This window comes from Amphiura filiformis, chromosome 18 (assembly GCF_039555335.1).
Source record: "Amphiura filiformis chromosome 18, Afil_fr2py, whole genome shotgun sequence".
Taxonomy (NCBI): Eukaryota; Metazoa; Echinodermata; class Ophiuroidea; order Amphilepidida; family Amphiuridae; genus Amphiura; species Amphiura filiformis.
The window spans coordinates 60,018,898-60,143,741 of NC_092645.1; the positions used below are offsets into that span (position 1 = coordinate 60,018,898).

General features: G+C 37.0%; 2 protein-coding genes across 3 annotated transcripts; one reads left to right on the forward strand and one right to left on the reverse strand.

Moving 5' to 3' along the window:
- Positions 1-10,006: 10,006 nt before the first annotated feature.
- LOC140138883 (vesicle-associated membrane protein 3-like) lies at positions 10,007-24,503 on the reverse strand. Of its 2 annotated transcripts, none has more exons than XM_072160662.1 (7): positions 24,333-24,503; positions 19,005-19,098; positions 17,946-18,049; positions 16,557-16,657; positions 16,008-16,087; positions 14,827-14,878; positions 10,007-11,104 (listed from the first exon to the last, which is right to left on the reverse strand). In XM_072160662.1, exons 2-7 carry the CDS (start codon positions 19,068-19,070, stop codon positions 11,076-11,078), a joined length of 432 nt encoding a protein of 143 aa, XP_072016763.1. In that variant the 5' UTR covers positions 19,071-19,098; positions 24,333-24,503; the 3' UTR covers positions 10,007-11,075. The 2 variants fall into 2 exon arrangements, with proteins under 2 accessions (XP_072016763.1, XP_072016764.1); XM_072160663.1 differs by having other exon boundaries at positions 24,329-24,503.
- Positions 24,504-28,523: 4,020 nt separating this feature from the next.
- On the forward strand, positions 28,524-105,111 carry LOC140138884 (uncharacterized). Its single transcript, XM_072160664.1, has 35 exons — positions 28,524-28,589; positions 33,437-33,808; positions 35,956-36,087; positions 37,133-37,265; positions 40,079-40,147; positions 40,515-40,669; positions 42,990-43,185; positions 43,898-44,026; positions 44,958-45,055; positions 45,649-45,746; positions 47,354-47,547; positions 49,016-49,162; positions 52,843-53,673; positions 54,057-54,577; positions 55,452-55,607; positions 56,108-56,376; positions 58,693-58,872; positions 59,470-59,555; positions 60,216-60,302; positions 60,917-61,273; positions 62,450-62,888; positions 63,209-63,308; positions 65,272-65,557; positions 66,572-66,763; positions 67,798-68,445; positions 70,305-70,397; positions 71,085-71,330; positions 72,384-72,506; positions 73,661-73,744; positions 81,755-81,817; positions 85,953-86,033; positions 87,220-87,448; positions 88,122-88,381; positions 91,285-91,351; positions 101,775-105,111. Exons 3-35 carry the CDS (start codon positions 36,046-36,048, stop codon positions 101,812-101,814), a joined length of 6,699 nt encoding a protein of 2,232 aa, XP_072016765.1. The 5' UTR covers positions 28,524-28,589; positions 33,437-33,808; positions 35,956-36,045; the 3' UTR covers positions 101,815-105,111.
- Positions 105,112-124,844: the final 19,733 nt, after the last annotated feature.

A 124,844-nucleotide genomic window follows, 5' to 3' on the forward strand; every position in this document is an offset into this window, starting at 1 on the left:
AATAGTTACAAACATTTTTATTTTTTGTGTTTGGCCAGACCGCCAGACATCAATCTAAGTTGGAAGTACTAACCTGTCCTATTGCCTGAAGTAAAGTATCATTTTTAGCAAATTTGGGCAAATGGCAAGACCTGTACTTGTTGTGTACATATCTTGCAGGTACGACATGTTTTCACTAAAACCATTGCTACTACTTACAACTGTTTGGATTTATTTTAAAAATTTCTCACTCCACTTTGACTTTTGACCACCACCACAGGTACCCCACTGTAAATTACATAGGGTACCTGGGTACACAATTTATACATATGGGGGGGGGGGGGGCCACACCCCAATCTGCGCACGGGCCTGCCTGTGAAGTAACATCCCTAATTACAATTACCAGGCATGAGAATGATCATCCATGAGAAAACCTGAAGTGTCTGAAAAAAAAGCCTGAAAAAGTGTTTGAAATTGGGCTAAAAAGGCCAAAAAACGGGCTGAAATTAAAAGAAAGTGCAGACATTTGGACAACAAAAAAGCCTGAATTCAGGTTTAAACCTGATAATTCTCATGCCTGAATTACACTATCATGGGACTATCGAGCACTAACAAAATATGATCCATTCAACCCAAAATTCTACTTTGCTTGAAAAATTAATGTTTTTTCACTCGACTGCATCTCACCATGTTCACTCTTTTTTTCTTTTTTTCAGAATTATGAAGAAGTTATCAGCTGAATGGATGGACCATTTACCATTCCATATATGCCCATATTGTAGACAAAGATTCTATTATGATACTAGTCGATATTTACTTCATTTAAGACGCCATGAAAACTGGCTACATCCATACAGAAATGGCTCCTTTCAGCAAGCAAGAGCAACAACGATAAGTATTGTAAGATTTTTACATGGTAATCATCAGCCTACAAGGGCAAGAAACAATGCTAGGCAACATCAATGCCAATTATTTCCAAGGAGTTTCTCAACCAGTTATACAGGACAGGAAAATCAATGTAAATATTAAGCGACAAGAGTTTCTCACGTGCAGATAACAAGACTGTACATGAAAGGATGCATACCAAAGAGAAACCTTACCAATGTAGTTTTTGCCAGAAGAGTTTCTCACGCTTCAGATACCAAGAAAAGGCATGAAAGGACGTATCATACCAAAGAGAAACCATACCAATGTGAATATTGCAACAAGAGTTTCACAGACCAAAGTAACAAGACTAGACATGAAAAGATGCACACCCAGGTTCAGTTTTACCAATGTAAATATTGTGATGATAGTTTCTCAGACCGAAGTTGTAAGGCTAGCCATGAAAGAACTCATGCCAAAGAAAAGCTTTACCGGTGTAACTACATGTATTGCAACAAGAGTTTCTCACAGCTAGGTAACTTGACAACACATATGAGGATTCACAGCCAGGAGAAACCATACCAATGTAACTATTGTGACAAGAATTTTGCACAAGAAGGTAACAAGGCAATACATGAGAGGACTCATACCAAAGAGAAACCATTCCAATGTAGGTTTTGCAACCAGTGTTTCTCACAGACAGGTCACAAGAGTAGACATGAGAGGATGCATACAAATGAGAAACCCTACCAATGTAAATATTGTGAAAAGAGTTTTCACGTTCATATACCAAGAATAAACATGAAAGAATTCATACCAAAGAGAAACCTTACCAATGTAAATATTGCAAAAACAGTTTTTCACGGCCTGATCACAAGGCTAGTCACGAAAGGACTCACACCAATGAGAGACATTACCAATGTAATCATTGCGATAAGAGTTTCTCACGAATGGCTCACAAACAAAGTCATGAATTGACTCATACTAAAGTAAAGCCTTACCATTGTAAACACTGCAACAGGAGTTTCACACGTGTAGACACCAAGACTCGACATGAAAGGATTCATACCAAGGAGACACCTTACAAATGTAAATATTGCAATAAAACATTCTCACGACAAGATCACATGACTGGTCATGAAAGGAGTCACACTAAAGAGAAACCTCACTGATGTAAACATTGCAACAAAGATTTCACACAGGTATCAAGCAAGACTCAACATGAAAACATAAGGTTTTCCCTGTAAAAGCATGCACAAAAAGTGCATTTATATTTCTTGCACTTTCCTAGCAATATGCCAGAAGGCTTTTGCAAAGTGTATACATGTGATAATTAAACAGGCTTACGCACATACAACACACACTTTGTGGGTAGAACCTCATTTTGGGATGACCGTGCAAAGGGTCAATAATTTTTTTTGATGAGGATCCCAGCAATATAAAGGCGACAAAAAAAATCTCTGTTTCACGGGCAGAAAGACCTTTCAAGTAGGATCGGTCAGCCCCTCCTTTTTTTTACACATAATGACCCCCAAAATATCCAAAATCTCGGTTGGGCCAGTAGAACAGGGTTTTCTTTTTTCATCGCCTAAAGAAGAAACCTTACAAATATTGAAAATATCTCAAGAAGAATTCTTGCAGACAAGTTCAATAACAGATTAAGGAGCTGTGCAATTATAATTATGAGCCTGGGTGGGGGGAAAGTGATTTCCAAATGACATGCCAAAAATTGCTTCACCTCCCCAATTATCAAACCTCAAATGGTCTTGATATAAATGTGTGATGAGTGACAGCAGGAAATTGTTCATTTGAATGTTTCTGTACTGTTTTCCCAAGCCTTTTAAGAGCATATTATTTAAAAGGTGCCCTGTAATGTCATTTAATTTAAAACAATTTTCCCAGAAACACTTCAGGCCCTTGAAAGTTGGATTTTAAGTTTCCCCATCACCTGCTTCTATATTGGTACTTTTTTTGCAAAAAATTAATTGTTTTTTGACAAAATCAATTTTCTGATGATATTTGATTAAAAAAATGAACACAATATCCTCCTGGTAATCTGTAGATCCTCATGACAGTAGGGCCAGGGGAAAGTAATTAGTTAATAGGGAAAATTTCAACATTTATTCTTTCATTACATTCCTGGTGATCAGTGGGCTTGTAATAATTCTAACTTCCGGTAATTGTATTTTTGTTTTGTTTTTTGGTGTGCACAAAAGAAGCTGGTATTTTGTCAAACTGCTCTTGCTTTATAAATAAATGTGATGTTTTAATGTAGCTGTGCAATCTCAACTCAATAAAGTAATTAAATTCTTGTAACTTCTTAATAATTTGTGCTTAATATCTAATATTATGGACATCAGCCAAGGAATCAAAATATTTATTAAAACAGACCTGGTGTTTTTGGCCAAAATTGCAAAAAAGCCCCTATTTTTCCCCTCAAATTTTTGTTAACACTACAGAAAAGGAAAAGCCAATATTTTCTATAGTCTTGTATTTAAAAGCCAGTGAAAGTTGAAATACACTCCATTCATGGTACATTTTTTCATCATTTTTAGATATTGGCCTTGGGTATTTTTTAGAATTATTGACCAAATAAGGCAATTTTGAAATAAAAATTACTTTTTAACCAAATTGTGATTTTTTTGATCTTATTTTGTCAATAATTGGAAAAATAAATTTAAGAAATGAAATGAAAAAACCCTTCCTGGACTATATTCAAGGGATTTACAAGACTATACAGACATTTTTTTGTGGCTTTGGTGGTTGTACCCACCAAATATCATGAACCTGTAACAATTTATGGCAATTTCACCCTGGTTGACCCCCAAAATGACCTTCGCATTTGTTGTCTCACTTGTTGTGGTCATTCTCACCAAATTTCACGAACCTGTGACAATCTATGGTGATTTAGGGACCGTTCACAAACACTTGTAAGGGGGGGCCTGATGCAAAAAAAAATTTCATTATGAAAATTTTTCGGGCCCCCTTACAGACCTCAAAAATTTCAGGGCCCCCCCTTTTTGACATGAAAATTATGGGTCAACCCCATAGAAAAGCATATAAACTCAATATTTCCCAGAAAATTTGTGGTTATTTTTTTCAGGGCCCCCCTTAGGAGGGTCAAAAATTTTCAGGGCACCCCTTTTTGCATCAGGCCCCCTTACAAGTGTTTGTGAATGGTCCCTTAACCCTGCATAAACTTGAATGACCCCAAAATGACCTTGATATTCTTTGTCTCACTTAGGTGGTCATTCCCACCCAATACCACAAACCTGCCACAATCTATGTCGATTTGACCTTGGATGACCCCCAAATAACCTTGACATTGATCTTGCTTTGACAGCGGTCGCTGGTCCTTCCTATCAAATTGCATGAACATGCAACAATCTATAATGATTGACCAGCAATCGATGTACCTGGTGTAGCAGAGCAAAATGCTCCCCATTTCGGATAACCTGCTATGCACATCTCAGCTTGTATAACTATTTTTTACAATGTAAACATAATATATGATAATATTATTTGAACATAAATGTTTTTGGTAAAAATTGCTATGCAAATTTTTAAAAGTAAATCAAACCTTGAATGATTTGACCCGGATGACCCTGAATGACCTTCACCTTTTTTGTCTTGCTTCAGTGGTCGTTCCTACCAAATATTAACCTGTGACAATTTATTGCGATTTGACCCTGGATGACCCTAAAATGACCTTCACCTGTTTTGATTTGCATCAGTGGTAGTTCCCACCAAATATCATTAACCTGTGACAATCTATGGCGATTTGACCCTAGATGACCCCAAAATGACCATGACATTTTTGTCTTGCTTTGTTGGTTGTTCTTCATACCAAATTTCATGGACATGCAACAATCTATAGTGATTTGACCCTAGATGACCCCAAAATGACCATGACATTTTTGTCTTGCTTTGTTGGTTGTTCTTCATACCAAATTTCATGGACATGCAACAATCTATAGTGATTTGACCTGGATGACCCTAAAATGACCTTGACATTTTTGTCTTGCTTTGGTGGTCATTCCTAACAAATTTTTTCCCTGAATTTCCCCATGACCAACAAAAAAGTGGGGGCACATTCCCCTGCCCCCCCCCTTTGCATAAGCCACTGCCACATTCCATGAACCTGCAACAACCAATGGTGATTTGACCCAGATGACCCCAAAATGACCTTGACATTCTTTGTCTCACTTAAGTGGTCATTCCCATCAAATGTCATGAACCTGTGACAATCTATGGGTAGCTAAAGCCACGATTTCTCCGTGTTACAAAATTAAAAATCTGTGTTACAAATTAGACGATTTCTGTGATTTTCCGTTTTCCACTATAAAGCACTGAAAAGTTTTACATGTTATAAAAGTGTATTTTGTCTTATCTTTTACTGTAGTATGGCCAGAATCTTGCATCGTACTACCTAGAATTAATGCTAGAATGGATTGTTTAATGGTTGATTACTGCTAAATAATCACATTTCTTTGTTTTATTTGGCAAATCAACACAAGTTTATAGACATTTTACACAGTTTTTCACTATTTTGTGGCATTTTCAAATTTCCGTGAGCAAACCCTGAATTCTGTGAATTTTTCCATTTTTCCATATCGTGGCTCTATCTATGGCGATTTGATCTTGGATAACCCCAAAATGTCCTTGCTATATTTTTTGTCTTGCTTTGGTGGTCGTTCATACCAAATTTCATGAACATGACACACTTGAACAAAGTGACAAATGTATGACTAGAAAAACACAAAAGGTCCTTTTCAGAGAATGAACACAAATTGTGCAAATCCCATGGGGGGGGGGGGGGGGGGAAAAAAAAGGTTTTCAAGAAAAAGGGGGGTTAAAAGGGGGGATTTTAATGATCCCACTTTTTTTAAGTTTGTGTTTTCTGATTTACAATATTCTGATTTACTGACTTTCAGATAAAAATTTTCAGGTACAAATCTGTTTAGGGGGTAAAAATTGTTGCGAAATTGTGCTTAATTCCTGTTATGGGGTGTTTTTTACTCGCAATGGCAAATCCTGTTTAGGGTAGGTTAATTACGCATGTGTACAATATGAAACTTGAGCTAAACCCGCTCTCCCAAAGTGATATTCCAATGTCAATGAATCAACATTTTTCCCCATTCACACAACACAAAAGGCATTAGGCAATGCCACAATTTCTGGCTGGGAGAGATTCCCGACAAAACTCACAAATAATTCTATCATAATAGTTATTTTATTACAAATGTGTTTTATTAATAAATATACTGTCAAGTATTTCCTCTTATACATGAATGTTTTACATTACCTATGGTAATAAACACTTAAAATTAGAATTAGTTTCATAACATTTACAAACACCACTTTGTACACAAGTGACAAAATCTATAACTCATTATAGTATTTGGCAAGGATCTTCAGTGGTCTGCGGATTTGGGTTCAATTTACAGCATAAACACAGAAGTGGGGACTATGATTGGCTAATCACATCAGCACCTCAAGCTGCAATTACAAATACAGCACATTTTTTAGAATTAAAAGAAAATATCATGTTTTGCCAAATTTCTAACTGGCAATAAAAGACAAAATTTAATGCTTGTTCAATTTAAGGAACAATGGATCAAAACATGCACTTTTACCTGTTTTCTTACTAATGTAGTCACAAAATTCTAAGACTTGGTACAAGCCTAAGCATTCAAAACTTTGAATATAGGCTAGTTATTGTACAAGTCTTTGGGCTTGATTGTCACAACATACAAAAATGCTTTTGGCCCTTATTTCTAAAATTTGACCAAATATTAAAATTTAAATTCATTGCCAAATAGAAATAAAGGATAAGCAATGTTTCATTTAGCAAAACAGGATATTTTTTAATCCTAAGAAATGAGTGCTGTATATTACTGGAATTATATGGAGTAGTTCTCTTTACGTGGTAATCAGGAAGAGCAGTGGGACACCGCTGGACCTTGCCCAATACCATAACTGTCTAATAATATCATATTTGTTATTCCAAGTTCCTGACTAAACTAAATTGTGTTTTTATTAATATTTCCACAGGAGTTGATGATGCAAAAAACATATCTCTTTATAAATGATTTATTCATTATTGTGATCAAAAGTGACACAGCCATATGTGATGCGATCAACCAAAATCAGTCGGAACTCAGAAATTTTAAGTTTTTTTATAGGATAGTAAAAGGCATTTACAAAGCTGCATTTTGTAGAAAACTATTGAAATTGAACAACTTACTAGTTCCACAGATATGAGCGATTAAAGAGATTCCAAATCAACAGGAAACAAAAGGAATTATTTCCTTTCTTTGGCTTTATCTCAGAATCAAAATTTTCGAGTTCCGACTGATTTTGCTTGATCTTATCACGTATGTGGAAACAAACTACATGCACTCTGTGCTCAAATAGTGACACGACCATGTAATATTTCATTTGAATGTTATAATACTCAAATCATACTTATTTTAGGCACTTAAATTTGTCAATTCAATACCTGATCTGGACAGGGTTGGCAAAAGATTTCAGCCCAAATTGGGGGTCAAATAATCAAAAAGTCACCCAATTTTTACATGGAGAAAATCTAAAAAGTCACCCACTTGGGCTACCAAATCAAGGGTTTGGCAACCCTGGATGTGGAAATAATTATGTTGACACTTGCTGTCTATCATATCCCCACTTGACACTTCTGTCATAAGTTAACATGTCCTCTTAACCTAGCGTAAAGGTCCATCTTGGTTATTTATTGCTCTGAAGATGACACTCTAGCTAGAGTAGCAAAACCACATCAGCACTCTGAAATGGAATTCCTCTGGGGAAAGATTAAATCCCACTTATGTTACGGTACCAAAAAGTTTGAAAAAGCGTGTATTCTCTGAACAATGTAGGCAATAGACATACAAGGTGGTATCCAAAAGTTTTTGAAATCACCCAGAAGTGGAGGAGCTATATCGATGCAATTTTGTCAGTGTTTTTACTGGTCCTTATGTACATTTTTTGTACATTATGGTCCAAAAATGGTCTCATAAAGTATGTTTACTTTCCTTACAGGTGGCGCTAGATGGGCAGTAGGCGCATACCCTGCAAGATGGTGAAAATTGAGGCACGCAGCGTGATTAAGTTCCTGCATTTGAGGGGTTAGCCCTACACATGTACAATGCTCTTTGCTTTTTGAAAAAGGAATGTCCAAACTGGCCACATGTCCCTCACAGATGAGCCAAGAAGTGGACGTCCATCACTTATGGATGATGCGGCCACAGTGAAGAAACTCAAGAAAGTGGAGGATCTTATCATGAAAAGTTTATGCGCCTACTGCCCATCTAGCGCCACCAGTAAAGAAAGTAAACATACTTATGAGACCATTTTTGGACCATAATGTACATAAGGACCAGTGATTATACTGACAAAATTTCATTGATATAGCTCTTTCACTTCTGGGTGATTAAAAAAACTTTTGGATACCCCCTCGTACACACTTTAGAGCGTAAAATGCGACCTTCTCAGTCACACGTCCCAATACTGGCCTTTTCAGTATTAATGCTCTGCATGCTGGCCATAGGCTTCAACATGAAAAGTCAAAGTTTTGAGATATTTCCTCAAAATATCAAGAGCTATCTCAAGAACCATTAAACCAATACTGAGCTTGTATGTGCCATAATGCATTTTTCATGCTGATTCCAAATATGGTCATAAACATTTACAATTCTGAAATTTTTGAATATTCAAAAAACGAATTGAAACTTGTCGTCTGCATTCGACACCCGCGTGGCGAGCGTTAAAGAAACCCAAAAAAGTATTGATTTGAGATGAGTTGTGGGATCAATGAATTCATCTGCGTCAAATTTTGACTTGTATATAACACAGGAGGATTGGATTGCAATCCCTATTTCATTATTTCTCAGAATATAGTGAGAGGACAAATACCTACATTTTATGTAGTGCATAGTCTACAATAAAGCCACTGATTTATCCTGGAGATTTATACAGCGCAATTACATAATTCACTACACTTTACAAAAAGCCGCTAACCACTATATGGCCCAAGACACACCTTATAAACCATTTAGCATCATTCAGGGATGCAGTCTATACAGGTGCAGAACCCTAGTCAGTCTAAATGCATAATAACCATCACAGCCAGGATCAGTCATGATCTGTCATCAGTTTTTCATTCTTTTCTAAATTCTTTACACCTCTCTATATAACCTTTCATGCCATGTGCCTGCTCCCATCAGAAATGTTTAGCTACCACGTGCATATCAACATTGTCAATAACAGTTAAAACCAACACCACAATACAATAAATTAAATAAAGCTATACAATGTTCTGTACCATAAAATTATTTTTCTGATGTATACAACAAGACCCGGCCCTTCATATCATGGCAAAACATCCCATCTTGAAAACGTACTGCTTTGGGAGAAGTTTTTTTTTTGAAGTTGGGTCACTACCCTTTTTAATATATTAATATAAATTGTAGGCAATGTTCAAAAACTACATAATGTGTGATTTCCGTAAAGAATAGATTCTTTACTTGTCTTCTACAAAATGTTTCACTATTTATATGTACACATATGTCCATTCCCTATTAATTTTGAGCTGAAGAAATGAGTTAAAACAAAGAAAATCATTAATTCCAGCACCAATAATTATCATCAATGTGTGTATTAAGTCGCAGATTGTTATTGAGCTAAGCTTCACACCAAATAAGATGTATAACTAAAACTCGACAAGACAAATGTACACCCATGCACATACCATTTTAGCCATCATTAATACGCTGATCGGTTACTGTAATTAAAGCACTTTAGGCTTAGTCTTTCGCATGAAAAATTGATGGCGTTTCTGCAGAGCAACATAATTATGACTTTAACTAAAAGCAACAAGAACCAACATTTCTAGTTGGGATGTTCTGCCATTCTAGGGCCAAATAAAACATAATAACATTATATTTGTAAAAAATATATACATATTATTTTTTCATAATGAGATTCAGAAGGTGAAATCAAGGCCATATCACAATTAATATTGTCTGGATATTTGACTATTCGCTGGCGAAGTGACGTAATAAATCTGATTAAAAAACCTACCATAGCAATAGCAGGTTGCAATCATCACCTGTGTATGCCTGCTATCCTAGATTGAATACAATCACAGAATCATGGGTATTTTGTGACTTTCCTTCCTCCCATGGAAGTAATTTCAAAATATTTTCACAGAAATTCTGGGTGGTGTCGTATAATGTTAATTTAAATCTGAATTATATGAATGTACAGCATGATTGTATTTTTTTTTCTCTGCAGATTTTAAATTTATGAATGACACACTCAGGAATTACTGCTAAATAATAATAGAAATAACTGAAAATTACTAACTAAATGTCATAAATAGGTCATGCCACAACCCCAGTAATTGCACAGAGATCGACTGAACCCTACCTGGTCTACCAACTGTGCATGTTTTATAATTATTATTTTTTTAAGGGGCCACCACAGGCGTAGTAACCAGGGGGAGGAGGGCCCCCTTGGAGCTCTTGCCCCCATGCTCGTCCCCCGAATGAGTTGACCGAAGGATCGGTAATCAGAACCCATTTTGTCCCCCTGCTGGCAGATCGGCTGCTCTTTCTATTGCCAAAGTCTAGTTACAAAATCAGGCCCTTCCCATACAGAAACTATTGTGGTAGGTTACATCATCTTGGTGAATAGCCTCATATTCCTTTGTACACATTTCACTGTAAAACATGCAATTTTCTTGAATTGCATGATCACTTGTGAAAAAAACTAATTTCATTGAAAAGAGGACCTGGATGTGTTCTTTTCACTGAAATTAGTTTTTTTCACTATTGACTCATATTACATAGGAAATATTTGACTTAGAAAGTTTTAAAAAGTGATGGAAACCCCCAGAAAGCAGCCAATTTTCTGCCATTAGACGCTGTGCATAACTGAGCATGCTGAGTGTCAGGTAATGCACCATGCTGAGTGTCAGGTACCATGTGGGGTTGATTGGTAAATAGACTGAATGGCACACTGATGATGTATGATTGATGGTGGCAAGACATTTTCTTCTCTTCGGTAAATCCATTTTTGCAAATCATAATGTTTTCAATTAAACAATTAAAGATATAAATCAAATCCACCTGTTACTGTGAGTTATCTGGTTCTGGATGTCATACAAAAGAAATTGCACAATGATAGTACTCGCTGTCGATAAGAGTTGCCTGCCACTAGTTTTGTGTCTTCAATATTATTGGAACTGTGAATAGACAAAACAAAACAAGAAAATTATAATTAAATGCATTACAGTATCTGTGCAAAGCTCTGCCCAAGCTCCATAAGTAACTACATGTAGATTCAATAGAATCTGGGTACACAGCGAATAGCTATCTGCAAACCACATTTTGACCTTTTGACCCCAAAGTAAACATTGATATTTGGGGTCATAAATTATTTTAACATGTTTAGAATGTCGTAAGAATCGTTCCTGTTGAATGTGAGCTCGATTGGGCCAATTTTAAACATTTTTTTGCAAATTTGACGTTTTGACCTCCTTAATGACCTTTTTACCCCAATATAAAAAAAAACCTCATCTACACCGAGAAAATGCATTGTTACAGTTTAAATTTAAAAAATCTACTATGCTTAGATATGGAGATAAAAATTCGTGAACTTATTGCCCTTAAAACAGGAAATGACATCTAAATGACCTTTGACCAAAAAATAAAAATACCGTGCATACATCGGGTAACACTAATGCATATATGAAGTTTATGTCACTCTGGTCTTGCTCCTTTTTGAGATTTAATAAAATGAACATATATTTGATGATTTTTGGTTTTTGACCGGAAGCGACCCCTTAATGACCTTTGACCCCAAAACTGTGGACACCCCAAAGACCCTGGTTGGTAGCAATGCATGTGTGCTAATGACAATACTCTGCTAAGTAATTTGTAAAAACAATGATTTTTTGAATATTTTTAGCTTTCAGACCGGAAATGACCCCTTAATGACCTTTGACCCCTTATCTGTGAACACCCTATAGACACAGACCAAAGTCAAGTCACATGGTCAGTGGTGTTTGTGACTAAGTATGGTCAAAATCGGTCAAAGCATAACAGAGCTAGGGCGAAACGTGGCAAGTCACGTAAAATGTCACATGTTAGAGGCATTTTGAAGGGTTTTTTTGCTTATGCACCGGAAATGACCCCTTAATGACCTTTGACCCCAAATCTGTGAACACCCTATAGACACATGATATAGAGTCTATATCACATGATATAGAGTCACTTGCACATATGCATCGTCTATATTATAGACGATGCATATGTGCAAGTGACGTCACTGTAGCATGTAACATGCAAGAGAAGAAGCTGGTTGCCAGAAAGAAAGAAGAACTACTGGCAAATGGTGGTCATAGACCACAAACCTAGCTGGGGCATGTTGGTGTTGTGGAGGTATCTGACCCCTAAAAAATGTTCCAAAAATGCTCCCCTGGTCATGAGGTTTGTTGTCACCGAGTTTGAGTCCTGTACTCCTTACATAAGTAAAAAAATGTAATTATAAGATTTGACCCCAGATGACCTTTGACCTGACCCCTGCATGATGTTCCATAATGTTCCCCTGGTCTTGAGGTTTGTTGTCACCTGCTTTCAGCCCGTGCACTCTTACAGATATCCAGAAAATGAAATTCTACGATTTGACCCCAGATGACCTTTGACATGACCCTTGCACAATGTTCCAAAATGTTCCCCTGGTCAGTAAGTTTGTTGCTACGGAGTTTGAGCCCTGTACCCCTTACAGATGTCCAGAAAATGCATTTAGAAAATTTGACCTCTACATGACCGTTGACCTGACACCTGCAAAATGTTCCCCTGTTCATGAGATCTGTTGTCACTGAGTTTGAGCCCGATACCCCTTACAGCTATTCAGAAAATGAAGTTATAAGATTTGACCCAGATAACCTTTGATCTGACCCCTGCAAAGTGTTCCAACATGTTCCCCTGATCATTAAGTTTGTTGTCACCAATTTTGAGGCCCGTACCCTTTACAGATGTCCAGGAAATGCATTTCTAAAATTTGACCTCTGCATGACCTTTGACCTGACCCCCATAAAATATTCCCTGGTCATGAGATTTATTGTCACGGAGTTTGAGCCCCATACCCCTTACAGATGTTCAGATAATGCAATTGTAAGATTTTACCCCCTTAATGACCTTTGACCCCGATTCTGTCAACAAGTTTAGGCGTGTGGTATAGCCGATGCATATGTGCAAATTACGTCATTGTGCTATTTAATATGTGGCAAGAGAAGCATTTTGAAGGTATTTGGTTATATACCAGAAATGCCCCTTTAATGACCTTTGACTCCAATTCAGTTTAGACCCTACGGGCACTGGACATAGCCGATACATATGTGCAAGTTACGTAACTGTAGGGTGTAACATGTAGGAGAAAAAGCATTTTGAATTAGCATTAGAATACCTACAATTGTAGCTGGGGGGTGTAAACCCCCCAGCTAGGTAAGAATTGGCAAAAGACAGAACACAGCAAATTTGCAACGACATCAATGAGCATTTCACTTGGTGCAGATTCTGTAAGGGTTTAGTGCTGGCACACACACAAACAGACAGACGGTTGTGTTTGCAAAAAGAGACATCACTGAATGCAGACACAGCAGTATAGACAGTGGCGTAGCCAGTGGGGGGGCAGGGTGACACAAAATGGGAAGCATTGTAAAAAAATGATGAAAAATTGTGAATTATACATCAAATTTGTGTGTTTTTATGTTGTTACGGGCTATTATCCTTCTGTCGGCAAAAATATTTCCGTCGGTACATTTACAAGTTGTGCCCCTCCGGTTCCAAAATCCTGGCTACGCCACTGAGTATAGATTTGTAACTGTTTGTAGCTCATATCACATTTATAAACCCTTACTGCTGACACCTCTTTGTCATCAGTTTGCAATGTCAGAGCTTATTTTAGAGGGGCATTGTGAGATTTCACAAAAAGTGCACCCTCAATTTTGGTCAAAGTCCTGTTTTTAACATGTATGCAATGTTTGTCCAGAAAGACAGAGATAAAAAGACTTTATCGCATCTGACATCTGTCAATCAAACTTGAGCATGGTTTGTTTACAAGTTTTGTGATGATGACTTGTTGAACGCCCCAGTATAAGGCAAAAAAAAAAGATGTTTGCTTGCCCTCAACCGACCGACCTAATTCTGGAAATCAGAGAAAAGGTTTTTTTCTTTCTATTTACTGTACAAAAGAATACCGACCCTATTTTTGGAAATTCCTGAAAAAGCTTTTTTTTTCCTTTTCAAATTTTTGCATTCTGAAGATGTAAAAAAATGTATTTTTGAGCTTGTGTTCAACATTTAAATTATTTTGTAATGTTAGTTGATTCATTTTGACACCAAAATTGTCTGATTTTTCATATTTTGAGCCTTAATTAATACAAACAGTAGAGTTTGCTAGTATAATGGAAAAAAAAAAGAAGAAGAAATCCCGACCAACCGACCTATTGTTAAAATTCAATAGAGGGCAAGCAAACAATTTTTTTTTCATGGCCTAACCAGGAGCCTTACTGTTAATTTTGCACCTTCAAACATACAAACCATCTCAAAAGTTAGGTCTTTATAGTAGGACACTTTCTTTGCTGAAGGCACCATGTCAACAATGCCCAGGAACGTTGCTTTTTCTTTGTAAAAGTATGTAATTTTTCTGCTACTCCTTTTCTCCGATTGGCACCAGATAAATCGGCCTTCCTTTTACTTACATCACTATTAACCAATCAAGGATCGCAATTGACAGTAATGTCAGACGCGATAAAGTCTTTTTACCTCTGTCTTTCCTTATTAATTAATTCTGCAGTGCTCCAGATCCAGAACTTTATTCCACACCATAGTTCAATAGCAAAATGTTTATATGGCAATTTTACCCATGCAAATATGACAATAACATCTTAATAATACTTACTGAATATAACTAATAAAATTATGAGTACCACAGCCAGCAATATTAATCTCATCTGAAATTAAACACATTCATAATTATCATATTGATTAGGAACATATCACAGTCCGGGGGTACTCACATGTAAAGGTAATACAGGTATGTGCGGGTCAAGGGTCCCTCTTTCAGCCTCTCCAGCAGTTCCTTAAGACCTACATTTGGTTCTGTTCCAGTTCTTTGAGCCTCAAATTTAGAAAAAAATGGAATTTTTTTAGCTCCACAGCCTATAATTTGGCCCTAATTTCAATTCTTCAACCCCCTGTTTTGCCCCGAAAATCAGTTCTACCAAAATTGAAGTTGAATGTACCTCCCCCCCCCCCCCAGGTCACAATACACATTCCACAAAAATGTGAGCACTGTCTGCTCTCATAACTTTCAGATTGAGTGTAAGCTGAAATGGGCTATTCCATGTAAAATCCTGTGGAAGTGGAAGTATGAATTTCAAATGCAATCAACACATTAGGCAGCATCATTTGAATTTCATACACCCTCTGAGAAAAATCCAATCCAAATATTTCACAGGGAGGTTGAGTTTCCAATAGAGTTGGTCAATGTACTAATTCCATTTGAAATTCATACTCCCCCTGTGGAAAATCTTTTCAAACTCTTCCACAGGGGGAGTGTGGAATTTAAATGGATTAGCCCAATTACAATGGCCCTGTTTCAATGTTTGATATCTGATGAGCTCATGAAATAACAATGCTTTCTGAAATGTTTTCTGTGTTTCACAATAGGGTTTGACAATCAAATTCAATAAAACAATATACATAGACAAGTTACAATACAAAAAATTTATGTCTATGCATGATTTTTTCAGTTATTCATATGCAATCGGGCTGTCAAGAATTTTCAATCTGTTAATGAAACCTGTCTAGGGTGTTTGGACTAATATAGGAAAGATTTCAATTGAGATAAAGAGTTACCAGGAGAGTGGAAAGTTGCAGCTGACCATCTATTTAATGATAGCCAAAAGGCATCAAAAGCTATCACAGCAAACATGTACATGTGTAAGAAATGACAATATATAAATATTCTTACAATATTTTGATGATTTGTAGGCTTTGCAGCGATGTCAGTAACTTGTTCTATTGCTTTCTAATTTCTCAGAAAAGTGAATCTAAAAATCTGGATTAATGTGGGCTTACCTTGCATTCTTGCCACCAGAAATGTGATCTTAAGCCTTTAGCACTGACCCTAAACATGGAAGCACTGTAAACTAATTCATCTGCAATTATAAAACAAAGAAACAAGTTGTTGTTGTATCAAAGCTGTAGTACATGTTCCAGTTTTTACCCCCTAGGGGCTCATAACTATTGCACAGCCCCTGTTTTCAAAATTAATTTTTTCAAATTATCCTGACTAGGGCCAATTAACTTTCACATATTGAGGGGGGGCTTTAGCAGACCAACTACCTTCCACATCTTGAGGGGGTGGCTTTACAGGACCATACACATATTTGATCTGTGTTCTGGGTGATTAGGTGAGTCAAATGTATACCCTTCTGGTAGACTTGCATTTCATGTTTGTACCAGGATTTCCGTCCCACAGTAGTTGTGGGTCATGTCAGCCTCATGATCTTTCTGATGGACAAATCCATTACTGCTAAGTAAGAGAATATCAATGGAAACACACTGAATTTCCATTAGGTTTAAGTCAATGTTGGTCTTTAATAGTTTTGATGACTCTAGGCTTACCTGATTTTTCTTGTAGATCCTCCAGTTTTTCTCCTCTATCAAGCACCTTATCAACGTTGTCTTTCATAATATCTACAACTTCATCTACCTGTCTTTGTACCCTGAAATCAATCAATCAATCAATCAATCAACCAATCAGTTAAAAGTCAATTAATCAAATAAAAGCAAGCAACAGAATAATTCACAAGCTCAATCATAATTTCTGACCAAATATCTTGATTCATTTGTTAGTACCGTAATCCAATCAATCAACCAATCAATCAGTACACACATTACTACATGTTTATTTGCTTGTTTACCTGTACACCCATCAACATTGTATGTGTGAGTTTCAGCTTTTGACATTTGGACAGGCTTAGTTACGCCAAATTGGTCAAGCTGGGAGATTCCACGTTTGTTGATAGAAAGACAGCTTAGGCTAATAGAAATTGGCACTCCATTACGTGGTGGATAATAATAAAGTTTAAAACATGTAGGCCTAGCCTATGTCCGGCACTTAGGCAGGGTGATTCTTTGTTGGACATTTTATTTGATCCTATTTGTGACCTCTTTCCTTTTTTCTCACAAGTCTGAAACATCGAGTCGTAGTACCGTCCATGCGAACTTGGATGTAAGCTTAAGCGAGTTTAGGCCTACACGTTGACGCAAATTCAAGAAAGTAGAAAACTTGGAAGTATGACTACATTATATCCCGGGATTATATCTGCCTCTGTATTTTGCAAACTAAAACAAGAATAGGGCCTACTCTATTAAATAAATACGAGAATGAGAGTAGGCCCATGACTGAATTAAGTTAGATGCCAAGTCAAGACACTGAAACTGATATCGTAAAAAAAAGTCACACGGCGCTTGCACAAAGTTATGAATGAATGCCGTACAATGGTTATACTCATCACATGTATATCGCCATGGTCGGGGCACGCATGTATGTAGGCTATTTTGCATGCTTGTCATGGGTCGACCTGGCTAAAAATCCTGGCGTTATGGGCCGAATGTGGTAACCCAAAATTTACGGTCGACCTGGGAGAAACCGATTTACAATAACTTAGGTGGTCTATCGTGTGCGATACGCTATTTTTGGTCGACCTGGGATTTTTTTCTCCCAGCTTGACCCAAAACGCCTTAGTTACATGTATATGGTTTATATAAGCTCCATACATTCGATACAGTTGGCCTGTAAGGGACACACGCTTGGGTCCATGGACACATGACAGTTTAATGAATGAGGTTATAGTGAATGTACATTGATCAGTTACTTGGAGCTAAGAATTTCCCTTTGGGCAATTCCCCAGGGGAAATTATCAGTTCTGAGGGCAAAATGTTAAACTTTTTCACAATATCCTCCACAATGGCAGTCATTCACTCTCCCAGCTCTAATATTGTTCTTACTTTTGAATTTTTCCATCTCCTTGTCGACTTACTGGACTTTGGTTGAGAAAGAAATCATCTTCATCACCATCTTCGTCATCATGGTATTCACCAAGAAGATTAACCTAGAAAAGTCACAAATATATGTAAATTTAGAATATTCCCTTTTTCAGTTATTCCTCAACAAAATTTTAACATCACCACCTACATCATGCCCCTAAAGTAATATTTAGACCCTCTTTGGACTCAATTAATTTTACAATTTATGTCTTGATAAACTAGCACCCTAATATAAACACAGCACAAAACATGTTCTCATTCCACTGATTTGTCATAAATCTAAACCTATATTTGATTGATATGTTTGTATACAGAATCTTGTTAGCTCAAATTTGATTCCACATTGGCTACCAAGTGCTCTAAATTGAAAAGATTGATATTTGATATTTGGTGTGAATGCAAATCAAAACAATCACATAAAATTGCAAACTATCCCAAGTGCATACAGATAGAGCATGGGTTATTCATTTGAGATGTGCATGATTATTAACCCAAAATTTCTTGGAAACAGATGCGATAGATCATCCTGATTGGTGCAATCAATATTATCTAGTGACTGTTTCGGGTCCTGTTAATTTGCAACTTTTAAAAATGCACCAAATTTCATTTATTGGTATAAATCTATGTAATTCAGAGCAAATATGGTATCAAATTAGAGCTAAAACATTTCTGTACATGACCATAGCAATCAAATTGTCATAATATGACCAGGTTTAGATTTATCATGGGTCACTATGAGTGAGGACTTTCTTTTTTTGTGTGTGTTTATTAAATTCAGAAATTATATATTCTTGAAAACACTGAGCCTTTTTAAATGCATCATTACAAGTTATACAATTGCCCCAAAATACCCCATTTAAATTAATGTTTTGTTGTTGTTGGTTGTGCATAAATATGCACAATACTTTCTCAAGTGCCCCCCCCCCCCACAAAAACAAAGAGTGCATGATACATGTAGTGATAAAGTGCAATTTCACTGAAATCACATTTAGAGGGTAGTGGTGTGCATATATAACTTACTCTCTCATGTGCCTGTGCAGCCAAGACATCTTGGTCTTTCATATGACGCTTAAATTTGGGAGGCATGATGCAATGCTACCAACATTAGCTTCTCCTGAAATCAAAGAAAACAGTTTATATTCATTCCTCATTCAGGAGTTGTCATTTGTGTAGATGTACATGTAGACTAGTCAGGCATGGCACTGGCTACGAATGTGCACACAGTGAAGCGGCAGTACATGCAACTGTGCTAGTAATTCAGAAATGTTTAGTTTTAGAATTATATACAAGGACGTTAATATACATGCGAGTCACAATTAGATTACGTAACGCTGAAAGTGGTTTGACAACAGGCTATTCATCAAAGTGGTCAATTGTGGTGTGATCAAGCAAAATCAGTCTGAAGTTGGACATTTTCAATTTTCGGTTTCTTATAAAATATAGGATTGTAAATGGGCAGTTCCTTAGTTTGCGGTACATTCAGAAGACTTTGAGGACCCAGAACTTCTAAATTATTGAGGTTTTGTATTTTGAACTTTTTGAAATATCTCTGATAGAAGTGTAAAACCTGAAAATTCAATTCTAATCCCATTCTCAGAAATTTGGCATGAGGTCACATAATCACCTCCGTTGCTGACATATTCACAGAAAGTGAACTTTTTGAGTTACTTGTCATGTATGTGTTTCAATTACAATTATTGCTCTGTAGTGTTCAGATCTTTGATGGAAACTGGTAGAGTTTTGTTTGCAAGAGGGACAAAGCTAAAGAAAACCAGCAAAGAAAAAAATCAAGAGTCTTTTTGGTCAAAATTTCTCAATGATGTTCTTCGTTGCGTACATACATTTTTTTCATTGTGGACATATTGAAATATTTCAATTTGTACTTTGTGCGTCCGCAACAATGAAATGACATCGTTTCTTTAAAATACGAAACAGGGATGCAATTTCAGCAAGACCCTTCATGCAGAGAAAGTCAGGTATCAACTTCCAAAATATGCAAACTTTATTTGTTTGAAAGAGACGACTTTAAACAAGGTGGTTAATGATGGCAGTTTGGGGAGTAGAAGGCCGCAAAAGAGGTAAATTTTCATATTTAAAAAGCGTAAAAAATAAACTTGCTCCGATTTTCTTGAAATTGGCAGCAAATGGGGATTCAGAAAAAGAATAGTTTGCACTATCTGCAATGTCAAATTACTGAGATATCAGATAAAAACATGTTTCAAATTTTGACTTTTTCTTTGGTTGACGGAACTGCCCTTCTTCTTCCTTATATTAGTGCCTACCTCATATATTTGAGTACATGTATTATCACACTGCGTACAGACAAGCTGTACTTATTTTTTAATCTGGAACCTAGAGTAGATGAGTGTATTCTTTTCAAAGAGCCTGTGACGTTCTTTAACATGCACACTGCATTAATGTTAGTTTACATGTACATGGGACCGACGGCTTAAAATGCCCTCCAAAGCACTGAAGCAAGTAGAGTGACGTGCCTTGCTCAAGGACACAAAGAGACAGCCAAGCTCAAGCGGACTTACTCAGATTTCGAACCCTCAACCCTTGGATTCACAGTCTAATGCCTTAACCACTCAGCCTAGTTCCAGTATTAAACTGTAACTTGGCATTAGATGTCATTATGTTTATGATAAAGACTGAAGTCTTGCTGGCAGGACTACCGCTCAGCCACGCTCCCCTCATTACAGCCCTTTAGTACAGCATAATTGCAAATTAAGCTACATTTTGCAGAAACCCCCATTGAATTAGAGGTAGGCTGTAAATGATGTAAATAACTATCGTGTGCAAATTCTCGTGTAATGTGTAGTTGTGTACCCCTGGCCCTGCTGGGGTAGGGACAGGCACATCTGAGCGAGAGTGCTATTTATTTACTTGATAATAAAAAGGCCCTAAATCTGTGCCACTGAATAAAACCAAAATTAATCTTCTTCAGATATGCTCTAGTTTGCATTGACAACAGATTCAATGCTTTAGGAACCAGAATGCAACATTGACTTCACTTTTTAATATTTTTTTCCGAAAGTTATGCCCTCGGAAAAATCATCATGTTGGTCAAAAAATGGGTCAAAAATGGGCATTTTTGGGAAAAGAGTCAATTTTTACCCAAAATTCATCTTCTGACAAAAGGGAAACGTATGGATTGACAAAAACTTTCACCCTTTTCACATAACAATTCCAGTTTACTTATTTCCTGGGATAATGCACTTTTTGGTTATCACTTGGTAAAAATCATGGTTTTTGGCTAAAATGGGCTCAAAATGGCCAAAAAATGGCAAAATTTGACCAAAATTAGCACAAAAATTTTTACCACTTTAATTTGAATTTTCATACAAAATTTCACAGATATGTTGAAAATGATATTTACATAATATTCAACAAAAATTAGGTTAAATTACAATGAAAACAAGAAATTGACAGGGGGCACAAAAAGTCCCTCATGATGCACTCCTATGGTAAGTCTTATCAGAAAATATGGCCTAATGTTCCGACAGTAATTTCATCATAATTTCACTTAGCAATAAAGTAGAAGATTGGTTTTGGTGTCAAATTGTTTCTGAGAAATTTTTATGCCTGTCCCTAGCTGGGGTGCAGGGTGGTGAAACTGATATCAGGGGGGGGGGGGGGGGTAGGCAAAGATTTTTGGCACAGTCAGAGGGCAAAAGCAATTTTTGGCAGACCATTTTGAGAATTCACCACTCCGGGGCTGAGACTAGTATAGCTGCATAATTGCACAGCCCCCCCACGCATCATCAACAGCGTTCGAAATAGGGCCGGTCAGCCGGCCATTGGCCTGTAACTTTTTGGCCTGGCCGGTAACTTTCCTGACTAGCGGTGAGTTGCCGGCCAGGCTGGCCGGTAACTTTTAAAGCTCAAAGTTTTAGTTTTTCATGATTCGTGAATAATGTATCGCCTATCTGTCATTATTTATTAAATCAGTTACGAAGTTTCAACCCGAAACAATTCAGTCCCGGTCTTGCCAGAAACATTTCAACGGTTTAACCACCGCTTCTACCAGCCTAAGTTTTATTCTGTGCATTTTGAAAATTTGAATTAGTACCAACGTATTTCGTCATAGTAACGAGATGCCCGTTTTGAACAGCCTGAGTTGGACGCTACAGTCTCTGACATCAGAAATATTGATCATAACTTAATTATGTAAGTAGTTAACGATGGAGGGGCTTACCTGAATTACATTTTGACATTTGACAGGGTGTGCCGATGGAACTCTGAAACTCCTACCAGTATTTATACGGATTTTTAAACCTAAAAAAATGGCTGATTCACCGTTTTTGACCATCTTATTTCTCCAATCTGGACCCATGTTTGATCTTTTTTTTACCTCAAAACGGCTGATTAGACAGTTTTTGACCAAATTTTCTCAAATCAGGACCAATGTTAAGGGATTTTTTTTCTCAAATCGGGACCCATGTTTAAAGATTTGTTTCAGTTGCCACTTTAGTTCAGACTCCCAAAACTTACAGCTGCATGGGACAAGTTCCCGGGAACTGGGGTAAAACTACCCGTAGTAGACACGTCCTTATATCTGGTTCCATACAGCAATACGCAGTATTGCTGTCTGGTAAGCAGGTACGAATTGAGACGTTGTGAATTGAGACGTCGGAGCCGGTCAAACACAGAGGACTAGCCTACATCCCGTATCCTACTATCACTCAAACAAGCAAATCTCTTCACGAATTCACTCACCTTGCGATCCTACATCATCAGTTGAAACAAACATCTAAGTTTTCAAAAACAACTTTGTCATTCCTCAAAACTACAAGTAACTTCATTCATAAAAAATTGAAATCATACTATTACCCGTTATTGAAAATTTTGTACGATTTATGTGAACCAAAAGAACGCACGAGTCGAGTTCAGTTTACCAAAATGGTAGCTCCTGCCTCCTGGTCACCTCAGATATGACGTCAGTATCAAGCTGCTTATTAAACGGTGGATCGGATTGGTTGAAATCAACGCCACGTTTTTGACCTTACAGGGGTCAGAGATATGCATATTCATGTATGAACACAGCGATGCGGATATAGTATCATCACCGAGAACTGATAATTGCGACATTTTAGATGTTTGTACCGGGGAATTTCAGACACGGAGACTCCGCGGAAAATACGAAAAATTCGTCCAAAGGTAACCAAAGGGTTGGGGATCGCATTTTTTAACTATCACTAAATGTTTCGAATTGAGGTCGGCTAAAAAGTAGACAGTTTCGGGACTGTAATTGGTGTAGATGTTACATTTTGAACAGTGAGCGATAAGTGACCAATTTCATGCTCAGCACAAGTGACTATCTTTACACAGGGTAACACGTCCTAAAGTACCTATTCAGAATTATAATTATACAGTTCATTTTAAATATGCATGCCAAATAATTCCTTGGTTTAAGACATCACTACCCAGCAAACACAAAACGTTTTCAACATCATTCGCAAAAGGTTAGAATAGGTTGCCAGAAAATATTTAAAATGTGTTGGGTTATAAAGGGTATAAAACCTTTTCATAACATTCATAAACATTTTTTGATAACTTGTTTGCAAAAAATATTTCCAATAACATTTTTAAACATTTTGAAAATACTGTAGTATGTTTTCATACTAAACGCTTTTAAATCGCTTTTCATGAACTTTATATAACCCGACATTTAATGTAAAAAACGCTTTTACCAAAACCCAAAATATAACCTGTTTAAAACGTTTTAAAAACGTTTTGTGTTAGTTGGATATTGAACTTGTGTAACTTGACGGAAATATGTTGATATGTGTCCCAGCATCAGCATATAATTTCCCGTTTCAAAGCTCTAAACAGTTTTGGCCGGTAACTTTTCACCCGGGCCTGTAACTTTTCAGAGTTACAGGGCCGCCTGGCCTGTAACTTTTTGAGGCATATTTCGAACACTGATCATCAATCCAAATGGCAAATCTCATTCCATGATTCAATCATGTAAACTAAAGTCTTTACTAAAGAAAAGATGAAAACACAACGCAGAATAGTCCGAATAATCAGACCCAGAACAAAATATTAATTTCTGACATGATCCTGTTCTGGGTCTGAACTGTTTCCATATGAAATCTTGATGGCAAATTGGACAATAGAAGAACATGGTTCTACGTGACACCTTTTTAATCCCTATTCATGTTTACGTGAATCACGCTATTGTGGACCATCCTTCTGACTTGAGTGTTTGGACAAGCGGAACGGTCTTTTGTCTACCTCTCTGTTTGTAAACAAACCAGAGGTCGAAATCGTCCTCCTCGCCGAATACGAAAGTCAGCGTAGCCTAATAGTACGACACTAAAAACGCAGAATATGCACACCTACCAATGCAGATTATGTGGCGAAATACAACAGCGATGTGACCGGACTTTTTCTTCAAGGTGTTTCAAATTCGTACTCGTAGCCTACAAAATCATGAGCATTTTGTATATGTAAGTGGTAAGCTTATAAATGCGTGAACTTCAGTTCCACGTCCATTTATTTTCTGTAAGGATCAAAACATACCGTTGATGGCGCTATTCACAAAATAAAAGTGTTGCTGTATTATAAGTTTTACCTGAATTGAGATATTTATATTAGGGACTGTGCAATAATTATGAGCCCTGGTGGGAGGCCTGGTTGGGGGAAAGAAATTTTTGGCGAGCCGAAGAGGGGAGGGGGGGGGGGGGGCAAGCAAAAGGGGGGGTCATTGGGTTCCAAGAAATTCAGTGGTGAAATGTTAAAAATTGAGCATCATGGGCATGAAATGTTAAAAAATTAGCAATTTTGCAGGTATAGGCCTAGGCCTAAATGGCTGCAAAAATGTAAACTTTGTTAAAAATGCGTGAGGCGCGCGAAAAATTTGCAGATCATTGGTGATGAAAGCTGATATAAAAAAGGGGGTAATTGTGTGGTAGATTTGAAAAAAGCGGTATAAGCTGATAAAAAAAGGGGTCTTGGTGGCAGATTTGCCTCAAAAAAGGGGGTCTATTGACATGATTACAGGCACATGACGCATACCAATATCTCCCCGGGGTTCCACTCTACAGCTCTTTCAATCTCTATAGGCCTATACGTCTACTACCAGAATGATCATCAGTCCTTCAGCATGAGTTGTCTTCACGGGTCCCGGGTTAATGGTTGATTAACATGAATGAAAGGATAATGCTCAAATGAGGTTTTGAACTTTTACTTAATTCTTATCAATATGAAATGGATATAGGTGTAGGGCTGGCACTTTTGCACTAAGGGGCATTCGTGAGAGCAAAATGTAAAAAAATACGGGGTCATTGGGTGAGAGCATGATTTTCAGTTGGCATTCGGTGAGAGCAAAATGTAAAAAATATGGGGTCACTGGGTGAGAACATGACCTTTTGTAAAATAGAATCTTTGGGTGAGAGCCAAAACACGCCACAGCGACCTCGAAATCGCGAATTTCTAGTTCTAAATGGCTTCTTAACCCTGGGGAGTACTCAGTACAAATGACCATACGGGGACGTGCCGCAAATATGGGTAGCATTTTCAGCCTTTTTTTGGTATATCACCCAGCAAACACAAAACGTTTACAAAACGTTTTTGTTAGGTTCTGGTTAGGTCTTTTACGTCTTCGTCTTCCAAAACGTGTTTAAAACGTATTTAAAACGTTGCGATTTGGTTATAATGTTGAAGCTTTAATTTCGTTTTATTTGTAAGTTCACAGGACGTGTTGTGAACGTTATAAAATGAACGTTATTTCGCGACGTGTATAAAACATTCGCCTGCAACTTTCTCAAAACATATTGTGCTGACGTCTGTTAAACGTTTCTTTATCAATAGAATATTGGAAATGTACAATAGAATGTAGGCCTAAAAGAAGAATTTAAATTCTACAAGTAGAAATTTGATTTTAATTTATTCATAAACGTGTACAAGAAGATGACGCGTTTATTTGCATTTTGCATAGGCCTATGGAGTCAATATAAATAATTATTGCGATTTTGTATTTATATACTCATGCATAAATAGTTCTATAGGCCTATATGTACACGTAGAACGCAAACATTTCAAAAACTGAAAGGGAAGTAAGATTTCAAATGGTCCCATGAAAACGGTGTATAATTATGTGCGTATACACATACACTTTCACTTTGTGTCTTGACCTCAAGAGCAAGACTATGATAGCACCCACGCAGAATATGGAAAGAATGCATCAGGTTGAACTTGACCTTAACGGTCACTCACCAAAGCAAGTACAGTACTATGTGCAACGTGTATGTATCAACTGTATTATTATGTATGCCGGAATCTCACTGTGACACATGGCTCCGGGAATAATTCCTCTCTCTCTATATATATTATCCAGAGGATGTTTAAAGACATTCCCACAACCCAATGGGGTTTCTGACCTTGTATGTCTGGCTTTTGTACACATGTGGTATAGTTGTCCATACCTTGCAATGAGATTGTGTGAAAATATCTGGTGTTTTCATCCTATTATTTAACATTCAAAACATCGAGACTTTGGAATCAAATTAATGCAGTGGGACAATATGAATGTTTCCTGTAAGAAAATCAAATATCAGTCCTAAGTCTCAACTATTAGCTCGTTGGCTGCAGTTTTAAAATTACCATTTTGTGTGTGTGGCAATGGGGACTTTGCCTTTAAAATTAGGTTATATTGATCACATTTCCCAATCATAGTGCATTGTAGGAATGCCTTTAAGCCTCCTCTGTATATTATCAAAGCATCAACGTTTTCCAAGAAGTGACATTTTCAGGTAGGCCTATAGTGATGTTTTTTCCTTGATTTGTGTTACCGACTAACCACTTCCCTGTGAAAACGGAAAGTGTGTTGTAGTGTTTGTAATGCAAGTATCTTGTCGGTACATGTATTGGCGGAATTATTAAGGTGCAAACATAATAATTATCCCAAACAGGTATGCATACAGGGATGTGTTTCTGCTTATCGTGTATATTTTTCCCGGGATCATGCTGATATTCCTGCCGGTAAAATGAAGAACCTGCTGCTGCTGTCGAACACGTAACTGTTGAGGTCATACGTATTACCTTTGGTGTGAATACTATCATCATCATGGTAGACGTATCACTACAAACGGTTCTCGTGTTTATACTACAGTTTTCGTCCGGAGTTTTCGTCACTTGGTCACTGTAAAACTGCCATGGACCGCGTTTTTTCTTCTAGAAGCCGGACTTATAGTTTTGTATATTATGTATGATATTTTTGGTACTTTTGTAAAAGTGTACTAATAAAAGTTTTCAATACGTCATTATAACGTTCTAAATACGTAGTAGAAACGAACATAAGTGCGTCCTGCAATAAAAAACAAAATATACAATACGTTTTTACGTTCCTATAACGTTTTCAGGACGTTTTGGACGTTTCTACAACGTTCGTAGTACGTTCGTTGCGTGCTCCAACGTCCGATACGTTTTCTGTAGGTCCTGGATACGTCCTGGGTGACAGAAAGAAAGGTTTTTAAAACGTTGTTTACGTTGTGAAAACGTTTTTAGAACGTCTTTTAATAACGTTTTTAGAACGTAAAAAACCTTCAACAAAATTACGTGTTTAAAACGTTTTATCGAAACGTCTAGAAAACGTCAACGGTACTTTCCCAGAACGTTTTGAGAACGTTATTTGGTTATGACCCCTTTTTCAAAGCCTATTTTGGTATATGAATGGGTCCTTTTTTCAAAATTTTCTCAATTTCTTGAAAAATTGGTATATTTATGGGTCCTCTTTCAAATTCTCAGTGGCACGTCCCTACCAATATTTTGCCAAGGGGGATGGTCCATACAATATCATCCCCCCAATGTTGACGCCTGATGTATGTGTTTCAATTTAACCTCATATTTGCCATTTTAGCCCAGGCCAAAAGTGCAATTTTTTTCACGTTTCGCGCAAATTTATTCCATTTCTGTAACATATTTCAACAGTTTAGTTTTAAAATGGCAAAATTTTCTGTGCGCTTCATGCGCAATTGTACTATAAACTTATTATGTCGCCACAAAGTGCTAAATTCACTACTGATTTCAAGCCGATCAATCGATTCAAATCGCCGAGGCAAAAACAACGTCGATTTTGCAAGTTTGTAGAAATCTCAACTTCCCTGCGATATCGCTTGACACGTGAATGCGTCAACCAATCATATACAACCATCTGGATCTATTATTTTCCTAATTAATTTACCTTTCTCGATTATTAATTTTTCGTGATGAATTAATTCAAAGCAATAATTATTGACAGCAACCGATGTTTTAAAAATGTATTTTGTGGCATTTAGAATGCAAAAGCGACGAGCGATGCATCGCAAAATTCGGCGATTGCTCATCGCTTTTCAAAAACGTTTAATCGCAATCGCTCGGCGATTGAGTATAAATTCGGCCCGTTATTCAGAATCTTGGCCTTCCCCCAAATTGCACGTCACAGCACCTAAAAAATATGGTGCCCAATTTTTTGTGGGCAAACTAATTTACTGGGTGGGTCAATGGTCAAGTTGAATTTACTAGGTGGGAGATTTTGCCAAGTTTTATTTCGAGCATTACATTAAAACAGGATGGCAACACTCGTCCCATATTGTTGTTGCAATCGTGAACGGTAAATTTGTGAGTACGAATTTTTTTGTAAAAAAGTGAATGTTGTGGGTACAGGTTGCATTATATTTACCTATAATATCAATGAAATTTATAATGTTACTATTTGAATTAATCTTAATCAATTTTAAGGTGACTGATTTCGAATAAAACGCATTAAAATCGCTTTTTTAATCTTTTGCCTTCGCTGCGCCGGTTTCCGAATTCGGCACCATTGATGATTCTGGACATTGGTTCTGGTACATCATGTAGGTTCTTCATTTGGATACTTCCCAACAGCCCATGTGGGATCAGATGAGAAGGGCGTGGCCGCGTGGGTGAGCAAGTATTAGGCCATGGGAATGAAAGTTAATTAAGATGTTAAGCATGTTACCCAGAACAGAAGAAGAAGATATTTGCGTCCCAGACTGTGCCGGCTTAGCCTGTATCACGTTTCAGGGAAAGAACGTCTGTAGTACATACCTGTTTTTAATGACGTTGCAACAATGTTTCTATTGTCAGCAATAACACCTTACATTCATACTTTTGAGTTTGTATGGTGGACGTTTAACTTAAATTGTCATACCCCAGAACCAGAGGTTCCAGGAGGACTCAAAAATGCACCCGGTGCTCTGTTGCCAAGTATTGCAGCAGGGAGTGTCAAGCCGCGCACTGGAAAATTCACCGAACGGCTTGCAGCAAAATGATTGTGAACTAAACTTATTTAATGTACTCATAATGTGTAAATGTACTGTACGCTAATTGAGCTGCCTCAAATTTGGATGTGCTCTTAATTTTATTATGTTTTCTTTTTATGGTATTTGTAATTCCAACTCGGATCGATTTCCCGGATCGATCTGGGCTAGTGAGCTGCCTAATTGGATTTTATGGATGTGCTCCTCTCATTGCACAGTCACAGTTTTTACTGTTTTGACACTTTGATGCTTACAACGAAGTGGGACTGGAGCCATGTACTTTTGCATGTTATCTATTATGATATTGTTGTGTTTATCGCAGAAAGACTGCTTTGTGAACTCACATGTATTAAACTTAAAAATGTCTTTGTTACCCTGTCATCAGGGGTGCGCCTGAAATAATAGACGGGATGTCCAACCTATCTATCTATCTATCTATCTATCGATGGCGCCGACCCTGTCCAAATGCGTAATCACAAATACTACAGAGTGACTTGAGTGAGTGCACCGCCCTATATGAACGATCGGTATATGCCTACATACACCATGTTAATGTTATGTACACATGACATGCATCAGTTTTTCATAGAATCATTAACATTGTCATTAATTATTCATAAATTATTATTATTTTTCATTTGAATTGAAAGCTAAGTGAATGCAATGAACAGACAGGTGTCGTTCATGAGTGCACAGATAGGCATGATCACAAAATTTTCAAGTAGGTTTTTTCACATGGATATTACTTTGTTTAAAAAGGTGATCATTTAACTTAAAAAATGAGGGGGCAACCATGTCTGTAGCTCAAATATCAACAAAGTTATGGGCAAATATCTGGGTTTTTTTCTGCAGCATTCATTGACAATGCCTTACAATGACTTACTGTACAAAAGAGCCAGTAATGCATCATTTTTACCACGATGATCCGTTTTACACAAAGGTGATTTTATTTCATGAAATCTAACTATCACTGCATGATGACTTCTGTATCAAGGATAAAGGACCCGCACTTTTTAGACTACCGGTGCGTCTCCAAGTTTCTGGTGTCCAAATTTCAAAATTTTGTATTTCCTATGGGGATTACACAGTTAAGCCATTTACTGTGGGTGGTTGCAACTTTTTGAGCTTTTTGAGTTGAACGCCGCCCTCTATAATAAGCAATGTGGACATACCTAGCACAGATCGAATCTATTATAATACTAGGGAGCAGGTACAATACTCGTACTCGAGTACGAGTACTTTTTTGGTACTCGTACTCGTACTTGTGCATCAATACTCATACTCATGACCCTATGAGGCCCTATAGTCAAATTCAGTAAACCTTTGATGAGCGCATATTTTTTAAAGTAGAAATCGCGTATTTACTGTGTTGGACGCACCTGTCTGCTGAGGCAATCTGCAGTTGCTGAGTGGAAATTTACGAACGAACTGTGCGCCGTATGCTTTGTTTGCTCCGAATTTGCAACATCACGGTAGTCGTGCTCGTCAAAGGTTTGCTGCATTTGATTATAGATGTTGTGGGCAATTCCACGGTAACGGAAGGACATTTGCACTCTAAAACGACATTTCAAACTTGGGAATCAAAAACACCTTTATTAGTTATATTAAACAAATGTTACCATTTCATTACTTTTACTTATAGGCCTACCTTCAAATTCCACATCTTTTTTTTCACAGTATACCTTTCGCCATTCGCGTATGAAATATGAATATTAATGAGCTCGGTAACGGAAGGACGGTAAAACAGACATGGATTTTTTACCTAAATTTCTTTTGCATAAATTATGTGCATTTTGTAAGGCAACATTGTTTTCAAGGTGGGAAATGCAATCCTTTGAGTGTTAGCTACTTAATATCACTTTTCATTTGAAATTATGTGTTTCGGTAATTTAATTACAATGCCTTAAGTGGATTAGCCATGGTAACGGAAGGACGGTAACAGAAGGACAAAGGTTTACTAAATTTTAGGGGATAATAAAATACACAAGAAATACAAAAATCATGAATAACACCACAGAATGTAAAACTTTCAACTCTCATTGAGCAATTTTGTACAAAAAACCTGTAACAACATAATGAGGATGTGTAAATTGGATCCAAAGTAAGGCAGTTTTTCTTTTAAAAATCACAAAATTTGACCAAAAAACAGGTTTTTTGAAGAAATTTCATTGTAAACATATTTAAAAATTATGTGTAAGATAGCTCAAATGACAGAGCACATTGAACTCTTTCAATACCAAATGTGTCATTGTAGCATTTGTAGTTTCAAAGTTCTAAGAATTTTTTCATTTTTTTCTCAATCTCATGTCCACTTTGGTGTGGAATTGCCCTTGTTTATTGCGTAAAACAAGCAGTCTGAGTCTGTGGTTCCAGAAATTGAATTGAAATCTTGTTTCAGAGCCTTGTTTTGTGGAAATAATGATTTTTTTTAAATATTGAAAATTGCATGTGGTAGGTATCGAAGCATGTGGGAGACAGGGCTCCGGCTAGCCTTCAAAAGCTCTGCCTCCGATCGGATGCACAACTGTAAAACCTGGTCGTGAAATGCACGCCCGTATGTATATTGATGTGTTGGGCAACAGACGATGCAAGTTTACAGGGCTCCTGATCGCCGGTATTGCATCGCACCGCATCTCAGTTTGTTGCAAATATTTGACTATTTACTTCCATTTTCCCATTTTATGGATCACTCATCATCACTGTATATTTTTTGTTTAGTCTGTGAGGTAAATATTGATTAGCCCTGGCGACTAACATGTGAAATGTTTAGTTGCCATTGGCGGTAAGAATTTGACTTTTGGTCGCATGGGCCAAATGTTAGTCGCACCGTACAGCACTGGTGACAATGAAATACAAATATTACATCCCCCTAAATGGTAGCCGAAAATATCACAAATACCTTTATTTACACTGGTAACAAAAGTTATGTATATTATAGGGCAAGGAATCCTGTTATTACACTAGAATTCTAGTGATTCAAGGCAAGCGGTATACATGTTATTTATGATAAGAAAAGAGGTACTGCTAGAATACCTCATTTCTTAACATATATAATGAACCACTTGTCTTGAATCACTAAAATTTCAGTGAAGTAAATGGATTCCTTGCCCCTATAACATACATTAAGGGAGAGCGTGGCGCAATGGTTAGAGTACTTGCCTTTAGTGCACGAGGTCCCGGGTTCAATTCCTGGCGGTGGCAATTTGCTTGGGAAAAAAAAGTCTGAAATTAATTGGCAACTTCTGTAGATTAAATTCAGACTTCCGCTCTCCCCATGGTTCATTTAGAATTGGGTAAACGAATCATGAAAGTACTCCATCCTTCGGAGGGGATGTTAAGCCGTCTGTCCCTTGTGCAGAGAGCCATACTTGTACATGTATTTCACAGCCAGTTTCGAAAAGAGTAGGGTGTTAACCCCTGACTGTTCTCAACCCGTCCCGGTGTTCAAATGGACCCTGATGGAAATAAGCTTCAATAGAGGCTTTCTTGGGTTATCCAGGGTTGTCAAAACCCAAACAAACAAATCAAATAAGTTTTGTTACCAGTGACTTTATTTTTTGAGAAAAATGCAAAATTAGTCACAAAATTTATCAGGGGTGTAGCTGTAGTACCACCTTAAAACCCTAATAAACAAGGGTCGAATTAAATACCAAGAAAACTAGAAAGAAATGAAATAAAGTTCACATGGGAGTTGATTTTACATTGTTGTTGATCTTTGCTTCTAATCAAATTGATGTGTCGTATACTCATTTTTGATGTTTATATAATATTACAAAGACTGACAAAAAGAATTATTTAATATTTTAACAATTATTTGTTGCAATGGTCTCACTTTAAAAAGCCAAGGTTGTAAATTTGACAAGCAGCTTGGCGAAATGGAAACTATGAAATATCACAAATTTGCAAGCAAAGAAACCTCGGAGCATTTTTTAAGCAGTGCTAAAATTATTATTATTCCAAAATACGAAAATAAGTACACAACATTCAAGCTTTGTTTATGGTAATTGCGCATTAATATAACAATGATAAAAGTCAAAAACGCTAAAAAAAGTTTAAAATTCAGGCAAGTTTTTCTTACCCATCTACACATTCTGTATCATTTCAAACCAAATCTGTGCATGACACCGTAGCTGATGTTTCTACCTTTATAATAACTGATTTTTCAAATCTGTTTACTCTTTGCAGCAATCCTGTTGTTTACTCTAAAACCAGAAGATATACTTGACATTGGATCTATTTCAATCTGTTGGAAGTGGCTGAGATTTATAGGCATCATCAGTGGCCTTCACTAACCCAGTGACCTTTCACCTGTGACCTTACGTTGCCATGGCAAGAGGAGGCAAGAAAGTCCCGATCACCTGGTTAGTTGATCTAGAACAAAAGCTTCCCAAATTTCAAGATATTTTGATGAAACCACGCTTTACTGGACTGCATTCATTGTTGTCATTTCAACTTTTATCCTGGCTTACTTCCTGTCACGGAGAGTCACGCTTCGCCCCGTGGATTGGTAGCTTGGGGGCGCTTTTCATCGTTTATTTTTAGTCGTGGCGTGGTCAGGTGAGACATGATATTGCCCGAGCAGTCTTGAGTGGTGTTTACTTGTACAGTTTTGTGTGACAATAAAGACTAATTTTCTTTTTTGAGTGCTTGCATGTGATCATGAATTTAATTTTTGGACACAGCTCAAACTTGTTGGTGCATAAAGTGTGGGTTTTCTGAACTTTTTAGATAGTCTTATTTCTTTCTTGTTTTCAAAGACCTGAGCATTATACTATGTTGGGCCCAGTGTTCGAAATATGCCTCAAAAAGTTACAGGCCAGCCAGGCTTGACCTTAACATGTTACCGGCCAGCCGGGCCGACAACTAGATGCCAGTCGGAAAAGTTACCGGCCCGGCCAAAAAGTTACAGGCAAATGGCCGGCTGACCGGCCCTATTTAGAACACTGGTTGGGCCTATGGTCAAATATATTAGCAGGCTTATTAATTTGTTGTTTTGAATCTGAAATGTACAATGTAGCCTACTGTGAAAACTGCAAAAAAAGTAAGATCTCAACACAAAATCTGAGAAGAATTGTGCGAATTTTTCAGTTTTCCAGGCCAATTTGCAAAAATACGACTAAATTGCATGTCACATTATTTGCACTGACAACTGTTTTTTGAAAGTCTATATTGCGTTTTTTGTGCATTTTTTGATGTCTGTCTTTTAAAGAAAATTTTATAAAATGTAGTAATTATTCATCAATATTTAAAGTCTGCATGGATAATTTACAAGAACCAAGTATTTTTGACCACATTCCTTTGAAAGATTTAATATTAATTGTCGTAGTCTGAAACAATACATGCCATATGCCATAGGCTACAATTATGTTGCTGAAAGCAATCAAATACAAATAAACATTTGGCCATATTCTCACAATTTTGGCAAAAGAATTGTTTTTAGTTATAGCCTTGTTTGATCATGTGACAGGTGCTACTAAACGTATCTTAACCCCATGAGAACTACATGCCTATTGGTCAAAAAGAAGTTTTCATTATCAATTGGACCTAAGTACTATCAGATGGTGATGGATGACTTTTTTTGCATGCGCAAATATGTGAACACTGTAAAAAATAAGCACCCACCTGAAATGACTTTGTTCAGCACCCTGGGCGGTTAACAGTTCCGGTTAATGGAACTAATATGGTACATGTGCACACCATTCTTTATTCTTTTTTAAATTCTATTGCTAGTGCCCGGTAGTGGGTATCTTGGTTCAATTAAGATTAAGTGTATCTGATTTCTAAAATTACATGTATGATATTTAGTCTTAGTAAGTACCGTCTGTTTATTATATGCATGTTTTCACCTGTACCGCATCTAATCATCATAAAAATACATACGTACACTACATTGTAAATGAATGGAACTGTAATCAAGAATGCTGCTGTTATGATGTAGTCACTCGCTGGTGGTTCTTATCACATACTACATGTATGTTGACGACATTTATGACCATTCACCACAAATGGTGCTGCAAAGTCACCAAATTAAAGCTGGTTGTGAGTGTACAGACCATGGAATATTTAAGCACAGGAAACCTTGTGATTCCCAGGATTTAATACCATTGTGTAAACATGTAATTGGGACTGCATGTATCTCTAGATGCAAATTTATTTTGAGGGGGATTTGCATCTTAAAGATCTCAAAAAGTGATACCAACTTTGTTTCTATAGTCCATTTGTGGTGGATGATTAGATTTGTCATACATAAATGATTTTATTTATGCTTTCTGTGTATGTATTGGGTAGCTAATTATGTGCTCAGCACTTCTTGAAATACATGCAGTTGCTGAAAATGAAATACATGTGTATGATTTGGTTCACGGCAAGTTTGGTAGTGACGTATGTGCGTATTTCGCTGGCCGCAGTATTGAATCACTCACGTAAAGTTAATCGTGCAGAGCGTACAAGGGTGGTTTATCAGCACGCTTGAGGCGCAAACGCGAAAATGCATTGACGTCACTACCGAACTTGAAGTGAATCAATGTATAGCCTTTCTGCAGCACAACAACTATCAACTACTGTACATGTATTGCTTTTTTGCAGCATTGCAAGTTGTCAAATAAACTACCCAAGTTTCAAGATGTACTGAGCTGGTCAGTGATGACTGAAATTCCATGTTTTTAATCACTTTTTATTTTTTGTTTCCTATTCTCCTTTTGCAGATCTCCTTTTTCTCTTTTTGTTTCTTTCATTTTATAATTTAGTATTTATTAGTTAAATCCAAGTATTATTCAGCGAACCAGTCAACCAAAATGTCTGATCCAGAAGCAGGTCCACCAGAGAGGGAAGTAGTAGTAAGTAGCAGTATATAATCCTTATTCTAAAATAATAGAATTATACTTACTGGGAATAAGACTTGAATTTCACCATTTAGCAAACGTTTGCATATCATCACCAGTCCCTGCTACGATAAAAAGGTTTTTTTTGTGTGTAATTTTGAGAACAAGTACAAAAAATATTTCAAGCAAGCATATCATATATGACTGGTTACATTTTTGCCCGGATCAGGACATTTTATGAGCCTTGCATGACTGAAAGCAGTGTATATCATACTGGAACTCTTGAATTAAGATAATAATATTAAATGTTAATAATGATAATGATAATGATAATGATAATAAATGTACCCATACAGCAGATCCTACATTTATTTTTCATTATTGAGCAGAGGATCAAAGATGTGACTCAGAAAAGATACATCATTTGCCTTGATTACAGTCCTTTGTCTTAATTTAATTTGTGGTCAATAGGGATCTAATTTAAGTCTTTGAGCTTGATTACTTTAGCATGTGAACATGAGACGGGGTCCTCTAATAAGGGTGGGGGAGTTGTTTTCATTGATATGTAAATCAGTACTGCATGTTTATCCATATTAGGTGCACTAAATATCTACAAATGGTTTAATGTGTGATATGTGTGTACTATGTATACATATAAGGGTACCCCATGGTTCCATTACACTGAGAAGAATTGGCAGTCCCTTGCTCGATTGACGCGGGGTTGAGTGCCCTGTTAATGAGCAACATACGTGGAGCTTTGTGTTCCCTTCAAGCATGCTAATCTGTGCCGACCAACGTAATCAGCCAATCAGATTATTTGTCTGTTTCTATGATTGTCAGACGATTGAATCAGCAAATCAGAACCCCATTTCCGTGTTTACGCTGTGCATGCTCTCAAAATGTAAACAACAAACAACTGTCGTTCTTCTCTGCCACAAATTGCAGAAGTCCATCTCTTAGGAATGCTGTGTCAATGCCAGACATGTATTCATCTCCTCATATACATGTGACATTGGTAGTATTCTTGCTAATTTTTAAAATAATTTTATCCCTATGGCAGACTTTCAAATTCCAGCAATTGTGTCGCCTTAAGGTGTTTGAGGATAAACCGGAAACTCTTGCTCCTAAAGAGAGGTCTCAATTGTTGGCTACATCCAATAAATATGGCTACACATTTGTTGGCACAACTAGAGGTATGTTCAAGGCTGATAATGGAAAATCTGTTATAAGGTGAATTCCTGGTTTCCGCAAAGAGAACCAACAAGATAGTAATTTTATTGCAAAGAAATTAGTTCCTATTGGTTTTTGAGCACATTATATGAGAGCTAATTATTTCTTATGCGACCCATTGATCAATATTGGGGACCCTAGATGCAGGACTGGATACAATTGAATACCTGAGTTGAAGAAGGGCCCAACTCCATGTAAACTGTTTATGAGATATTATGAAAAAACTTAATATTTGGAAAAGTTTTATAGGCAGAATGTTTTCATCTTCAGGGGACCTTTAATACATGAACATACAATATTACACACATTCGAAATTATAGATGATGTTTCCATGGCAACGGTACAGGTCTTAATATGAGCTGGAGTTGGGCCCTTCTTCCACTAATATACTGCAAGTACCAGATCCGTAAACAGATGTGTTATAAATAGCTACAGAAATTTGGTAATTGCACAGGTAGAAAGCAGCTTTCATGGATGAACAATATTCCTCTTTAAGGGCGTACTACACCCATATACTGGTTTGATTGGTCTAAATAAATATTTTTTCATTTATAGCTAGGCGATATATGCACGGATCATGTGAAATAAAAAAAAATATGAAAAAAAGAAGAAAAAAGTGCTTTTAAACAATTGTAGTAAGTCATTTTAGCCCTATATATATTTTGTTTACTGTATCCTAGTTACTCAGATGCGTGTTTCATAACAAACCATGATTTATTCTATTCAGCATGTTCAAGTAGGGTACATGAATAGAATACATTAAATCCTTTGTTATACTCTCTATAGAAAATCTAGTGGTGCATGCAAAATATATAAACACTTACACAATGGATGTATAGTCATTAGTCAATAATATTATAATGTGTTGTTAGGAGAAGAAAAGGCTATTAGGTCACCGTATGTCAGGTTATAGGTCAATTGGTTCAGGTCAAATTTAAGCATCAATTTTGAATACACATGTGAGAGTTTGTGATATCATAATGAGGAATAATTTTGATATTCTGTCTTTAACTGGATATATATCGAGAAGTGCAAGGTGGATATACTAATATACCTTGGGATGTAAATGGTGAGTACAATTTAGAATGCCTAGTTGAGACGGATTTCACAAATAAATATAAAATAGTTACCAAAATCACAAACGTTAAGCTTACGGAAAACTACCCAATATGGTGGTATAGGTGACAAGAAATACAATTTTTTTCAACATTGCTGTAGTATGGTTGTGGTAACCTGTTACCTGTGGCTTAATTAAGTTTCAGTGAAATAATGTCGCAAGTTAAAAATACAAAATATAGCTCAACATTGAAAATAGAAGCATTTTAACCAGTTCCTTTTTGATAGTTGTGGAGCACCAAGTTCATGAAGTCATAAAAGAAATCAGGAACCACTTATTCCCATTTTACATATCAACTTTATTTCCCTAACGTGTTAGCAACACATATCCAAAATTTTAACGAAATCCGTTGATAGTAAGCTTTCCAAAATGAAGTGAATTTAAATCATCAGTGATGTACCACCTTTTGGCTTCTACTTTTAAAAGCATGTAAGCTACGTTGATACCGATGCCACCAATAAACGAGAAGATTTGCCCCTTCATTTTGCATACCACTTTGTCCAATTTTTTTTTGTAATTTCTTCACAAAATGCAAAAAAAAGAAAAAAAAAATCAATGGGTGTAGTACCCCCTTAACCCAATATTTGTGGAAGAAGGTCCCAACTCCATTGAGCTGGGCCTTTCTTCCATAAAAACCATGATTAAGTATACGTGGCCGCGTGGAAGACTATTTAGAGAGTGGATTTTGGCTCATCTTTCACACACAAAGAAGAACAATCTGCTGGCAATGAAATGCCGGGTGTAACTCATTTTTGTAAAAAAATTGGGAGTTGGGCCCTTCTTCCACTCAGGTATTCAATTTAATATTTCTCTTCAATATTATTGAAGAGATCTAAACTAGTTTGATTTTATTGACGGTTGGACAATAAAATTACTATTATATGTTCGTGTGTACAGTGGACAATCATAGATTTTGTATCCACTCTTGTATCTAGGTTCTTTGACATTGATAATCAAATTGATTGTGTATGGGCCGCATTATGTGTGTTTATTTTAAGCAATTTTTAAGCAAATAGAAGTGTAGAGAGAAAGGCATTGGTCGTTAATGCAATCACAAAATAAATTTGTGAAGAGATTCATCAGGTTTGTAGATAATTATATTTTGGAATTTTCATATACAAAACCAAATTTTGACACAGACCTGACAGTGATGTGATGGCATGTTGACATACTTGTGTTCAGAGTGATAGGTATCCCATCATCCTCTCTGCTGGTGGTAATACAGCTGATGTCTTGGTGGCCAACTGGCATGTTATTGAGGAAAGCGTCAATGTCATAGACATGCCTTAGTATCGCTTCAGGAGTCTGGTCAGTGTCAAAATTGGTTTTCTAATATGAAAGACAAAATAAATTGTTGCTGTTGTGCTTGAATACTTGACAAACCTTTCATGTCAGTCACATTTTTAACAAGGATTAGGGTTATGGTTAGTTCTTCCTCGGTGGATTTTATTTGAATAACTTTTTGTTGTTAAGGGTTCAGATAGATACATTTTCACATATTTTTTGTGGGCCCTGAGAGCACATCAGACATATTGAAATGCATTTTGAATAAGTTAGGTGTCAACTGACAGACTTGTAGAACTGACAGACATAAGGTAGGAAGAAGACATACTGTAGCATGATAAAGTCATTCAATTGATTCCTTTCATATTATTGCAGGTCTTGCTGTGATACCAACATCTGTGATAACTCAGTTGCATGAGGATACAGATACTACATCTGGCATAGGTAAGTACCAAATACTTGACCACTTCAAACCTTGGGTCCATTTCATGAAAATTTACCCCTCATTGTAAGTGACAATGAAGGGACAAGCCCCTGTTTGAAAATACAATATGCAAATTGTGTCTTTATAGGGTTATTGATCACAATGCTGTCTGTCAGCACTTACAATTTACAATCCTCCATCCATTCCATGTGTGATGAAAGTGGTGTAACTTGATCTTTCTTTCTAAATTTTTCAAAAAATCTGTCCTTCCTATTCCAAAGGTGAATAACAAAGGGTACATTGTATGTGTTTCTTTAGGTGAAACTACTACCTAAACATTTGTAGCCAGCTGAATAACATATATTTGAATTTGCTATATAATTACAGTAACTGTGGAATCCTTTGGATGTGAGCGTGTGCCTCTTGCCCACAAACCTCTTCACATTGCATTGAATGGTGATGAGCTGATATTATCTGTGTGCTATGCCAGTCACACTGGACTCAAGTTAGATCTCTATGATGTTAGAGTACTCACCAGAAAGGTAAGACTTCACACGCAGGTGCATGGTATTCAACCTGATATTATCTGTGTGCTATGCCAGTCACACTGGACTCAAGTTAGATCTCTATGATGTTAGAGTACTCACCAGAAAGGTAAGACTTCCCTCGCAGGTGCATGGTATTCAACCTGATATTATCTGTGTGCTATGCCAGTCACACTGGACTCAAGTTACATCTCTATGATGTTAGGGTACTCACCAGAAAGGTAAGACTTCACACGCAGGTGCATGGTATTCAACCTGATATTATCTGTGTGCTATGCCAGTCACACTGGACTCAAGTTAGATCTCTATGATGTTAGAGTACTCACCAGAAAGGTAAGACTTCACACGCAGGTGCATGGTATTCAACCTGATATTATCTGTGTGCTATGCCAGTCACACTGGACTCAAGTTACATCTCTATGATGTTAGAGTACTCACCAGAAAGGTAAGACTTCACACGCAGGTGCATGGTATTCAACCTGATATTATCTGTGTGCTATGCCAGTCACACTGGACTCAAGTTAGATCTCTATGATGTTAGAGTACTCACCAGAAAGGTAAGACTTCACACGCAGGTGCATGGTATTCAACCTGATATTATCTGTGTGCTATGCCAGTCACACTGGACTCAAGTTACATCTCTATGATGTTAGGGTACTCACCAGAAAGGTAAGACTTCCCTCGCAGGTGCATGGTATTCAACCTGATATTATCTGTGTGCTATGCCAGTCACACTGGACTCAAGTTAGATCTCTATGATGTTAGAGTACTCACCAGAAAGGTAAGACTTCACACGCAGGTGCATGGTATTCAACCTGATATTATCTGTGTGCTATGCCAGTCACACTGGACTCAAGTTAGATCTCTATGATGTTAGAGTACTCACCAGAAAGGTAAGACTTCACACGCAGGTGCATGGTATTCAACCTGATATTATCTGTGTGCTATGCCAGTCACACTGGACTCAAGTTACATCTCTATGATGTTAGAGTACTCACCAGAAAGGTAAGACTTCACACGCAGGTGCATGGTATTCAACCTGATATTATCTGTGTGCTATGCCAGTCACACTGGACTCAAGTTAGATCTCTATGATGTTAGAGTACTCACCAGAAAGGTAAGACTTCACACGCAGGTGCATGGTATTCAACCTGATTATCAATGCAGATGCTTAAAAGGGCATTTCGTGATCCACAGCCTCATCCCCCACTTATGTCAAAAAACGTTGAGATTTTTATACCACTGGCTATGTAATATTTATGTACAAAAAATTACTTCCAGATTAATTTGTTTAGCAAAAATATCGCTATATTTGGGTTACGTTCTGGTGTACCAGAACTTAATTCAACACAGTGGCCTTTGGATCAGTGTAATACACATAACCATGCATAAGTCGCAAATGCAAAAATCTGAATCAACTGAAATTTTGGGAATAAGCTTTTTTCGTGGATATCTATTGATAAATGTCATAAAAATAAAATTAAAATAAAATAAATTTATATAGATAAATATAGCGCCTTTTTCCAGCTAGATCTTGAAGGATTCAAAGCGCTGTAATTTCGCTGCCATGGTGAATCATCACAATCAGACAATAGGACGCTAGAATTATGAAAAAAGACCTCCTTTAAAAGCCCATTCAATGATCCCAGCAAAAGTGTAAAAAAAGGTAAAATTCTGTACAATTCTGTGCAAAAAATCACTTTTTAAGACTCATTTAGGGCATATTTTGCCATCGGTTCTAATTTCAGTAAACAAACAAGAATGCATCTCACATCAAAGTCTATGTACAATAGCTGTCCTGCAGACATTTAACAATTGCTGTATTCTATATTGTACAGCTGACATAATGCAGATAGGGGGCTCCTCCATTAACCCCTCAAGTAGGTGGTTTTCAGTAATTTAGTGATGTGACTGACTCTTGCTAGATTTTTAATGTGATCCAGGAAAAAGTATCATTACAGTGTATCATATTATTTAACCTTAATGCTAAAAGTGGTTTTGGGCTAACGAGAAGGAACGGAAAAGGAGAGAAGATAAACAAAGAAGTTACTTGGCACCCCCGGGATTCAACCTTAGACCCCTCGTATGGCAAGCACTAGATGACCAACCGGTAGCCACATGTCTTGCTGACCTGGCCAACGAGAACTGTTTGAGAAGTATGCCTGTATGACTTGGGCGGATTTTGTCATGGCATCACATGGGTCGCATGCATGCACAGTGGTTTTGCTTTCAAGTTGTAAGATTTTATAGAGGGATAAGATCAGCCATTGTTGCCAGTACAATAAGTTACTAAATTAAATAATTTTGTCTATCACAGAGTACTACCACAGCCCCTTTTGCAAGCACCACGTTATCCAAAGAGACTGATTGTTTTATGGTGGACCTCAAATGGAACCCTGGGGTACCCCTTATGTTTGCTACTTGTCTCTCTGATGGCAGCTTGGCATTTTGGGATTGCACAGGAGATTTGAAAATGACTGCTAGTTTACCAAAAGAGAATGGATGTAGAGCAAGTGAGTAGACCATATTTTTCAGCACCATATTAGGGGCAGCTTCAAAACTTGACTGCCGGTTGATGACGGTTGAACCACGTTCCATTGTTTAGAACAGTAGTAACCAGCTCCAACCAGGCAGAATGGGCGGTTGAGTTTTGAAGCCGTCCTTATAAATTAATGCTATTTTATAAAAACATCAACTGTTAGACTAATGTCGTCTGCATGGTCTGCATAAAGTTGAATACTTAATTCCACAAGATGATAAATGTGTACCATCAGATGTGGTATTAATCAGTGTTGCACCCCATGTTGATAAACTTGTGTTTGACAGATGAGACATGCAAATGATTATCATATCATCAAGTATTTTACCATTTTACTGACATGATGTATAACTGCTGAGGGTGCATCAATGTGCCGTATCTTGTTAGTAAGCATAGCAAATTGCACATTGTTGATTGTTTCACAACAATCATGGCGGTTCAGCAACAGGGTGCAAAGCCTGTGTGCCGGCATTGACACAGATTTTCTTGAGATTTGCCACTCCAAAGAATACAGAGAGCAAACAACAATGTGGTAGCTTTCTGAAAGAAATTTTCAGCAAAAAGATTGTCATTGATTCAAGTTGGTCTACTTGTAACATATGCCACCATGTTCCACACCTAATCTAAACAAATAAAATAAATGTGCATTCAGTGTTTTAATTAGCATTTTGTTATTTGTTGTACAGTATGTTGGAGCCCCAAAGGCAAGCAGATAGTAGTTGGTACAGCAGCTGGGACGTTGGTGCAATACAATCACGGCATGCAGCAAAAGAAACACATAGCAGCACCAGACTTCATTGATGAACCAGTCAAAGGTATTCGCTGTTTGTTTTATTTGTTACTTGGGTAACTCATTTAGTGGATAATGCAAGTAATTTGCAGAACAAATGATTGTGTACAATCTAACCTCACCATTGTGGGACCAAGTAATAGCTATATAAGTGTGACAGTAATTCTGATTTGGATTGCATTGTGCTGAAATTGGCACCATATTATTTGAGGGAATAACACTGAAAACATGCCATGGTATGCCTACTGTATTGTCTGTAATAAACGCCCTCACACGGCCCTCTCCCAATTTGTTAATGAAAAATTGACAAAAATGCAAACATTTCCATGCCATATCATGTGAGTAAGCTTAAAACTTGCATCAGTCATGTCAGTGACGATAGCTAAATTGCATGGACAAAACCTATTATGACTCAAACTTCCATCCATTTCATTGCCTAATTATGGTAGAATTTCATTAATTTCATCTGATTCTTGCTTGATGATGCATTTATTTTACTGGTGTAATTTTGTTGTATTTATCTCGAAAATATCGTTTTCCACACGATTCTGTGGGTGCCGCCGTCAGTAGTAGTATAGTCGTAAATCCCTCCTGTCTACAGGAGCACAATCGGGAAATTGAACCTGATTTTAATTTTTTAAACTGAAAATTCACTTCTAATAAATGCTCCCATTTTGGAAAAATGAAACACCCCGGGGCGTTTATTGCAGACAATATGGTATATGACTGCTGCATTCAACTATAATTTGAGACCAAATTAAAAAGACAAGTTTGCGTATGACGTCCTGTCAACCAGACCGAAAATACTATACTGTGCAGGTCAGCAACTAATCATGCCGCTCCTTTGTCCTGATTGCAAAAGCAAACTAGTGTTTGTAATTCAGTCTTAGATGATAAGAATTGTTTTCCAGTTTTTTGTGAATTAATTCTTGATGATTATTGTTGTTTCTTTTCAGTTGTGGATATCTCCTGGTTGTCTACCTATATCTTTGCTGCAGCCTATATTGATGCAGAAGACGCACTTCAACCCAACTTGATTATTGTTTCAGCACCAGTAAGAAACATAAATTAATTATAAATTATGTTTACTTTCAATTTTAAGATACAATATTGACTGCTTATTATAGTCTGACCAGACAGTCCAGTATAAGATGCATCTTGACCTATATATGTCACAATACATGGATTTATCACAAATGGGACAAACGACATGTTGTCAACTTATGGTAGAATATGATTTAGTTGGATCATTTGTGACCAGATATGGTCCAATCAGGCTAAAGTCAGCAATAATGAAACTGAGATATAGGCAAAAATAATAAATAAAAAAACATAAAAAATGGTTCATAACTTTACAACCAAGTATTCAGGAGACCTGGGGATTCAACATCAGTTAGTGTAGGTTTCCATATATGTAAATATATTATAACCCTGCCTTGTCATACAGAAGAAACCATTCTTCCACCAGTACCATCATAGAACATGATGACTTCAGGTACTTTATTATTTGCATATTAATCAACTTACCAAAGACTTGTGATCTGCAAAAATGCTGACATTTAGAATTTTTATGACATCCAAAAAGAAGACAGTTGACATGTTTAGATGAATGTTAATGGTGATTTTCCTTCTTCTTATCCATGCCAGAAAGATCAACCCACATCTTTTATGAACTTTGAGGATGTCTGTTTTGGGAGTGGAGAAGAGAGATACCCTCACTACTTCATGCAGCTGCTTGATAAATGGTACGTCACGCATACAACCAGGGCGTGAAAGCAGGCTTTCTTATAGGGAAAGCAAAATAAAATATTTCTTTTCTGTTTTGGTGGTCAGAGGGGTAGGGGGTATTTATTGGTGGAAGCTGCATACACTAGGTATTTCGTGCTTCCAAAAAGGGCTTACCGTATTCATTCTAATAAGCGCCCAGGGCATTTAACAAAGTCTTATTTTTTATGTGGTTTACCTAAGGGGCATTTATTATGAATTTACATATCTTTACTAATAAAATAATGAGCTCTGTCTGTCTGTCTGTCTGTCTGTCCGGCTATGCGTTTCGCCACACTTCGACGCATCATTCCGATATTTCGGATATAGATAGATATCGGGCAATCCACGTTTATGGGGTGGTTTGAAAGGTCATCGGAGGTCAAGGTCAAAGGTCAAAATTTCAAATTTCTGATCGGGCCCAAACTTGGTGGGTGGAATCCTTGATACCAGGCGAATATATGCCCGAAATAAAATCGAGGTCAACAGAGGTCAAATGTCATTTTCCTCAAACACAGATCTTTGAAATGTGTTCTGCTCTCTTCCAAATTTTGACCTTGACCTTCTTTCTTGGGCCCACTTACATCCATGTACCCTTATGCCAATTAATTCATCAGCATCAGGGTCTTAGCTAGAAATTGAGGGTTGCCCGTCATTTGAATAAAATTGCCTGTCCTAATTTGACCTTTAAAACAGTTATCAGACATCTAAAGCCCATTGGGGGTTCAAATAGTTCAAATATGTGCTGATATGGCCTTCTCCTACAAATTTGGTCTACTTAAAAGGTCATTTAGCTTCTCAAAACATAAAATTTATAATATACCATCTGTCAAAAGGCATTAATTTTGCCCGTCCCAGGAGCAAACTGCCTAATTGCCTAATTGGAGCACATCAGACATATCGAATTGCATTCTGAATACGAAGAATGTCCTTCTGATATCAAATAATTTTGATTTTTGAAATTCGCAATGTAATACACATTTTATGGCAAATGATTAAAATTGATATTTTTGATATTTAACAGTACTCGAAGTAAACTTTATAAATCTGATGATTTATACTTAAAGTATATGTAGGTGAGATGAAAAGCCGACGATCAATTGAAAATTTTGACCTTTCGTATTGAAGATATGGATTTTTTTCCCAAAACATCAAAAAAAAATTAGGTCTTTTTGGGAAAAAAATCCATATCTTCAATATGAAAGGTCAAAATTTTCAGTTGATCGTCTGCTTTTCCTCCCAGCTACATACACTTTAAGAAAGTGTCATTAGATTTATAAAATTTACTTCGAGGACTGTTATATCAAAAATGTGAAAAATATCAAATTTTAATAATTTGCCATAAAATTTGTATTATATCGTGAATTTCAAAAAATGAAAATTATTTGATATCATAAAGACATTCTTCTTATTCAGAATGCAATTAGATATGTCTGATGTGCTCTCATGTCCCACAAAAAATACCGTCGAAACGCTCAAAATGCTCATTCCAGATCCCTTAATGCCAGGATTATAATTAGCCTTGATATGAAAACTTTATTAGTGCCAGGAATGTGTTTTATGTTTGTCTCTCTCTTCCTTCCTGCAGGGATCTGATGATAGCCTGCTCCAGCAATGCAATGGAGGCTGTTGTATTAGGCAAGCAAGAAACAGACAAATCCAAATGGGAGATCTGGACTCTGGATGATGCAGCAAGAGTTGAGATGCCTTTGTGTGATAATGAAGATACTTTTCCTCTGGGTGTGGCACTGTCATATAACTCACATGTGGTCATTAAAATGGGTGAGAAATAAGTAGACAATTATGTAGAATATAAGGTTCATGTAAAAATGCACATAGTTTTATTAAATCTTGATTATTCGCATCACACTCCGACCTCTTTTGTCTGGCCATGATGGGACCAAGCATAGGCTGGATTAGTAAACATTTTGATAAGTGAATTATGTGCAATTCTGCATTGATTGTCTGAAGTGCTAACATTGGGATGTCACAAAAGAATATTTAATATAGGGAGAAAAACACTGAATGATGGTAACTTAATTGAATACCTGAGTGGAAGAAGGGCCCAACTCCATCAAAACTGTTTTTGAGATATTAAGAAAAAACTTAATATTTGGAAAAGTTTTATAGACAGAATGTTTTCATCTTCAGGGGACCTTTAATACATGAACATACAATAGTACATACATTCAAAATTATATATGATGTTTCCATGGCAACGGTACAGGTCTTAATACTGAGCTGGAGTTGGGCCCTTCTTCCACTAATATACTGCAAGTGCCAGTTCTGTGTTATAAATAGCTACAGAAATTAGGTAATCACCATTAATTGCACAAGTAGAACTCATGTGATATGTTAGCAAGAAAATTTATTGTAGTGAAAAGCAGATTTCATGGATGAACAAAATTCCTCTTTAACCCTATATTTGTGGAAGAAGGGCCCAACTCCATGGAGTTGGGCCTTTCTTCCATGAAAACCATGATTAAGTGTACGTGGAAGATTATTTAGAGAGGGGATTTTGGCTCATCTTTCACACACAAGGAAGAAAGGTCTGCTGGCAATAAAATGCTGGGTCTAACTCATTTTTGTAAAAAATTGGAGTTGGGCCCTTCTTCCACTCAGGTATTCAATTATATTTATAGTTTTCAGCAGAGAACTTCAGCGGTCTGTAAATTTTGCGCAGTTTATGGTATTTTTGGAAGTGAAATTCTGATTGGCTAAAAAAAATCATGTCATCATCACATCGGCACCTCATTTGCTGGTGAAGCTGCGTAGCAACGCATGACCTTGTTCTTTATACGTGATTATCAGACAGGGCAGAGGGACACCGCTGAAGTAATTTGCTGAATGGTTTAAACATGTTTTACTATGAAGATGGTATGGCTAGATAACAGAGAGATTCATATTAAAGGGCCCAGATAAGGCAGGTTGGACTGTATTTGTGACACGATCTGGTCCATGGGGGCCAAAGGCGGCGAATTTGAAACTGCGATACAGGTAAAAATATGGAGTAAAAAACAATAAAATACATAAAAAACAGACATCAAAAAGCTTCATAACTTTAGAACCAAGTATGCTAGACCTTTGGTGTTTTCAGTAAATGATAGCATGTTGAATGTATAATGTAATAATTACAGTAACTCAATTTTCAAATATGCCTCCTTTGGCCCCCATGGACCAGATCATGTCACATTTACAGTTGTGATAAATTCAAGGGATTAAATCCAATTTTGATGTTTACTTTCCTCAGGTGAGAAACAGCTTCCCCCTGTGCCTCTGTTGCTGGTTCTGTCTACTGAAGGCCTACTCTGTCCATTTTATTGTGTTAACATAGATGCGACTCAGGGCATTACTACAAAGCCGGAACCATTACCTGTTGGAGGGGAGAGGATTGGTGGTAAGTGATTTATTATAAGGGGCTATTCCATTACCAGTTGGAGGGGAGAGGATTGGTGGTAAGTGATTTATTATAAGGGGCTATTCCATTACCTGTTGGAGGGGAGAGGATTGGTGGTAAGTGATTTATTGGGGCTAGTCCAGTTGAAATTCATACCAGGGTTGGACTTTTGACTGGTCAATACCTGTTTTGTTCACAAAGCGGTTAAAACCAGGTTTAAACCGGTCAAAACCGGACAAAAGTGGTCAAATCTGGTCAAAACCCGATATTGTATTCTAGAGTTAAATGAAGTTGATGTATCATACATGTACTTATGTATCATGTATGTATACGTATTTTTATATAATAATCACTACTCGGATAATAATAGAATAATATAATTTATTAATTAATTAATTAATAAATAAATAAATCATTAATTAAGAAAATTATATAGATTTACACACCCACCTGGCTAGGGTACGGTTTTTGCCAGCAAAGTGGCAAAAACTCATATAGTCAGTCAAATAACTGGCCAACCCTGATTCATACACCCCAATGGATGACATGACATTAATCTCACTAACAGGTGACAACAAATTAAATCATGCATTCATCAGGTAACTTGTTCCATAGTTGGTAGCCCATTATGCGACACAATGTGATCCAATCAGGCCAAGGAGGCAATTTAAGCCAATAGTTATTGTCATCATGATTTCCTTGCCCAGGATCAAGATTGCCATTAGCTGCAAGAATTATTTCATCCCAAATATAGTTGGTCGTAAAGTTGTGAGGTTTTATAATCAGCCACAAAGCCATTTAGGATCAGGACACACAGACAAAAAAAATGACAAGCCGGGATAACCCATTAAGCCCGCAGAAAAGGCAAGCTTATTTGCGATGGGGTCCCAAGAAAATATGAGAGAACAAAAGGGAAACAAAAAAATGCCTTCAGAGTGAAATCAAACATCTCTTGACTGAGAGAGTTACTGGTCAGATATTGTTTGACACTTTGCTTAAAAGCAGACTTGGTATGCAATCCCTTGATGTTTGATGGGAGTGCATTCCAGTCCAAAATGGCTTTATAGTAGAATGTGTTTGAAGCAATACCTTTTACCCTAGGAACAATGCAATTAAATTCACTTGATCTGGTTCCATAAGAGTGAGCATTTGATATTCTAGTGAAATACTGATTACGATAAAGTGCACCTTGACAATGGTAGATGTTAAAGACATGATTAAGCCTCAGCTGTTTAACTCTGTCACAAATTTTCAAGAGATTCACAAGGTTTAGCTCATGTTGCCCAATGTGATCGCTGGGAGAAAGTTTCAAGATGTAACAAGCAACCTTATTTTGAGCAATTTGCAACTTATTTTTGTGGTTCTGAGTGAGGCCACTATACCAAGATGTGCAACAGCAATCCATGTGGCACTGAATCAAAGCGGAACTAAGATTTTTGCGCAAAGTTTGATTGAGAATGTGAGAATGCCGGTAGAGTAACTTGAGGCATTCAGAAACCTTTTTGAAGACAGGGTTAACCATGCTTTCACCAGACAGTTCATATGGTTATTTCTTATAAACGGTTTTGTAATTCAACCAAAACGGACATTGTGAATAATTGAATACCATTCTTGTCTTATAGTGGCATCATGGCTGTACAGGGAAGGGGAATCCCCAGATGTGGGCAGTGTGTAGGATTTAGAGTCATCCTTTGCAGGGAATGTAAACATGTCAGTTATGTTCACAGAAAGCCATAATTAAACATGTAACTCATAGGAAAGGTGTTAAACCCACGCTGTCCATATTAATGGTGGATATTCACTAAGGTCCGTATGCACAAAAGAGTTAGACCGGGTCTAAAGTTAGACCTGGTCTAAGTGAAATTTAATACCAGGAGAAAGGACATTTTCCCTTACATTTTCTTTTGCATTATTTTTTAACTTTGCATTTAAATCTTTAAAATTTGCTAGCTGCTTTAGGAAGGAAATAATAGTAAAGGTCCATTCCTGGTGGAACTAAATTCTGCTTAGACCAGGTATAACTTTAGACCCGGTCTAACTCTTTTGTGCATATGGACCTATAAGTAGGCATGTCCACTAAAAATTGAAGTACTTTTAAATTGATTCAGACCTAACTTATTGGCTGGGAATTGATGAAAGAAACATTTTGGCGTTTAAATAATCTTAATCGGACGTTTCATTCCAGAGATATGGCCTTTTGAGTGTTACGGTTTTATATAGGGCTGCTAGAACATGTTAAAAAGTTAAAGTCCAAAAGGATTACTAACAGAAAGTGCAATTTTAAGGTACTTTTTCTTAATGTATTTATTAACTAGCGTTATCTGGAACATTATATTTGCTTATAACAACATGAAAATAAGATCATCCTGAAAATTTAATCGATTTTGTTGACATACAACAAAAAATATAAGACCTCAAAACCCATGGTTTGTTTGGTGAAACCATAAGCATGATCATAGATGGCCGCCATGGAAAATATCTCCATAGAGGAGATGAACAATAAGTGCATTATTTCAAATGAATGGCGGTAGTCTTAAACATTGTTCAATCTTTTACGGTCAGCACATTTTATCTTCAAAAATTATTATATTTCATCATGGCATAAGTTTGGTAATATTAATCACTACCAATTTTGAGAAATTTGCTCCAACTCAAAGGTTATCTTTAATACATTGAGCAATACACTGTGTGTGCATGGAAGCCATGATGGATAGCATATGAAATGGACATGGCAGTGAGAAGTGCATGATTTGAGATGGGCATGCGGTAGGCTTAAACATTCTTAAATTTCTTAACATCCTGTACATTTTGTCTTCAAAAATAGTTACATTTTATGACTATGTAAGTTTGCTTGTCTGATTCACTCCAAATTCGGAAATAATTGCATTTGAACACCTGATGCACGGAATGGTGTCACTTCAACCTGTTGTAGTTCTCATCTCATTAAATTTTTCATTAAAAAAAGTTGATCTCTGCATGGAGGAAGGTCCTCTCTATTTACTGACCAATCAGGAAAAAGTTTGGTTAATGTTTTCCGTGGAATCAGGAATTTCTTGAAACACCCTGATATAGGCCTACATTTGGATCAAAAACAAGTATGTACGCCATTTAACAGGCCTGGGATTTCTTGTATCGATCAGTTTCTCCATAGACAATACGTGTGTGAGTGCACGCACACAGTAAATGAAAAATCGTTCTAGTGGAAACTGTATGGACAGTGGGCATCCCTACTATAAGTCTAAACATAACCTACCCCATGGGTTACCATCATCAAGGAATTGATTTGATTTTGATTCTGATAGATAGTATAAACTGCTATAATGCAATTATATCAGTTTTGATGTCGAGCAATGATTAAAGGAGGAAATAAGAAGTGAATTCCCAGTCTGCCTAATCATGAAGCTCCTGTAGCCAAGTGGTTAAGGCGTTGGTCTCGTAAATCAGAAGTCCTGGGTTCAATTCCCAGGCGGGATCACTTTTCCTATTTCCTCCTTTAATCATTGCTCGACGGCGAAACTGATAAAATTGCATCTTAGTTTGCTTATTCCCGTCGAAAAAAGCCACTGTTTTACAAGTATGAATTGCGCCAATTGTAGTTTCTGTAAAAGTGCTTTAATAATATAACATCATAAATAAAATCAAAATAAGATACCTTCAACTGTGTTGTTGTTTTTTTGCAGGAAGTGCAAGCTTTCAAGTTCAACCAGTGATTCCTCAAGCCAAACCTGTAGTGCCAGTAGCAGTCCCTGCACCTGCCCCAGCCACAGTCCAGCCAATAGCCCCTTCATCAACTGTCCCCCAGAAACAGTTTAGTTTTGCTCCTCAACCAGCCCCCACCACTACTGCAACCAGCACCTTTGGTACAACTCCTCAACCAGCCCCCACCACTACTGCAACCAGCACCTTTGGTACATCTGGCTTCAGTTTCGCCACTCCTTCCTCCTCTGCATTCACACAACCTACAGCACCTTCATCAGGATTTTCATTTACGATTCCGAAAACTACCGCAACTGCAGCATTCGGGACACCAAGTACAGCAGCAACAACAACGCAGAGCACAGGTTTATTTGGTAAACCAATTAGTAGCACCCCAATAGCATCAACATCCGGACCAGCTTCATTTTCATTTACCAAACCTGCCATTGCCTCGAGTGGTGCGGGTTCATCTGGAACATTTTCATTTGTGAGCCCCAAACCTGTCACCCCAACAGCTACTACACTGGCTGCTCCTAGTCAACCTGCCAAACCACAAGCACAGGCGTTTTCCTTCCAAGCAGGTGCAACCAGCAGCGGTTCAACAGCGAAGTCGGCATTTTCGTTCACGCAACAATCCGCAGCAACTGCTGGTTTCGGGACACCACAACCACCGCAGGCTGCCATTTCATTGCCGCAAAGTACCACTGCAAGTGCCTTTTCCTTTTCATTGCCGAAGACAACAACAACTGTGACAAGCACAAGTGTTGGTAACCAGCCAGTACAGTATGCAGCGATGTTCAACAGAGGTCTTGGGGGTGAGTTGGTGATTTTCAATAAATTTATATGTTGGCTTTTTTAGCAGCTTAAGGTATAAATCCAGCTCTAAAGTCATTTGTATACTCCTCATCGTAATCGCGACATCGTGTCTGCAAAGAAATTAGAGCCACTTTATCGCAATATCTCAGCACTGTACTGCTTGGCTGCTGGGAATTAAAGGTCAGGAAATACCAAAGTAAGATGAAGGAGTAAAGCTGCAACTTCCTCACAATAGCTATATCAGGCATGAGAATCATTTGTGTGTGTGTGTGTGTGTGTTTGTCGCGGAGACACTAGCTTTCCGAGTGTTTGATCTTGGCCAACAATTACCTAATTTACCTGTAGTTATATATTTTATGCAACACATGTTTTATTTCCACAGCTCCAGATGCCCCAGATGCAAAAGCTGTTCCATCAAGTGTACAGACCAAGCCCATCACCACATCTACAACTACTACTCCCTCTGCCCCACTAGGAGCAAGTTCACTCTCAAGTCTTCTTGGTCCAAGTGGTCCTCCTAATAGTGTACCACCAGTAAGGGCAATAGCACCCCCTAATGCAGTGGCACCATCAGGAGGTAGTATGGTTGGAGCACCAATAAACCAGTTCCTTCAAAATCAACCAACAGCAGCTGCTTCAAAACCGCCCTCTATGACCGCGAGTATGCGACCTCCCGGCATTCCACCAAATCAAGTCGCTCCATCTGGTGGCTCACCTTTGAAAACAAATACTGTGGTTGGAATTGCAAAACCTGCAGCTGTTCCAGTGGCTAAACCTACTCCTGCTGCAGTCAAGACTGCAGTCAAGCATCCTTTTCCCAGATCAGAGGGAACACAGGCAGCAACCCCAAAAGCTGACCATGCAGCCATTGAGACTGCATTGTTTTCCAATATAAAGGAAGTGGTAAGTAAAACTGTTTCTAAAAAGTCTACTCTATATGTAACAGGATCTGAGCCAAGTCAGCAATAGTGAAATTGAGTTATAGGCAACAATACATAAAAAAACAACAACAAAACTTAGCAAGCAAGAATGCCAGGGATTTGGGTATTTCAACATCAGTAAGCTCAGGTACTGAGCATGTTAGAAATAGTATTAATAGCTCCAGATTCCCAACCTGGGACTGAGTGTATCAGATTATGTCATGTACGACTCTTCTTAGAGCCATGCCATGGTAAACCAAGGGTATCCTACTTGCAGGCCATTCTCAGGTTCAATCCCCGCTAAGTCCTCATTTTTTCTCTCTCAAAGTTTTCATATGTCAGTTTGCTCGAGCCCCCAAACACATCATTTAAATCATAATTTCTCGGGCTTGCATCGTTTATTGCTGATCCTCGCATATATTAATTTGTGTCTTGTATTGTCTTATGCCTTGCTAGGGTGAAGCATATAGGCCGCTTCATTCTTCATTATTTAATACTAATTTATCATGTATCCTGAAAAAGTTTGAGCACACCCTGATGAAACCTCAACAGTGCTGTGCAGATAGTGAACCTGTTGAATCCAGCAGCTATTGTACGTTTCCCTAGCATGCTAGTGTAGTCTATGATGCTAACTTACTTGATGCTCACTTTATAAAGTGATTGACTGGTTGGTTGCAGTATCAATCTTGTGTGCACTCTCCTAATCCTGTGAGTGTATATACACACATACAAAGGTGGTTTAGTAGCGCACTTGCTGGCTGCACAACGGCGTAAAGACAAGTGACATCACTACTAGTTGAGATGAAGCAAAGTGTACACCGATAGTGCTGTAATAATATGATTTCTTTCCTTTATAGATGGATCATTTTAGGAGGGATATGGCAGAGCTGAAGGGTCAGGTTGATGGAATGATTAATTCAGATGACAACATAGAAGAGGATGAATTAGGAGATATTCGCTTCAATGTTGACCAGTTGGCATCTTATAGAAAAGAACTGGTGGACTGGTCAAAGGTAAGCACACAGCACAGTCAAGGCTTAGCTGCCCCCCCCCCCCCAAAGAGCCATATGTCATTTAAAAAAAGCAAATTGTACATAAAAGCAGCAAATTGGACAGTTTAATAAAGCAAGTGCAGAAAAAATTACACAAAATCTGGACCTAAATTTGGGCAAGGGCGATGTTAACAAATTAAAATTACAGCTGATAAAGCAAGTTTTTTCACGGGGTAGTAAATGATTACATCCAAGGTTTTAACAGAAGATCAGCAATATGCTGAACTCCACCCAACAGCATGTATACCATTTTATATCAAATGATGATATAAATATTTATGAGCCGGGTGTATTACAAGTTGAACAAAATAGTTCTAGAATTTATAGACTACATGACACTGCCAACTACAGGAGACAAGGTAGAAATAAAGGATTTGATATTAGGCAACCATGGCAGTCCTTGTGATTGAATCAAGTTCATGCATCACATTCACTTTTTGTGCCTTCTTTCCATACTATAGTCTTTAAATGAAGAAGTTCATGACATCCGTACCAAACTCTTTAGCACCTTCAGCCAACTGGAGGAAGCCAAAGTGCGAAGACAGCGCAACAATGACCCACGCTATGTCCAGTTGCTGCGGACACGAGGACTGGACCCTCAGACAGCTCGTAAAATGAAGGAGATAAGATCAATGTATCATTATATAGAGACGGGAGTAAGGGATGTTAATAGCTGCCTGGATGCTGAATGGGAGGATTTACAACAGAAGAGGAATAGTAGAAGAGGAAGGTAGGATTAAAGGGACATTCAAGTAATGAGTAAGGAGATCAGATCAATGTATCATTATATAGAGACAGGAGTAAGGGATGTTAATAGCTGCCTGGATGCTGAATGGGAGGATTTACAACAGAAGAGGAATAGTAGAAGAGGAAGGTAGGATTAAAGGGACATTCAAGTAATGAGTAAGGAGATCAGATCAATGTATCATTATATAGAGACAGGAGTAAGGGATGTTAATAGCTGCCTGGATGCTGAATGGGAGGATCTACAACAAAAGAGGAATAGTAGAAGCGGAAGGTAGGATTAAAGGGACATTCAAATAATGAGTAAGGAGATCAGATCAATGTATCATTATATAGAGACAGGAGTAAGGGATGTTAATAGTTGCCTGGATGCTGAATGGGAGGATCTACAACAGAAGAGGAATAGTAGAAGAGGAAGGTAGGATTAAAGGGACATTCAAGTAATGAGTAAGGAGATCAGATCAATGTATCATTATATAGAGACAGGAGTAAGGGATGTTAATAGCTGCCTGGATGCTGAATGGGAGGATCTACAACAGAAGAGGAATAGTAGAAGAGGAAGGTAGGATTAAAGGGACATTCAAGTAATGAGTAAGGAGATCAGATCAATGTATCATTATATAGAGACAGGAGTAAGGGATGTTAATAGCTGCCTGGATGCTGAATGGGAGGATTTACAACAGAAGAGGAATAGTAGAAGAGGAAGGTAGGATTAAAGGGACATTCAAATAATGAGTAAGGAGATCAGATCAATGTATCATTATATAGAGACGGGAGTAAGGGATGTTAATAGCTGCCTGGATGCTGAATGGGAGGATCTACAACAAAAGAGGAATAGTAGAAGCGGAAGGTAGGATTAAAGGGACATTCAAGTAATGAGTAAGGAGATCAGATCAATGTATCATTATATAGAGACAGGAGTAAGGGATGTTAATAGCTGCCTGGATGCTGAATGGGAGGATCTACAACAAAAGAGGAATAGTAGAAGAGGAAGGTAGGATTAAAGGGACATTCAAGTAATGAGTAAGGAGATCAGATCAATGTATCATTATATAGAGACAGGTGTAAGGGATGTTAATAGCTGCCTGGATGCTGAATGGGAGGATTTACAACAGAAGAGGAATAGTAGAAGAGGAAGGTAGGATTAAAGGGACATTCAATAATGAGTAAGGAGATCAGATCAATGTATCATTATATAGAGACAGGAGTAAGGGATGTTAATAGCTGCCTGGATGCTGAATGGGAGGATCTACAACAAAAGAGGAATAGTAGAAGCGGAAGGTAGGATTAAAGGAACATTCAAGTAATGAGTAAGGAGATCAGATCAATGTATCATTATATAGAGACAGGAGTAAGGGATGTTAATAGCTGCCTGGATGCTGAATGGGAGGATCTACAACAGAAGAGGAATAGTAGAAGAGGAAGGTAGGATTAAAGGGACATTCAAGTAATGAGTAAGGAGATCAGATCAATGTATCATTATATAGAGACAGGAGTAAGGGATGTTAATAGCTGCCTGGATGCTGAATGGGAGGATTTACAACAGAAGAGGAATAGTAGAAGAGGAAGGTAGGATTAAAGGGACATTCAATAATGAGTAAGGAGATCAGATCAATGTATCATTATATAGAGACAGGAGTAAGGGATGTTAATAGCTGCCTGGATGCTGAATGGGAGGATCTACAACAAAAGAGGAATAGTAGAAGCGGAAGGTAGGATTAAAGGGACATTCAAGTAATGAGTAAGGAGATCAGATCAATGTATCATTATATAGAGACAGGAGTAAGGGATGTTAATAGCTGCCTGGATGCTGAATGGGAGGATTTACAACAGAAGAGGAATAGTAGAAGAGGAAGGTAGGATTAAAGGGACATTCAAGTAATGAGTAAGGAGATCAGATCAATGTATCATTATATAGAGACAGGAGTAAGGGATGTTAATAGCTGCCTGGATGCTGAATGGGAGGATCTACAACAGAAGAGGAATAGTAGAAGAGGAAGGTAGGATTAAAGGGACATTCAAGTAATGAGTAAGGAGATAAGATCAATGTATCATTATATAGAGACAGGAGTAAGGGATGTTAATAGCTGCCTGGATGCTGAATGGGAGGATCTACAACAGAAGAGGAATAGTAGAAGAGGAAGGTAGGATTAAAGGGACATTTAATAATGAGTAAGGAGATCAGATTAGATTAGACATTATTACCATGTCTCTGATATGTAGGCTTCTTTGTAAGCAATCCAAATATTTCTTATGGTGATGCTAACAATGTGCTATCCATGTATGTCCTTGTTATTTTCAGGAAAATGGGTACCCCTACCATGGAAGCCATATATCAGACACTCAGCAACAACTACAATGTGATCATCTCTCAGCGAGGACAGTTGGAGGCCCAAAGGAGCCGTCTAAAACAAGCCAGGCGTTATGACATCAGCTCAGCACCATGGCAACAGGGGGCGCTACCATCTCCTGCATCTGGGAAGTTAGTGTTATTAATAAACTGTTGATTAGTGAAGATTGTATTTCAAGTTTGTATAGAGATGTTTTGAATCGTGAGTTAAAAATTTAAATTTCTGATGCTTTTTGATTGAATTTATGACTTTGTGTTGAAATCACAGGGAAAAAGAGGATGTGGACATATGTTTTGATCATTTACTAAATTCATAAAAAGTTACTCCTGGTCACCACTTAAACAATTGTGTATTTTTTTGTCTTTTTTCTCTAAAAGTTGATAAACAATGTCAAAGGTATTGAGTGATCTAAAGCTAAGAATTGCTTCTTTTCCATGTGTGCATTGTTGAAAAATATCTTGCTGTGAAAGAGTGATCTAACACTATGCAGCTTGACTTCTTTTTAGAGATGAGACACAAAAACTCTTCCTGTATTTTCCTATGATGTTACAAAATATCCTATAATTCCCAGGAAATTAACATTTTTTTCACTTGCACTAGTGAATTTGATGTAAAATCAACCAATTTCTGTGTGCAAAGCAAGCAAGTGCCAATATGTGTTAAAGAATGTTAAGTAGTCATGTTACTGTTTAAATGTAATGCTCATTGTACTATTGTGTATATTTCAGAGATGACACTGACTTAGCATCATTGGCAGACACTATGGCCAAGGCAAGAATCCGCTCACCACAAAAATCACGTCTGAGTATTTCAGGTAAGTACCGGGTATGTTTTGAGTATGTTTTGTAAATTTGCTTTAATTTTCAGTAAATCATTTATGGCAGGTCACCACAGATAATATTTGTGGAGATTTACATAATTGCAATTACCGGCTGCCTTATATACTATTGTGCAAAATTGCTTTGTATATATGAATATTGTGATATTGATATATGGATGTTTTTATAAAACTGAGCGTTTCTAGTTATTAATAAAATTGTGTGGTCTTGGACCATAATATATAATTTGTAATAAATACTGGATACTGAAAAAAACTCCTTCAACTAACATGAGCATATATCGGAATATCATATACCACATATACCTGCAGAATAATGTATTATATGTGCCAATATTTGGGACATGTACAGCTTTATGTTTATATTGCATTCCTCTTACAGCTGTTAAGAAGGATTCTATTTGGGTTAATTTACTGAAATAGGTTATATTTATTGTGAGGAGTTTGTAACTAATTTCATTCCAGAAATCATTTGCGCCAAGTTTGCATGAATCGGCTTGCTCTATGAACACAATTTGTGTATTGCATAAGGTGGGACTTTATTGTGTAGTAACAAACAAAGATTAGGATCTACATGTATGTGTTGTGTTACATAATGTTTAAATTCATGTGACTTTATTTTTTATCTATTTGTAGCAACCCCAGTTTCAGCTAAGAAGCAATCCAAGCTAAGGGATGTGTTGTCTCGACGAACTCATACTCCACGCAGAGCAGCTCCCATGGGTAAGCACATCCAATCCAATCAGACCAAAGCCAGCAGGAATGGAATTGAGTTATAGGCAAAAATAAGCAGCAAAAAGTATATTTACATGTATAGAAAATGGAAAAAGAACACACAAGTCTCTCTGTGGTACAATGCGAACTGCTGATGTCCATGGTTCTTAGACAGTGTTTGTAGATCCAACAACAGCGTAATGTGACCTGCTATTACAAAATTAATGTAAAGTCACAAGTTGGTAGTTTTGAGACATCCTGGCTGTTGTTGATGTTCTTTGTTTGCTGCGCATCTGCACAAGCCAGTAGTATGTCCTTTGTGAATGGCCCATTGTGCCCCCATTCACAAAGGACATACAGACACACTTTTGGCTTGAACAGGTGCGTGTGAAACACAAACACCAACCCAGCAGTTAGGGTGTCTCAAAACTTACAGCTTAACACTCATTTAGAGGTAGCAGGTCGCATATAGCAATGCATTAAAGTCAGTTGTTTGTATGGCTGGAGTCCACATTGAATAGTACCAGGACAATAAATGCATGTCACAGAAAAACCACCCCCCCCCCCAAAAAACCCCTCCAAACATGCTAATATAATATTGTCCATTTGACATGTTTTTGCAGAATCACGTTCAGATGTTGGTTCGGAAGCGTCAAGCTACACATATGATAAAGATGCACTCACAGTGCAACCATCACGCCGCCTCTTCCTCACAGAGGAAGATGAGGGGCTAGATGAAGATGATCTGTACACAGCCGACAATGTAGGCAGCGAGGAACTCTTCGCAGAAGATGAACATGATGCAGCAATATTTGCTGGGAGACAAGGCATGGGAGATTTCAGGAAGAGTGCAGTGATGATGGGAGTTGCGAAAAGTGGGGGTGCTCTTGGTGCACTGTTAGATAAACCATCGGGAGTTGGCGATGACAGGATTAAACCTGTGCAGACGACAATGGGATTTGGTAGGCCTGTTGCTGTAGGTAAGGACCTAGCCATTAGTAATAGGTTTTAAATGTGTAGAACTTGAAAGTGAAATGAGCCGTAATAATACATGCACGCTGAGATGTTGATGCCTCCATTGCACGAGCCCTGCAAAGAGTGCATTGCAATCATCACCATTTTCATGTTTTTTATTGTATAAAGTACATTAAAGGATATGTAGTTTTATTCTTGTGCTGGTGAGGCCAGCAAATTCAGAAACCATTGTTAACATACATACACGCACCCTACATGCATACATCATCATTTTATGTCATTAAAAACAAATATACAAAATATATATAAAAAGACAGACAATTTGAATGAGGAGATGCTCAGGAGGCTTGAAGCGACCACCCCCTTACAGTGACCTAAGTTACAACATACAATGAGGAGATGCTCAGGAGGCTTGAAGCGACCACCCCCTTACAGTGACCTAAGTTACAACATACAATGAGGAGATGCTCAGGAGGCTTGAAGCGACCACCCCCTTACAGTGACCTAAGTTACAACATACAATGAGGAGATGCTCAGGAGGCTTGAAGCGACCACCCCCTTACAGTGACCTAAGTTACAACATACAATGAGGAGATGCTCAGGAGGCTTGAAGCGACCACCCCCTTACAGTGACCTAAGTTACAACATACAATGAGGAGATGCTCAGGAGGCTTGAGGCGACCACCCCTTACAGTGACCTAAGTTACAACATACAATGAGGAGATGCTCAGGAGGCTTGAAGCGACCACCCCCCTCCAGTGACCTAAGTTACAACATACAATGAGGAGATGCTCAGGAGGCTTGAAGCGACCACCCCCCTTACAGTGACCTAATGAAGCGACCACCCCCTTACAGTGACCTAAGTTACAACATGCAATTACACAGACATGCGCAGACAAAGCAATGGATAACCTTAAACACTTATTTGCAAAAAGAAAGAAAGGAAAAGAAAGAAAAAAAACACTATCCCAGAGCCCTGTTGCCTCGAACCGAGTCGAGGTAATACCATGGAATGAAATTTTTTCTGAGTCCAACCCGTGCACGATCTGAAAGTTGCTGATGGCTATAGGCTGTTGCGCAGGCACAGTATGATTGTACTGAAGGGCACAAAAAGTCAACATTTGATCATTTCTTGTACATGCTTTTATCAACAAACAATATTTTGTTCTTGTCATTTCTAGTCTCTTGTGCACCAGTGTCAGTGCCTCTACCTGCCTCCAGACCCATTAATATGTCTGCTGGGCCACCACCTATCACTAAACCAACAACTACTGGCCCACCTACATTCACATCTGGACCACCTAGTTTAGGACCACCATCGAGCACTATGCCATCAACTACAAGTTTTGCTCCAGCTAAAACAGCACCAAGTAGCGTTGCACCCAGTTCAGGATTCTCACATACAGGACTAGGTACCGTTGCATGGGGTGCTACTGACCCCTCCAAGCTGAGTCCATCACAGGCTGCAGGTGTCGCTGCTCTCAATAGGATAGGCATGCAAAAGCCACCTGCGAGCACAGCACCCCCTGTGAAACCGCCACCACCTGTTGTGAACGTCAAGAATTTGGATACGATGAGGGAAAGTATGCCACCTCCTGTGACCTTTGCCCCCGTGGCAAGGTAAGTGATCTCATTTTATATTTACACATTTTGCATGCCATCAAGACTATCAATTCACCCCTTGCATGGTTCCGCTATATTGGGTAGAGTCTCAAACTGGTAATAGACATGAAAGAAAGAATTACGTCACTTTACACAATGTTATATGACTTGTTCAATTCCCATTCATGCATGCTGCCAGATCAAGGCTCTACCTTCAAACTTGATGATCATGCAAGAAGTGAATAGCTTTGGATCTCCCAAGAAACAAGCTCTGGATACAGATGCCATGTCTGTTCATTTTAAACTTATAAACAGTTAATTGTTCATTTTCCTTTCAGTTCTGTAGATGCAGGGACAGCTAAAGTAGTGACTCAAGTCATAGCAGAAATGGCTGCTGCAAGCGGTGTGACTGTACCCCCACCAGGATCTCCTGCTGCTGTAAGTAGCACTTTTGTGTGTGTATATCTAAGGGTTTTGAATGATCCTGATGAAAAGTGGCCAAAAGTTTACCAAAAATGGGCTATTCCTGCTGAATTCCTTATATCCCCTATGGAATTCGAAGGAAGACATGACTTTAATCTTCCACACATGACAGACAGGGAGTGTGAATTTCAAATGGGGTTACATGAATGGGTGGCTCCATTTGAAATCTACACATCGTGTATGGGAATTGAAGGTCATGTCTTAGGGAGTGTGGATGTCAAATGGGATGATTCACTAAGTGTGTCCACCCAAGTCAAATAAAACCAGAGGGGGAAGCCACTTGCTTCTATAAATCCTCTCACTTTGAGATTGTTAGTGACATCAAAAGGTGTCTTGACATGCTAGATAGTGTTTCAATATTTGCACCTTTATACTCTATGGTATTATAATGCGATTCAAAGAAGGGTGCATGTGTTTCACAGCTACATAAGCTAAGTCATGCAGTGATCGATCACTACCAATCTTGAGGTGAGAAGCACTATAGCATTGAAATAGTGCTCCCCTCCACAGCCCCTTCACAAGCCTATATTGTCATCACAGAAGGCACCTAAATAGTGCTCTCCTTCACAGCCCCTTCACAAACCTATATTATCATCACAGAAGGCACCTAAATAGTGCTCCTGTTTCACAGCCCCTTCAAAAGCCTAGATAGTTATCACAGAAGGCACCTAAATAGTGCTCCTGTTTCACAGCCCCTTCACAAGCCTGGATTGTCATCACAGAAGGCATCTAAATAGTGCTCCCCTCTCACAGCCCCTTCACAAGCTTGGATTGTCACCGCAGAAGGCATCTAAATAGTGCTCCCCTCTCCGTTCACAAGCTTGGATTGTCATCACAGAAGGCATCTAAATAGTGCTCACCCCTCACAGCCCCTTCACAAGCTTGGATTGTCATCACAGAAGGCATCTAAATAGTGCTCCCCTCTCACAGCCCCTTCACAAGCCTGGATTGTCATCACAGAAGGCGTCTAAATAGTGCTCCCCTCTCACAGCCCCTTCACAAGCTTGGATTGTCACTGCAGAAGGCATCTAAATAGTGCTCCCCTCTCACAGCCCCTTCACAAGCCTGGATTGTCATCACAGAAGGCATCTAAATAGTGCTCCTTTCTCACAGCCCCTTCACAAGCTTGGATTGTCACTGCAGAAGGCATCTAAATAGTGCTCCCCTCTCACAGCCCCTTCACAAGCTTGGATTGTCATCACAGAAGGCATCTAAATAGTGCTCCCCTCTCAGCCCCTTCATAAGCTTGGATTGTCATCACAGAAGGCATCTAAATAGTGATCCCCTCTCATAGCCCCTTCATAAGCTTGGATTGTCATCACAGAAGGCATCTAAATAGTGCTCCCCTCTCAGCCCCTTCACAAGCTTGGATTGTCATCACAGAAGGCATCTAAATAGTGATCCCCTCTCATAGCCCCTTCATAAGCTTGGATTGTCACCACAGAAGGCATCTAAATAGTGCTCCCCTCTCATAGCCCCTTCATAAGCTTGGATTGTCATCACAGAAGGCATCTAAATAGTGCTCCCCTCTCATAGCCCCTTCATAAGCTTGGATTGTCACCACAGAATAGCATTTTGTCATGTTTACATGGATCACATCATCATTATCAGGACCCATGGTCTGCTCGATGGGTGTCTGTAGGTTGTGAAGTATGTTAATGTCAGTATTTTGTGCTCCATAATGGGTGTCTGTAGGTTTTTGACGTCAGTATTTTGTAGAGCCTGGATCATGGATGCAAGAAATCTGTACAAATATTTCCGATGCTACAGTGTTCCATTGAAATCTCATTGGTTTTGATGGTAAGAAATTGATAGTATTGGCCACTCTATGTTGAACTTATAATAAATGTACCCAAACACCATTTGATTGAATACTTCTTATCAGACATGACTCTCTAATATTACCATCTTTGTACAGGGAGCCACAGCTGTGTCTACCATGTCACTACAAGCTCCTGTAACCACACCAACAGCTGGGTTCTCTTTCACTCAAAAACTACCATCTTCAATGATCAAATCGGCGTCCACAAGCGCCCTCCCTAGCATGGCAGGTGCAAAGACTTCGTTTTCGTTTGGTGCATCTAGTAGCGGGTCTACTGGGTTTTCATTTGGAGCAGCAGGAACAGTGTTTGGAGGGACAGGAACATCAGGTGTTGTGTTTGGTGCCAAGGTTCCTGTACCTACTGTGGCATCTGCACCATCAGGTAAGTACCAACATTAACTACATAGGCAGATTTGTATCCATTCACATGTTGGCTCTACTATGGTCAAAGGGTTTATCTTTACTTGTTGAGGTTTTTGTTTTCAATGACCCTGACATGGTATAAGAATGTAGCTCGTAAAAACAAAAGATGATCTTTCTTTTGACTAAGAATTATTAATATATTTTAATATCTTTGTATGTTTACAACTGTTTTCAAATAGAAAAGTTCACCTCAACCAAAAGGAAGTCAATTGTTAGTAATATAAATAGACGATACACCTTTTTACAATGTTACCACTGAGGTCCTTTCCAAAATTTCAAAAGCTTTTCTCTCAAGCCTTTCATTGCAATCATCTGCACCAGGAGACACGTAGTTCAAAGAATGTTATTCCTGGTCCCTTGATTTGCTAATAATCACAGACACTTCTTGAAGATTAGGCTTTCAAAGGAAGACCATTGCAAGTTTAAACCAGGTACTGAAGTAGGGGTCAGAATAATAGAGCAATATGAACACAATGGGGGTTATTTCAGTTGCAATCCATACACCCCCTATGAAAGACATGACCTTAATCTCCCACACAGAGAGTGTGAATTTCAAAGGTGTTTTTTTTTTCAAAGACACACTCTCAGGCCTGTTTTTGGTGTATTATTGGTTGGGTATAGTATACTCAGGTACACAGTGATTCTTGCACTTTAGTGTATGTGTTAAAATCAATTTTTATCGAACGGGTTAGCCTGTTGAAATATTGTGAAACAAACAAATAAATAAATATTGTGTACTGTTGTTTTTTGCCGGTTGTACATTTCTTTTATCTTTAGAATTGATGATTTTTGGCCATCAAACTTAACCTACTTCTGTACCCACATTTGTCCTCCAAAACTTCCAGTTTTTGTCTGTAATTAATATTTGAACTAAAAATAAAATGAATAATGAGATTCATCGAGAAAGCGTGTATAACATGTAATATGTTAAATAATGTGTGATTATGATGGCATCAAATCATTATTCTTACAGCCAATCTAGCAACCAATCAGTCACTTAATCAAGGCAAAGCAGTCCTGCAAGCATCAGATGATTCCACAGCAGCGCCCTCTAGCCGGGCAAGCGGCACTACTAGTCCTGGAGTGAAGCCTAACTTGTTTGATTTCAAAAATAGCACATCAATGGCTGCCAGCACAAGTACCCCTGGAGGGTTCTTTATGGCAGGTAAGTATAGGACAGCAATGGCTGCCAGCACAAGTACCCCTGAGCCCATCACTGATTGCCAGTAAATGTGGCTGGACTATACCTTGTGTTGTCTTGAGTTTGGTAGTACAGTCCAACCTCTCTTATCCGGACATGATGGGACCAAGCATTGGCCAGATAAGTGAAAAATCCGGATAAGTGAATTACATGTAATTCTGCATTGAATGTCTGAAGTGCTAATATTGAGATAGCAAAAGGTTACTCAAAATGGAGATAACACTGAAATTTGGTATTTGAGTTATGTATGCCACATAGTTATGTCCTTCTAAATGCTTCAATACATGAAATCAAGTTCTCAAAACATGAAAAACATGTTTTTCTATGAAGATCACATGTCCGGATAACAGAGAGATCCATATAAAAGAGGTTCGGATAAGAGAGGTTGGACTGTACATGTTTTAGGTTGTGTAGCCTTGCATCCTTTTGTACCAATTAATCCAAAATATCTGCTTGTAGTGCACCAAAATTCAAAATAAATTAAAAATCTGAGTGTCATTTAACTTCAAATCTTTGTTTTGTTTACACACATTTGCTGGTGTTAACAATATATCGAATGCAACTTGACTGTTTGGACATACACGCTGGTTTGCGCCACCTGATGTGGATGTCATGAGACACAAGAATCGTGCTTGCAATCACAATATTTCGCATAATCATAATTATGAGTAAACAATCAAAATAATAACTCTTAGAAAATGTTTTAATTTGCTTCAGCACACTGACTATTCTTACATGTCTCTGATTGGTTCAGTACATGATATAGCGCTCTTTGTAACCAATCAAAATAGTTCTTAGAGGCCAATAATTTGGCCGGAAGTGCCCATTGGATAAAAATATATCAATGGCTGCCACCACAACTGGAGAATTTGTTCATGATGGGTAAGATAGGTATGAAGACAGTGTGAGACAGACAGGCAGATGGTATCATTGCACAGGAAGTACTGGCAGAGTTCACATAGCGACTCACCCATATTCTTTGTATCTCTTTTGTGTAGGTCAATCCACACTAAGTAAACCAGTGCAACCATCAGATGATACACCACCCAACACCTCATCTCCAACTCGCACCACCACTGCCGTGGTTACCCCTGTCACTCCACAAGCAGTCAGCCCTCCTGCAAATATTGTGGATCCTCCCCAGCCTACCGCGAGTAGCACACCAGTTGCCACCAAGCCTAGCAATGAAACTAAGCCAGCTGTATTTGAGCAAGCTACGCTTAGTAGTTTATTACAAACACAAAGTGCAAAAGTAGTGGGTGATGACACTAAACCGCCAGGCGTGGATGAGGCCGGTACTACCGGCACACCCTCAAACTTATTTGGCCAACCTGCTAAACCAGCAGGTGTACTATTTGGAACTGTAGTAGGAAAGCCGGTGGGAATCAGCCAACCTGCTGGAGTAGATGAAGCTGGCACAGGACTCCCTAGTCCTCCTGTAATAGCTGAAGCTACTGATTCTGTCAAGCTTACTCCCTCTGTCAGCAGTGGAACAGCATCTACTACTAGTGCAGTGAGTTCCGCATCAGGATTTTCATTTGTGTCTAAACCAAGTGCAACTGGTACAAGTTTGGCAGGATTGTTGGGAGCACCAACTGCATCTAGTGATGCCACAACATCCAGTTCTCAAACTCAACCAACATCAGGTAAGGCATGTCTCAAAGCTGCTGTGTGCATTTGTCTCTAAGAAAATTTTTAATTGGCCAATGTAATTTTTTGAGTTGGGGTACGAAGAACATTCCACATTGGATTATAAAATCTTTGCAAGTGTTGAGAAATACTTTTTTCCTTTTGGGGGAGGGGCTAAAATTGTAATTTTTGATCTGTTTTTGTTTTGAGTTCATTTTCAAAAAAAAATTAAATATTGTCATCTCCCAATTATTTAGTGCCACTGGTATTATGATGGTATGTAATCTGAATTGGAAACATATGTCTGCAAATTACCAAACTCTTGTGTGATGTACACAGTACAGAGTAGTTGCTTATGACTGTGACATTTTTGAGTTGGTTTTATGACCTTCTGTTTTTCTAAACATAAATTATTATTGTATGTTTATAACAGTCCCTTCATACATGTTGTATGCATACTTGTTACAATCCATAAAATCCATGTTGATTCAACGAGGTTTCCAAAACTTACCATGGTATTATGGTCTGATATTTACCCAGTTTCTAACTTTTTTCCAAGTTGTAGTTAAAGGGATTATAGTCAGGTTATTACAGTATTTAAAAAAATAAATACCTACTGTTTTATGTTGGGAATGCTAGACAAAGAGAACATGATATGTTCTCTTATTGTTCATGGTTTGAGAAAGGGTGATTTACACATATGAGATGTCAGCAGGGACAGATTTAAGCGGTGGCCCGGGGCCAGTGGATTTTGAGTCGGGCCAGTAAACTTCCAACAATGCTGGCCCGGTGGGCCACTAGATTTTTGAGCCTGATATAACACATTTGAGACAAGATATAATCAGTGATGGCCATATTTACACAGTTTCTGCTCCATCTGTCATCTGTAATTTATATCTTTATTAAATGATTTTTCGTATATTTATATTCTTATTCTTGTGTTGCTAGCAAGTTAGAAACATACGGCTGCTTTTTACGTTGATAGTAGGCCTACATACTACTTCCAATCTCTTGCGTGCTCTATCTTATGATGATAGCGATACTGCAAAAAACACATTTGAACCTTTGTGAACTTTTGGAACTAAAAAAGGCAGGACTACTGACTGAATTTGTGTTAGTGACTACACTCTCTACATTGAGTACATTCAAACAAATTAAAATGTTAAGGTTTACTTGACTTTAAAGGGCTCGGATAGCAAAGTTTCCACATATTTTTTGTGGGAGAGCACATCAGACATATCGAATTGCATTTTGAAAACGAGGATGTCCTTCTGATATCATAAAATTTTGATTTTTTTGAAATTTCGCGATATACACATTTCATGACAAATGATTAAAAATTCATATAGATTTTTCCCAAAACACCAAAAAAAAAAAGGTCTTTTTTTTTTTCAGTAGAACATATTGAAAAAGCTGGGCCAGTAAATTTATTGCAGGGCCACTAGATTTGCCATTTCACTGGCCCTCAAACTGAAACCTAAGTCTGTCCCTGGAGATGTGTGGCCCACAGTACATATATTCAGTGGTGGTATACCACCTTTAACTTTTTTTTGTTCACACTGTCTGAACAAAATACAATTCAGGCCTAACATTTCACAGGGTTTATGAAAAATATGCGTTTTCATCCGAAAAAAAAAATCAAAATTATTTGATATCAGAAGGATATTCCTCATATTCAGAATGCAATGCGGTGTGTCTGATGTGCTATCAGGCCCCCAAAAATACTGTGCAAACATCGCTATCCAAAACCTTCAGAATCTCATTAAAAAAACTACACACACAGAAACCAACAACAACAATGAAGAGTGGAAAAGAATGAACAAGTCAATGATTGTTTCTGTAATTTAATGCCCTTTGTTGATTGATTTCCCATCAGCTGGTACAGCTGTGCCAGCCTCTAATACAGCTGCTGGGTTCTCCTTCAGTTCACCAGGTGTTGCCAAGTCTCTGTTTGGACAGACTCCTACAGGTGAGTTAACTTATATCATAGCTACGCCACTTGGTTTATGTTATTCACTTGTATTACAATATTCACTGTAGAATGTACCATCAACATACCATTTAGATATATGTGCTCAAGTGCTCATTAACAAGACACATGTCTGGAACTTAGGACTGCAATGTTAAAAATATGATATGTTGATATGTTGGTGGTGAATAATATTAGTTTTTGGTGAAGCGGAGGTATGGTACCGGTAATTATTGTACGTAGTGTGTCATACTGGGTCAAGCCGAAGGCTGAACCCAGTATGACACTACTCAGTATGACATTGAGTGCACAATAATTTGCTGTACCAAACCGACGCTGAACCTAATAATGAATTTATCATACCACTCATTCTAGAAATAATTACGTTTTTAAGCATTGTAATTGTTGAAAAAAACATACAAAAATGGATGACCGTTCCGCGTATTACATCTGTCGTGCATTTTATGTACCCCCTGTACAATTTATTTTAAAAAGCTAGGTGATTACACAATCTATGAAAGACATTTTTGTTTATGCCATGTGCTTATTTAAGTCATTGCATAGTTTATTACCATAACAGTGCTCACATGACAGTGTCCTCAGGTTTGTACCCAGAGTGTCAGCTCTAATTTTTATGTTCTCTATTAAGTCAATATGTAATGTCAAAATGCTTGGATATCATTTCAGCAGCTACTACAACAGCATCAACAACAACAACTTCATCGGCAAGCAGCTTCACGTTTGCTTCCAAGCCAGTATTTGGTAGCACTGTGCCAGCGAGTACCTCTTCTTCTGCATTTGGCAGTAGTAGTGGTACCGTGTTTGGATCAGCTGCAAGTACTTCATCATCAGGGTTTGGATCACAGCCAGCTAGCACAGCATCATCAGGACCATTTGGGACGGCCACAACTACGACTTCAGCATTTGGATCAGGTAAAGGAGGAACAGCCCTGAAAAGGATAAAAATAGGCTATTCCAGATAAATTCCATACCCCACCTATTGAAGACATGTAAAAAATGGCAGACATTTGGTAAAATTTGGGCTATTTAAAGTTGCTACCAAGAGGTACTTAGAATCTAGGGTTAGAGATTGTGTTATGCTGGTTTCATACTTTCTGCCGATTGCCGTAAATCAGTGTGATGCTTCATCATGCCCCTTGTATGTTTCTGCAAGCGGAGTGGCACACCGCTGAGCGGTAGCGGTATGACTATGAAAGCCAATGTTGCCGCTCAGCACCGCCAAAAATTGTTTCCTGTTCTCATACGGTGCCGCTCCTGAGTTGACTTGAATTCGAGGCAATGTTGCAGCTTGGGTAAAGCGGTGGAGTGATCAATATATATCGGCTTGCTGCTGGTCACCGCTAGCGTTTCTGGTGCGACTGCACAGTGAAGCAAAATTATCGTCAAAGCGGCAAGCAGCAGGAAAGTATCGTGTACAAGGTGCTCCTGATTACTTTCAAGGCCTTGCATGATCTAGCCCGTTGTATTGAAAAGAATTGGTTAATACATGTCGTTCTACTACACAAAATTTGTCCCAAAGTGCAATACAAAGTTTTATGGTGAGAGAGCTTTTTTTGTAATGTAGCGCCAGTCTTGTGGAATAACTTGCCTACAAATCAGATCTGCAGATTCCATCAATCATTTTAAGAGTATTTTAAAAACTCACCTTTTTACCAATGTATATAGTGATATTTCTTAAACTTTTAAATTTGTACTTTACCTTTTAACCTATTCTCATCTCAGCTGGTTCTGGGTTTTATCTGGGTATCGGTTGTATATTATTTGATTTACTTGAAATGTACATGTATTTGTGCAATTAATATTTGTAGTTTTGGTGTTTTTAACATATTGTAAAGTGTATTGAGATTTGTATGTAATGGGCTATATAAGAATTAAATATTATTATTATTATTATTATGAAACCAGCATTAGGATGCAAAGGGTAACTTACTCACCATGATTTTGTTGAAAAATTGTTCTTACCAGGTAGTGGATTTGGTGGTCAAACAACACAACCAGTGTTTGGTTCTTCATCAGGACCATTTGGTGGCTCCTCAACAACTGCCACCAGTAGCAGCAGTGGTGGAGGAGATGTGTTTGGTGGAGGGGGTAAGTGTCTTGTAAGATAACACATTGACTGCTCAGTGCAACACTGTCTCATCTCCATTTTTGGCAAAAATGAAATTTTGGTAGCAACAGTTTCAGAAAAATTCTCTTCTTTTTACAATTTAAAAAAATCAAAATATACTTACAGCGCCCTCATTGACATAGAGCATTTGTTGATCGAAATGCAGCTTAATAGCCTAATAGGAATTGTTACTTGATCCGTGGTGGAGGTTGTTGTGGACCAAATTGCAACATAATGTTAGTAATGCTGCGAAATTTGTGATCTTTTCTCATAATTATTTTCTATTTTCACAAGTCTTTACATGTGTCGCAGCTTATCTCAGGCTCTGAAAGAATCACTGTCCAGGAACACCATACATCAAGACAGTCCAGCTGGAGGACATTGTGTACATACATGACCAGGCATAGAGCATTGCCAGTTTTTCCTGGGGCTGTTTGGCATGACCTGGTTGCATATGTGAATATTATAGAAACAATTATTTAGTATCAGAGCATACCCTACGTTACAGGCATACAGTTTAATATTCACTGTTAAATTTATTCTAAACAATTAAGCATTTGCATGGTACTGTAGACTGGATATAGTGTGAACACCCGGGTGTGAACACCTTATAGTCGACCTGCCAAAAAATATCTGGGCGCTTGCGAGCTGAAGACGGCATACACCAAAACATTACGGTCAACCTGGCAAAAACTGATTAACGATCGATAACGTAGATGGTCTTTTGATGATCAATAATATTAATACGTTTTTTGGGTGGCCCTGCCAGCTTGACGCGGCAGTGTTACACTGGGCCATTTAAGGGATATAGAGTCGCAAGACGCAAGACCAGCTTATCAATATTTTGATTGAATATGTAAGTTAAACTGAACACGAGCGATTGGTGCTTGACCAATTAGGTATTATGTTTTTCCCAAACGCAACAAAAAACACTCTACTTCTTTGCTCAAAACCAATCGCTATCGCTCAGCGATGTAGTATAAATTCAGCTTGGAAGATGAAAAAAACCTGACCCTGCTACTGAGTATGAGTCTTACCAATTGCTTGGTCAAAAAGAAATCTTTAACAGAGATGTACGTACAGATATTTCAATCTTTTTATGCTTACTTCCCTGGGTAATGGTTTCTCTTTGTAGGAGGATTTTTCAGTGGCCTAGGTGGTCAACCCAACCCGGAGGCAGCCAAAACCAACCCATTTGGGGTCGCCAGTGGCACCACTTGTAAGTATTTGAGATTATTCATTTCACTTTTCACTATTCAAATCACTTTATTATTGAAATACATCAAAAATGATTCAAGGACTGATTGTAAAAATATTGGGGAAATAAAGTTTAACACAGTGCAACAAGTTAAACTCAATTTACCCTTGCTAAGAAATGGGCCAATCCATGTTATTGTTTACCGGGTCAGATGTCAATCATTGTCATGCAGATAAATTTGTATTGTTTGGCTCGACCGGGAACCAATGGGATTTGCCGCCTTCAGCGGGTTTCGGGCGTGATTAGGTAGTGATTTATTCACTGTTGGTTTTGTATTGGACACGACAACAACAAAAATCTTTGGCTACCGATTCTTAGAAATCAACAGCAACTTCATAAGCCATAAACAACTGACTGATTGATGATAAAAAATCAAGCTTTGGGAAGCTTAAAATGTGCACGTTTACTGCATCAATAACAAGGACACACTGATTTTTCTACCTTGTTTCTGCTTACTGCACAACAATATAATCATGATTCAGGTTCCGAATTTAATGCTGCGCTATGTATAATTGGTGGCGAGTTCGGCGCTGGCATGCAGTGCTAAAACTTGGATGTAAAAAATATTTATACATGTAGTAATATCAACATTTTGTGCACGCTTTGTGAGCTAGCGAAGTCAGTATTCTATACAATCGTCGTGGAAAATTACGGTAGACGAATCCTACTGAACAGCAGAACATGCACGCAAAGCAGTCATCTTCAAGACTTCATGGAATTTGTGGTTGAGTAATTTCTGATTAGACGGAGAAATATCCGGGTGAGAATAAATTTATTTAATTTATGTATAATGCGGGAGTCGAAATTGTATTTAAATGCATCTAAATAATATTTAATGGTGTTTTCTTTTTGCACACGAAAAGTGCTCCAAAACTTTGCAATTCCTGTGGCTTTACGCATTTAATATTAATGTTTGTTTACCAAGTGTGGTTCTATGAATAATTCATGAGGTGTAATTGTTATGGCCAACACGGGGCAGGGTTTTACAATGCACATGTAGCCATTATCCAAATAAGGCAAGGCGTAATAAAAGGCGCGCTCATTTAATGACGTCAGGGTCCTTGAGAATTTGACATGGGCGAATCAATCGATATCCCGATTGGCAAACAATGACTTCCCATTGCAAATCAATGGCGATTTTTTCCGTGTCATCGTATACATTTGAGCCAGTTTTACCCGCGAATTTGGACAAATATTACCAAAGTTACAGCAATTGTCGAATCAGTGTGGCAGCTCGAATTCGGGATGACAAAATTTAAGCAAATTAAACTATCGTTTTTGATTGCGACATTGCGTCGGTTCATTTAAGTAGGTTTTTTTTTTTGCATCGGGTTTGTTTTTAGGGTAAAGTTGACAGTCGTATTTTAATTTGGTGCCGAATTCAGTTCAAGCAGTGCCAAGAAATATTGTCAGTTTTCTTGAAATTAATGTGGTTATCATTCAAGGGATCCCTTTTATAGTTAAAACTCAAAAAATTTTGGGATCATTTGGCTTACGAATTTACGTATTAAAAGCTGGAAAGTCATAAGTAGAGAATTTACAGATGGTCAATTTTAAGTTCCTACTTGTAAATAACAAAATGAATAAAAATAGAATAACAAAAGGGAAGATGTAAGACGATGATAATGTCGGTCAACGATTACGTGATTGGGTTGGGAAATCCCTAATAATGATAATAGTTTTAAGTAGCAAAAGATACGGTGTGCAGATGATAATATTTAACGCCACGTGTAGCAAAATAGTTCACAAAGGCAATTTATTTTAGCCATAAAAATCTGGAAAAATCCGTGTGCAATTTCCCGTCTCCCTCGTTCGTCAAAATGGGGTAAAGACAGCCCGTCACCCCTGGCTAATTTAAGCGTATTAGGCGTTTGTGGTAAAATTTTAGACAATTTCTAGGTGTGATTTCACCTTTTTATGTTAATGCAAGCATATTTTGGGTGATAGTTGTTAGTTAGCAGGCCAGGTTTTTGTGGCTTATTGAAAGGAAGGGTAGCATGAGTATATTTACCCTTGGATATTTACCTTCATAATGGACGATTATGTTTAAGCTTACTCTGCATAAAACGTATATAATTTACATGACAGAGTCGGTAATGCATTAGTTTTGTTTGTTTGGTTGAATTTGGTTTGATTGTGGCATAATGCCTTATTTATAAGGTAACCTAGTTTCATTCATAAAGTGGTCATATAGTGTAGGTCTAATTTTAGTCACGGGTTGTAGACAAAATGTATCGATAAACAAGGATAGCCCGATATGTCCCTAGACGAGAATGGTTATTGAATACTTGGATTTTGGATTTGGATTGGAAATTTGATTGGACTGGAATTGTAATGTTCTTTTCTTTGGATTTGGAGTGAAGTTGGATTTAAAAATTGGATGTGAATTGAAAATTGAAATTAAATAAAAAATAAAAAAAAATAAATAAATAAATAAATAAATAAAATAAAAAAAAATAAAATAAAAAATAAAAAAAAATAATAAAAAAATATGCAAGGCTCTTTTCTTAGGATTGAATTTGGATTTAAAATTGGTTTTTGGATTTGGATTGGAAATTTGATTGGACTGGAATTGTAATGTTCTTTTCTTTGGATTTGGATTGAATTTGGATTTAAAATTGGATGTGGATTGAAAATGGAGAAAAAATAAATAAATAAATAAATAATTGCAAGGCTCTTTTCTTTGGATTGGATTTGGATTTGGATTGAAAATTGGATGTGGATTGAAAATGGAAAAAAAAAAAAAAATAATTGCAATGCTCTTTTCTTTGGATTGGATTTGGATTGAAAATTGGATTTGGATTGAAAATGAAAAAAAAAGACCAGGGTTTATCATGTGTGTTTACGGTCTGTGTGAGGGATTTTGATCATAGTTGCATACCTTTTTTAAGTATTGGGAGAAATTGATATGAACGCATCCCTTGTTAGGCTTTGATCACAGGCTCAACGGGAATGTGGACGAGCTCTTCGAGTCTTTATAGAACTTGATGGTATTAGTAATTTGAAGTTCAACGGAAGATTTTAGATCATAAAACTTGGTGAAGAAGGATCTTGGATACAAATGTAGTTTAATAATCTTGTGGTAATTCTCAGGTCATCAAATATTTGGATGGTGATTTAAGGAGGAGTAGTTATGAGTGCCGCAAATACATTGGCAATCTCCCTGTTGGCCACAGGGGGGTCAATTAAAAGTAAAGTAAAATAAATTGGATGGTCATGAAACCAATATAAAGATATCTGATTAGGAAAAATCGTTAAGCAGGGTCAAAGAGCTAATTAATGTAGCGAAGGATTTCATGAAAAACGGGGATACAAAATTCCTGAGGTCAAGTAAGTAAAAGCCGGATTGTGTAAAATTGGGAAAATGTGTTCCCTCATCCCTTGCATTTGTGATACAATGACAAGTATATATTGTGTCAAAGCATTTTTATTGTGGATTAAGGGTAATTAAGGCAAAGATTGCTTCAGTTTCTGGAATTAGTAATTAGTAAATGTCATATTTTGAAAGGGTTAAATTTGTATGAGAATAGATCGCACAAATAATTTGTCATGCTTATCCACATAACACGATGGTTCATAAAAATGGTCAGGGAAAGAAATTAATACAAATTAAATATTCATCTGTCTCCTGATTACTTGTGTTGGATCACAAACAAAATCTCAAGTTACACAGGGTAATTAGTATAGATGTGCTGGCAGGTTGTTTCCCATTTCTTTTTTTATTTATATTGCAGGCGATACCAATGACACTTTGATGCTGGTGGTAAGAAACAAGCCTGACCTGTATGTACTTGTACACCTGGACACCCTTATAATTGCTAGTGACTACTAGACTTTGTGTGAGGCGACAGTAGACTGTGACATGCACAGAGAAGCATATTGAAAATTTTGTGTCATCTGTGAAACTGAACTTACGCATACGAGCAATATAAGGAGAACATGCATCTTTTACACATATTGTACTGTCAGAAGTCTATTGAACCAAATAAGTTCTGAAGTTCGGAGTCCAGCTAACGAAAAAGTTAATACTTTAGGGCTTCTCTGGTGTATATAATAGCATCGTTTGATCAACCACAGTTGAACTTTGCATGGGAATTATTAATTTGAGCATTCCTTCGATGTCGAGTAGTGGAAATTTGGAAGATAGGTTGTGCATGATTTAGCCATGACCGGCGCTTTGGTAAGGCAACTCAGGAACAAAGGGTCGCATGAACATCGAGAGTGCTGAAATAGAATAAAATAAAGCAAGACATCAGGCAGAATGCTGTTAGCCACATTGGTCCAATATTTTTGACGCAAAATGGAACTAAACAACCCAATCACTGGGTTCCGTGATAAAGCGGTTGTGCGTAAGTGTACTGGCCAGTGCAATGGGTGCCCTACTCGGATCACAAGGTCTATTTTCACTACACAACAGAATAACCCGATTTCTGCCCGAGATAGACGAAAAGATTTTTCAATTGGTAACTAAAAGTATGAAAGAAAGTTAACCATTGCGATGTTGATCATCAAAAAGCTCAAATCAACATCTTCATTACCGATTCTTGGAATATCACTAATATCTGGATTTCTAAAAATTGAATTGCATTGTAAGTAAAATTGTACAAGAAACAATTTATACAGTGGTGAGCCCTCTGATATTATATTGATGTGCTTTATGCGTTACGTAATAGTATGACTATACGAGGGTAGAAGTGGTGAGTACATCACGTCAGGTGCGGTTTATATCTCAACAACACATATATTCTGTTGCACATTTGAAATTAATAACATTTAGTCAATCGTGCTGGTATTTGTTTGATTAAGTCTGTGTTAAAGGGAAGTAGGAATCAACTCCAGGTTGGCATGGGGTAGCTAGACTCTGGGGCCAAGTACTATGCCCTCATTTTTTCTAGTTTTTTGTGAGGTTATGCGCAGCCGGCTAGTTATCGCGTTGATTTCTTTCAATATCCTATTGTGACTATACAATGTATCTCGCAGCATATAGAGCCAGCATAATTAGTAGTGTTATTGTGGAGAATTATATGGATTACAGTCAATATCCAGCAAAGAAATTATAGTGCTGTTTTATGCTAATCAGCAATTAGTGGCACAGAGCCAAACTGTGATTTATATTTCAATGTGCCAACAATAAAATCCTTCATTGAGGTTCCATTTAGTTATCAGTAGCATTATCAACATAGGCAGATATATCACCATGTAGTTTCTGGTTTTCAAACAGACGCTCTCAAATGCGCTAGTCAACTTTTAAATATGTGCCTCATTCCATTGTGTATCATCCAGGAGCGTTAGAGGAGGTTTAGGTAATGATATCCGTGCAGCAAAGTGAACAAACAAGTTTAAGGGGGGGGGGGGGGGGGGGAATTAACCAAGTTCCTTATAAAATAAGTCCCTTGTGTGGGGTTTTGAATTATCTTTTCTGTATTTATTTATTATGATATATGTATATGTCATAGAATGCTAACATTAAGACTTGATCCTTTGTAACTTCAGGTAGACCACCTGTTGAAGAGTCTCAGGAATTCCACTTGGGAGCGTGGGATCTGTATGCACCAGTACCGTAATTTATTGTTGAGTTTCCAGCCATGATATTTGATGAATGTTCCACGGGTTCGGGTCAAACGCTCAGAATTTAGCCTCGGTGGCGGCCACCCGAGTGCAAGTTTGGATCACATTTGGTTTAGCCATGATATTTGATTTAATGATCCACGGGTTCGGGGTCAAACGCTCAGAATTTAGCCTCGGGTGGCGGCCACCAGAGTGCAAGTTTGGATCACGTTTGATTTTGCTAAAACGAGATTTTCTGCGCCTTTGGTCGTTGTTTCGCTAGAGTCTTGGGTTGGGTAATTAAGCTCGATTAGAGAATCTCCTATTATATATTTGGCTATAATCGGCTGAGAATTTGTTTGTTTGTTTGTTTGTTTATTTGTTGTAGGTACTGGTGCGGGTCTTAAACAAAAGTCAATAAATGGTTGTCGTGTCTGATTGCCAACATGCATGCAAATTTTGCGACCGAGTGTTTTTCAATTTCTCTGTCTTAGGGTAATAAAGTTTAACACAGTGCAACAAGTTAAACTCAATTTACCTTAAGAAGAAATGGGCCAATCCATGTTATTGTTTACCGGGTCAGATGTTAGTCATTGTCATGCAGATAAATTTGTATTGTTTGGCTCGACCGGGAACCAATGGGATTTACGCCTTCATGGGTTTCAGCGTGATTAGGTAGTGATTTATTCACTGTTGGTTTTGTATTGGACACGACAACAACAAAAATCTTCCCACCCACCGCGCCCTGTGTGGACATGTGAGAAGGAAGTAAAATATAATTATGTGTGACAGTAATGAGATAATGACCTGTATAAATACAGATATATTTTATCTACTACATGGTAGTGTGTATAGCTAATTAAAGCATTTAACTGTCTGTAAGTTTAAAAGAAAAATCAAGAATTATGGTCCCTGTAGATAAGGAGGGAGGAATAAAGAGTTGACGCCTTGATCATTAAAATTACATGTGACTTGCAATTAATTTCCCTTTCTCAGATCTTCAAAGATACAATGTACACTGTTTAATTAGATCATGTGTTCAATATGTTGCCACATAAAATTTATATAATTGTTCTGTATCAGCCTTTTTTAGAATGATAGTTCAAGAGGGAAAGTAAGTCGTCAAAACTATATATATGTACAGGAATTGACAATCGTATTGTTACATACAGGCACAGGTGTCATCAAAAACAGTAAAGTAGTCTTTTATAAGGTCAAAGACTTCACACAGTAAGCAAAAAGAAAATAATGCTGGGTTTTGAATTATCTTTTCTGTATTTATTTATTATGATATATGTATATGTCATAGAATGCTAACATTAAGACTTGATCCTTTGTAACTTCAGGTAGACCACCTGTTGAAGAGTCTCAGGAATTCCACTTGGGAGCGTGGGATCTGTATGCACCAGTACCGTAATTTATTGTTGAGTTTCCAGCCATGATATTTGATGAATGTTCCACGGGTTCGGGGTCAAACGCTCAGAATTTAGCCTCGGGTGGCGGCCACCCGAGTGCAAGTTTGGATCACATTTGGTTTAGCCATGATATTTGATTTAATGATCCACGGGTTCGGGGTCAAACGCTCAGAATTTAGCCTCGGGTGGCGGCCACCAGAGTGCAAGTTTGGATCACGCTTGATTTTGCTAAAACGAGATTTTCTGCGCCTTTGGTCGTTGTTTCGCTAGAGTCTTGGGTTGGGTAATTAGCCGATTAGAGAATCTCCTATTATATATTTGGCTATAATACGGCTGAGAATTTGTTTGTTTGTTTGTTTGTTTATTTGTTGTAGGTACTGGTGCGGGTCTTAAACAAAAGTCAATAAATGGTTGTCGTGTCTGATTGCCAACATGCATGCAAATTTTGCGACCGAGTGTTTTTCAATTTCTCTGTCTTAGGGTAAATGCATTATTGAGCAACTTGCAAATAAAATAATAATAATAATAATAATAATAATAATAATATGGAGGTGCTTTTAAGTGCATAAAGAAAACATGTCTCTATGCCCTTTGCAAACAAGAAAATAAATACTATCTTAAACTACAAACTTACACTACAAACAATAAATACAAATTAAATGGCATTTGAAATAAATAAGTGACTTTTGAGTTGCGATTTGAATGAGTTCAGAGAATGTGCTTGACGAATGTGAATTGGTGAATTGGTAACTTATTCCATAGTGTGGGAGCGGTAACTGAGAAGGCACGCTTAGCATAAGAAGTTAAAAATCTTGGTGAAACAAGTTGGCGTTATGAGCTTTTTTATTTTTGCCCTCACCTGCATATCCAAGATGGCCAATGTTTTCCCTCCCCCGCATATCCTAATGGTAATGTCATATGACACCATTATGTTAACCTAGTTAATAAAACCAATCCAATATCTTGTTACAATAAATGAATGTGCTACCCATGTTATTTCTCTTTCAAGCATCTGCTGGTCTGTTTGGCACTCAAGGGGCAAAGACATTTGGTAGTGGTACATCTACAGGTGGTAAGTGTTTTTAATTTAAAAGCAGTGGGACAATTTTGAAATTTGCTACTTAGTTTGCAACATTGTGTCTGGTAGTGTTATGAATACTGTAAATCATCTGGGAATCGTAAACGAGAGATTAAATTCAATCTAGTCAACCAGATTGTCAACATACCTTGGAGCAACCAATGTCGCAGTCAGTACCACTGACTTTCAGCTGGGTTGTTATGTTAAACACCTTGATTCCCGATAACTTCTGCAACCATCACGCATCCCGGTTGATTGTGTGCAGTGAAAAGTTGGTAAAACTATTGGTTATTAGGCAAGTAGATCCTAAAATAGAGATAATCTGTATCACTGCCTAAATCAAGCCTATAATGAATTTATCATACCCAGATGCAGCATAGAGCACAAACGCTGGCTAAAATGTAAAGAAATACATTAGAGATGATTTGCAAAACTTGTCTCAAACGAATATTCCCTGGGGAACTTTCTTTTCCAGTGAAATTTAATGGTAATTGCACTGTTTTAAAAGAGTGCAAGAGTATTTACAGTAACAAAAATCTTCCGGAACATTACTTGAAATTTTATCTTTCTGATTCACAAACATAACTTGATGAATTCCAAAGAGCTTTGAAGTTTTGATGCAAGTAATATTTGATCTGAATTCAGTTGAATATTGTTGCAAATCATTCAAATTAGAGCTGTGATTATGCTAACAGTGAATAACTTAATTGGTTTTTGTTTTCATCATATCAAATTACCTGTACCAGTAGTACTTTTCTAATCAAGACACAATTTATGTGCAGAGATACGGAATATATCTAGCCAGTAATTATGGTATAATATGTTAGCAAGGAAGACTTGACTTTCAGCTGGCACAAGCATGTGACGACCTGGCTTTTGAAGGATTGTCTGCTCTTAGGGGCCGTCCATTATTTTTGCCATTTTCACTTACGTACAAAGCGTACGTAAGAGGGAGAGAGGGGGTAAAAATTCTGGGCATGTGTACGTAAGAAAAATAGCGATTTATTGGAGCAATAAAGAAATGAAAGTAAAAAATTATGGTATTTTCCAATATTTAATTCATAAGTTATAACCAATTGACCTAAAATTGCTCAATTCTTTTTAACAATTTCAATAATTAATAACATGCCATGCAAACAACGATTTGCTCTTTAATTTTGAGTCTAATATGCACAGTTGTCCTATTTTACATTATGCTTAATTTATTTCATATCAAAAAACTTTAAAAAAAGTATTTTCTATCTGTGCTAGGATCAATCGCAGCAAAGGCTCTAGTGTGGATTGTCACTGTTGCGACAAAAGACATGAAACCCATAGTCTAATTGCAAGATTATACACCAAACATGCCAAAGGGATATCCCCCTGCCTCTCTCCCTTTATATGATGTGATCCCGGGGGTTTCTTAGTGGAAAATCAAGTATAGGATTTCAGATTCCAGATTTTGGAATGCATTAGTAATTAAGTTTAGATTCGGGCTGCATTTAAGCTATATTTTAATTTATTGATGGCTTTCGTTTTCATGAAAATATGGTTTAAAAAAGAAGTTTTTTCAGCATTTCTCAACTTATCTGTAAAAACATAAATCCAAAACAACTGTCCTCTTGGAACACTAATATAACCCTAACCCTAAACCTAATCAAACCTTTAATCTAAACTTTAACCACAACCCCAACCCATCTCAATTTTGCTATAAGTAGTAGGCCTACTCGTGGAAATCCTTCGCCATTTTATTTGTATGTAACTCGAGGGAGGGAGGGGGGGTAAAAAGTTAAGTACGCTTTGTACGTAAGTGAAAATGGCGAAAATTATGGTCGGTCCTTACATCACATCCCATTGGATGTGTGATGAAATCTGGTGATTCTGTACACAATTTAGCAAATATATATGTTTTAATCTTTTCATTTTAGGTGCTATAAACTCAAGTATAACTAGACTTAGCTGTGGTCTAACCCACGAACACAGCCGTGTTGTGACCCATAATGACCTTTGACCCCAAAATATATGAAAACGCCCATAGACATTGGCTAATGTCAATGCATGGGTGCACGTGGCACCACTTTGCTATGTTACTCGTGGCAGAAGGGGCATTTTGAAGTTCTTTCGTCTCAGACCGGAAGTGACCCCTTAATGACATTTGACCCCAAATAAAAAAATACCACATATGAATTGGGTAACCACAATTCATGTGTGAACATACCGTTACTGTCCTATGTTTTTCTTATCAAATACAAATTTTGAAGGTTTTTCGTTTTATACCGAAGTGACCCCTTAATGACCTTTGACCTCAAACAAAAAAATACCACATATACATAAGGTAAACATAATTCATGTTTGCACATACCGTCACTCTTCTATGTTTTTCTTAGCTTATAAATTTTTTTGAAGGAATTTGGTTTTATACCGGAAGTGACCCCTTAATGACCTTTGACCTCAAATCTGTGTATGATTCATAGACACTGGGTAATAGCAATGCACGTGTGCAAGTTGCGTCACCGTCCTATGTAATTTGTGGGAGAAGTAGCATTTTGAAGGTATTTCGTTTTATACCGGAAGTGACCCCTTAATGACCTTTGACCTCAAACAAAAAAATACCACATATACATATTGTAAACATAATTCATGTGTGCACATACCGTCACTCTCGTATGTTTTTCTTAGCTAATAAAATTTTTTGAAGGAATTTGGTTTTATACCGGAAGTGACCCCTTAATGACCTTTGACCTCAAATCTGTGTATGATTTATAGACACTGGGTGATAACAATGCATGTGTGCAAGTGGCGTTACTGTCCTGCGAAATTTGTGGGAGAAGTAGCATTTTTAGTTGAAATCACGTTTTTGACCTTTGTGACCCCTACGTGACCTTTGACCCCACGAGTTTCATGTGACATGTAGGGGCATGGTCAGTGATAGTTCTGACCAAGTAAGGTCAAAATCGGTGTAAGCATGTCAGTGCTAGAGCAAATGTAATGGTCGACAGAAGAAGAAGAAGAAGAAGAAGAAGATCCTGTAAGAAAAAAGACACAGCCGTGACTAACGTCACGGCTGTGTAAGAAAGAAAGAACCTGTAAGAAAAAAGACACAGCCGTGACTAATGTCACGGCTGTGTAATTTGATGCCTAATAAAGTCTGGCAGTTCTGTAGCAATTTTGCAAATTTTGAAGAAGCTCAAGTACACCTTCTTGCAAAAGGTCATCTCAAGTCTTCACAAATATATTAGTTTGCTTCTAAATTGGATGCTTAAGGGTAGACGAGGTATTGTTGGTCGAAGCAACCTAAACATCGATTTTCATTATCTAGATCAATATATTATTGACAAATAACACCTTGATGTTTGCAAAAGTTCATTCTACAAATCGTATGCTCTGCAAACTTGCTTAATTTATTGTTGTTAATTAGTTTATGTACGTTTCACAAAAGTGTTGTTGTTTCAGCCCTCTTCACAACGTAACTCAAGAACCGCAGCACCTATAAAAGTATATCTGTGATATTTTAATTCTTCTACACGCTCGCTATGAATTGAGCAATGCAGTTTTTGCCAAAGCTCACTACCATTCGTAAAATGCTGTGAACTACCAAATCACAACAGTTTAAAATAATTAATAACCTTAAAGGGGCATTTCCTGATCCACAGCTTCATCCCCCACTTTTCTCAAAAAAAGTTGAGATTTTTATATCACTGGAAACCTCTTGCTATATAATGTTTATTTACAAAATATTTCTTGCAGATTTATTTGTTTAGCAAAGATATTGTGAAATTTGAATTTTGTTCTGGTATCTGATACGAAATTACAACACATTGTCTATGGAGCAGTGTAATACACATAATCATGCATAACTCGCAAACGCAAAATCGGAATCAACTGAAATTTTGGGAATAAGCTGTTCGTGGATATCTACTGAAAAATGTCATAAAATGAGGACGCTAGGATCACGAAATCCTCCTTTGAGAAGAAGTACATGTATTTTTGAATGGATAACTTTAAAACTTATGCTGGTAAAGTCAAATGATTTCTGTTGTCTCTCATCACTTATGGCAATTTCATTGGTTGGTAAAACGGTCTTTCAATTTTATTCATTTTATATTTTTTTACATAATTATTTGCAAGATCCGTTTTCTTTTTCAATCAGGTTTTGGAGGAGGTGGCTTTAGCGGCAGTAACAGCGGTGTTGGGAGCACAGGGTTTGGGGGATTTGCACAACAGACACCAGGTATGTAAATTTTTGCTCCCTGTATAAGTTATACCTACCCCCGTAAGTAAAAAATACAATCGTTATGTTGCTGATTACAAGCAGACTGATTCAACAACAGACAGCACAATAGGTAAACCAACATGAACATGGTATATAAACGCTTGATGGTATGTGATGATACTGTATCCAATCGGCACTTGCTCCCTATTTCAGAAAAATACAGCACTAATTTCGGGGTTTAAAAAAAATATTATCCTGTTTTGCTAAATGAAACAGCTAAATCCTAATCCCTTAGTTAGTTCTAACTGGCATCATTGATATTAGAAGGACATCCTTGTTTACTAAATGCACTTTGGTGTGTCTGATGTAGATTTATTTTGACTGAAAATAAAATGTGTGTAAAATGAGGAAAAAATTTCAAAAACATAGTTATATTTACAGATTTTGGTGATTTTTAGAGTAATTTGCTAACAGTGGCATAGTTAGGGAAGGCTCCCAAACTGTGAAAGTCAAATTTTCAGCACAAATAGTCATTTGAAAGATCAATTTAAGGCAGAAGTTCAACTTGATTATAACCATGTCTTTTTTAAGCATGTGCATAGGACCTAGTGCAAAATAATAATTGTAAAAGTGGTCATTGTGCAAATTTTTGTGCTCTGCACACAATTGTGTATCCTTGGCCCCTGGCGCCTCAACCTAACTGTGCCACTGTTTGCCTTAAAAAAAGGCAGTGTGGATTAATATGAAGCTCTTTCAATTGTCTGTAGCTACAAGTGTCAGTACAGGTACACTCCTTAAAGAGCGACTAAAAAATGATTTGTCGTATATCACTGTATGTTAGCACACATAATAGTCTTTAGAAAAATGCAAAAAGTTGATTTTCTGTGGTTTTCTGATATAGCAAATCAAATTCAGACCCAACTTGAACACCAAACCTTTCGGCCACTAGAAAACCTGGACAATAGTTTTCATTCACCAATTATTGGGTTAATTCTGGTTCAGGTTTTTATTTTTACTCATCATATGGAAGTATTCTCATATGCGGATAGCAATGACATTTGTGTTAAATCTAACTCAAGATTGTGACCACTCATCCTCAATGTGGTGTCTTGGGCCATTGTGAGCAGTAATTCTCTAAAAGCAGAAAGATCATATGGAATTGCACTCTATATAAACCTGTGTTTTTTATAACTTTAATTATCAGCATCTTCCTCCAGTGGCTTTGGATCTCCTGCGGCATTTGGTACCAGTTCAGCATTTGGAAGTCCTCCATCATTTGGCAGCGGTGCCACGTTTGGAAGTGCAGGTTTCTCAAGCCCGTTTGGTGGTGGCGGTGGTGGTGGTGGTGGTGGTGGTGGCGGCATGGGCAGTAAGACATTTGGTAGCCCAGGAGGCACTGATACTGCAGGTACTGGAGGAGGCGGATTCGGAGGGTGAGTGAGTGAAAGATTTATGACGGAATTGAAATTATTATTGTGTGAACATAAGTTACTATATAATGTGGTTATTATCATGTTCAGAATTTTTGTGTGATTTCTGACAGAAGGGACTTTGATATAAAAATGTGTTAGCCTTTTCAAGATATGGCGGACACAATAGGATGGCGCTGCACGAAATAGGTGAAGTCTTTTGAATTTGCTGGGTTTTACCCATATTGAAGACTGCCCTCCTACATTGTATTGTGTACGCCATGTCTCAAAAAGGCTAATGGTTTGAGACCTAATACACAAATTTATTGTCGAGCTGTGAGTTTTAAAATATTGGCCTATACTGTATCCTAAATATATTCATGCCTCTGAATGGTGAGGATCAGTGGTAGAATTCCTTGAGCAAATGTGTGGACGGTATTTCTATGTATATTGGCCTATACTGTATGCCTATGAATGGTGAGGATCAGTGGTAGAATTCCTTGGGCAAATGTGTGGACGGTATTTCTATGTATATTGGCCTATACTGTATGCCTATGAATGGTGAGGATCAGTGGTAGAATTCCTTGGATGGTATGTCTATGTGTACAGTTGTTGCATTTGTACAATTTGTTGATCTCAGACTGAATCATATTTAGACACATTTATAACTAACTCATCATTTTTGTCTTCACAACAGATTTGCGTCCCAAGACACACCTTCATTTGGCAACCTAGCATCGCCATCTAGTGCTGGAGGATTTGGAGCTGCAGCCAACCAATCAGGGGGTGGCTTTGGTTCCAACCAATCAGGGGGTGGCTTTGGTTCCAATCAGTCAGGGGGTGGCTTTGGTTCCCCTGCTGGTCAGTCAGGTGGAGGATTTGGTCAACAAGGAGGTGGTGGATTTGGAGGAGGAGGAGGAGGGTTCGGATCTGGTGGCGGCGGAGGAGGATTTGGAGGTATGATATTAATTTTAAACACTGTTGAAATTTATTTTTTGTTGGCTGTGCCAATTAAGCTGTATTCAGACTGCACAGTGTGATGCAATGTGTTTGCAAACATCCAATCATAATGCAAACAAATATCATCGCCTGGTCCTTAATGCTCTACGATATTGCAATTCAGTTAGAATACTGGCCTTGTTATTTTTTCTTGTAGCCCTGCCTTAAATCTAACCCTATCTCTAAAATCTACTCTTACTGTTACCATTAATTATAATAGTAAGCCATTACTGTATCACTGTCAATGCATGTAAGAACAAGCAAAAATTGTTTCTTTTATATTCTGTTTTTTTAAAAAGCTTGAGTGTGTGTAGTAACTGTTTCCATGCCTGTGATCAAGTCAATCAACAGTGTAGACCAATTGTTGGTGTAGACAGGAGTCATAAATCTCAAGTTGTGAGATGTACATAAGATGGGATTTCCATGTGCTTCAATTTGCAGATTCTATTCCTTAACAAATTATAAGAATATTTTGCCGCAAGACTTTTCCAAAATATTAAGTAGTTCCAAAAATGACAGTGCTGTAAAATGCAATTGGCTGTGATAACAAAAACAAAATTACTTTCAAAAATATAGCATTAATTTTTAGGGATTAAAAAAGATTCTGTTTTGCCAAATGAAACTAACTGGCAATATTAATCAATTCAAAGACATGACACAAGTCATAAGCATTCAGAATCTTGAGTATAGGTTAAAATATTACCCTTAATCTTATTCTTCTTAATTTTAATAATAGGTTATAAATAAAATTGAAAATATGTTTGCTAAAGATTAGAATTTAGCAATTATGTTATTACATATTTTGGCTTCAAATGCATTTTTTGACATTTTATGATTATTTAGCATTGACATAGATTAGATTCTGTCATTATTAGGTTTAATTGTAATTGTTGTTGGCCCTCATTGAATTGGCAAAATATTAAAATTTTACTTTCATTGCCCATTAGTTCTGACTAAATGAATAGGATTAAACTAAGTTTTATTTGATAAAATAGGTAATATATTTTAACCAAAAAAAATTATTAGTGGTGTATTTTTCTGGAATCAAGAGTAATTACAATTGTGTGTTCTTTAATTGATGATGATCAACTGTAGGTAGAATGAATGACAAATGTTTTATCAAATCTGAGTGCTAAATCCTAGCGGTGGGTGGTTGCCAGTGGAATTCTGTAATTTAATTATCACATCCAACATATCATTAAAATTAGCAATAAAAATAGCTTATTTGAAATTATTAGTCTGATCATAAAATGTGTCGCTTGTGATAATTCTTTACCTTTCATTTCAGTTCAGGCATCAGGGTTATAAGCCTGTATTTGTAGGTACATATATTTGTGCAATTCGAAGCAAAACTTAATATTTAGCAATTAGTTAAGTTCATGGTCGCTTAATCCTGCCCCATGCATGCATTGCATTATGGAGCATTTTGTGTTTTTTTTTAATTTTACGATTGTGGCTGCAATCGTGAAATTCACAAAAATAAAATTTGCAAAAATAACTACTTAAGAGAGAAACGAAGGGTGTGTGACACATAGGTGTGAATAATTGGGTGTGAATTGGCAATATGGGTACAGACATTAACATAGAAGCAGTATTGGAAAAGTGAAATTTGACATTGAAATTATCACTTTGATTGTTCCATATGTTGTCAAGTCATACAGGAAATGGGTAATTCCCTGTTGCATGACCTGTAAAATGGGTGTTGTAGAGCTGTCATAACATTAACCCCCAGAGCACTACTTGCCTATCTAACATTGCCTCTCATTGGTCAATTACATGATATCTTCACTTTAATCACCAATCAGAATGGAGCTTTGCAAATAATTCACCCCAATTTTTGTGTGTGGTGAAGTTATTCTATCAATGTTGCCGATTGGTACAATTGATAATGAAAACTTCTTTTTGGCCAATCGGCAGGTAGTTCTCATGGGGTTAAAGTAATGTCACCAACAACTCTGGAAGTCCCATTATTATCCTTGTTAAAAGTGTCTTTTTCTTTGGGTAGTATTATTTTGGTATCACATTTATTGTTATTTATTTATTGTTTATTTTGATCATCCCACCTCCCTTAATCAACATTGAATGCTGAAAAATAGTGAAAGGTGGTTGCGCTTAATATCTGCTCCAACATTGTGTCCTGGGGAGGGAGGGGGAGTAAGCAAGTACATAACATGAGCTGTGAAACGATCATGTATTTTTCAGCCTTGTGTACAATTCATTTGATCTTCAAAACCAAGTTTTCGCATTATGATTGTCTGAGAAAAGCGAAAAATAATCAATTATACCTCAAGTGTGCCAACAGTTTTTCACACAATTGTAGATTTAAAGGTGCAATTTTAGCACTGAGAAATTTAAGATTTCCTGCCTATTCCAGTCATTCTTCTTTTAAACAACCCAATTTTCAACTTTTTTTGTTCTGTTTCTGTTTTTGTCTCTTTTATATTCTTTTGTTGTGTCACTCCATGTGTCTACCAGTATGTCACATTGTGTGTCTACCAGTCTCACTCTGTGTGTCTACCAGTCTGTCATTCTCTTCTCCCCTCTCCACTTTCATGGTGCTAAATCAGCCATCTTCATATTACTTTTATTGTGAAGCCTCTTTCCATAGCCTAGCCACAATAATCGATGCATAAATTTGTAGGTTTGTAGTTTATAGTATCCCTATTTCATTTATTTTTGTGATGAATCCAAACAATACTGGCACAATTGAGACTGCTGGCTGCCTCCCTCCTCACAATCCTCATGCAATTTGTTTGATATAGTATGTAAGTACGTAACCCTGCCGACATCCAACCATACATGGGTGTTTTTGCAAGTCATTGACTTATTTGTGTGTCCTGTTTTCATCATGTTGTTTGCAGCGTTTGGAGGAAACAGCAGCAGCAGCAGCGGATTTGGGACTACTGGCAACACTGGTGGAAGTGCCTCGTAAGTATTTATCAATATTCTTACAGTGATGCCAACTATGCGGTTTAGGCACACACTTATTGGGCTACTTTTAAGATCAGTTGCAATGACTATAAAAATCATACCATGACTTAATTATCTACTTAAGGCCAGAGTAATGGGAGAGAACATGGACCTTTTCGAGCATCATTATTTCTTAATTGTATGTCCAAAGTATATAAAACTATACATTTTTGGAACGGAAATGAGTCAAGGAATCCCATTGTGACGTCAGATTTGTTCTAAAATCTCGAGTTTTTGAAAAAATTACAAAAAAATCACTTTTTTACGCCAATTTTTTTGTGACAACTTAGAAAAAAATCCGTTCGGAGTAAAACAAATTCAGTTAGCTTTTCAAGAAGAAGAGACATGAACTTAGGGAAGGTTTTTTTTATTTTTTGAATTCATCTCTTTTTCAAAATATTGAAAAAACATGTGGAAAAAGCAATTTTGTCGCTCTATTAAGCTAAAAATTGCACATAATGGTGTATATTTTTGTTTAAAATAAATATTTTGAAAAAATGAGAAAACCTTCCCTAGGCTTTGATGTACTCTAAACGATAGTGAAAAAAGTTTACATTTTGTTTGCATATTTTTCGAGTTATCTTGTCACAAAAATCGTGCAATATTGTCAAAAGTGAACTCTGAGAAATCGACGTTTTAGTAAAAAAATGTCAAAATTATGCACAAAACATCCCTATATTTTAAAACGGTAAGACTTTCACGCTTGTAAAAGCTGTATCTGGTGCATGGTTTAAATATGCGTCTTTTTGCACCAATAAATATATAATGTCTGCTTTCAGTGCGCCAAAATTCAAAATAATTATAAAATCTAAGTGGCATTTTGACTGCAAATTTTTGTTTTGTTTACACCACATTTGCTGGCGTGAACAACATACCGAATGCGCCTTTGACTGCGCTTTGACATACCCAAGAGAGTTTCGCTTGGCGTCACGCTGGCGCTTGAATCGCTACAGAATCACAATATTTCAGCATTCACAAGCATTTCTGACTCATTATTTCCCGCCAATTTACTAAGCTGTCTTGAGCCATGTGACTTTTTAGAGTTGAAAAGAGTGAAACAAATCAAGCAAAAATACGAGTAAATATTAGAAAGTTGTATTTGATCAGTTTCAAGTGAAAGAATACATCTTAGTGTTGATAAATATTAAGAAATCTCAAATTCGGGTGTGGACGAATGTGTCTTCCATTACTCTGGCCTTAAGTGTATATTTTGCAATTCATTAAATATTTGGAATTTGGGACATAATATGTTCAATTATGACTATACAAAAGAATTTTATACGCTTGAATTTAAGAGTGATTAAATATGATTATTTACTGCTAGCAGAAGTTGACTGAATTTGCTAATGTACCCAATTGGGTGACTTGCTGCTAAAATGTACCCCCAAATTGCCAAATTAGAGGCTTTGTAAGTGATTTGTTAAATTATTTGTCCACTTTCAATGCACCAAAAACTGGCAAAGTTGCGGGCATTATTGTAGTGCGTCAATAAATTATTGGGCTACTTGAGAGCCTTTGCATATGCTAAGCTACCGCACCTTGTCACTGAAAACATGTGGAAACACTGCTAGCGACATTATTTCATATTGGATGTGACCAATTCAATTTTCTTTGACACTGAGCATACCCTGACTGCTTCAGACGGAAATGTTATCAGATTTAGGCTCTGATTTTTGCTTGTGCATGTTGTTTGTGTGAAATATGCAGAGTGTTTTTATGCAGGGACAGGATTATGGGGACAAATGGTAGAGGTGACAGGGACATCAGCAATTGCTTTGTGTGTGGTTAATGTGATCCTGCAAACAAGTAGAAATATTTATTTGATTAAGAATGGCTTCATTTATTTGATATAACTAATCAAGTACATAGGAACATATTGTAAAGGCCATACAGGTCTACAGGTGCCTGTATTAACAGACGCCTAACATAGTAACATTGACTAACAGGTCTATAGGTGTCCGTATGGGCAGACTCCTAACATAGTAACATTGACTAACAGGTCTACAGGTGGCTTTATGGACAGATTCCTAACATAGTAACATTGACTAACACATGCAACTACAGGTGTCCGTATGGGCAGACTCCTAACATAGTAACATTGACTAACAAGTCGACAGGTGGCTTTATGGACAGAGTCCTAACATAGTAACATTGACTAACACAACTACAGGTGTCCGTATGGGCAGACTCCTATCATAGTAACATTGACTAACAGGTCTACAGGTGGCTTTATGGACAGAGTCCTAACATAGTAACATTGACTAACAGGTCGACAGGTGGCTTTATGGACAGAGTCCTAACATAGTAACATTGACTAACACAACTACAGGTGTCCATATGGGCAGACTCCTAACATAGTAACATTGACTAACAGGTCGACAGGTGGCTTTATGGACAGAGTCCTAACATAGTAACATTGACTAACACAACTACAGGTGTCTGTATGGGCAGACTCCTAACATAGTAACATTGACTAACAAGTCGACAGGTGGCTTTATGGACAGAGTCATAACATAGTAACATTGACTAACACAACTACAGGTGTCCGTATGGGCAGACTCCTAACATAGTAACATTGACTAACAGGTCTACAGGTGTCTGTATGGGCAGATTCCTAACATAGAAACATTGACTAAGAGGTCGACAGGTGGCTTTATGGACAGAGTCCTAACATAGTAACATTGACTAACACAACTACAGGTGTCCGTATGGGCAGATTCCTAACATAGTAACATTGACTAACAGGTCGACAGGTGGCTTTATGGACAGAGTCCTAACATAGTAACATTGACTAACACAACTACAGGTGTCCGTATGGGCAGACTCCTAACATAGTAACATTGACTAACAGGTCGACAGGTAGCTTTATGGACAGAGTCCTAACATAGGCTCGTTTTATCTTTTCAGTTTCTGTAAGTTCAGATACGAAAACGCAAGGGATTTAGTAAGTTTACTGTAACATGACTTCATTGTTAACTTTGAAGTACCAATCAGCTTATTTCAAAAGAGGCAGTTACTTATGTCAATAAAAGCGGCAGATACAAGATCGCTGTTTCTACTGGCATAGCGACCGCGCGTCTTTGGTGCATGGCAATCCGAATGACAAAGTCAACTTTTTTCTGTAAAAACGTTGAAAATAAGCTCTAAAATCACAAAAGGCCCGCTTATGAGCATATCGCACCCCAATGCACTTGTGCAGGGCCACAGTGTCGCCTTCCTCGTATCAATGTCTATCTCCTATTTTGCTTCCTCCTGCCCCCCCATCAGTCTCCCCACTCCTCCACGTCCCCCGGTCCCTACTCTCTCCTCTCGAGCTCTTCTCTTTCTAGTCTTTCCGCCTCTCCCTCTCCTCTCTTTCTTCATCACCCCTCCCACTCTCGCTTGTTCAGTCTCAACTTAAGTATCTCCCTCCCTCCCTCCCTCCCCCCGCGAAATTTATCAGTATGATCCATGACTGAAAATAAGCTCTGCAAAAATAAACATTTAAAATAAACCCGAGTCTTGCATATAGGCCCAACCAATTATCAGATTAGCTTGCCATGAATAGAATACATTATCTTTGCTCCAATGCAAATTCTTTTGTATTGCATTTCAATATAAAACATGATTACCAAATAACCACTTGTACGCGCCTCATTGGGAGATATTTGACTATTTTAGATCGCCAATATGAAAGACTTTTGCTTATAACTTGGCAACATGGTTAGTATATATTTCAATGCAAGACTTTTTACGAGCCACTTACGCCTAGGCGTAAGTGCATATACACCAAACACAAGTCAATTGAAGCCGCCAATTTACCGCGAAGTTAGGACCGTAACATTTAGACTCTTCTTTTGTCTAGATTAGCACCCAACCGCACATCTCAAGGTTTTATGTAAAAATCAATATAACTTACCAAAACGAAAACTGAAATTCACGAGCTTCAAATTTTCAGTAACTAACAAAAGGCTAGAATAAAAGATTGGTCATACCTGGGAGACTACCACTTCAGAATAACAATGACTTACAAAAACTATTACGGATACGGAAACAGAAACTGAAAAGATAAAACGACGGATAGTAACATTGACTAACACAACTACAGGTGTCCGTATGGGCAGACTCCTAACATAGTAACATTGACTAACAGGTCGACAGGTGGCTTTATGGACAGAGTCCTAACATAGTAACATTGACTAACACAACTACAGGTGTCCGTATGGGCAGACTCCTAACATAGTAACATTGACTAACAGGTGTTAAGAAGAACCTGTTCATTCATTGCAACTGTTTTCCATCTCTTTAATTGGGTTGAGTGAACTTACTAGCCAACTAATTTGGGCACCTTTAAATAAATACCTAAACATTCATGAGAAATGAATATTGACATCACGATTAACTCAATTAAGAATGAGCGAATATGAAATGGCTTATGGACACACTTGGAATGACTGCATTGCGACATCACTGACATGCATTACATGATCATTTGTTTCTTTGTAACCATTAAACCACTGCAGTATCAAATGTAATTTGTACTGATATAGGAAACAGATTGTTCTACATCTTCCATTATTTGTGATTCCAGTATGTGTGCTTTTGAAATTAAATATCTGGTAATTTTATTGGGACACTGTGTATCTTGAATTCAGATAAATGGATTATGCTATGACCATGATGACATATAGGTGATAATTGTGAACCTGCCTATTAGGAGTTGCAAAGTGCCCTTGTACAATCACCCCATGCATAAATAATTGCATATCCCCCCTCAAATCAATAAGATCATAGCTATTATATTACACACCATTAATAACAAGGGATCCCCTCCTCAACCCAAAGTTGATTGGTAATTTCCCTTATGTTCAGGGATCTACTCAGAATAGCGGATATTGAAGGAAATTACAGTTAGCCATGTATGGATTAAGATTGTATTTGTAGCCATATTTTGGCTACAAATTATAATACTGTGTAAGACATAGATAAATTGGGTTTTGTTAAGGAATTGGATAGCAGTGTTTGCACAGTATTTTTTGTAGGCCCTGAGAGCGCATCAGGCATATCAAATTGTATTCTGAATACAAGGAATGTCCTTCTAATATCAAATAATATTTACGATATAATAAAAATTTTATGGCAAATTATTAAAATTTGATATTTTTAATATTTTTTATATTTAACAGTGCTCTTTGATATAGCGTTTAGGGTTGTCGATGCATGTATATGTTGACACACTAGGCTGATTACAATCAAGTGTTTAGCTTCAATTGCGATGCTGTGAATGCGATGCTGTGAATGCAAAGAGGAGTTTGTCACCTTAGGGATTGGCGGAATGCAAGAATCCAATATTTTTCAGTCAAACAATTTTGCTACACTTCTTCATAGCATGACCAATAAATATGGGTGGGCCCATTCGATCCAATTTTATATCGATATGCAAACATGTCTGAACCTACATGAGGTTGTTATTGTGAATAAAGAACAATCTACTTGAGTACAATCCACCCCTGCATATTATTGACTGGTCCCTAAACAGATTTAATTCTTCCTTGCATATGACTCAAATTGTATACAAGCAGAAAAACACATTGTCATTTCCTTGATGTGGCAACATACAGACATTAGTCTGAACCTAGTTATTGTGAATAAGGAACAATTAATTAGGTCAATCTACACTCCCACTGGCAATGTCAGCATCTTTCATGGCTTCATGTACACACTCACACATTTTGTGTTGCGGAATAATCGTTTCACATGCGGATTTTTTTTATTTGAAAAAATCCAATAAAAATGTTATTTTCATACATAAAACAAAACAAGACAAAATAAAGCTGAATAAAAAATATTAAGATGCAGAATTAATCAAAATAAACACTCAGTGCTATTTTCTTATTATACCTAACTTGACCATCAATATCTTTTCGATAAAATAAAAATTAATGGAAAAAAATTACATTTTGGTTTTCAAGGCACCTACATCAAATACAACTTTTTTCAAAGCCCAATGCACCCGGCTAATGCAGCTATGGTTAAGCATGTGCCCGACCTTATTCGGATTCATTGCTCAGTTTCCTTATTTTTGCATCATTTATTTGATTTCTTCCTAGCTTGTGAGTGCACAAAGTCAATGTAGCATAAATATGTTCTCTGTTCCAATCTCAATTTTGAATACTTATGATGGAAAGCAATTAGTTAAGTTTCTAGTAAGGATGGTGAATGATAGCTTAATTGTTATTCTATGTAGGTGTTATAATTGTTATTCTATGTAGGTGTTATAAAAATCAAGATGTAAGAAGATATTTTATTTTTCAAAATATATTTTTATATTTATTTGTTTGTTTGTTTTTGTTTGTTTGTTTGTTTGTTTGTGTCATTCAATTAGTGAAATCACACAACAGTTCAAAGACTCAGTTTCAAACAAATTTCTGGTATGAACATTTAAATTTTACGATTTTCAGCAATATATATCCTTTTGTCATATGAAATCTGAAGTTTTGTTTTTTGTTTTTCTCAAAATGTGCATGGCATATGTGAAACTCTATCATGCTTTCCTGGGTTTTTTTGGTGACTCTAATCTTGATTTGCTAATGACATTATCTGAAATTAAAGAAAACAGACAATTAGTACTAACGAGGTAAGCTCACTTAAAACAAAGAGGAGCTTAATTACAACTACTTCCTGATTTCAGCAGTATATGACAGTAATTTATTGGCTAATCCGGGTGTAGCTGTGTTAATTGAGCATACATAATCTTTGGAATTCAACTAAATTTTAATCTGTGATGAGCAGGTGCATAAACCTGTCCTCCTAATTAAGAATGCAGTATCTAAGAACATATTGCAATTTACAGGTATTGCCTTTTGACTAGAGAGAGAGAGAGAGAGAGAGAGAGAGAGTCAATCACACCATTGGTTAGTCTGCTTTTGCAGTCCCTTTTTGATTAACAATTCACCCCAGCCCTTCAACACAACATATCTCCAGTGATCACTATGCCCAGTTTCTGGCAGCATCACAGTGTTTGGATTGTAATGAGTTGATATTAAAATATGTATTTCAAAAAGGGCCTTTGAAGTAGACCAGTGTTTACTCTGACAAATGATGGCAAGCCTATAAAAATTGCACTTGTCAAAAAGGTTAGTGAACAGGCAGGTTACATCAAGAAAGTCATTTGTATTTATATGGCATATACAGTGTAGAATGTGACAGCAAAGGAGAAATCTTGTGTTCTTTAAAATGCTCAATAGGATCTTATTCCTGAATTCAAGTGTTTATGTATGGCATCTGTGAGATTTTGTCCTGCAATTATGCTCCTGAGCTATAACTAGATACCTACCTGTATAGGGTCGCTATTAATCATTATAATTGCAAATTAAATTATGGTATATGCAAACATGATACTTCAGTGGACCCTCCTAACCAGCAACATTGGAATTATCAGACTAATTATTTGCGGTTGAAGTCGGCATCTGGGCATTTTCCCCCTGAAGCATGCACTTAACACTTAAAATCAGTATAGACCAGGCACATGTCCCTCCTTCCCACAAGTGGCGAGACATCAGTGTGAGTTGAAACCTGGGCATAAGCAGAGCTTCATATGAGCTTTTGTGGTATATCTAACTACAGCTATAAAATTTAATACCGTTATTGAATTATGAACAAATTATAATGGTGAATAAGCGCTGCTGTGAGCCAATACATTTTAATTATGTATGCTCTAAGAGCATAATTGTAGGCCAAAATCTAAGAGATGCATTTCTATCCAACAGGGCTATTGAGTATTCAACATTGCCTCAGTACAGGATTTCAATAGTGTTAAGTGTGATGTGATCTGTAATAGTGTTCCCACATATAGCTACAAATGATACCTAGGGATGCAAAATACAATCATGCCAAACAACCTGACATTTCTTTGACTTTTGAAGAAAAAAAATGTTGTGCTCTAAGAATTTGTCTATCAGTTACACAGCCAAAATAGCTAACGGGAACATATGTGTGAGTAAAACTGACAACAACACACTAGTAACATATGCAATGCAATAAAATTTGTGGAAAATCAAATAAACAGGTTTTATTAGTGATAGTAAAAGTGAGGTAGAAAATTAAAACGCACATATTTTTATTTGTAAAAAAAGGCTATATGCAGCCTGGAATTTCATCTTCATTGTGTTTTTGCATAAACCTATTGCAGCCAATCCTTTTTTTATATAATCAAGAAAAAATGAGAAAGAAATGATAAGTCCCCGCCATTAATGTTGGGGAATTATCAAGTACAGCATGTAAATGCTAGGCTAGAGCTATGACTGGGCTAGACTTAATTCAAATATTAATAAGGTTAAGTTTTCCATGTGCAGTGGATGCAATAAATTCATTGCAATATTATTCCTGAATTGACTTATTTTACATGACAGACAATTTGAGATGAGTTTGATCATAAACTCATTGGGATAGTGAGCAAGCCTCATGTGACCAGTTTGAAATCATGTGTAAATCCTTTTCTTATCACAGCTATTCATGCCACTCCATCTCCTCGGGGTTTCCAACCACAGTCAGTCGCATTTTTCTCCTAATGTGGGGTTCTATGGGACACAACACTACTGGAAATCCCAGTGGCAAATGTGGAAAAGTAGCCCAATTCTCTGTTAACCATTTACTTCTATAGGAGAGGACATGGTCATAAGTGGCCCAATTGGGCTGCCATATCACAGGTCTGGTAACCCTTATCAACTATTCATGTTCCTGCTCTCCTGATTTACAGCTTGATTTTTTCTGATCACACTAAGATTTCTGGGACTTGTTACCATGGTGATCACAAACAAACTTGCCAACAATTGGCAATGTATAAATGAGCAAAAGTATGTCGTCTGAATTTTTCCAACATTTGTGTCCCAGCATTTCAATGGCTTCCGATGTCTTAATTAACAACATGTGCGTAATATATTTTATGGCTAAATTTGTAAGCACGAAGGGCCATTTTACACAAAGATGCTCATGTCTAATGATATGTGATTATCGCTATATGATAGTATCATATTATTAGACATGTGACATGATCAAGGGGAATGAGTCGGATATCGCTAATATTGTTTTTGAGATATTGGCAAAAACAGTGATCAAATTCTTTTGTTTTATATTGTTTTCAGACATTGATAAATTGCTCATAACTCGGTAACCAGATGACCGATTTTGATGGGGTTTGCATCAAAATGTAGCATTAGTAGACTGCCAGAAAATGATGTAAAAACCTTCTAATTGACAATTGCCGACATGTGACTCATTCTCCTTGATCATGTCACACATGGTTTTGTATTACTAAATTCCAGTAAGCTTGGGGTTCTGGGGTCAAAATCCAAATTTTCTTAATTTTTCTTTTGGATCATATAGATATGGATTTTGGAACACAACTTCTGCACAGAAAAAATTATGAAGCCAGCTCTCACATGACAAAAATTTGATCATACCTAGTTTATAATTTAGCAAATTTATGTAGTGTCTTTTTAGGTTTTTTAGACAAGTCATATGTACAAGACAACAAAATAATTTGGTTTAATTTCATTCAACATTGTTGCTTTCAGATCAATGATGTCATCTTTTCCAAGAATGACAGATGCATTTTTTGCTAGTATAAATTAAGAAATAAATCTTTTTAAATAAATAAGTCTTTTTGTATTTTTAAAGTGTTAATTCCATTGATAAAACTACATTGACTTATCATGGTAAATAAACAAGTGAAGCTTTTGGTATAACCACAATGTATGCCACATGTCACCTTGATGAGATATCAAACAATACTGGAAATATTACCCAACATGCAATTCACCTTACACTTATTGGAGAAACTTAAATCTCTTAAATTAAATTAAAATCCCTCAAATCTAAGCCTAATCCCATCCCTAAATCCAATCCCTTATCATTTTGGGCAGTTGGCAGTAAGTCTTTCCCAGTTTTCCCACCATCTTCAATTTACAGGGCTCAAAATAAAGTACTTGATTGATTACAAAGCCTATTTTGAACAGATTAAATGAAAAAAGCCCCATGTGTGCACTTTTAGACATTGATAGATACGTTTCACATGATATTTTGTGGCATTTGGGATCCAAATTGCCCTTGGCTCGTATGTGTATTTTGATCACTGCTTAGTATAGATATATGGATAGTTTCAGAAGGTCATTGCGACATAAAAACCTGGATAAATTTAGACAAAAAATGACAGCTAATCTGCCAAAGACCTGTTACAAGGAATGAAGCAAAAATATTCTCTCAGACAGTAATATCAACTAGTCACATGACCTTAAAATGATAAACCACAATGTATTATGGGATGAATGCAGGTCATGTCATAATTAAATTATCTGTCACATTTCCTATTTGTGATCCATGTCTTTGTTTCTTTTCATTACAGATTTGGCGGAGGCTCGTCCTTCTCGCAATACCGATCTTGAATCATAGGATGGACGATATCGCAGTAAACCTCTAGGGAGAAATAGCTGAACATGCTTGATATCACAGTGAATTGAAGAAGCAAACATAATACAGCCTGCCAAATTGACTCTGTATGTAACGAGACCTCTGTACACCACATCCAAAATTTGTGTGTTGCAGTTGATACTCCCAATTTTGCGTCACTGCTTCAGAAGTAGGGTGCAATCTGGTTAATATAAGTTTACAAAGTTACTTTGAGGTCTGTATGATTGGGCATGTGAATGTTGCAAATAAGTCACCACTATGCTCCCTGATATGTGCTCAATTATGACAAATCAAAATGGATTTCTTCCTACATGTATCTATAATGTTACAGTAAGATGACATTTTATTCTTGCGTAATTTCATGCACTGTAATAGTCCAGGTTATCCTTTTGATGTTTATTACAAATAAAGGATAGCCAGCGCTTCACCGCATATGCACAAATTTGGCAGTCGCTCAAAGAATTGATTAACGCTTTGGCAGGTTATGATAAAATAGATTGGCAGGAATCGGGGTTGATTTTCACAAAACTTTATGATGCATGAATCACTCCGAGTACAAAGTTCAGTGTAAGTGTTATTGATTGTGTATTAGGAAGACTTTCTCCTATGGCATTTAACATGGTTACTAACAGGAACCCAATTGCTACTTGTGAAGTGTTTTATGATACTGTAGTTACAAGCTATCATTTTTGGTTGACCTGGAAGTGATTCTCTATATACCAACATTTGGGCAAAGAAACAAAATTTTCCATTTTGAAAAAATATTGGAAAGTGCACCCAAAATCAGATGTTTTTCAAAGACTGATTTTTTGAATGTCATCAAGCAAAATGAGTCGTTTGTTTCTAAAATTGTCATTTGAGTTGCGCCAAAAGATGAGAATTTTATTCTTGTCCAATTTGATGATGGAGAGGCAAATAGGATATTTGTGACACCGTATGTGTCAAAATGGAAAGAATGCATCCCAGAGTTGAGAGAGGGAAGGAGGGAGGTAGTTTGTTGCTACAACATGTATAAGGTGTATGTATTCACACATAATATTGATTTGAATATACTCTACTCAAAAAAGTCAGTTTGAATTTTCAGTCATTTCATTGAGCAATGTTGATGCAACATGATACTTGCACTACTCAGTACTGCTGTCCTATGACACTGAAATACACTTGGTCAGTACCATGAGAACAGAAAAGAACAAAATGCAAATCACAATTGTCAGATTTTGACAATTTAATTTTAGTAGTGTACAATGTACATTGGATATATGTAGCATCATCAAAATGATTAGGATACTTATCTAAAATTGGATAGAATTTCCTGAATCAATAAATTGTGTAAATGTATGCATACTCTCTCTCTAGAGCATTTGACAATAGAAATTCAAGCTCTCTGTACTTAATTAACATGTACCATTTCATTTTTGTAATATGCTAGCTTCCTTGTAATTTGATTCTTTGAAACTTCCAGTTATCCAAAGTAAGCTTACAAATATTTTATACTTGATATTGATCTTGTAATCAGGTAAGAATAAAAATTTATTATGTGCCATTCATTATCCAGACACCATATGAGAACTGTAGGAATGCAGATTTTGCTCTTAGACAATATTTGGACTCAAAATGTAAATTGGTTTCATTGTGACATGCTGCAGCCAATACTGACTTCTATATACTTCAAAACCTGTCCCCTCAGTGTAGAGTGACTTGGGTACAATTGTAGAGGTTAAATGTGACACTGATCCAATCAGACCAAAGTTTGGAATAATGAAATTGAGATATAGGCAACAATAAGGAGCAGAAAAAACAACAACAATATAAAGATGAGAAAATTAACAAGGAAAAAGTAATCTTTTATTTGTCTGCAGTTTGGAAATCACAATGATACTACTTTGTACAAAGCATAAATTGGCTGTTTGGGAATAATGCTATAATCGTTCATCATTATACTTATAGCCCATACCCTGGTATTCCAAATGTCCAAAAATGTTGTGAGATTTTTTGAAATATAGCAACTTTATTTTGCTCATTATCAACCTCATCAAATTTGTGACCTCCCACGAAATGAGCGTATCGTCACAAGTTGGGAGTTTCAAGACCTTCTGCAAAAGTTTGATGTTGTTTGTTTGATGCAAACAATCCTGCCTGTGAATGCCCCATTCACAAAAGACATACTACTGGCTTTCATAATACCCCATGACAACTACTGGCTGGTACAGGTGTGCGTCAAATAAAGAGAACACAAGCAGCCAGGAGGTTCATCTTAAAACTACTAAGTTGGCGATGTTGATTTCAAGGGAGAAGGTCACATTGCATTTGTGCACATTATTGCTGCAATTTAGATACATGTATTGTCTATTGCATGGGGAAATAATCTATAAATATTAGTTTTTATTGTCAAGTTATTTATAGTGAAGTTATTTACAGATCATCTAGTATATTATTTAATGTGTATCCGGGGTTTTAAACATGACTGCATTGTTTCAGGAAGTCACACAAACCCTTAAACAGGTTTTAAATATACTATATATCCTAAAATAGCTTGTTTGTTTAAGCTTACACAGTAAAATAAGTCTGTTGCAGGAGAACAAGACAAAGACAAGATAGAAACTTGTAACTATGATGGTGTACACTGACACTGCCTAGTAAAATTCCAAAACCACAGGGATAGTAGACAAAAGTAAAACAAAAACAATTATTGTATTATGATCCCGTTCATACATTTGCCAACATTTGGTAATTATATTTCATCAAATAAAAACAAAAAATAAGATGTAACATTCTTAAAAATGACATTTTCCTCCTATGTTCTTCGATACCAAAATCATCATGCTAAGAGGAGCCGGGCTGAAACATTGTTTACACTTGGCTCTCGACCAATCACATGCGCTGTTATATACTGTGTAGGCATGAAAAAGCTATCGATAACAATGCAGTATAAACCTCTCTTATCCAGGACCAAGCATTGGCTTGAGAAGTGACAAATCTGTTAGTGAATTATATACAACTTTGCATTGAATGATTGAAGTGCCAACATTGAGACAGCAAAAAATAATCAAAACAGGGCTTGGTTATGTCTTTCTAAATATATCTGTGCATGGCATTAAGGTCTCCAGGGTATTAAAAACAATGTTTTCTATTAAGATCACATGTCTGGATAACAGAGAGATCTGGATATTAGGGCGGTTGGATTGGATTGATGAAAAATAACACAGGGAATGCAAGGCATGACTGAACATTAAACAGGGGCTGTTAGTTTGAAGAATATGCTCTGTTCATTATACTTTAGACTCATATTGGACTACAAAGCCTACAAGCACAGAAAACTGAAAACAATGCATTGTGGGAAGTGTCACACCTCTTCTGTGAGTGGCAATCATTTGGCCAAAAGTGTGACGAGTAACAAGTTCCTCATCAGCTGTCCTAGGCTTCTTCACTGACAATTTTGTTTTTGTTTCACGTAATTTTACTTATTCATTTTATTATGTTTGAGTGTGGGAGTTCCTCATACAATTTTGTTTTTGTTTTGATTGAATTTGATTAATTTGCTACATGTTGTTTTAGTGTGGGAGTTGCCGATTTGTGAGTGGGCATGCCGTATACACTGCTTTGCATATAGCATGAGATACTGCACTGGGCATGAATTTCAAGTATATTCCTTGCGTCATACAACTATTATGAGATTTCAAAACCCTAATACGACAATTGTGCAACTCATGTTTAAGGCTTTACCTAACATGCCTAAAAACATGAATCAAGTACTGGGCAAGATTTATATTCAACATTGGATGTGAAGTTGCAACTCAATATGAACGTATTGGCCACTGACATGGCGCATGGACATGGGGATTGGGGAGGGAGGGAGTTGAGGGCAAATAATTTATCCTCAATTTGGCTAAACCCTGAGATACAATTATCATATTATGGTGAGGATATTTGTAATGTTTATTCATAACACACTCTCTCCGCATTGCAAAGGTCAGAAAAGTCTGAATCAAATATCATGACAAGTATCAAAATCAAATTCAAAGATCTGAAAATTGAAATGACAAACTGCTATTATTAAGCCATAGGTTTAATTATATGTCTATGGAGCTAATATTGTGCCAGTGCCCTTGACCATATTGACCATCATGTATTGATTGACATTTTGATTTCAAAGATGGACAGCAATCAAGTTCTAGAGTACACATCTCAGAAAATGCTGGTGAGCTAGTGTGAATAATATTGTTTAATCCATAGGCTTATATGTCTATGAAGCTAAATGTTATCTGCCTTTGGCCATTGTATTGATGACTTTGAAAGATGGATTTAAGAACTATATTTACCAACATGGATTTAAGAACTATATTTACCAACATGGATTTAAGAACTATATTTACCAACATAGATTTAAGAACTATTTTTACTAACAAAGGATATAGTTGTTCAGGATTGAACATGCTGTATTCAGGAAATTTTCCTGAGCTTTTTATTTTGTTCTTTTCACAGTTACACACGATGCGTGATCTAATTTTTCATGTTCCGTTTTCTGTGTTGGATTAAGGCCTACCATTTCAAATTTTGAGTTGTATTGTTCCAGTGGTTTTGATATGAGAATGACAACGCCCCATAGGATCGTACATACATTTCTGTTGTGGTTACCACAAATCATTATGCTTTTGTTCACACCATTGAAACAAAAAATATCTTTGTATTAAATTTCACTGGGATAATGAGAAAAATATCAGCCTTGTTCTGATACCAAAATCTCAATTTTGATGAAGGAAAATGGGAGATGAGGCTGTCGACCAGACCAAGGGCCTTTAATTTAAGAATAGGCAGAAATCTTTTTTGACCGACGTGGCCATGCTCACTGTAGCTGAGGAAAACCATGAATACAAAAAACTGTTGAGAACAGCTCAAATGTCCTGCTATACAGTATGTCAGGTATTAGAATCAATTCAGCAGTGATATCTTTAAACATGTCATTTATTCAAGGGGCTATAACACAGTTATTCCTTGTATTATAATAGTTCTTTACATGAAGGGAAAGTTATAGTTGTATGGCTTACCCCCACTTCCAGAAAAATACAACACTAATATTTTGGGATTAAAATGATATTATCAACTTCTGCCAAATAAAATATAGCTCAATCCTAATCATTCATTTAGCACTAACCGGAGATAAAAGAAGAAGTTCACTATTTTACTAATTTTTTGAAAAAAGAGCCAATAACATGTATTTTAGGCATGTTTTCTGACAAAAATCAAGTCTAAGAATTTGAAATTTTAAGTATATGCCAAAATGTTGCTCTAATTTTCACTTTTTGTGTTACTTCATTTAATTAAAGAATGAAACATCCAAAAATTAGAATGCATAAATTGAAATTAAACTTCATACAAGTCTTTAGACGTTATTGTCACAGCATGTGAAAAACACCCTAAAATGTGTACTTTTGGCCCTTAATTCATAAATTTTTTCCAAATATTGACATTTAACTTTTGTTGCCAGTTAGTACTACATGTACATGTAAATGAATAATTAGGATTGAGCTGTGTTTTATTTGGCAGAAGTTGGTAATATTTTTATATTTTTAATCTAAAAAATTAGTGCTGTATTTTTCTGGAATGAGGAGCAGTGTCTAAATTGAGCAATTTCAAATTTTACCATAATGGTGGTAATGGCAATATTATAGAAATGTGGAATATATTGTGTATCTTAAAAATCTTTTCTTGAGTAAATTATGCAATTATGATTATTTATTCTCTCTTTACAAGTAAAGAGAAAATAATCGGTACTTGGCTGTATTTCATTAAAAAATCTGAGCCTTCAGAGATAAAGTAGAGCAACTGTAAAAAGATTTTTGTATGGAATAAATTAGGATATACTAGTAAATCAAAAGTTTGACCACTGAACAATTTTTCATTGGATTTGTTTTCAAGTACTGCTTTTTGATATTTTGTGTAAATTCATGTAACTTATAATGGAATCACCTCTTTGTATATTGCTTTCTTGCTAGGTTTCTCTGCAAAACGTTTGACAGAAAATGTTAACATGTTGTATAAAGGATATAAAACATTTTACATTCGGAAATATTTTTGAAAACTAGCTGCAAAACATAATGTATCAAGAAATTTTGCAAAAATTGTTGTTGTAGTGGTTTTTCATATAAAACGTTTAAGGATCATGTTTATATTTCCTTTATATAACCTGATATTTCAATGGGATTTTAAGGATCTGACCAAAACCATTTATAACACAAATGCTTGGGTGCCAAGGTGAATAATGTGTACCTTTGTTTACTTTGTATAGTTGTAGCTAGCTTAATACTTCTGTCACCACTTTTTGAAAGTTGGGCAATGTAATAAAATTATGTCAATATTGTCTACATAAAATAAAAGTTTGAATAACGAAAGTTATGAAATTTGAATAACGAAAGTTACCAATTTGTTTTATTTTATTGATGTTTAGTGTGATGTGTGACCATACTACGCATTTACTGCAAACCCAAGTAATATGACAATTTTATATAATTTGAGATACCAGTGATAGCAAATGATGCCAAAATAATCCAACATTAATATAAAACTAAAATCAAAAGTACACCCAAACTGTAAAGATTTACCTAATGGCACTTGGTATGTATGGGCTCACTTGACAGACTTGGACTTGGGTACAAACTAGAAGTGCTGTCCTGTAAAAATCCCACCAGCAAGTAAGTGTTAGGATTTTGTTGGGACTCGTTACAGTATTGGTTTTGTCCTCTATCTCCGATCGGCTGGTAACTCGCTTGTTATCCCCAGAACCTTCAAACTGGCTGGGGATACTGCCTTTTCTGTGGCTGGCCCCAGTCTTTGGAATAAGCTGCCAATAGTCATCAGAATGGCCCACAGCACTGGGACTTTTAAAAGTCTCCTTAAAACTCATCTCTTCCCCAAATATGATGTTTCCTTCCTTCTGTCTTCTTCTCGCGCCTCGCATCCCTTGGAAATTTGTGCGCGTTATAAGTTCAGTATTTATTATTATTATTATTTTGTGCACATGCAAATTTATGATATGCATGACACATTGTGTACCCGGATTGCGTACAAACCAATAGGGTTGCAACTTTTGAATTTGTACCTTCTATCAGTTTTTTCTATAGCTTTGCCGTCACTCATAATTATCTCAAATTAAAGAAAACATCCTTGTGGTCATTTATATGCTCACCTTGGTTTTCAAATCAACCTCGCTTTAGCTGTAAATTCATGATTGATGGACTGCTATCTTATTTAATGGTTTTATGCCCTACTTTGATGTTTGACATCACCCAGACCTGAATTCATATTTAATAGACCATTCCTATAAATGGGACCTTCCTGCCATTGATTGGGTGACATTACATAAACAGGGTTCTCACAGTCTTTGAATTTGAAAACACTTTTTCAAGGCCTTGAAAGTCCTGGAAATTTGCTCAAGGTCCTTGAAAGTTTGGGGGAGTGGAGAGAGACTGTGACTTTCGTTAATATGCAGCTTTTTGTGTTGTGGTAAGTCCTTGAAAATCATGCTTTTGGACCTTGAAAGTCCTTGAAAAGCCCTTGAATTTTATAGGCTTCAAGGTGCGGAAACTCTGCATAAAATAATGAAAGTATTTTGTTATTTTATATCTCCGAAAACCCCAAAACTAGTAAAAATCCAAAGTGACACACAAAAACGTAATTTCCACTCAACCACATATAAATAAATAAATAAATAAATAAATTGTGGATTTATAAAGGGCCTTTCTCCAGATCTTAGAGGACTCAAAGCGCTGTAATTTCGCTGCAATGGTGAATCATTACAATCAGATCGCATCAACTAGGTTGCTGCCGAATGGCGCAAACCTATCCGCATTTAGATTGTAACATACACCAATTATCTGTGCAGCTCCCCAAATTCCATTGGGTGAAGGAAGTTTTTGATAACCAAACAACCGAGGAAACCGGAGATCCCGGAGAAAACCTGCGAGAGCGAGCATGGAATCAGGATAAACCAAGTGCACATGAGTCCTTGGGCCGCATCGGGGCTTGAACCCGGGACCTGTAGTCCATAAACTTGATAAATAGACAGGATTAATATGGAATTTCAGATTTTTTGGTCCAAATTTCCGCACTTTTATTTATTTTCAACCTGGTTTGGGTTTTTTAGCACCTTTACCCGATTATTACTTTAGATTATTATTTAATAACATATTTGACTCAAAAATTTATGATTGTCACGTAACAGTATATGATTGCTGTATCTAACATTGTCTGCTAGGTGTTATGTGTCTTAGTGGTGTGAACTCTGTGTCCAAGTATGCTACTTTATAAAATGAGAAACACACAGATTCTCATGAATAAAAAGCAGAGGATAGAAACCCAGATCTTTCAGTGATAGTGGTTTTACAAAATGTTTAAAGGGCGTTGCACTTAATTTACACCTTGGGGAAATTCCCTCAGGTAATCCTTGTGAACCCTGTGGAGGTTGCACCTCAAGTATAATGTTACTCTCTTGTATTCAAATCTCACCTGCGTATTGACTCCTTGGTTGATATTGACGATAGAAATAGTTTGAATGGAGTGGGAATTGAATACATAAACCAAATTCATGAGATGTCGTCGACGTGAGGATTTTGTCATGCTTTAAGACTGATTGAACTCAAGATATTTGTCATCATATTATATGTGGCGAACGAGGTGATTGATACTGTGAACAATTGGGTAGAATGATCATCTAGTCAGGTTATTGCAATCCACAATTCTTATTTGTATTTCTTTTTATTATTTCATTCTTGTTTCTTTCTTTTGATGGTGCTCTGTAAACAAAACATCAGGGCAGGGTAAAAAAGTAAAGTGGTCAAAGTTGATCTTCAGGGTTGCGGTTTAATAATTCATCACATGTAAACATTTCAGAGAGTGAGGAAGGGAGGCAACCTCCTAACAAAAGCACATTTTTATAGAACATCACCAAACTTTTGGTTTGTTCCTTAATCAATTGATTACAAAATGCATGAGTTTTGCAATGCCAATAACAAGTGCAGCAAGTCTTTACTCACCATTCCAGAAAAATACAGCACTAATTTTTTTTTTTGGATTAAAAAATATTATCCTGTTTTGCCAAATGAAACATTAGCTAACTGGCAATAAAAAATCAAATTTTTTTGTAATTTGAGGGCAAATGGTCCAAAAACATGGAATTTTGCATGTTTTCTTAAAATTGTAGTCACAAAATTGTAAGATTTGGCACAAGTCTTTTGGCAAAAGCATTCAAGATCTTGAGTATAGGGTAAGAGTTAGCTCATAATTTTAATATTATATGCTAATTGGTTATGAAAAAGATTGGAAAATGTGTTTTCCAAAAATTAGAATGCACTTATGAATGATAACTTGAAATTAGTCTTTGTTCAAGTCACAGAATATGTCGAAAATGCCCAAAAAATGCATGTTATTTCCAAAAATTGACCAAATATTAAAATTTTACTTTCATTGCCAGTTAGGACTTACTAAAGCATTAGGATTTAGCTATGTTTCGTTTGGCAAAACAGGATAATATTTTTTTAATCCAAAAAAATTAGTTCTGTATTTTTCTGGAATGGGTGACGTCAATGTCCAATATGAAAGATCCGGGTTACATTTTCCGATGATGGATCTGTGCTGTGCATATAGAAGCACATGGTGAATTATTCATTGCAACATTAAGGGGGTACTACACCCCCTCGATAAATTTGTGTCTATTTTTGCATTTTTCTCAAAAAACTAATAACACAGTGATAACTAAAGTTATGTATATTATAGGGGCAGAGAATTGAATTACTACACTGGAATTTCAGTGACCCAAGACAAGCGGTTTGTTATTTATGATAAGAAATAAGGTACCGCTGGGATGTACCTCATTTTCTATTATATATACTGCACCACTTGTCTTGAGTCACTGAAATTTCAGTGTAGTAATTGGATTCCTTGCCCTAATAATATACATAACATTTGTTACCAGTGTGTTATTATTTTTTGATAAAAATGCAAAAATAGTCAAAAATTTAGCACAGGGGTGTACTGTAGTACCCCCTTAAAGCAGAAAATAATTTTGTGTTCAATGATATAATATGGGGTTTGAGAAAAAGTAAAGAAAATAATTAGAATATTTTGTTCTGTTTGCTTATAAATTGAGCCACTATGGGGGCAAATGATAAAATTTTAAAGGTGAAGTAGACTGAACACCGAACATTGTTGAAGGGAAGCTTGTTGAGACCGGGGGTACTCAGTACAAATGACCATACGGGACGTGCCGCAAACATGGGTAGCATTTTCGGCCTTCTGGTATATCAATGACCCCTTTTTCAAAGCCTATTTTAGTATATAAATGGGTCCTTTTTTCAAAAATTTCTCAATTTTTTCGGAAAACAGCCCAATTTTTCCTTAATATAGCCAAAATGTTCAAAATTTGGGAAAATTTGTAAAAACTAAGACAATTTTGGTTAAATTCGGCCGAAAATTTTGACTTTTGGTATATCAATGGGTCCAAATTTCTTGAAAAATTGGTATATTTATGGGTCCACTTCCAAAATCTCAGCGGCACGTCCCTACCAAAACCAAAGTTGAGAACCCCCCGCCCGCAGCTCAGCAGTACATGTAGGCTTTAGAAGAAAACCGATGGCCGTTCTAAATCAAAGACATTCCCATGCATGTACCCATTTTCTACAAATTACATATATTATAGTCAGGAAAACATTTTTGCTTGTATGTTGATGTCTGGGGTGTATTATATAGACGAATCCAACGAGCCAAGTCATGGCCAGGATTCGGTCGGCCATGACGGGTCCCCGCATGCACCACACTGGTGTAGTGACTGCCCAATTGGGTGGATTAAAGCCGCTTAAAATACGATGTTAGATTCTTTTCTGTTGTATTCTGTCATTATTCTTTTGTCTACGTGTAACACAGGTGATAGAATGCAGTTTAAAATACCCTCCAAGACCGCATTATTTCACATTTTATGTGAGATTGAGCCGACGGGGACCCAACTTTGGCAGCCATTAAGGTATAGGAATGTGTGAATTTGGATTCGTCTATAGAATAAGAATCTAACAGGTGCCCAATGGGCATTCTTGGGAAATCTGGCACATCAAGGGTCAATGTTTATACAGGGGTCAAAATTCAAAATGGTTCTGATTTGATTAAAAGTTATTCTAAAATCTTCCTCTGGTCATAATTAATTAAATCTACAACTGATCAATCTGTAATAGAGAAAGGTCGTAGGTCAACATATCCTCAGATTTTGATGAAATGTTTTAATTTAACAAGAATAGTTTGCACTATGTAGGACATTTTGTTACAAGTACATTGTAACACAGTGGGTCAGTATACCTATTCAGTCCTATTTTGCTGTGTTTCTACATAGGGTTCTAGTGCAAACTATTCTTTAGTCAATAACTCCAGACTGGTTTACTAGACTATATGGGTTAATTCTGAATCGAAGATGTCATTCTCAATCATGATCTTTTGAAAAGAATGTAAGTTTATTAATTGAAGATCCGATGAGAAGAAATACATCCAGTGCTTATTTATTTTGACAATATGCCATTTTAATTCAACACCCTTTTAGTACAACATTGAATCAAATGTTTTGTGTCAGTGGCAATTTGGAATATTCTGTTTGATAACGATAGAAAGGTAGAGCAGGAAGATGGTTGAGAAGCCAGTAGAGGTGGCATAAGGTCAAAGTACACATCTCACTGAGCATCAACTTATGAATGAGATCAACGGTTTGTATCCCTTTAAACTTTGATTGATGACACTTTCAGATCTTGCCATCAGCTTTTGAATAAGTAATGCTATCAGCTACTATTTCATCCAAGACTTGTTATTCTTACTATGCTATAATGTATTCAGGTTGAGACACACTTTCCTGAGAAGATGGTAATAATTAGAATAACGTGTGAAATAGACTTTAACAGCATCAGTTGCAGTTGAGATAGCTTGAGATTGGATTAAGCATTTCCTTTTTCTTGACCCAAAGGCTGACAGCAACATTGTTCACTTGATATTTAAGATGGGACCTTCTTTACATTTTTGGAACATGATTGAGTAACTATTAAAGAAGTCACCTTCCAAAAAGTGGAGTGCCATTCAGCGATACTTCAGTTGTTGGGTTTTTTTTTGGGGGGGGGGAGGGAGGTCATAATGTCAACTACAATATTTGGCACATTCTCGATGGGAACAGGTAGCCAAGACTGTTTACAATCAGTTTACATTGAAGGTTTGATATGCATAATTGTGACACCAGACAAGATGAAAAGCTCGTTCCCTGGAGTTGTTTTGTCCTCTCATCTATTTCCAGTTATCAAGTTGAATCCCAACGAGCTAGCTGCATAGACAGGTTTTCAATTTACAAAACAATACCCAAGAGAATATTTCCGTTGCTATGGTGGTTTGTGTGTTACAACACATAAAAAAAAGTTGTATTATTAGAATGATCATAAACTTATTTGTGCTCTTATGTTTTCAAAATGTTTTGAAATAATGTCAATAAGTCTGATCATGTAATTTTTTTTGAGTAATGTATTTGTCAATTTTTAAAAATAATTACTGGGGAAAATTTCATATCTTTTGTGATCAGGATTACGAAATGGTAATATTTACAAAGGCCGCACCAACAATGCTGAAACATGACTCGGACATTTTGTATTAATTTGGTGCTTCAGTCAAGTTAGCTCAATCGATAAGGCATTCGAATGTGGTGCGAGAGGTTGCGGGTTCGAACCCTGGCGGTGCCTAGTACACTCACACGGAAAAATTGAGTTAGCTTGAAATTCCCCTGGACAAGGAACTCACTGCTAATTTGTCTCGTTGTAACCCGTACGAAACTCGGGGAGCTGATCCTGGTTGCGATGGTTATTTGTGGATTGTCTAGGGTGTGCGCTCTTGAAGCAGCAAAGTCCCTGATTTGTTGTTTAATGGTTTGTGGAATGATGTGGGGCCGTAGTGGTCAGCGACAACCTGTAAAGTGTGCTGAGGCTTGTGGATCAACGCTCTAGGCGTTGTGCCAAAGCGTAGCGCACTATAAATCACTGCGCTTTTTTTTTTTTCTTTCTTTTTTTTTTTACTTGAGGTGTGCTATGAATTCTAGGATCTAATATTTAACTAAGAGACATAAAAAATCACTTACGACAACAATAATTTTGTACGGAAAAACTTGATGTTTTCCACTTGATCATTTTTATTTGCTGTTTGTCTTTGTTACAAAAAATACTGGAACAAAACGGAAGATAAGAACAGAACAAATGTTAATGAAGGCATATTGCACAAACCAGATCAAACATAATGTTATACCCGATTAAACAATGCTAAACCAGATTAACATAATGTTAAAACTAGATAAAAACAATGTTAAACCGGATTAAACATAATGGTCAACCGGATTAAACATGATGTTAAACTAGATAACTGATCTCGTACATTATTTTAGGTTAACATACAATACATTCTACCCAATTCTTTGTGGTCAAAGGGGTCAGCGTTTAATACAGACGCTGCATTCGTTTTGTAGGCAGCAATTTCATCAATCTGTATACTTCCTTTTAGCCTTGGTTTATGTGATCTAAAATTGATTCATGCAATAACGGTCTATGTGCATCCTTTTTAGTTAAATTTGTGCGATAGTGTGAATGCCATTAATTACAAATGTAGACTGGAATACACTGTATACTTGAAATGCGTCTTGCATGAAAAATACATGACTATAATATCAGCCACAATTACAATGTGCTCATGATGATAATGCAGGCCATATTGATTCCATTTAAGTCAACTGATCCAGTTGTATCACACATGTATATAAGGTCTTCTAGATTGACATAAACCAAGACTAAACTGAGTGTGTATATCACATACACCCCTTCAGCTACAAAGAAATGCTATGATCAAAACTGAGCTTGTTAGAAAACAAAATTAAAAATCAACTACATCTATATGATAGCAAACAAAAGTTATTAAATATATATTTTCGAAGGGGGGTGGGGAGAAAAGAAAGACAACAAAAATGTACTCGGTAGTCTCATTCCTAACCAGTGTGAATCTATGTCAAGGCTGGTCTATGTTGCAATCATAGCTTATTCATGATTGCTTCTTATGTACAATTTAACAACCAAAGTTGGTTAGGCATGAGTTGAAAAACAAAACTGAGATTAAGATTACAAAAGGTAAGACATTTGAAGGAAACCCTGATGTAACCAGGTAATCTATAGGCTAACTAGCATAACCCTGATGTAACCAGGTAATCCATAGGCTAACTGATGTAATCAGGTAATCCATAGGCTAACTGATGTAACCAGGTAATCCATAGGCTAACTGATGTAACCAGGTAATCCATAGGCTAACTGATGTAACCAGGTAATCCATAGGCTAACTGATGTAACCAGGTAATCCATAGGCTAACTGATGTAACCAGGTAATCCATAGGCTATCTAGCTTTTACTTGAATATTATAACCATTAACAAGGTCTCATGTACTCCATTGGAGTGATTTTCGTTGTTAAGCCAGTTTTTGAACTGTGTGGGGGTGTGTGGACAAAAGTAAAATACAGTCATTGTCACAATTATTTGCATATGCTCAAATAGTACATACTGAAGTGCAAAGCAAAGTGGCATTGAAACACATACTGTAGCTTTTGGAAATTGTAACAGCATAATACTTTTGCATATAATCACAATTGCCAGTAAATTCTTGTGGCCATTGTGGTCATTACACACACTGACAGTAAAATAACTAGAGCTCATAAATTGCAATATCAACTATTAGTGAAGCTGGTTACACACAAATGGATATATCAGGAGGAAGTGACAAATATCTTTATGGGCAACATATCACCCCTAATACAGACTATGCTAATTAAAACCTAATCTCATGAATATAGCCTATGGATTAAATGGTTACTTTTTGCATAGTATTAATAATCATTCATGACATACATGATATGAGTCTCTTGTACGTACAGTACACATTGGTCAGACAATATACAATGATCATACAGTGTAAGGGCCAGAATAATAGATAACTATTTGCCACCATTGTGTGTTATAGCCCATTTAGGTATTGTTCTGACCTGTTTGTTTTAATGGATTAAGATCCGGCTGACTTTCAGTTTATTCTGTTGAAAACAAATGAAAATACCTGAAAAGAGTGACAATGTCCGAGTATGATACCCAAACGGTGCAATACCTAAACGGGTTTGTAACACATGTACAATGCATAGGTGCATGCCACAGTTCACATTACAATGTACAGTATAGTAGCATAGCAGTAGTAACTATATGCATTTTACAATATGCAAGTGGCAAATCAAACAAAACTGACAACAATACTATGCCAGCCCTTACATTGCTTAACAAAAATATCCATGGTTAAGAGTCAAATTGCCAGCAGGCTGCTCACTTTGCAGCAATCAGGTTGCACCACGTCATATTTGTGTGTTAATGGTTCAATGCACAATGATGTCAAGTATAATTTAGTGGTTCTTGAGAAGCTTTCTGCAACTATTTACTGTAAAGGTGGTAATTTTTTGGCAAATTATATTTTGTTGTGAAAAGAATTTAGCATATTTCACACAAAACTTGCAAGAGTACCAACTTATAGTAGAACAAAATGTACACTTTTGCAGTAAGTGAGCTACCAACTTATGACAAAACACATCTGATATTTTCTGGTTTCTCCAAGACCAACTTTCAGGCATCAGAACGAATTTCAATCATTCTCATTCTCCTGGACAAGGCAGTCACAGTTGCATATAGACCCTGGAAGATGGTTGCACATGCATATAGTTTGTGATCTCATTTCTAGACAATGTGACTGGTATGTCACCAAATGGAAGCACATAAAATAGCATTGCTTGTTAACAAGATGACATGCAAATCGTTGTACACATAGTAGACGGATTACAAGTGTTAACCCAGTGGCGTACCTGGGGCTCAATTCCATCACTTTATTCTTTGAAGTCTATCCCCCATGGGTAATATTGGCTGAATTATCTGCCTAAATAATTCTTGGAATCGCATGATTCGCAAAAATTAACTAATTTGTGGAAAGTGGGTGGTTTTATTAGGAAAATTACTAATAATATCTGAATATCTTTCTGGACAACTTTTGCCAGAATTATCAGTAGGTGATCCAATCCTCTCATGGTGTTTGCAGAGAGGTTTATCACCCAAACAATCCAATCCCAAGTTTGAAGGATAAATATTATTGCTATAGTAGTTTGGACATTTTCTGTAGAGGCATAAATATGTATCACAGTGGCACATAGGGAAATGTATGCCACCATGGCGGGGGGGGGGCTATCACTTCTTTGTTCCAGGGGTAGCACTAGAACAAATCACTCCCGAGTCCACAGGGACCCCAGAACTTGCAGAAAATCTGAAAGTAGGGGGTCCGTAGTAGAGTTTGACGAGTCAGAGTTGCACAAATGCAGCATAAATAGTATGTCTGCGGTAGCACTAGATTAAAAAGCTGTGGATCTACAGGAACCAAAAAAATAGGGGGTCCGAACTGTATTTTGGTGAGTCCGGGACCCCAAAATGCAGCCTAGTGCTACCCCTGCTGTTCATTGTACTATTTAAAGAATACAATGAGTGAATTGGGCTCCGCCACTGAGACAACTACAAGAACATGATACATTTGTAAAATCCACATACTTATTACCCAGGGGGCCCACTCATATATAAAAGTTGTAAGCATGCGTGTGAATGCACTTCAGAAAAGCACCCTTAACAAGGACAACCATTGTGTCTTCAAAATGACCCTTAACAAGGATAATGGTTTGTTAACCATACCCTTAACAAGGACAAAATTACAAGTGGATTAAATCTAACCCTTAGCAAGGATGCATGATCAATTTTGAAGAAAAAAGTAAAAGACATCAACTTTCAAGGTTTCTTATTTCCCTAATTACTCTAATTGGATACTTCCTAACTGGATTTGGTAGGTTTAGGCCTACTCAGTTATCATTATTCAACATAATTATCGCCTGCATTATTAGGGCAGTTTATTTTATTATGACGATTGTAGGGGCATAGGAATGTGATTAGATTTAACTACCCTTAGCACGGACACATGGTGTCAAAAATGACACCCTTATTTGCTATAATCAATGATTTTGAGACCCTTAACACGGGCCCGTGCGGGCCCGTGTTACAGTAGAAAAAAGCACCCATATTCCGCGTTTTTGTTCACACGCATGCTTACAACTTTTTATATGAGTGGCCCCCCTGGGACTTATTATACATAAATATCCAGGTATGTAGAGCAACTGATAATGCAGAGATTGCTATTTGAAACATCTTAAAAAATTGAAATAGAAAATGATATAGGCACCAATTTGTAGAAATTCATAATTGTGATTCATATTTAGCTTGTGTGCACCACCCTGGAATTCGCCAGCAAAGTGTTACATGTAATCCGATTATCACTATGTCAACTGGATCATGCTTGAGAGTCCTGAATCATGATCGAAATGATCGGAACACGAAGTCTATGACATGTACTATCAATTCCAAAAGGTGTGTGATGCAGTGACCAGGGAGTTAAACCACTTCGCTGGCGAATAGGTAGGCTTACATTTAGATCTATTCAACATACAAGTGTGTATTTTCTATTATGGTAGTAACTTTCAACCTCCATTGTACAAATGCAATGAACCAAACTGGTTTCTTATGCAAACTATGCAAATTACTTGTACAATGATTAATTGTAAAGACATTCCAATACCCTGCTGATATACTCTTTTCCGTTACCCATAGACAGAAAAATAAATTATGAGACGCACCACTTAGGCCCTAATAAATTCCTCGATCCGAATTTGATGAATGTGAAATGAAACGAAAGCAAACCCGCACCAACAATAGGTCTACTCCCATTGGCTGATGACTGGCTAAGCCATAACCGGCCTTACAATTGGATGTGGTATGATGCGCTTGCAAAGCCATAACAACAATGACCTCACGGGTCAAAATACAATGACCTTAAACAGTCATTACGGAAGCAACTATTTCTCTGCATGGGTAAATTGGTTTCTTCCAGACAAACTTTCAGAAACCTTATTCTCAACAAACCAATTACCCATCCTTCTTAATGAGTTGTTCTTACAGTAATAGGAAGCAGTTTGAAAAACAAATGCATTATGGGTAACTTATGGGATGCCCAGGGTGGTAACAAAATATCTGGGTGCATATATAATGAAAGACGGAGATAAAAAGACTTTATCGCATCTGACATGATCTGTCAATAAAACTCGAGCACGGTTTGTTTACAAGTGTCGTGATGATGACTCGCTGAACGCGGCGATAAAACCGGGGGCCTTATTGTTAATTTTGCTCCTTCAAACATACAAACCATCTCAAAAGTTAGGTCTTTATAGTAGGAAACTTCTTTCGAAGGCACCATGTCAACAATGCGTAGAAAAGTTGCTTATTTGCCTTGTAAAAGTACGTAATTTTTCGACATTTTGTGCTATTCCTTTTCTTTGATCGGGACCAGATAAATCGACCTTCCTTTTACACGCTATTAACCAATCAAGATTTGTAGGGAATTTGATTGACAGTGGCGTCAGACGCAAACTAGTCTTTTTATCTCTGTCTTCATAGGTTGGGTAGTTTGGGAGCTCTGCTTCACTGTCACAGGAAATATTATCCTACGGTGCAATTCATTGTCAAGTAATACATATGATCTACAAAAAATCTGCTGTTATCAGGCTATAAATACGTCATGATAATGAAATTCCACTTTACAGAGACATTAATATTAACCACCATGTTCAATATATCAAAAATCGCACTTATAATCATAATTTAAGGCTCTGGTGTTCGCAGTGAATCATACGGCTGCTATACAAAGTAATGATTATAAATATTACTATTTTACTATAATTTATAATACTATCTATTGATGATTTATCTTGGATTGATCATATTCAAAATTTACATCTCATTGGATCAATCAACCAATCAGGTTTTACATATCATACAAAATATTCACTTATAATGCCTCAATGTTCAACTGAATTACCTTTAAACACAAGAGGACACTATCAATCATTTTTTGAATTCCATTTTTACATCTTTTAAATCTAGGGATCCCAACATTTAACCAGTCAATCAGATTTGGTGATTCGTAATCTAGGCGCTTGGCCTTTTTTCTTCTTTTTTTTTTTTTCATTGTACATCATTAGTTCAACTCAAAATAGTAAGGGAACACATCCAAATACTGAAAAATATATTTTTGTGACAAAAATGGAAAAACTCATTTTCACCAAAAAAACCTACATTGTATGTTTCAACAATTTTTCTGTTTTAGCATTTTTACAGCATTTGTTTTATGAAGTAGAAATGCTTTCTGAAAACTAACATGTACATCTGAAGAATAACAACATTCAACTCAGTTCTGTATGGCTCTAAAAGGTAGATTTTTGTCAAGTTTGTATGCATACTCTGAAAACCACAAGACTTAATGACCTGGCCGAATGAATGTGCTCTAATTGTATCCAAACAATGCATGTTACTTTTTTGCAATGGTACAGCAGAGTGTGCCCTGAGTAGTGTTATTTCAACGCATTGGAATAGAAATTGAATTATTGAATTGAAATTGCATCAAAATGATTTTACAAAATAATCTGAATTGAATTGAAATTCATTTTCTGAATCGAAATAACACTAGCCCTGAGCAATGCCTACTGACATAGTTTAAGTTCCTAGAAACACTAACAGATACATTCACAATACTAGAACATTTCGGTAATTTATTCTTGTTTGTCAGATTCCTTTGCAATTAACATACACATTATAATTTACCTGCACAGTAACATTGTTAATGGGCATGCTGTATTCTGGGTTTCAATAGCAGAGGTCTTCAGGACTTTCCGAAATGCTCTACTCCCAGAATCCTTTGCACAAAATTTAGTCTATGTTACATTGTTATTGCGCATGCTCTACTATATATCGGTTCCCTTAAAGTTCAGTTGTGACATCAATACTTTTTTGTGGTTGTGCTGCAGGTGTGTCGACAAACCGCCCTTTACACTGTGTGTACACTTTACGCAATTAACTTTACGCACACAATTCAATACTGTGGCCAGCAAAACTTGAGCGGAACCAAATTATAGTCACTGACGATGAACTTAATATCAGTTTCTTTGCAAAGGAGATTGGGAATTGCCACTTAGTTTTATCATTGTGTTCAAATGTGACGTCAAAAAGAGACACTTTTGGGGGGATCGTAAATGGAGAAATAGCCAAAAATCTGCCCGGGGGTGATTTTTTCACAATTTGGGTTTGTTACAAAAATATAGTCTGAAAGGCCGATATCTCAAGTTCCAATTTTATAATTTACCATAACTTACGAACTCAATAACTTCGCTTAGGAATGTCCGATTTAATTGGGGAAAACGGCGTTGTGGAGCAAAATATCTCTATGTTTAAGATATGTAAAAACCTCAAAATTGATAACCTGCCCAAAAGTGTCTCCTTTTGACATGACATGTCACAAATTATAAATAAAGTCATGCAGCTAAATAACCTTCCTCTAATTTCTTACATTCACCATCCATGATACAGCACATTCTACTTGGATTTTGTTTCGTGGTACATGTACATGTATGTTTTATTTACTGTATCATAATCATTGTCAAAATTATAAGTTATTCATAAGTCTATAAACTAACATGATAATCATCATATAAAACACAGCTTCAAGCCAACCCTTGCAAAAACAAGAATGAATCATTAAAGCCTTAATGTACGATTTCCTTCCAATTTTAAATTTGTTATTATATACTCAAAATGCTGAAATAATGCTAGTAATAATTATCGGGAAGGGTTTCTGTCCATTTTGAGCTGAATTAACAAGGTAAAGTGAAAGAAACCCTGTTGGTTATTTTGGCCCTTTAACACACAGTTCTATAGGAGGACATAATTTCATAATTCTTGAATTACGACATGTCGAACTTTGCTCTGTTGACCTACAAACACAACAAATTTGGCTGATTCCATTTAGGTGCAAGTTGGGACATGTGTAAACATTACAAATATGCCAAAAAATCAGGTTTGAAAAAAATTAACCAATTTCATATTATAAAATCGTACACTATGGCTTTAATATAGACCTCCATTCCAAATAAAAATATTGAACAAATAAAGGACAAATATAGGACAGGGAGAGCCAAATAAAGTGGGTATCAGCATCAGAGACCAGTATGAAATGTCTGACTCCCAAAGATACTTTAATATTTGCATGATGTGTGCATCATTTTAGACTGGTATGTCTATATAGGCCAGTAAAATCTACCTGCTGAAAATTGACAAATTTTTCAATTTGTCAAGAAATTCACTACTGCAAGTGAAAAAAAACATGGTAAGTTCCTAAAAAATATAGGAATTACAGGACATTTTGTTACAATATAGGAAACTATAGGAAGAGTTTCAAAATATAGGAAATATAAGGCCGCTTGAAGCCTTGTTTAAAATAAAAGCTTCACAGAAAATATAACTGGTTTATTAATCCAAGGCATGAGTGAAATGTGACATTATAATCACAAATCAAAAGCTTAAACAATATACCTCTCTAAAAGCAAAGTTAGTTTAGTTCCCATAATCTAGCAGGGGGACTAGCTTACTAAGTATTTTGAATGTCACTTGAAACTTGTATGAACAGCCTCTTGTGATGAACCACAGTGGATGAACAGCTAACAAATGTGACCATTGCCATCTGAAAACCATGTGAATTTTACTCAAACAGACACATGGTTGTACAATGTATGTATGGAGAAGGGAGCTGTTTTCGTTCCCTTGCTGCCTCTCGCTTGTAACATGAGTCTGGCTACTTGCTATTCCAGAACACAAAAAGGTGGTACATGAATGTTCCAGAGAGAAGAATAAATCCCCATGTGCACTGTATGATAAATGTGACACAATATTTAATTACCTGGGGTAACTGCTAAAACAGTGTACTTACAGCTTTTTCGTTGAAAGATAAATGGCATCTGAAAGCATTCAAAGTGAGTGTATGCGGTGCCCATTGTTTGCTGGCGGGCCACATCTATAGGGCAAATCCATGTTTGCAGGCAAAATACACTCTGTCTTCCCATCGTTTACTATAGAATTTGAAGATGCTTACAGAGCCAACCACAAATGGTCCTGCCCGCACGCCTATTAAGAACCCCTGGCCTAGCGCATGCTTTGAATTCTCAGTCCCAACGCATTACACACAACATACAATGAAACAATCTGGTAAATAACTTACTAAGTGTACATCATTTTCCTCTTAAGTCACATGCAATATCATATATATATGAGATCTCTGCTGAAATTCAGTGCAAAGAGCCCCTACATGAGCATGTTCTGTGAATTATCTAATGTTGACACACCTTGATAAAATATGCAGTACTTACATTTCTATACCATTTACAACATATCACTATGGACCACAATGGCCTCATCCCAATGCCATAGTTCAATAACCTCAATTTAACAATCAGAGTGCAAAATTTGACCTCAAGTTGCAGAGTATGAGGTTTTGTACCCAAATTTTCAAAGTTCATTCAATGAATGTACAAATGTATTGGGGTTAAAGAAATGTGCCCTGATAGATGAGCATGTTGTGGATCCTAGTGTATTATAAGTCCAATACCATCAGATTTCTAGACATGTAGGATTTTATGTTTGACTTATGATGGTATTTGAAATAAATGGTCTTAGGATGTGTCGCAAATGTTACTGTTCAAAATTAATGCACCCCCTGGAAAAAATTTATAAAGAAGCATTTTATAAATAGACATGATTACAAAACAAGTGAATTTGAATGTTTGTAAATTTGGCATGCATAAAAATACAGAGATATGTTTTAGTTAAATATTACAGACATATCATTAGTTAACATAATTAACAAACAAGCTTCAGCACCAATCTCGGTTGGACATATATTGTCATTTGTTTCATAAAGGGATATAAGTACATACAAGCACAATGGGAGCGATCACTATTTATGCCAAGG

Excerpts from the sequence above, each read along its gene's own strand:
- LOC140138883 (XM_072160662.1), bottom strand. The coding sequence starts at position 19,070 with ATGCCTCCCAAATTTAAGCGTCATATGAAAGACCAAGATGTCTTGGCT. Across the intron at positions 18,050-19,004 it reads CTGCACAGGCACATGAGAGA|GTTAATCTTCTTGGTGAATA; the intron begins GTAAGTTATATA and ends TGACTTTTCTAG. Across the intron at positions 14,879-16,007 it reads TCTGGTGGCAAGAATGCAAG|ATGAGATTAATATTGCTGGC; the intron begins GTAAGCCCACAT and ends GTTTAATTTCAG.
- LOC140138884 (XM_072160664.1), top strand. The coding sequence starts at position 36,046 with ATGTCTGATCCAGAAGCAGGTCCACCAGAGAGGGAAGTAGTA. Across the intron at positions 40,670-42,989 it reads TTAGAGTACTCACCAGAAAG|AGTACTACCACAGCCCCTTT; the intron begins GTAAGACTTCAC and ends TGTCTATCACAG. Across the intron at positions 66,764-67,797 it reads TGGAGGGTTCTTTATGGCAG|GTCAATCCACACTAAGTAAA; the intron begins GTAAGTATAGGA and ends TCTTTTGTGTAG.